Consider the following 115,486-nt stretch of genomic DNA (forward strand, 5'->3'; position numbering starts at 1 on the left):
GAATACGAGTCAGGTTGCCATTATTGATAAAAGAGCGCCCTCGTCAGGTCTACAAGCAATAGTGTAAGAATATACACTTTGTGACAGATCAAGCAAAGAAATGGCCCCTGGAGCAGGGTGACAAATTATTTATTAAAGCCACAATTATTTGAAAAGATGTCAGTTGCAGTGTAAAAAAAAAGAATATACAGTCTGTAACTCCTTTAAATGAAGGAATTTAAGATAAAACTTATAGTCACAAATATAAATACACACACACACAAAACAAAATTAACTAACAAACTCATAAAATAAGTCAGTAACATGTAAACATATACATTCTTAATGAGAGAGGATGTATGTGTCAAACTTCCAGAGATGTTTTTATATCTGAAAAACTCGATTTTAAAAAAAGAAAACACACTGGAAAAACAACAAGAATACAAAAAGAATGATACTTCAAGAAACATCTTAAGACGTTTTTATTTGTTCAGGCTTTTCTTGATTTTCTGGAACTCCTGTTGTGTTATCAGTTTTATCTTGATCTTTAAAGTATATAAGCATATACTTTATTGAATATTGTTTTGATTGTTTAAGCGATTTGTGACCCTGGTCTGGAAAAGCGCTATACAAATAAAAATTACTTACTTTGAATAAAAAAAATTCTGCATCAATAGCTCATTATTTGTAGCTTTAATCTTTGTTCAATGTTAGAAAACAACGTTTTGACTTTACTAAACACTAATTTTAGGGTCTCATGACATGAACTTTAAATCAGTGGGGAATTCAATTTAGAGATGAAAGCATATCTTTAACCATTATGGCCGCCTTAAATATCTCTGTGACAAGATTTGGCCCCTGGTCCTTTAGTGAATGAAAACCTTCACAGTTTTTCCAACATACAGGAAAATCAAAAGACCCCAATAATAAATACATAATAGTTAAACAGCAATAAATAAGTAAAATAAATAAAAAAGTATTTATTACTTTATAAAAACGTTTATAAAATCATAAAAAACTTTAAATTCTATTTAAAAAAACTAAAAAAAAACACCAAATATAATGCGCTGTAGAACACGTGACCAGTAAATCAAATTGGTGGCGGTCACCACTGTAGGACAACAGAGATGCAAGTCATTGTGGACCAGTCCTTCTTATCTTCAGCACAGGGAGGAGCTAAACGTTGAGCACGAGATCCGATCACAGGATAAACTGTCTGTGGAAGTGAAACAGCGAGCAGGAGAACAGGTGAGTCGAGATTTTAATTCTTTAGCTTTTAAAGCTAAGTTCATGCTAACAACATCAATGTCGTGCTCAACACCTGCCGTGTTGCTCAACAAACCCCCGCCAAGAAATGCATCCTCTCGCGGGAGCGCGCACGACCCCTCAGAGCAGGAAGTGTCTCTTCAACTCATCTGTGTTTACAACAGAGAAACAAGTTTCTTTTTAACATGACTTCTTGTTCTTCTTTTTATTTCGTTAACAACAGCAATCTGAGAGCTACTTGTCTTGTATCAGTGTTTATTTTCATCGTCCACCCTTGGTTTCTACGACGAAGATGACACATGACACTTTAATAAGAAATTTATTAATTCTTATTCTCATTCTATTCATGCACAGTGATGATTATATTTTCTCCTTAACAGTAATAAACATTTTAATGAATATGAAACAATTTAATATTAATCATTTTCATTCTAAGAGGGGAAAAATAATGTCAGACGCATTTATATTTTAAAGAATATGATTTCTTTTTTAAATTGTTATAGTATTGCATCTACTTTACTCCGAATTTCATATTCTAAATTAAATTAATTCTAAAAACTAGAAAGATTATATGTTACATAGTTGTCTTTCATTAGTTATTTCCAAAGCATGCATTATATAACATTAGGTAGCTAGAACACGTTTTAAAGTTTGTAAATGCCATTTGGAAAAGGTTAGGCTGTGAAACATCTTGATCTGCCTGCAGATCAAATCTAAAAATGCCACAGAAGATGCAATCACTGTCCTGCGTTTCAAAAGCAGTTAGCAATAACTATCAAAAGTAAGTTGTATATGTTTTCTCTCAGAATGAGCAAACTTGAAGGTGTAGATCCAGAAGAGGTGACTGGGCTGGTGTGTCAGGAGGCTGACCTCAAGGATGGAGAGTAAGTGTTCCTACAATCTTCAGCGAATGTAGTGAAGGTCTCATCATAATTCAAATTATATATTTTTTTAAGAATGAAAGAAGTATCTGTGGAGGAGCAGAAGGTGTTGCTGGTCCGCACAAATGGTCGGTACAGTGCAGTCGGAAGCAAATGTTCCCACTATAACGCCCCCCTGATCCGAGGTACGTGCTCTTTAAACTCTCGCTTCACATTTTTTTACGTGGAATGTTTGGTCATTTCATATAATTGTAAACCCCAGGAGTCCTTGTTGGTGACAGAGTGAGGTGTCCTTTTCACGGAGCCTGTTTCAACGTCACCACTGGAGATATTGAGGAGTACCCAGGGCTGGATTCTCTGCCCAAATATAAAGTAGGAAATAGTATTTATAGTAATATTTCTGTCCATCACTTACTTAGATGCTCACTTTTGAAGTGACCATAAAAATGCCACAGTTAAATCAGGAGGAAATGCAGTAACACATACCTTTTACTGAAGTTGAGATTATTTCTTATCAATTATCATCTCTCTATGCTGAAGCGAGAACTTCAAAGCGGTTTAAATTTACTATTAGATTAATAAGTTTGCAGATACACTTTACAACCTTAATCAGCCCGAACTTTATTGACCTTTGTAAATGTTTTAATAAATACTTGGACACTCTATCCACATTAGTCTGATCATTTCTACTGAAATAGTAAATAATACAATTTAATTGTATTTTAAATGAACTGCGGAGTTTTATGTCATCACGCCCGTTTTAGTATTATAAGCAAAGAACTCGTGACACACCAGAAGAGAAGTAACACACCCATGAGACCAGACATGACACAGCACTTTTGAACAATAGTACATTAATCAGCACATTTGGGAGTGGCTCGCCCACCTGTTGACATGACTTTTTTATAATGAATTATTGAAATCTTTCCAAATTGTTTGGCAGGTAAGCGTACAAGATGGCAATGTGTACGTTTCCATCAAAAAGGAGGTAAGAGAGCTTTTTTTATTCAAGTGTTTTCAATTATTGCTGTTGCACAATATGTTTTAATGAACTAATAAAGTCCTTTTTGATCCGGCATGGTACTTTAACCCTTGTGTTACCTCAGGGTCAAGGTGTACAGAAGGCCCATAAACAAATGTTACCACAAATACATGTGTTGAATCTGCCGTAACACAAGGGTTGAATATTAAAGTCTGAAGAGATTAGGTTAAATTGAGCATCATTTTGTTTTAAATGTAGATTGTGTGAAGCCAGAGATGTCCCTGTCTTGTATTCATAAGGTTGTTTACATGAAGATTGCATACTTGACTCAACTGTTTTTTAGAATATAATATTTCCTCCGTTTCATAGGACCTTAAGGAGACCAGACGGGTTAAGGAGATGTGCACCATCAGAACAGACTGCACACACACTAGTCTTCTGGTTGGTGGAGGTAAGCTGTCGCTGTAATTCATGCTTGGGGATGTGTACTTGTGTACACAAGTTTTTTTTTTCTTCACAGGTCCAGCTTCACTGATGTGTGCTGAGACACTCCGCCAGAACAACTACCAGGGTCGAATCATCATCATCACCAAAGACACCCTGCCTCCCTTCGACAAACCGAAGCTGAGTAAGGTAAAAACTGTAGACAAAATTGCATAATCTTACTATACTTTACCTTCCAAATATCATGTAGTAACTAATTGCACTTGCAGGCATTAGATGTGGACAGCAGCAAAATCATCCTTCGAACTTCAGACTTTTTACAGCAGTATGGGATTGAAGTGTGGACTGAGAAAGAGGTGATGTACTTTTTTTCCTTTTTTTGAAAATCAGCTATTTCTATTGACTTACAAAAGAATAGTCATAACAGGAAAAAGAAAAAGTTAAATCAAAAAGGGTCCCCTCTTGTACGTTATATATCTGAGATTTACTTTGGCACAAAGCCTAGTCAAGTATTACATAAACCAAAGTAAAAACAATGCATTAGAATGGAAAAATAAATTGAAATAGAAAGATAATAGTAATAATTGACAGAGAATAATAAAAGATAACCAGAGAGACATTCATAGTCTGCTACAATTCTCAGTGTAACGAACCATAATTGAATTTATAGTGGCAGTAAAATCTTTGGTTTTCACTTATAATAAGCTTTCTTCCCATTGACAAAATGAAAAGTCAGCTTTAACAACTAATTTTAATCTTATGATAAATGTGCCAACACATTTTGCGCATCTCCAGTTGGGGCTTTGATTGTGACAAGCAGACCTTTAATGATTTTAAGATGTACTCTCTTACTAAACTGCTACGTCAACCAAACAAAACCTCACATTTTTGGCCGAAAGATTTTTATTTAGAAAAGCAGCACAACCACAAAGTGTCTATCGAAAAGTCAGATGAAGGTTCTGACACTTAAAAAAACAGCCATTGCAGATTTTATAATAAATTGAAGAATCGATTTGGACTTATGTTAGAATGAAAAGTTCCCTCATTGCGGGTTAATAACCATTGTATGCTTCATATCTCAGGTCGTCTCTGTGAACACAACTGCCAAGACAGTGAAGCTGAGTGACGACACGTCTCTGCATTATGACCAGCTGCTTGTTGCTACAGGCTGCAGGTAACGTCATCCGAATGCGTGGGATGATAATTGGTTAAAATGACTTTAACAAAGCAGCATTTTTGTTTCTTTGTTTGTAGATCAAGACCTCTTAACTGCCCTGGGAAAGACCTTAAAGGAGTCAAGTTGCTGCAGAATCATGAAGATGCAAAAGAGATCCATAGTTCCAGTCTGGGCCACAAGGTTGTGGTAGTTGGATCTTCTTTCATCGGTAATAAAAGTTTATCTTTTTAACCCTAGTGCTGCCTCTGGGTCAAGCTGAATCTGCCTTTAGAAATACATATTCTTACATTTGTCTTTCAGCCACCGGGTCACCTTGACCCAGAAGTAATACATGGGTTAAAGAAAACTTCCCTGGTTACATTTCTTTATATATAATTTACAATAATGTTGAGTTAATCCGAGACTAAAACGCTAACAGGATTGTCAGCAGGTGATGAAAATGTATTGTTAAATAAACAGTTTCAAGTTATTGATTTTTTTTAAAAATGTATTTATGTTAAAAAATCCTCAACTCAAAAATTTCCGTTATTTTGTCCCACTATAATTATTCATAAAATATCTAATAGTTACTTGTGTTCTTAGAGAATAAAAAAGTATTTTTTAAACGTTTTCTTTTTTAAAGCTCTTAACGCTATAGCGTCCTCTTCTTAGAAATATTCTCAACCTAAATACAGTGCAAAGCAAAAGTAAAAAGGAGAGTTAACTCAATGATTGTGTTTTTGTTTTTGTAACATTTGTAACATGACAGGTATGGAGGTGGCATCTTACCTATCAGACAAAGCTGCCAGTGTGGTCGTCGTTGGATCTTGCAGATATCCCTTCGAGCGTTCACTGGGACCTGACATCGGCAAGATGACTAAGGAGGTAATAAAAAGACGACTGCAGGATTATTAACGGTCTGATTAAAGCACCTTTTAAGGTAAATTGTGATTTATTAATTGTTTTGTAGATGTTGGAGGAGCAGAATGTCAAGTTCTACATGAACGACAGTGTCGTAGAGGTCAAAGGAGAAAACGGAAAGGTAAAACCAACTATACATAAAGTTACCATTTTCACAATATGGCTAAAACTAGACTGTTCTAGGTGACCCAAATCAATAACTGATATCAGTAATTGATCACACACATCTGTGTCACTCTAGTTGAAACCATTCAGCTTAATCTTGTAAGTTATTCTACTTGTGTAACCTTTTTTTCTTGATGTTTGCTAATGCTAATGTTGAATGGCTCCATGCTTAAACACAGCACAAACGCTAATGAAACACGTAACATAAAAATGTCCAAATAAACATTAAACTTTGTTATATAACAAATGATTGTGAGCATGTTTTTCTGCAGGTGAAGGAGGTGGTGCTGAAGAGCGGTTTGGTTCTCGAAGCTGATCTTGTGGTTGCAGGAATTGGTACTTTATCAGAACCAAAAAAATGGACTCATAAATCATTCTCACTGGTACTTATAATTAATCTCTTGCTTAGGCGTGATCCCAAATTCAGACTTCCTGAAAGGAACTGGGGTTGAAGTTGACTCTAGAAAAGCCATCGTCGTAGACAAGGTGAGGTCGAACACTAAACCAACACTCAAAACTTAACATAATTAATTTAATCTCTTTTTATTCAGTTCATGAGAACAAGCGTTCCGGATGTTTTTGCTGCGGGTGACGTCACCTCTTTCCCTCTGACCATCATGGGTGATCGAAGGGTTAACATCGGTCACTGGCAAATGTCACAAGCTCACGGTCGGTGATAGAAAAGCTCAGATTCTGAAAGGTTCAATGTTTTCCTACTTCAATGATTCCTCTTTTCTTCATAGGAAGAGTCGCTGCTCTCAACATGCTCAACAAATCCACGGAAATCAACTCCGTCCCATTCTTCTGGACCGTGCTACTGGGCAAGAGTATCAGATACACTGGTATAGCCTTCAATCAAATGGGATTTTATCGTTAAATGAGTCACGATCTGATTGTTTCTTTTCTGTCATCAGGCTACGCTGAAGGATACACAGAGATCATATTCAAGGGGAAAGTAGAGGAAAGAAAGTTTTTAGCTTTTTACATCAAGTAAGTTACTTCTCTAAAATAACCTCAATCAAAAAAGGGCCCTAATCTTTTAGAAGTCAAAGTCAAGGGCCAAATCAATTGTATTTACCAGACAGGAAGTAGGAGTCTGACCTTTGTTGACTTTTTATTATTTTTCTTGACTTGTTGACATCCATTATTCCTTATCTTATCTAAGAGACGGACTTCTTAATAGGTCAATATATCAACATGAACGTTAATCATCGTTGATCGTAGACCAGTGATTCCAAACCTGTGGGCCAAGGCCCCCTGGTGGGCCGCAATGGTATTGCAAGTGGGCCGCAAAATTGTTTCCAAAATGGAACCATTTTTTGTGGGAGGTTGGATGTTGTTTAAAAATAAAAATACACATTATAATTTAAATGTTAAAACGTATTAAGTTTAAAAGGATATTAAACATTTTCAAATATTATTTGCAATATATTAATTTTGAGTATTATACATGTGACAAGGAAATGAGAACGCATTATAATGCCTTTGTATTTATGGGGTCGGAGGTGGGCCGCAAAGGGTTTTGAGATTTAAAATTTGGCCCTCAGTTGGGGAAGAGGTTGGGGACCACTGTTGTAGACAACTGTCCGGTGGGCCACATGAAAAGTCTCTGCGGCAGAATTTTGCCCCCCAGTGTATCCGTTTGAAACATGCTAAATAACCTCTTGTGTCCACAGAGATGAGGTGGTGGTCGCTGGTGCCGGATTTATGTTCGATCCTCTCGTAGCCCAGCTCGCTGAACTGATGGCAGCAGGCCAGAAGATAACAAAGGAGCAAGCTCAGTAAGTCAACAAATTATAAGATAATCTTAAATCTAGGCTGTTTATATCAAAAATCGAAATAAAAACACAAAAGCTAATTTTTGCCATTTTTGATTTCTGCTCAGAGCTGAAGACCTGAGCTGGCTGCAGAAGTGACGAAGACGTGCTACACCCAGGTGTGACTCCCGACGTCAGACGACCATGCCTTTCCCTTTACCTGTGCCAAATTTAACTGGACACCTACCTCCACTAACTGGGCTCCCAGGTGACAATAGTTGTTGAGCTTAAATAAATACTTCAATCACTGCCAAGCTTCTGTACTGGTTAATAAAATAACAATTTTAATGCGTTTGTCTGTTTTACTTCAGTTAAATAAAAAAATAAAAGCATCATCATCCAAAGAGTTTAGTGCTTATTAATTTATTAGAACACATTTTCATTTAATCATTAAACAATTGTTTTTGTCAGACTTCCTAGATTCTGTTGTGACACTTAAATGTCAGCTTTGATTAGTAGTAAATTCGTTAACATCATAGGAATCACTGCTTTTACAGAGAGTAGTGAACATGCTCAACGTTTTCGTTGCTCTGGAGTTTCACTCTTCATTTGCTTGTTTTGGAACACTGTCTCGCAGAGCAGCCCAGCTTATTCGCCAACAGAAACGGGTTCAGGTGACAGTACTGGAGGGAAAAAGAAGTGGAAAAAAACAGTTAAAATATTTAAAAAATATATATATTTAAATGTTGATTAAAACATTTTTAAGAAGACATTATTCAAAAGAACATCTAGTGAATCATATTATCTCGGTTTAAGTTAAATCATAGTCAAGCTAGTCAAAAAAACTTCACCAACATTTGAGGTTCCATTAAACTTTTTCTAGGTTACTTGCAAGTAATGATGTTTAATAGTTTTTAGTTTTTTAATACATTTACTGTCTCTAAAGTCCGAGTTGATATATAATGCTTGTACTACATACATAAATTAACCAATACTATAATAAGAAACACTTAATTCTATTAGGATTACAAAGATCTATTTTAGTCAGTTACATTTTAAAAATAGTTTTAATAGCAATACAGTTCTAAAGCCAACCAAGAGCCACTGTCCAAAGGAAAAAGTGCCTCAAACAGGCAGAAATCTCAAGAGAACCAGATTCAGGGAAGTTCTAGATCCCTGATACTCTTCTTATAGTCCTGGTGAGCAATTTTGAGTTACTTATCCACGCTACATTACTGTGTGAGATGAAGTTGAACATATCTAAATACGGGAAACGATGCACGGAATCGGCATTACCTGCGGTTCTGACTGACAACTGGTTTGGGGTTCATCCAAAATCTGGATTTCAAAATCAGAGGAGAAGCGTGAACTCTGAAGGATGGTCATCATTTCTCCATCCACCTCCAGGGCAACATCCTTCTGCAACATGTCAGACATTTCTACTTCAGATTACTCATAATACAATTTGACAAAGGTCATCACAGATGACGGGACCCTTTTATACCTTGAAACAATGTGACGAGTCAAAATCCAGCTGATCCGCGCCATCAGATGTTCCTTTGTAGACCACTGATGACCTGGACTTGGAGCCGCCTTTCGGCAACTTAAACAGTCTGTAGGTGCCGGAAGCGTAACTGATGTCACCTGGAAAAAGGTGGAATGGGCAACAAGATGGTAAACTGATTTTAACTTGTGCTAATAAAAAGATTATTTTTTTTAACCTGCTTTTGTTTTGAGCTCCTCGTTGTGCACCACGATCTGAGTCGCTGACACCAGCAGTGGTGTGCTGAAGCCGACACTGTGTGCCAGAGAGATCAGGTCCCGCCAAAAGAGTGAGCCACCCATCCCTTCACCTGAACACACAGTGGACTTTGAATTTATGATGCTTGTTATGAAGCAGAAGTGAACAATTATCTAACTTGTTGCACATTTTCATGTTGCTAACATCGCTAATATGTTAATAAATACTAAATAAAAACAGACATTACTGAGACAAAGCATGTTTAATAGAGTGAATTATTGTGAAAATGATTGATATAGGATGAGATATATTCATATTAACATATTAACATATGCTGGACTTTAACATCATTGAACTTTATCTCCAGTCAATAATGTTATATACAGTATATCTCGTATCCCTGACCAATCATTAATAATTTTTATGAAAGCAAATGATTAATTTTTTTATGACCATATTTTGATTCACAGCTTCAATTTAAAATGAGTGTTATCTCTTCAACAGTGCTGGCATTGTTAGCTTCTGTTTCTAATATACTGTACATTCCCATAGTGTTTCTTATGTTTATACTTCTTAACATCATTTTTTAATTTACTAAACAAACAGACGTGGTTTCTCATTCTTTGATAAAGGTAAAAAAGTTAATGTTTTACCCCAAAGAACTGGGTCTTGCTTCATGTGATCAGGCACAACTTTGCTGGCGTACAAGTCACTGTAGTATAGTTCTCCTCCTTCCTGCAAAAGATGGATGGATACATATATGGATTACTTTAGTTTAAGTGAACTTAAAGTTAAGTTTAAACAAAGTACCTTAAGGACATTGAAGGCCTCCTGCAGCACTGCTCGTTTATCAGGACACAAACAGATGACACAGTTGGATCTACAAGTTTAGGTTGTTCAGTTTAAGGTCTCAGTTCTAAACGCCAGTAAAGTGAATAAAACATACAAAATAATATCAATAGAATCGTTCTGTATGCCAGCATCTCCTAGCTTCTCCATATATCCCTGGACAAACGTGACGTTGGGCTCCTTGTAGCCAAACTTCTTCTGATGGTACTCAAGGTATTGACGTGAAGCTGTGATCTAAAGAATCCAAACAATAAATACAAATTAAAAAAACATGTCATGCTTGTCATGTTGACATACACAGAGTGAGCATTACCAACTCCTCTGTCATGTCAAGCCCAGTGACATGTCCGTTTGGTCCGACCAGTTTGCTAAAAGCATAGCAGTCTCTGCCGGATCCACTGCCGAGGTCCAGAACCTTGCAATCTTGAAGCTTGGAAGGGAACGGCAAGCCACAACCAAAGAATCTATCGGTTACCAAAAGTTACTGATTTAAGATTCAAATGAAAACATGCTGATGACGAACACACACAACAGTGTTTAAAAAGTAAAGAGTTTCTTGTTTTATTCAGAAAAGAAAGACATGGGTAAATACTTTTAAAAATATATACAGTATATATATTGGTGTTTTTTACTTAAATTTGACATTAAATTGGCAATTTATTTTATGGAAACTGTCCCCAAAAAAGCTTCATTGTAAATTAAAATCGTATTATTTAAATATGTCTCAAGAACCTTTTTTTTTATTAACTAAAACTCAACTTGAAGTCACTTGTCCATTGGACTTTTAAAAAGACCCCCTGAGAAAACAAATTTTGACTTTTTATCTTTGTCTAATTGTCCAAGAACTAGCAGGATCCATAACAAACCTCTTTAAGTGATGACAGGACTTTATTTAAAATTGAAATAAGAAAAATTGAAAGAAAGGAAAGACCCACCGCTTCGTGACCTCTGGGTGAACTAGGCTCAACGCCTCAGTCACACTTTTGGGAACAGGTTTGCTGGATAAACTACAGGAAGCTGCACTGGTCTGCAGATCAGCAGAAGTATCCAGACGGCTGCCATAGTATTTCTGTAGACCACACGAAAAGGAAAAAAAAGTTTTTGTTGATCACAAATAGTCATGGAAATTGATTTATGTAAACCCATGTCTAAGATTATAAAAATACAAATGAAGAAGCAACAACAAATATTTAATTTACGCTCCATAGCTTCTAAAAGTAACGTTACATAACCATTTGAATTAAAGTTTTGAACTTTTAAATCAAAGTCTGCACCTTGACGCTCTCGCGTACGTCGTCCCCGGTCTCCATTTCACCGAGAAAGTTCCAAGTCTGTTATTCACACTTGTTACTTGTCTATGAAACGCACCCCTAATCTTTGACCTCGAATAATGATTTTCCGGTCAGATCATTTTTCAAAATAAACTTTTACCTCGGTTTTTAAGAAAGAAAATATGTGAAAATGATTTAAATTCAATGATTCATATGAATATATTTAATATTATATTGTATACGATACATTTAAACACATATATGTGTAAAAACATCAAGCTAAACACTATTCCAGGCCGTATTCCATACTGTGTGCCTGCTCTTTTTTAGCTCATACATTTTTTTACAGTTGCAATATTTACTAATTTCATTCAAAAATGTAATGATTTGAAATATAAAATAATACTCGGTTAAAGTTTTAATATGCATGTTTTATTGTAGAAACTCGTAAAGGAAGTAGCGAAAGACCCGGAAACACTATTATCCGGGTCTTTTCACCGCTAGCGTACCGTGTGTCGTTCAGCGTGCGTTATGCGTGTTTGAGTCAAGTTCGGTGGTCGCAAAAAGCGACGCTTAAGAGACAAATTCTGCGAAGATATCGTTTGTTGGATTGAAGAACTCTTAAGGGGAGCCAAGAAAGCACGGTGAGTTATGCAACATTTCTTACCTTTGAACAGATCGCAAGATGCTAATTGTTTAGCTAAAGCTAACTCCTCGATTCATGCACGCTCGGCCTAATCGGCGCCTTTATGAAATCACTATCGATAACAAATACTTTTCGGTGCAACATTCGTGTAAAGTTATTTTCAAATGAACAACAGTAATAGGCCATTCAAATAAAGAATAATTACTCTTTGGTAAGTTATGAAGTCGTTTCACTTTATACGCCATATTGCTAAGCTAATGCTAGCCGCCATTGCAATGGTAGCGATGAATGGAGACAAAGTAGTTTTACAATTTACATGTAACGCATGCAACGATATATGCCCTTTATAATATATTTTTAAAACTATATTGATTGCCATTAAATGGTAATTTGATAAGATAATATTTTCAGTTTGTTTACATCACACAAGAACAAGACAAGTCCGCACATTGTTAATCGGCACTGAATTCAGAAAAAACATCTTACACTTCACCTATTTATTTTGATATATACCTGGATTTTTCTTTCTTTCAGATAAGGTGCGATGGCTGCCCCTTTCCCATTCAGAGTTCCCCCTCCAGGGATACCTCTGGGTGTGCAGCCTGCATCGCAGATCCCAGACTTCATGTCAGAAGAAAAACTTCAGGAAAAAGGTTTGCTTGCTCACTTCATCATTTATTTTTGCTGTATATTTTTCTGCACGTTGGCTTAATCATGTTTTAACCATGGTTTGCATGTGCCTTTTTACAGCAAGAAAATGGCAGCAACTTCAGGCAAAACGCTACTCAGAAAAACGAAAGTTTGGCTTTGTGGATGCTCAGAAAGAAGATATGCCACCTGAACATGTTCGGAAAATTATTCGGGACCACGGAGACATGACCAACAGAAAATTCCGTCATGACAAAAGAGTGTACTTGGGGTAAATATCCAACAATCCGGTGTCTTAACATTTTTATAGTACTTTTTGCTAATTGAGATTTTCTTCTTCTGAAACAGAGCCCTCAAATACATGCCTCATGCTGTGCTAAAACTACTTGAGAACATGCCGATGCCCTGGGAACAGATCAGGGATGTGCCAGTATTATACCACATCACTGGAGCCATTTCATTTGTCAATGAAATCCCGTGGGTCATTGAACCAGTGTACATTGCTCAGTGGGGGTAAGTCACTTGTGTACATGAATACCTAAATTTATTGTTAAAACCCTAATTTATTTACTAATCTTGTAACTAATCATAGGACCATGTGGATCATGATGCGTCGAGAGAAACGTGACCGCAAACACTTCAAAAGGATGCGATTTCCACCCTTTGATGATGAGGAGCCTCCACTGGACTACGCTGACAACATCCTTGATGTGGAACCACTTGAAGCGATTCAAATGGAACTGGATCCAGATGAGGACGGTTCAGTTGTAGAGTGGCTCTATGAGCATCAACCTCTCAAAGAAACGGCAAAGTAAGTGGTCCTTGTTTTTTTAAAAATGGACATTTTGTTGATCAAGAAAATACTCATTGATCGTTTGCTTTATTTACAGATTTGTCAATGGGACAACTTACCGCCGCTGGCAATTTACTTTGCCCATGATGTCCACACTCTACCGTCTTGCTAACCAGCTTTTGACAGACCTGGTGGATTTCAACTACTTCTATTTGTTTGACCTCAAAGCATTCTTCACCTCCAAGGCTTTAAACATGGCCATTCCTGGAGGACCCAAGTTTGAACCCCTGGTTCGAGATATCAATCTCCAGTAAGATCAGATAATCTTGTACTAACAAAAGAAGACAACTCTTCAACATTTTGTGTTGATAATGGCTTTTGTAAATTTCCATAGGGATGAAGATTGGAATGAATTCAATGACATCAACAAAATCATCATCAGACAGCCCATCAGGACGGAGTACAAAATTGCCTTCCCTTACCTTTACAACAACTTGCCACACCATGTTCACTTGACTTGGTAAGAAACATTAAATTGCATGTTTCAAATATCGGAGCAAATGTGGCGTAAACTTTTTTTATTTTATGATTGATAAAATGTCTTCTTTTAAGGTACCACACACCAAATGTGGTGTTCATCAAGACGGAGGATCCAGATCTGCCAGCTTTTTACTTTGATCCCCTCATCAACCCAATCTCACACAGACATTCTGTAAAGGTGCGTGTTGCTTGTTGTCGATCTTGGATGTCATTTGAATTGAATGGGTATGCAGGTTATCAAGTTTTCTATGAAACCTCCCACGAAGACGCACTTTCAGTATATTCCTGTTTGTGCGTAAGATTTGGAGGGAAATTAAAATGAGTGATGGTTAATATTGACCAAAAACAACTGCACAGTTGTTGTTGGTACACTGTCAATCAGACATTATCTGTTTCAGTTAAATAAATTGCCTGAATATCTAAATGCATCAAATTCAGTTTTTAGTTATATTTTTGCTTTTGTATTAACTTCAGAGTCAAGAGCCCCTTCCAGATGATGATGAAGAGTTTGAGCTTCCGGAGTACGTGGAGCCCCTTCTGAAAGAGACTCCACTTTACACAGACCACACAGCCAATGGCATTGCTTTGCTGTGGGCTCCAAGACCCTTCAATCTTCGTTCAGGTCGCACCAGAAGGGCCATTGACATCCCACTGATCAAGAACTGGTAAGAAAGCTTCTTGTTGGTTGTTACATAAATTTAGTTTTTTAAAAATCTGTTGACTATTTTAAAACTTTATATTTAGTCTTGTGTGTAAGATTTTTTTTTTGTATTTTCTAGGTACCGTGAGCACTGTCCTGCAGGACAACCAGTGAAGGTTCGTGTTTCGTACCAGAAACTTCTCAAGTATTATGTCCTCAACGCTCTCAAACACAGACCACCGAAGGCCCAAAAGAAGAGGTAAGTAAAACGACCCTTTGTGGGTCAAATTGGCTGGTCCATAATGTACTCATTTGACAATTGTTATTGCTTATTTTTGTTTCTCTGGCCCTTAGTTACACATTTTACTTAATTCCTAGTGTATGCATGAAATATGGGATAAAATATTCTTGTGAACTAGAATGATTTGATTCAAGTTTATCTATGTTGTGTTTACAACAGCAGCATTAAAAGTTTCTTATACTGATTTTAGAATACAGATACCCCAGCCAGTGAAACTAATTGAATAATAATTTACTTCATTTCTAAATGTTTGCTCTTTAGTTAAATTACTTTTGATATTAAAAATGTGGATTCGATGAGAACATGTAGTAAGATTTACCAATTTCTGTCACATAAAGCCTCCAAAGACATTGTTGAAATGATAAATCCTTAAAAATGTATTTTCTCACTTTAACTTTAAAAACTGTCCACCAGGTACTTGTTCCGTTCCTTCAAGGCGACCAAGTTCTTCCAGTCGACAAAACTGGACTGGGTGGAAGTGGGTCTTCAAGTTTGCAGACAAGGCTACAACATGCTCAATCTGTTGATTCACCGAAAGAACCTCAACTACCTTCATCTTGATTACAACTTCAACTTGAAGCCCGTCAAGACCCTGACCACGAAGGTATAAAAACATTTTCAGATGACTTGGGTCTATGTAAAAGGGTGTTTATTTACAAACCCTGTGCTAATATTTGCTTTACAAAGAATTGTTTTATATTGATTTACAAAATAAGCTAAGCCACTTAAGAAGAAATTTAATTTCTGTGCTTTTCTTTTTCCTCTGTAGGAGCGTAAGAAGTCCAGATTCGGAAACGCTTTCCATCTCTGCAGGGAGGTGTTGCGACTCAGTAAGCTGGTCGTGGACAGCCATGTCCAGTACAGACTTGGAAATGTGGACGCTTTCCAGGTATACTTTATTATATTTCTCCATTTATATTGAATCTGTCAATTTGTATGTGATTCAGATTTATTGCCAGTGTTGTAAATGCAGGACCGGATTTTGTTGTGGTGGCACTGAAGCACACTTGGACAATAATTTGGTTTCTCTCTTGTAGCTGTCTGATGGTCTGCAGTACATCTTTGCTCACGTGGGTCAGCTTACAGGCATGTACCGTTACAAGTACAAGCTGATGAGACAGATCAGGATGTGCAAAGATCTGAAGCATCTCATCTACTACCGCTTCAACACAGTGAGCATAGCTTTTGTCCTTTGGGGAATATCCTAATCTTTTCAAGATAACAGTAAACATTGTTCTCCTCCTTGTTTTTAAGGGTCCTGTGGGAAAAGGACCAGGCTGTGGTTTCTGGGCACCTGGCTGGAGAGTCTGGCTGTTCTTCATGAGGGGCATCACCCCTCTGTTGGAGAGATGGCTTGGAAATCTGCTGGCCAGACAGTTTGAAGGTAAACACTCGCGTTCAAAATGTCCTGAACACAACTTTAAAATAAAGAAGTAAACTGCATAGTTCTGCTAATTCTGTGTTTTTAAAAAAGAAACTGTTCATGATGTCAACAGGGCGTCACTCAAAGGGTGTGGCCAAAACGGTCACCAAACAGCGTGTGGAGTCCCACTTCGATCTGGAGTTGCGTGCTGCAGTGATGCACGACATCCTTGACATGATGCCAGAGGGCATCAAGCAAAACAAGGCCAGAACCATCCTGCAGCATCTCAGCGAGTCATGGAGGTGCTGGAAGGCCAACATCCCCTGGAAGGTGAGTGATCTCGAAGGAATAAAAAGTTTTAGAAAGCTTGACATTTGATGTCTTAATTCAATGTTGGCTTTTTTTCTATTTTTTAAATTTGTCATTCAGGTTCCTGGCTTACCAACTCCAATTGAGAACATGATCCTGCGCTACGTCAAGGCGAAAGCCGACTGGTGGACCAACACTGCACATTACAACCGGGAGCGAATCCGCCGCGGGGCTACTGTTGACAAAACGGTGTGCAAAAAGAACCTGGGCAGACTCACACGTCTGTACCTGAAGGCCGAGCAGGAGAGGCAGCACAACTATCTGAAGGTATTGGCCCTTTCTACTTATTTGTAAATAAATCCTCCTACAAAGGCGCACTTGCATTGGTTTGCTTGTCTGTGCGTAACGACAGGAGGAAAATCAAAATGAATGGTGGTGTTTTAAAACTGAATGTTCAGTTATAACTCCACCTTTCAAACATGCTGATTTGCTTTGAGAAAAAAAAGGTGTTTATTGTACAAAGTTTTTATTCTAGTATTATTTTTATGCAGGATGGACCCTACATCACAGCTGAAGAAGCGGTGGCTATTTACACCACAACTGTTCACTGGCTGGAAAGCCGTCGGTTTTCCCCAATTCCCTTCCCTCCTCTGTCCTACAAACACGACACCAAACTGCTCATCCTTGCCCTGGAGAGACTCAAGGAGGCCTACAGGTGAACACACTCTCAATGCAACTATCCATTAAGACTTTATATTGTGTCGTCTCAAGTAAATGAGAATTGTTTGTGATCTTGTAGTGTGAAGTCGCGACTGAACCAGTCCCAGAGAGAAGAGTTGGGTCTGATTGAACAGGCATACGACAATCCTCACGAGGCTTTGTCAAGGATCAAGCGTCACTTGCTCACCCAAAGAGCTTTCAAAGAGGTCAGAATCAAACGGATCTTTTCATTAGATTTCTAAATCATTAACTAATCTATATTTTAAAACTATAATACAAAAGCCTTTATAGATTATAAATGAATTTTGCTCCTTTCACAGGTCGGCATTGAGTTCATGGATTTGTACAGCCATCTGGTACCTGTGTACGACGTGGAGCCATTGGAGAAGATCACAGATGCCTATCTTGATCAGTATCTGTGGTACGAGGCAGACAAGAGACGTCTTTTCCCACCATGGATCAAACCCGCTGACACTGAACCTCCCCCACTGTTGGTCTACAAGTGGTGCCAAGGTCAGAATCATTTAATTTCCTCCGTATAATCTAATTTGCGCCATTTCAAAAGAAATTTATAACTTGTACTTGAAATTTAAACTTTATTTTTGTTTCTTCAGGCATTAACAACCTGCAGGATGTGTGGGAAACTGCAGAAGGAGAATGCAATGTGATGCTGGAATCACGCTACGAAAAGATGTACGAGAAGATCGATCTGACGTTGCTCAACAGGCTGCTGCGTCTCATTGTGGATCACAACATTGCTGATTACATGACAGCAAAGAACAACGTGGTCATCAACTACAAAGTAAGAAAACCTTTTCTTTTATAATTATCCGATCAATGTTCATTTGTTAATGTATTGTCACTGCTGTGCTTAATATTTGTTTTAAATTAAAGTGCCTCCTTTCTGTCTATTCCAGGACATGAACCACACGAACTCCTACGGTATCATCCGAGGGCTCCAGTTTGCCTCTTTCATTGTGCAGTACTACGGCCTTGTGATGGACCTGCTGGTGCTTGGACTGCACCGTGCCAGTGAGATGGCCGGTCCACCACAAATGCCCAACGACTTTCTCAGTTTCCAGGACACGGCAACGGAGAGTGCTCACCCCATCAGGCTTTACTGTCGTTACATCGACCGCATCCACATCTTCTTCAGGTAAATTGTGTTAAAATGTCTCTTTCTGGAATATAGAACAATCTAAAGTTTTTTCCTTCATTAGATTCTCTGCTGATGAGGCCAGAGATCTAATCCAGAGGTACCTGACTGAACATCCGGATCCCAATAATGAGAACATTGTGGGCTACAACAACAAAAAGTGCTGGCCTCGTGACGCCCGTATGAGATTGATGAAGCATGACGTCAACCTGTGAGTTTTTGTTTTAATATTTGATCGGAACATGTTTTTAGGACTGCATAGCAAAAATGTATTTTCTGTCCTTGTCTTACACAGTGGGCGTGCAGTCTTCTGGGACATCAAGAACCGTCTGCCCAGGTCTGTGACGACGGTCCAGTGGGAGAACAGCTTTGTTTCAGTCTACAGCAAAGACAATCCTAACCTGCTTTTCAACATGTGTGGCTTTGAGTGCCGCATTTTGCCCAAGTGCCGAACCAGCTATGAGGAGTTCACTCACAAGGACGGCGTGTGGAATCTTCAGAATGAGGTGTGCATTCATAAACTGAAATATTTTTTGTGTCAAAATTGTGTTTATAAAGATGTTGTTTTCCCTGCACAGGTCACTAAGGAGAGGACCGCTCAGTGTTTCTTGCGCGTGGACGATGAGTCAATGCAGCGCTTCCACAACAGAGTCCGTCAAATCCTGATGGCTTCAGGCTCCACCACCTTTACCAAGGTCGGTCATCGAAAACATGTCTACATGATTGGGGAAAAAAATATAAACTGTAGTTCTCAAAGCATGACTGGTTCTCTTTTACTTTAGATTGTGAACAAATGGAACACCGCTCTGATTGGCCTCATGACATATTTCCGTGAGGCTGTGGTGAACACCCAGGAACTCTTGGACCTGCTCGTCAAGTGCGAGAACAAGATCCAGACTCGTATCAAGATCGGTCTGAACTCCAAAATGCCTAGTCGATTTCCACCGGTGGTGTTTTACACCCCCAAAGAGCTTGGTGGCCTTGGCATGCTGTCCATGGGCCACGTGTTGATTCCTCAGTCTGATTTGAGGTAAATCTTTGACACAAAGTGTTCATGTTGTTTTTGGTGGGGGATTTAATTAAACATCTTCTCTGTCATCAACAGGTGGTCCAAACAAACAGACGTGGGCATTACCCACTTCAGGTCCGGAATGAGTCACGAAGAGGACCAGCTCATCCCTAACTTGTATCGTTACATTCAGCCTTGGGAGAGCGAGTTCATCGACTCTCAGAGGGTCTGGGCTGAATATGCGCTCAAGAGGCAGGAAGCCATCGCACAGAACAGGTAGGAACTCCACAGACAAACGAAGAACTTCATTAATGCTCTGCAATGCATGTATATTTATAAGTTTGTTTATGCCTGCAGGCGTCTCACTCTAGAAGATCTTGAGGATTCCTGGGACAGAGGCATCCCACGTATCAACACACTTTTCCAGAAAGACAGACACACACTGGCTTACGACAAAGGCTGGAGAGTCCGGACAGATTTCAAACAATACCAGGTTACTATAACTAAATTAAATTTTCCCTATAAGATTTTGTTGGTCGTATTATATACATTTATGGTAAGAAAGAACATTTAACCCATTTTCTGTTCGATTACAGGTTCTGAAACAGAATCCATTCTGGTGGACCCATCAGAGACACGATGGCAAACTGTGGAACTTGAACAACTACCGCACAGACATGATCCAAGCTCTGGGAGGTGTTGAAGGCATTCTGGAGCACACGCTCTTCAAGGGCACGTACTTCCCCACCTGGGAGGGTCTTTTCTGGTGAGTCAAAGTGCCATAACATCTGTCTTAACACTCGATAAGTTTCTCTTTTGAGTTATGTTAAATTTGGTGACGTTTGTCGACTCAAATTAAATGAAAGTTGTCTTTTTGGTTCACAGGGAGAAGGCCAGTGGCTTTGAGGAGTCAATGAAGTGGAAGAAGCTGACGAATGCTCAGAGATCTGGTCTTAACCAAATTCCCAATCGTCGTTTCACCCTTTGGTGGTCTCCTACCATCAACAGAGCCAATGTACGCACATTTATATTTGATCAAATTTCATCAACCGCCTGAAAGTCTTTGTTGTGACTGGTCTCATTAACCTTCCTCTGCTTGTCTACAGGTGTATGTGGGTTTCCAGGTGCAGCTTGACCTTACTGGAATCTTCATGCATGGCAAAATCCCTACTCTCAAGATCTCGCTGATCCAGATCTTCAGGGCTCACTTGTGGCAGAAGATTCACGAGAGCATTGTGATGGATCTCTGTCAGGTGGGCTTTTATTCTTTCTAAACCATCTTATGTTGCAGAAACATCTGTATGAAAGAAAATGTATTTTTCTGCAGGTCTTTGATCAAGAGCTTGATGCCCTTGAAATTGAGACAGTCCAGAAGGAAACCATCCATCCCAGGAAGTCTTACAAAATGAACTCGTCTTGTGCTGACATCCTCCTCTTCGCATCCTACAAGTGGAATGTCTCCCGTCCATCTCTGCTCGCTGACTCAAAGTATGGCTTGAATTTGTAAAAAGCTTTTTGTTAGTGGAAGTTGAGCCTGTGTTTAATCTGCATTTTTCTCCCACAGGGACGTGATGGACAGCACCACCACGCAGAAGTACTGGATTGACATTCAGCTGCGTTGGGGAGACTACGACTCTCATGACATCGAGCGTTACGCCAGAGCAAAGTTCCTGGACTACACCACGGACAACATGAGTATCTACCCGTCACCCACTGGCGTGCTCATTGCCATCGACTTGGCCTACAATCTTCACAGGTCAGTTAAAATTATGTATTTTTGACCAATTATTAATCAAGGTGATCGTATTTGTTCCTTTTTTGTCATCTACATGCGCTTGTTTAACGGATGCATCAAATCCTTCACACCTTCTTACTAACTTGTTTCACATTTACGTGAAAGATTCTTGCTAATACTATCGTCTTAGTTGTACTTTGTCCTTTTGCTGATACAATTTTGTTTTAGTAATCTAAGTTCAACTCTATTCTTGTTGCAGTGCCTATGGAAACTGGTTCCCGGGAAGCAAACCCCTGATCCAGCAGGCAATGGCCAAAATCATGAAGGCCAACCCAGCCTTGTACGTGTTGAGGGAGCGAATCCGCAAGGGTCTGCAGCTGTATTCATCTGAGCCCACTGAGCCCTACCTGTCCTCCCAGAACTACGGTGAACTCTTCTCTAACCAGATCATCTGGTTTGTGGATGACACCAACGTCTACAGAGTCACCATCCACAAAGTGAGGACTTGAATCATCTAGGCAGAGTTTTTGCATCTCAAGTGTTTGCTGCTGGGTTTACTGATTTCACTACCTTCTCTTTAATCAAGTCTGTGTTTGTTCCTCCCCTATTCAGACCTTTGAGGGTAACTTGACAACGAAGCCCATCAACGGAGCCATTTTCATCTTCAACCCCAGGACTGGTCAGCTTTTCCTCAAGATCATTCACACGTCTGTATGGGCGGGACAGAAACGTCTGGGACAGGTATGCCCCCCTCTTTTGGTTTTTTCAATGACCCTCTTTCACAAACATTCTGTTTCAATTCATGTTGTCATTCACAATATTAAGTGTATTCTGCACCAAATGTTTGAGTGGAATCATGCAACATTATTTGTTATTCATCCTTGCAGCTGGCCAAGTGGAAGACAGCTGAGGAAGTTGCTGCCTTGATTCGCTCCCTTCCGGTGGAAGAGCAGCCGAAGCAGATCATTGTAACCAGGAAAGGCATGTTGGACCCTCTTGAGGTATGATTGACAAGCTCTGCTGCATGACAACAGCCTTACATGTCTTCATGAAATAATTTCATTATCTATCTCTCCAGGTTCACTTGCTTGACTTCCCAAACATCGTGATCAAAGGCTCCGAGTTGCAGTTGCCCTTCCAGGCCTGTCTGAAGGTGGAGAAGTTTGGAGACCTGATCCTGAAGGCCACAGAGCCACAGATGGTGCTTTTCAACTTGTACGACGACTGGCTCAAGACCATCTCGTCTTACACAGTGAGTTGAACTTCATGCTTTCATCATATCTCTCTGTGTTAGATCTCAATCACTGAATAACAAGAAGTGAGTGTGATAATCTCTTTTCATGCTTTGGGGCTTAATATCTTTATCTTTTAATTATATCCTTGTTTGTCGTCCTTTAAACCCTGCCATTAAATTCCTTTCTTTCAGTTCCATTGGAAGTTTCTGTATAATTGTTGACATCCATCATTTCTATTCCTTATCTTGTCCTAAACCCTGACATCTTTACAGGTCAACATGAACATTTATCTACTTTGATTTTGGCCCTCTGCCATTGAATTTAACACATTTGATTTAGACCGTCATGACTACAAGTTCATTACTATCTGTCTGTGTTAATAGAATTCTTGTGATTCTTTGTAGGCCTTCTCTCGACTCATCCTGATCCTCAGAGCGCTCCACGTCAACAATGATCGCGCTAAAGTCATCTTGAAGCCTGACAAAACGACCGTCACCGAGCCTCATCATATTTGGCCCACCCTCACTGATGAGGAGTGGATCAAGGTGGAGGTGCAGCTCAAAGATCTCATCTTGGCCGACTATGGCAAAAAGAACAAGTATGTATTTGTTCATTATATCGCTTAATTGACATGTGTAATGGAAATCTGACCGAACTATTCTGTCCAGCGTCAACGTGGCCTCACTGACCCAGTCAGAAATCCGTGACATCATCCTGGGTATGGAGATCTCTGCTCCCTCACAGCAGCGACAGCAGATCGCTGAGATCGAGAAGCAGACCAAAGAGCAGTCCCAGCTCACTGCCACCCAGACTCGAACCGTCAACAAGCACGGCGACGAGATCATCACGTCCACCACCTCCAACTACGAAACGCAGACCTTCTCCTCCAAGACGGAATGGAGAGTCAGGTGTGTACATGTTCAAAGTTTTGTTAATGACACATTTTTTTTGTTTTTAACTTAATCTTATTTGTAATTTCTCCTCAGGGCCATATCTGCTGCCAACCTCCACCTCCGAACAAACCACATCTATGTGTCGTCTGATGACATCAAGGAGACCGGCTACACTTACATCTTGCCCAAGAACGTCCTCAAGAAATTCATCTGTATTTCTGATCTGCGAGCTCAGGTATGTCAAAGTTTTCTTTTTTTCCGGAATTCATGTTTTCCTAGCAAGTACCTGCTCAGCAAAACATGACTTGATTATTCTTACAGATTGCTGGTTACTTGTACGGCACCAGTCCACCAGACAACCCACAGGTGAAGGAGATCAGGTGTATCGTCATGGTTCCTCAGTGGGGAACCCATCAAACTGTCCATCTTCCTAACCAGCTGCCAGGACACGAATATCTGAAGGTAAGAGCCACAAGTTTCATTGTTAAGTCCTCAGTTTCATTCGTTTTCATTAAATGTCTGAACATTCATAACCATCTGCTCAACCCTTGCAGGAAATGGAGCCCCTCGGCTGGATCCACACTCAGCCCAACGAGTCTCCTCAGCTGTCTCCTCAGGATGTCACCACCCACGCCAAGGTCATGGCAGACAACCCATCATGGGATGGAGAGAAGACCATCATCATCACCTGCAGGTATGCATTTCCCTGAAGACCACATGGACCCAGAAGAGCTTGCGCGTTACAATTATTTATTAATTTTTTTTCTTGACAGTTTCACTCCAGGCTCCTGCACCCTCACAGCCTACAAGCTGACACCCAGCGGATACGAGTGGGGTCGACAGAACACGGACAAGGGCAACAACCCTAAAGGCTACCTGCCATCACACTATGAGAGGGTCCAGATGCTGCTCTCTGATCGCTTCCTGGGCTTCTTCATGGTCCCTGGCCAGGTCTCCTGGAACTACAACTTCATGGGTCAGTAATCTTGTTTATTTGTGTAGGCTTTCCTGGACTGCACTTGATTTGTGACTACTGCGAAAGTAAACTATTGATGTTTCCGCTCATCCCATCGGTCAATGACATGGATTTTTACTGTGGCATTCAAAAAGACACTAAAGTCTCCATCTTGTTTTCTAACTGTAGGTGTGCGACACGACCCCAACATGAAGTACGACCTGCAGCTGGCGAACCCCAAGGAATTCTACCACGAAGTCCACAGACCATCGCACTTCCTCAACTTTGCCTCCCTGCAGGAGGGTGAGATCTACAACGCTGACCGGGAGGACATGTATGGCTGAGCTGAAGTCCTGACAGGGCAATGTGGGCCCAAAGTCCTTGTAATATTTCGAGTAACTTGTGTTTAGAAATTTTTATGTGAAGGCTCTTGGATCTTTTTTAGCTTTTTTCTTTTTTTTCTACAAGTGTTCGTCATTACCCCCCCGTTCCCCTACTTGACCCCCCTCTTTCAATAGTCTGTGCAGTTTGTGATGTTGTCAGGTCACAGCAGATTGTTTTCAGCTCACTGTATTTAATCAATGTCTCTATTCCTGATCAGACCCACTTTCATTTTCCATTTTTGTTTTTTGGAAAATGAAATTGACGGATGTATGTTCATGCTGTAATGAAACCATGTCGTGTACATCCTGTGACTTTAAATAAAGAACATCAATTTTGTACCAACGTTTGAGTAAATGTTATTGTCTTAAATATGAAATGTATTGATGTTTTAAGATTAACACGACAGAACCTTCTCTTAAATGTCAACATGTATTTAAATGTATGTTGGTATTTACATTTGCTGCTTGATATTCTCACCAAGTAGTTACACATTTGTTTTTTACAAATGGATTACAATCCATTTTCCTTAGTTCATTGGTCTATTTAAATCATGTTTTCCATGCCATCAAATGGCTGTAAATGCCTCTAGGTTAGCTGGAGTGAGTGTAGAAAAAGGTCATGAATTAAACTACAACTGTGAGGAAATGGAATTTTCACGCTCAGCAGGACTCACTCCACGGGACACACTGTACTCGAGTTACATTGGTCAGCAGAGGAGGAGGGTCCCACAGAACAAGTGCTTGTTTTTCAGATCCATGTGTTTGTCAACGAGATCACACCAGTGGAGTGACAAGTGACGCACATTGACTGCCACGCGGGGCAGACGAGCTACTTTCACTAACCACACACACACACGAGCATGTCGATGGTGGCCAGTCATGGAGGTTCCAGCGTCAAGTTCCGAGCCTAAAGTCAGCTGCTTCGAGAGGAACTTCTCCGCGCTGACGGTGGACGACGTGTACGAGATCGCCAAGCAGATCGGATCCGAGGTGGAGAAGCTCATCGACGGACACGGCAAGGACAGCGTCGAGGGTCTGGTGCCCAAAATAGTCAAAGTGTTGGAAATCGTGGAGAGTTTCGCGTCGCGGAATAATGCCCACAAGCAGCGGGAGGAAGAGCTGCTGAAGACCTTCGAGGCCATCCAGCTGCAGCAGCAGAAGAAGCGGCCGCTGAAGGAGGGAGAGGAGGCGGCGGACAGGAGCGAGATACGGGTGAGCGTTATTACCGTGTAGCGTGGGAAACCACCGGAGAAAATAAATAGCACGACCACGTCTATTATTCACCAACTGTTTTATATTTTCCCAACGAAATCAAAATGCAACAAGTGGTTAGCTTCAGTATTCCTATAATTTATATTTTATTTATATATTATAAAGACGTCGTTAGCTAGGTTAGCAAGATGGTATAGTGAGGCGTTCGCGTGACGTTTGTGTGTAGGAATCTTGACTTCGCGAAATAAGTGTAACTGCTTTTTTAAAAGATAGAAGTTAAAAGTTATTTTTATTTTTTAAACAAGTGTTTTTATACACAGCCGTAAATTCTACGCCTGTTTACGGGACCTTAAAGTAACATTCACACATTCTTACAAACGTCACGCAGTGTCGTCCGGGTAACAGTGAACATGCCATTTTCTATTTAGCTTAATAGTTTTGTATAATTATTATTTATGACAAGCTTTTAAAATAAGCGACCAAATTTAATTCAAAATTTCATTATGGGTTGTAAATACCCTCTTCTGTTTTCTATTGTTTTTTTATAGCCTTAAAAAATAACCCTTTATTTATTTTTTGTTAATCATTTTAACGTATAACAACATTTACGCATAATTTTCCTTTTCCCCCCCATATTTTATATTTACCCTTTTTTTGGAAGAAACTTTTATGAAAAAACATGCCCTTTATCAAGCTTTTATATATTTATTTTACCTTTGTTACAAAACGTCATTGTATAATGATGTACCTATTGTACTATTGTAAAGTAGCTAACTTTGGAATAGGCTGAGATATGTGTTGTTTTTCTCTGAATTTTCTATTGAATCACTTTGAATTCTAGAAATGTCTTTTGGTTTGATACATGTCAGTCCTTTAACTTTCTCCGGGCATCCCTGCAAGATCATGTATTGGGTCATCACTGGCAGCTGGATCGACATCTGGAGTAACTTAACTGAAAACGAGACACACCCAATCTGAAGTAAACATGTCGTAGCAGCGTGTTTTTTCATTAGTTTGTAATGGAGGAGCTTTTGTCTTCGTCCTTGTGTGATTTGAATCTTGTTGCTGCTGTAGGAGTTGCAGGAGAACGAGCAGCGATGCAGGAGGAAGTGCGACGAGCTGAAGGTCCAGATCCAGCAACTTCAGGTGGACAAAGATCAGCTGCAGAACCAACTGAAGGGCACGCACACTCATGATGGTACGATCAACTAATAATAGTTTTTTGTTGAACTATGCAGATTTAAAGCAGATTAGAGCCTTTTTTTGTAAAAGCAGTAAAACTGGTCTTTGTTGACACAAAAGTCAAAGCTAAGTTAAACAACTAAAATAAGAAGATAAATTCAAACATATTAGCACAGCACATGTTAGGCTAAAGATATTACATTTAATTTTATTCCTTATAGTTTTTAAACATTCTTATTATTGATAACCAATATTTCAGGCCTTGATTATTACACATTGAGTATTCTGTAATTACACCTCTAGCTACCAAAAAAAAGGCTAAAACAGAAGTAAATAGAGTTTTCACGTACTTTAATTATGTTAAAACCCTGAGCTACAGTATGTTTATCAAATCTCTTGCATATGAAATTATTATATTTGTATTACTGCTGGTGTTTTAACTACTGCTTGTGTGGGAAAGTAATATGAGTATTAGAGATGTCTCCATCCAGGTACTGGTCCGTAGAAGTAAACGCCACCACCGACCTTGAACTCCTTCAAGTGTGTGTTTGGTTGAAATCTGCTGCTTAAGATCATTAACGGTGAAACAGCTGTGTTTCAGAAAGGATTCAGGCAGACATGTAAACTCTGTGTTATTCTCACTTGTGTACAAGTAAAATGTTTGACTTCAAACCAGATCTGATTTCTGGTCTTTGTTTAGTCAAATTGTAAACCAGATTCCTAACCTGACATTAGGTAATAAGGTTATAATACTTACGACTGCTCTGCTTGTTTTTAAATATTTCTTATATTCCCACATACGTCTCCACCGACCTCTTTCTCTCTCTCTTATGATACCATGTGATCCTTTCAGTCACTTTCCACAGAACAGTTGATAAGATACGAAACAGGTGAACTGAAAGTTATGTTCGGCATGTTTGTGTATTGTGTAACAGTATTCAGAGACATCCTTAAGATTCTCAACAGTGTCCACTATCGAATCATATACACAAGAAGTATTTAATTTTGTTGATGTTCCATTTTATTTCACTTGTTTGTACAACAATACTGAAATACTAATGGGGTCCCATTAAATGAAACAAATAAATGAATTAAAAGCATTTATTATTCAAGTACTCAAGTGTGTGTGTGTGTGTGTGTGCAGACCGAGTTCAGCGCCAGGAGCGAGAGGTGATGCTGAAACTGAAGGAGGTCGTGGACAAGCAGAGGGACGAGCTGCGAGCCAAGACTCAGCAGATCAGCTCCGTCTCCAAGGAAGTGGAAGCGGTATGAGAGTCACACTTGTCCTCACCGTAACTCAATCACGACTTTTAATAAGGAAGATGGCGCGCACGTGTCTGTAAATTAGGGCAGAAACCTCAAAAGAACTAGATTGACACGTTTGGCTCTGTTTTTATCGTGAACTGTGTACAGCGGAATATTTTTTTTATCAACAAACAGGACACTTGAACATCCTATAATGTTTACGATTGTGGGTGCAAAGGTTAGTTTTTTCACCCACACCATTTTTTTCCAATGATTGCTGTAATTCACGTGCTGAAAGTTTGTTGCTCCCACAGAGGCAGTCTGTGTTTTGTGTGTACACCAGTGTGTGCGTGTGTGTCCAGGCTTGTCTAGCACGTGACTTGAATATCAGCCCTAACTGGGTGTGTCTGCTGAAATGCTCTGTCTGAGTCTTTGGATCTCTGGGGAATTCCATATTGAGAAAAACTCACAGACTTATATCAGTGACATCAGAATATTGAAAGAGTTGAAAGATTTTTATTGATTGAAATGTTATTTGTTTAGCATTGCATTTAATTTAAAAAAATATATATTTATATATTAAACAATTGAATTTTCTATTAAATAATTGGGTTGAATAATTTACGTGTGAAGAAGGTTACATTTTATTTATTTATTACTTATAATACTTTTAATAAATCTTTTAAATTAATGATTTTATTTTACGCAGATTTTGATATAATAATTCAAAAGTTAAATAAAAATTATTTCTTTCTTTAAAAGTCTTTAAAATTCAATCGAAAAAAGACAACACTATTATACCAAAATTTCTTTATTGAATTTGAAAGGCTGAGAATGGAAAAAAAAACATTCAGTTCAGAAATATCGAATGTTATGTGCAAAAGAAGTTAATTCATTTAGAAAATGTTCCTATTTTCTTAATTAGACATTTCAATAAACACGAATTTAACCCTAGTATTATAGAAATTCTTGACTTCAATAATATAACAAATAATAAAAAAAAACATTTAGTTAAAAAAGCTAATCAGAATTGTAATATTTTAAATGTTAAATTCAACCGTTCTTTCCATAGACACTGTTTTGTATTATTTAAACAATCACATTTGAAAGTGTGTGTGTGTGTGTGTGTGTGTGTGTGTGTGTGTGTGCGTGTGTGTGTGCAGCTTCAGGAGCAGCTGGACCGCTTCATGAAGATGAACGGCGAGCTGCGACACCGACAGAACGTGCTGCAGACTCAGCTGAAGAGCACCGTGGAGAGGAAGGCAGACATGGAGGCCGACCTCAAGCAGAAGAGCAAAGAGATCGAGAAGCTTCAGGCTCACCTGGACAGAACCAACAGTAACTTCCTGGTATGAAGTTCAAGTTTAAGGAGGCGACTTTGACGAAACCATCCATCGAAGCATAAAAATATCAAAGTGATGAGCAATACAAGCTTTTATCAATGTCATGTGATCCACTGCTTGATTGATCACACCTTCTTTGGCCATGTGTTAGACTTCTGACTTAGATTTATTAGAGCTTCAACATTTACTACTTTTATAAATCCAGATCATGATCTGAAGACATTTTCCCTTATGCATTTGTGTTATTTTAAATGTATTTTTATGTATTTATTACAAAATGACTTCCTCATCATATCAGATAAATACTGAAAAGTCATTCTCCTCCTTGACTCTCTTTCAACAGTCGAGTCCAGCTCCAACATTTACTGAGACGACAGCGACGACAACGGATGAACTCAATGATTCAGACCCGCTGTGTTTCACCAAAAAAGAAGTGCGTGACATCCTTTTTGAGAGGAACGAACTGAAAACCAACCTCTTCCTGGTGCAGGAGGAGCTCAACTACTACCAAAGGTTTGTTTTATAGGCATGTTATTCACACGTACTTTACTGATGAGATGTAAAGTACTGTATTTAGATGAGACATTGTTTTAGGGTTACTATATAAGTTACTTCACTAGTATTGTCATGTGTGTATGAACATTGTTTTAGAGTTACTATATAAGCTACTTCTCTAGTATTGTCATGTGTGTATGAACATTGTTTTAGAGTTAGTATATAAGTTACTTCACTAGTATTGTCATGTGTGTATGAACATTGTTTTAGAGTTAGTATATAAGTTACTTCACTAGTATTGTCATGTGTGTATGAACATTGTTTTAGGGTTACTATATAAGTTACTTAAGTCACTAGTATTGTCATGTGTGTATGAACATTGTTTTAGAGTTAGTATATAAGCTACTTCACTAGTATTGTCATGTGTGTATGAACATTGTTTTAGGGTTACTATATAAGTTACTTAAGTCACTAGTATTGTCATGTGTGTATGAACATTGTTTTAGAGTTACTATATAAGTTACTTCACTAGTATTGTCATGTGTGTATCAACATTGTTTTAGAGTTAGTATATAAGCTACTTCACTAGTATTGTCATGTGTGTATGAACATTGTTTTAGGGTTACTATATAAGTTACTTAAGTCACTAGTATTGTCATGTGTGTATGAACATTGTTTTAGAGTTACTATATAAGTTACTTCACTAGTATTGCCCTGTGTGTATGAACATTGTTTTAGGGTTACTATATAAGCTACTTCACTAGTATTGTCATGTGTGTATGAACATTGTTTTAGGGTTACTATATAAGTTACTTCACTAGTATTGTCATGTGTGTATGAACATTGTTTTAGGGTTACTATATATGTTACTTCACTAGTATTGTCATGTGTGTATGAACATTGTTTTAGAGTTACTATATAAGTTACTTCACTAGTATTGTCATGTGTGTATGAACATTGTTTTAGGGTTACTATATAAGTTACTTCACTAGTATTGTCATGTGTGTATGAACATTGTTTTAGGGTTACTATATAAGTTACTTCACTAGTATTGTCATGTGTGTATGAACATTGTTTTAGGGTTACTATATAAGTTACTTCACTAGTATTGTCATGTGTGTATGAACATTGTTTTAGGGTTACTATATAAGTTACTTCACTAGTATTGTCATGTGTGTATGAACATTGTTTTAGAGTTACTATATAAGTTACTTCACTAGTATTGTCATGTGTGTATGAACATTGTTTTAGGGTTACTATATAAGTTACTTCACTAGTATTGTCATGTGTGTATGAACATTGTTTTAGAGTATCTATATAAGCTACTTCACTAGTATTGTCATGTGTGTATGAACATTGTTTTAGGGTTAATATATAAGTTACTTCACTAGTATTGTCGTGTGTGTATGAACATTGTTTTAGGGTTAATATATAAGTTACTTCACTAGTATTGTCATGTGTGTATGAACATTGTTTTAGAGTATCTATATAAGCTACTTCACTAGTATTGTCATGTGTGTATGAACATTGTTTTAGAGTATCTATATAAGTTACTTCACTAGTATTGTCGTGTGTGTATGAACATTGTTTTAGGGTTAATATATAAGTTACTTCACTAGTATTGTCATGTGTGTATGAACATTGTTTTTGGGTTACTATATAAGTTACTTCACTCGTATTGTCATGTGTGTATAAACATTGTTTTAGGGTTACTATATAAGTTACTTCACTAGTATTGTCATGTGTGTACAAACATTGTTTTTGGGTTACTATATAAGTTACTTCACTAGTATTGTCATGTGTGTATGAACTTTGTTTTAGGGTTACTATATAAGTTACTTCACTAGTATTGTCATGTGTGTATAAACATTGTTTTAGAGTTACTATATAAGTTACTTCACTAGTATTGTCACGTGTGTACAAACATTGTTTTTGGGTTACTATATAAGTTACTTTACTAGTATTGTCATGTATGTTTGAACTTTGTTTTAGGGTTACTATATAAATTACTTCACTAGTATTGTCATGTGTGTATGAACATTGTTTTAGGGTTACTATACTGTATAAGTTACTTCACTAGTATTGTCATGTGTGTATGAACATTGTTTTAGAGTATCTATATAAGCTACTTCACTAGTATTGTCATGTGTGTATGAACATTGTTTTAGGGTTACTATATAAGCTACTTCACTAGTATTGTCATGTGTGTATGAACATTGTTTTAGAGTTACTATATAAGTTACTTCACTAGTATTGTCATGTGTGTATGAACATTGTTTTAGAGTTACTATATAAGTTACTTCACTAGTATTGTCGTGTGTGTATGAACATTGTTTTAGGGTTACTATATAAGTTACTTCACTAGTATTGTCATGTGTGTATAAACATTCTTTTAGGGTTACTATATAAGTTACTTCACTAGTATTGTCATGTGTGTACAAACATTGTTTTTGGGTTACTATATAAGTTACTTCACTAGTATTGTCATGTATGTTTGAACTTTGTTTTAGGGTTACTATATAAGTTACTTCACTAGTATTGTCATGTGTGTATGAACATTGTTTTAGGGTTACTATAGAAGTTACTTCACTAGTATTGTCATGTGTGTATGAACATTGTTTTAGAGTATCTATATAAGTTACTTCACTAGTATTGTCGTGTGTGTATGAACATTGTTTTAGGGTTACTATATAAGTTACTTCCCTAGTATTGTCATGTGTGTATGAACATTGTTTTAGAGTTACTATATAAGTTACTTCACTAGTATTGTCGTGTGTGTATGAACATTGTTTTAGGGTTACTATATAAGTTACTTCCCTAGTATTGTCATGTGTGTATGAACATTGTTTTAGAGTTACTATATAAGTTACTTCACTAGTATTGTCGTGTGTGTATGAACATTGTTTTAGGGTTACTATATAAGTTACTTCACTAGTATTGTCATGTGTGTATGAACATTGTTTTAGAGTTACTATATAAGTTACTTCACTAGTATTGTTGTGTGTGTATGAACATTGTTTTAGGGTTACTATATAAGTTACTTCACTAGTATTGTCATGTGTGTATGAACATTGTTTTAGAGTTACTATATAAGTTACTTCACTAGTACTGTCATGTGTGTATGAACATTGTTTTAGAGTTACTATGTAAGTTACTTCACTAGTATTGTCATGTGTGTATGAACATTGTTTTAGAGTTACTATATAAGTTACTTCACTAGTATTGTCATGTGTGTATGAAAATTGTTTTAGGGTTACTATATAAGTTACTTCACTAGTACTGTCATGTGTGTATGAACATTGTTTTAGAGTTACTATGTAAGTTACTTCACTAGTACTGTCATGTGTGTATGAACATTGTTTTAGAGTTACTATGTAAGTTACTTCACTAGTATTGTCATGTGTGTATGAACATTGTTTTAGAGTTACTATATAAGCTACTTCACTAGTATTGTCATGTGTGTATGAACATTGTTTTAGGGTTACTATATAAGTTACTTCACTAGTATTGTCATGTGTGTATGAACATTGTTTTAGAGTTACTGTATAAGTTACTTCACTAGTATTGTCATGTGTGTATGAACATTGTTTTAGGGTTACTATATAAGTTACTTCACTAGTATTGTCATGTGTGTATGAACATTGTTTTAGAGTTACTATATAAGTTACTTCACTAGTATTGTCGTGTGTGTATGAACATTGTTTTAGAGTTACTATATAAGTTACTTCACTAGTATTGTCATGTGTGTATGAACATTGTTTTAGAGTTACTATATAAGTTACTTCACTAGTATTGTCATGTGTGTATCAACATTGTTTTAGAGTTACTATATATGTTACTTCACTAGTATTGTCATGTGTGTATGAACATTGTTTTAGAGTTACTATATAAGTTACTTCACTAGTATTGTCATGTGTGTATGAACATTGTTTTAGAGTTACTATATAAGTTACTTCACTAGTATTGTCATGTGTGTATGAACATTGTTTTAGGGTTACTATATAAGTTACTTCACTAGTATTGTCATGTGTGTATGAACATTGTTTTAGAGTTACTATATAAGTTACTTCACTAGTATTGTCATGTGTGTATGAACATTGTTTTAGAGTTACTATATAAGTTACCTCACTAGTATTGTCGTGTGTGTATGAACATTGTTTTAGGGTTACTATATAAGTTACTTCACTAGTATTGTCATGTGTGTATGAACATTGTTTTAGAGTTACTATATAAGTTACTTCACTAGTATTGTCGTGTGTGTATGAACATTGTTTTAGAGTTACTATATAAGTTACTTCACTAGTATTGTCATGTGTGTATGAACATTGTTTTAGAGTTACTATATAAGTTACTTCACTAGTATTGTCATGTGAATGAACATTGTTTTAGGGTTACTATATAAGCTACTTCACTAGTATTGTCATGTGTGTATGAACATTGTTTTAGGGTTACTATATAAGTTACTTCACTAGTATTGTCATGTGTGTATGAACATTGTTTTAGAGTTACTATATAAGTTACTTCACTAGTATTGTCATGTGTGTATGAACATTGTTTTAGGGTTACTATATAAGCTACTTCACTAGTATTGTCATGTGTGTATGAACATTGTTTTAGAGTTACTATATAAGTTACTTCACTAGTATTGTCATGTGTGTATGAACATTGTTTTAGGGTTACTATATAAGTTACTTCACTAGTATTGTCATGTGTGTATGAACATTGTTTTAGAGTATCTATATAAGCTACTTCACTAGTATTGTTGTGTGTGTATGAACATTGTTTTAGGGTTACTATATAAGTTACTTCACTAGTATTGTCATGTGTGTATGAACATTGTTTTAGGGTTACTATATAAGTTACTTCACTAGTATTGTCATGTGTGTATGAACATTGTTTTAGAGTTACTATATAAGTTACTTCACTAGTATTGTCGTGTGTGTATGAACATTGTTTTAGAGTTACTATATAAGTTACTTCACTAGTATTGTCATGTGTGTATGAACATTGTTTTAGGGTTACTATATAAGTTACTTCACTAGTATTGTCATGTGTGTATGAACATTGTTTTAGAGTTACTATATAAGTTACTTCACTAGTATTGTCATGTGTGTATGAACATTGTTTTAGAGTTACTATATAAGTTACTTCACTAGTATTGTCGTGTGTGTATGAACATTGTTTTAGAGTTACTATATAAGTTACTTCACTAGTATTGTCATGTGTGTATGAACATTGTTTTAGGGTTACTATATAAGTTACTTCACTAGTATTGTCATGTGTGTATGAACATTGTTTTAGAGTTACTATATAAGTTACTTCACTAGTATTGTCATGTGTGTATGAACATTGTTTTAGGGTTACTATATAAGCTACTTCACTAGTATTGTCATGTGTGTATGAACATTGTTTTAGGGTTACTATATAAGTTACTTCACTAGTATTGTCATGTGTGTATGAACATTGTTTTAGAGTTACTATATAAGTTACTTCACTAGTATTGTCATGTGTGTATGAACATTGTTTTAGGGTTACTATATAAGCTACTTCACTAGTATTGTCATGTGTGTATGAACATTGTTTTAGGGTTACTATATAAGTTACTTCACTAGTATTGTCGTGGTTCCAGGGAGATCCTGAACGAGGAAAGGTGTCCAGGGTTCCTCCTGGAAGCGGTTCGCTCGGCCATCACAAAGAGGAGAAAAGTCATTAAAGCAAAGATGTTGGGGATTCCAGTGATGGAGTGCATCAGGTACTTGACCCACATTAATGTTTACTAAATCTAGAGCAAAATACACGCAGCTATGCTGTTGTAATCCCAAGTAAAATCTTTATCTTGGTCTCCAGCGATGAAGACGAGCAGAGTTCTCCGTCAGAAATAGGCAGCACAGAAGTGGACGGGATTGAAAAACCTGCGGAGTCTCGAATCCGAAACCTGTGAGTGAGATTTTTTAACTTCCTCAAATGTATGTTTGTTTCCCTTTCTCGTCTGAATGCAGTGTCATGATGATGATGCTCATACACAACAGCTCAGACATAGTTTCAGTTTATTTCATCATTTGTCGACTCACTCACTTCTTGTCAGTCCTGAGTTATATTTAGCTTTAATCCCTCTCGGCTAATCTGACCCGCTCTGTCCTTCTCGACCGCAGCTTTGGCTTCCTGACGCGGTCGGGCAGCAGCCGGAGTCCCACTCACATGCCCACCTCGGGGTCCACCTGGGAGCTCATCGGCGACCTGGAGGCCGACGTGGACTCGGATCAGCCGTCCTGAACCTAAACCAGACCCCGTGACAATCACTGTGAGCCAAGACGACTGTCCAGATTAGATGTGGGGAAGAAATTCTTTTTACTTTTTGTTGGCCTTTTATCAACCTTCCTCTTTCCTTCAGACAAATGTTCCCTTTTTCTGCGGAATCCACCAGTTTTTGTTTTAAAGAACACAACAAAAATACACTAGACGATAAAAACAAATATTTTTAAAGATGGAAGGATATGTAGTGTGTAGTTTTATTTCAGATCATCACTTATTTTTAAATCTACAGAGCTTTTAAAAGTATATATTTCCATGAATTCTCGTTTTTGTACTGAAGTTCGCCTGTTCTCCACAAGGGGGCATTATTTCCTGTATATATGATAAACCAAAGTGTTTTGCCTCTCAAGCCATATTTACAAGAACCTTCATAGTATATTGTCTTTGTGAGTCCATAACAAAACAAAATGTTTTTAAACTCATTGTTTTAAGGTGCTTTAATTATACTTTGTGAATGTATTAAGTCAAATAATTCATTTATCTTTTGTAAAGTTAAACAGGAAAATACATTTAACAACCGGAACAATCAACTTCACTCAGGCTATTTTAAAGAATTCATGTTTTAATTTAAGTTAAATGTTTTAACCTGTCAAAGAAAATATATATTGTGTTGAACTGAAGTGGAATAAATTGATATTGGTACTTTTTAAATGTCTGGATTATCTGTTCTGACGTTGGTACTGTATGTTGTGTGCTTGTTGATGTTAAGACCAATGATAGGAGAATCCGTTTCATGACCAAGCCAGAGTCAGTTTGATGCTGACACACAAGTTAGTAAAAGTGTGCACCGTAAAGAAAATATGAAAGAATTTAGATGTCAAAAATTATTGGAGCGCCAAATGATCCCTGAGGAACACCCCAAATAGAATCACAAACCCTTTTTCTTTGTTTTGTAAACAAGACGGCTGTTCTATAGAGTTCAATGTGTTGTAGAAAAATATTAAATGTAAAATAAATGTGCAGTGTAAACTATTTAATTAAAAAATACATTCAGTTAAAAAAATTAAATATAAAAAAAAAGATTGAAAACAATTACATCACAAAAATGTAATTGTAAAAAGATTTAGTGTAAACAATGAAATGTAAAAAAAATTAAATGAACAATTAAATCCCACAAATGTCAAGGTAAAAAAATCTATGAAAATTGAGTGTAAGAAATTCATTTCCGAAGTCTGATGACACACGATTACTTCAACACACATTGTTAAAGTTGTGACACATTCTACTAAAATTCATTTTCAAGTTTTATCTTCTTGAAGATTCCGGGACTCGAAGTTGTGGTCATACTGTATGTGTGTGTGTGTGTGTGCGTCAGGATTGTTGTGTTCCATCATCTTTAAAAAGCTCGGCCTCAGGCTGAATAGAAGGAAGCGGCTGCGGCTTCCCCAGGAAACGAGAAGAGGAAACCCGGTGGTTCGGACCTCCTGGACCTGCAGGAGCCGCAAGACGACCAGACAGTGTAGAGAGTCAGCGAAGGGTTGATGGGAGAGTGACACAAGTTTCACTTCTCTTTGGACCGGAGGAGCCACTCGGAGGCAGGACCTGGACAGGACCCGACCACGTTTTGGGGAAAATGAAGATTCCCTTGATGGCTGTGAGTTTCCTCCTCCTGTGTTCGTCGATGACGCCTCAAACTCTGGACCCGACTGGAAGGAACGTCTGCCACAACCCCAGGTACACAATACATGATCCATCAAGATGTATTTCTAATGACCCGCTCCTTAATAATGAAGCAACAATGTTTTAGAAAATACAATGTTTTACAGATGTTACATCTGCTGCATAATGTAAAAGCTGATTGTCTTGCCTAAAAAAAAAGAAAAATATATTTTTTTTAAATAAAACTGTTTATACTTAATTTTTCGAAAAACTATTATAATTATTTTTAAGTTATGGTATCAATTATTAAAATCAATATTTATCAATTAATTTCTTAAGTAATATTTGTTTTTCTTTTTGCAGCAATTCTATTCAAATACATTTTAGTAAAAACTGACTTTTCGCTTCCTTTGAACATATATGTCAAAATATATAGGCTTAAAACAGTGTTAGCTTACATTTACATTGAAAGAAATAAAAAAAAAAAGTATATTGGAATTGAAAATTAAAAATAGGTTGAAAATGCCACACATTAGATGTAAAAACAACATTACGTTGAAACTTAAATATATTTATTTGATGCGTTCTGTCTCACTTTTCTGCTTCTATGTTAACTTTAAGTTTCCAATAGGGTTTTTTAAACCATCATTTCTATTTCTTTTCTTTTTTTTCAGCCAATATGTTGATTTTCAATGCCAATTTAAGATTTGACTTTATTCTTAGCCCATAGAAATAGATAAATCATATATCTATCGAGAATGTCACCTGTTTAATTTACAATTGTCTCCTGGATACATTTAAATAATCATAAATAATAATTTAATACAATTCATGAAATAGTGTACATTGTATATAAATGTCATTTATACATTGATATTTTCAGATACATCTTTTTTTCATAGAAAGCAAATACAGTTTAATCAAAATGTATTCACTGTTTTGTGTTAGATTTAAGTGTTGACGAGGCTTCATGAAACAGCTGATAAGGTATCATGATGAAGTGTCTTCATTTTAAAAGGCCACTAGATGGAGCTCTCTGATTTATAATCTTTGGCTCTGATCTACTAATTCAAAGAAACCTGGCATCACTTTAAAAATGAGAGTGACATCTAGTGGCCTTTAAAAATGAAGACACTGTATCATGATACCTCATCAGCTGTTTCATGAAGCTTCATTAACACATCACTATTCTGTTAAATATAAAAAAGTGACGTATCACAAGCAAGAATGGAAAAGTACCTTTCTTAAAAAAGAAATAGAATGATTAAATAAAGAGAATAAAAAATGAAAAATAAAAAATTCTGGTTAAAAATAAAACGCAAATAAAGAAAGAATCGAATAAAAACCCCATAATAGGACGAACAGAATACAAATATAATTGAACAGTAAAAAAAAAGTATAAACGATGAAGTGTTGCTACAGATGATCTCACTAAGTAACATCTGGTCATCTGAGGTCACTCATAAGTTTTTCAAGGTCATTGTGGGTCTGGTTTTCACCCAGGAATCCTTCCACTCTGGTCTGCTGCACTGGATGGAGGCAAAATGGTAACGAATGCACAACAGGTGAGTTTCTCGCTTTGTGTGGTTTCACCTATTTATGGTTGTTGTGTTGATCTCACATGTGTGTGTGTGTGTGTGTGTGTAGCGATGTGTGAGGGTGCACAGGCCTGTCAGCGGGACGAGCTGTGTGTGTACCCAGGAGTGTGCATGTGTCCGCCGGGCTTCTACGGAGCTCAGTGCAAAAAAGGTGCGTGACTCTTCATCAGACGCCCGCAGAGATTCCATCTTAATTATCAACATCTATTTTGTCAGGTTGTCCTCCAGAGTTCTGGGCCTCGGACTGTCGACAACAGTGCACGTGTCACCCGCACGGCATCTGCGACCCGGTCACAGGGGCGTGCACGTGCAACGCCAACCGTTGGGGTCCCCTCTGCCAGTTCTCCTGCAAGTGCGCCCGTCACGGCCGTTGCCACCCACTGAATGGCAGCTGCACCTGCGACAAGGGCTGGTGGTCGCCCACCTGCAGCAAGGCCTGCGGGTGCGCCAGCACGGGGTCCCTGGGGCCCGGCTGTGACCAGCTGAGCGGCCGGTGTCAGTGCCACAGGGGCCGCTGGGGCCAGAAGTGCCTGGTGACGTGCGACTGCTACCTGTCCAGGTGCAGCCAACAGACGGGGGAGTGCGAGTGCGAGGCGGGCTGGTGGGGGCCCAGCTGCGACTGGAGGTGCAACTGTGACCTCAGGTACAGCAGCTGTGACCCCGCCACGGGAGAGTGTCTGTGTCACCCCGGCTTTCAAGGGCGCTTCTGCAACTACCCCTGTGTGGCTGGGACGTACGGCAGGAGCTGCACGAGCAGGTACGATACTTTGACGTCAAAGTCTCGTGTACAGTTGTTTCAGGGCCATATTGAATGATTTAATTGAACATTTATAATATTGAAACTTTGATTCTTTATGTTGAAATTGTCTTGTTTTTTCAAGATTTGAATTTTTTATTTATTTTTATTAATTCAATTCAAAAGTTTCTGAATTAAAAGGCTTAATTTGTTTTGAATAATTTTATATTTTGTATAAGTTGTATATTCTAATTCCAATGATTAAAAACTATATTCTCTAAATTAAATTATTTTTTTAATTGTAGCCTGTTAAATGAAATATAAGAATGGCGGCACTGTTTTTATATATAATCTAAAAAACTACAGATTAAAATAAATAATTCATTAGAAAATGCGTCTTTTAATAATTTTAATTAAAGTATCAATGTCTATTTGTAAAAAAAATAAATCATGTATGTTCTCAGTGTTACACCAACAATTTTATATTGAATCAAAATATTTGAAAGAAAATCTAAATTTAGACTATTTATTTTTTTGTGTTGCATGTTGCTTTATGTGTAAAAAAATTCATTTACAAAAAATAATTTTATTTTTGTTAAAAAAAAGGATTGAATTTAACCTTTGAATATACTTTAACACACAAACAACAACAAAAATAATGTATTACTTAAAAAATGAATTCAATTTAACAATTTTTAATTTTTATAAATATTAACATTATACAATAAAAACAAATTCTACCTTTCAGTATACAAGTTATCGAATACAATTATAAAGTAATAATAAAAAAAGCTTTATTTCTCAACATTTCAAACATATATTCAAGCATTCAGTTTTCTAATGGAACTGATCTACTTCCATATCTCGACCCAAGCTGTGGTCACTGCAAGTCCAACCAGACCTGCTCCCCCACTGAGGGGGTGTGTGCTGCCTGTGCCCCCGGCTGGACGGGACAACGATGTGACCAGGTGTGCTCTCCCGGTTACCAAGGCGACGGTTGCCTGGAGAGATGCCCGAGGTGCTGGAACAACGAGTCGTGTGACCACCAGACGGGCGAGTGCACGAGGTGCGAGTCGGGCTGGACGGGACCACGGTAGGAACCTTATATCAACACTTAAGTCTCATTGTTGACGCGAGCATGTTACACAGCGCTACCTACTGGTCAGCTATTGTTATTGTTAAATTTAATTAAAAATATAAAAAAGGAAGATGGCCGACAGAGAAGTTGCTGCACAGGAAATTGTAAAGAAAGTGATTTTGTAAAGAAAATATCAAGATATCATCAAGCAAAAAATAAATAAAAATAAAATAAAATAATAATAAGGTTTATCCTTTTCCATACACAAAAAAAAAACTAAAAACAAAGAATAGAAAAATAGAATAGAAGAATGTTTCTCTATATGTGGGCTCTTGTTTTCTTTCCAAAAATATAATCTAATCTAATTTATTTGAATATAATTCTTACAGTATCTGGGAATTGATTTTTGGTAAAAATGTGTTGGATTAACAAAAATCACATGTAAGGCAAAATGAAGTAAAAATCCGACAATCTGAAAAAAATATTCTTAATTCATAACATAACGTCATATCAACACACCTGGACCATCTTTCCAAAGCATTAACAAACATTCCTTTAACTTTTTTTTTAGAATTTCACTTTTAATTTGTGTCTTCTACTTGTATTATCAACTCATTTCTTTATTTTGGATTATTAACTTACCAATAATGATTGGTCGTTTCATAAAGAGTTGATAACTCAGTTTTAGACGCAGCATAACAAACTTAAACTACAACACGATGTTGTGCTTAAGTTTGTTTTCTTAAATAAATCAAAAGAAAGTTAACCACTGGGTTAGCATAATGATCTGCTAGTTAATGTTATTAAATAAGTTATGCCATTGATATATTTTACAGTAACTAGCTTCTCTTTTAGCATGACTGTAAAGAAACTTTGAATCTGATATAAAAGACACTCAGATAACATGTTCTTTCTATAACGTTTTAGGAAGGAAAGTATTTCTAGTTTACTCTTGAAATCTGTTTTTAAAAAGACATTGACGTGAATTTACCGGATGATCAGATTAACTATAATTTAGGTAATTTAATTTTGAGTTTCTCAGGACTTCACAGCCATGTGACTGCAATTTGTGATGTGGGTTGATTATAGAAGGTCACACGGTTGGATAACTTTTTATTCACAAACATTCTATAGTTTCAGTGTAAAATGAGACGTCTGAAGCATCATGAAAGTCATAAAACTTCTGTTCTCACTCGTCATCTTCTTGCAGGTGTGACACGGCCTGTGTTAACAGGACGTACGGAGACGCCTGCAGCTTCCTCTGTGGCCCCTGTTACCATGGTAACTGTCATCACGTGACAGGAAGATGTGCCTGTGAGCCAGGCTTTCAGGGAGAAAGGTGAGCGCGATGAGTCACTTGACATCTCCAGCATTGAACCACAGGTTCGAACACACACATATACGCTCAAATCACACTTTACAAAATCTAGGCCTTTAGAAATTCTTACCATTTTTTTCGACCCAGATTTTTAACCTTGAGGGTACATGGGAGTTTGTGTTTTGTGTATCTGGAGAATGCATTCGAGGTAGTCCAGTGGGGGGTTCTCTGGGAATATTTGGTACCAGATACCCTGATATGGACCACCTGTTCTCTGTACGAATGGAAACTACTGTCCATCATGGATGATGACAGTCATCCTCTGAGCACTGTCATCAGTGAGCAGAGAAGCAGATGGAGTGAACGAATACTCCTCTCATGATGCAACACTTATAGACTCAGGGACTCATTCATTCCTCGTGCTATTAGACTTTATAACTATGAGTTTGGAGGCAGAAATGGTGTGAAAAGATGATTCTATTTCATGTTAATCTTTGTATCCTTTTCTTCATGTTATTTTTCTTTGATCTATGTTCTTTCAACTCAGAATTTGTTCTTTGTTCTTTGTTCTTTTTATTGCACTTTGTTCTTGTTTTTATGAAACTATTGTCTATCTTGCTGTGAGCTGGAAAAACAATTTCCTGAAGGAGATCTCCAAATAAATGTATTTGTTTATTTCGGTTAAAAATAAAAAAATAAAAATAACCATGTGGTTTCCCAACTTTATTCCACCCATTTTACATCGGTTTTTATTTGACCAATTTTATCTTTCATTGCCAATTTAAGCTTGCTTATAATAGCTAAATAGCTAAGTTCAGACGTTTTGACCCTTTTCTGACTCGCCAAATTAATAGTTGTGTAGCTAAAGGGGGTAGATGTTCTTCAAAACGTAGTGAGAATACCTTTAACTTTAACTATGTGCATTCAAACATGGAGAGCCTTGTTTTTTCCCATTTTCCATATAATTCCTTTGCTATTTCCACACTTTATTTATATGCAAGAGTATTTGATATAACAGAAAAAAAAGTTGCAGCTTGCAATAAAAACTTAATATAATTGTGTCTTGCAGTTGCAACTGCAGCTGCCCTGCACAGCAGTTTGGACTCAACTGTTCGTCCGTCTGTGACTGCGCCGAGGGAGTCGGCTGCCACCACGTCACCGGCTTCTGTCACAGCAGTACGTATTGTTTTAATTGAAAAGCCTTAAAAACTAACCGTGGATTGTTGTGTTCAGGTGGTCATGGAGCTTTGCTGGCTGGTCTGTTGGTTCCACTGCTGCTGCTGCTCGTCGCGGTCTGTTGCTGCTGTCTCTGCTGCGGAGGACGTCCAGCTGGAGGAAAAGACGGGTCAGAACCACCGTCACTGATTTTTATATATAAATTCTCAAGATCACGGTTTTCTTAAATAAGGATCAATTTGTATCTGAAAGAATGAATGCCACAAAACATCTGCATACTAATGAAAATGTAACTTTTTAAAAAGCAGTTTAAATATGAGTTACCTTTACTTAAAATTTACATTTTAAATAAATAAATAAATAAACCAAATATATGTTTATTATCTAAAAATAAAAAACAAGTTATCCATTGAACCATTATTTTAATATGATGAATGTGATATTATAAAGTATAAAAAGTATAAATATATGAAGAGTTTTTACCCACTGATGCTATTATAAAAAGGGTCATTTTAAGTAAAATAAAATAAAATACAGACAGAAAATATGACACAAATGTATCAAATGTTATGACAGAAACTTTTCAAAAGTAAAAAAAAAGTCATTGTAAATAAAAAAATAAATAAAAAATGTATCTTTATATTCTTTAAAATTCTATCTAAATGTTTTTTTTCAATGGTGCTTTTTAAATCCGTTTGTACGCTATCCTTGTTACCGTGAAATGCATGCAAAATAATTATTATTAAAATAAGTAAAAAAGAAAGAAATTTAAATATATATTAAGTTTTATGAGATAAAACAAGATTTATCTGATATGTTGCCATCAAGAGTCAGTTAAAAATAATTATTGAACTTATATGTATTTATATTATTATTTCGATAAACTTGCAGTAAATGGCCACATGTTGTGTGTAGGGCAGACTCTAATGCTTTAGTCCATAAATGTATTCCCAATAAGCTTAAACAAAAATAAATAAAAACAAAAAGTATTTTCAAAAACAGGTGATTAGCAATCAGGAAACATTGGTAGGTAATGTGGCAGAAAATAGGGCAAAAACAAACACATGGCATGAAATTATAAAAAAAAAATCCAGCAGGGGCACCAAAAACAAAGAGTCCAATCCTCAAGTTCTTTCTGAAATCTCTCTTAATCGCAGCACTTCTACGCCTGATGGCGGAGTTTTAGTCCGTATGAAGTACCACGTGTACAGCGTCCTCGCCAACATGAGCGCGGCTCTACCCTGCGTGTCCAGCTGGTCCTCCGGGCTCCCTCGTGTCACAGGTCGGTGTGTATGAAGTTACAAGTTTTGTAAACATTCCAGAGAGCAACACGTATTTGAAATTGATCCTGATGGTGTCACCGACAGTGTCTCATCACGATCCAGAACTAAACTTCAACCACAGCTTCATTGAGCCGCCCTCCTCCGGCTGGGTGACCGAGGGCTCGTCCTTCGACAGCGACGAAGAGGACGGGGAGGCTCTCTATTGTGTTCCTCCACGAGAAGGTAGCACTTAACTCACTTTTTTTTGTTTTTCAGGAGACGTTAGTATTTTGACTTTCCTTTAGTACCAACAGTACAGACACAACGTTTGGACACCTTTCATTTAATGAATTTTCTTTATTTTCATGACTATATAGATGTAGATTATGACTGAAGCCTTCAAAACTATGAATGAATACATGTGGAATTGTGTACTCAACAAACACAATTGAAATTACTGAAAACATGTCTTATAGTCTTGTTTACTTAAAGTAGCCTCATTTTTTCTAATTCAATACTGGTTTGCAGATCTTTTTCTTGATGAATTCCAGAGAAAGTCACCTGATATTTTCACTTCATACGTGTGTCTTGTCTGGGTTACTGTGGAATTTATTGACTTTTTCATGGAGTTGGACCATCAGTTGTGTTGCACAGAAGTCAGGTTGAAACACAGCCGTATTGGACGACTGTTAGAATTCATATTAACGCAAGAACCAATCAGAAAAATTAAGAGAAACGAGTTCCCATCCTTACTTTAAGAAACAAAGAGAAATCCCAAAATCTTTGAATATGCCCTTCATGTGTGTCCAAACCAATGGCCTGGACTGTATAAGTCAGAAACAAGCTTTGATGATCTTCGGCCAAAAAGGTTTATTGCGAATAAAAAAACAAACAAGATTTAAGGTTTGAATCTAAAGATATTCATTCATAATATAACCAAAGAACGTTCTATAATTAGGTTTAAAAGTTAATAACTTTATCATTTATATGCTGAAGTTCATAGAACTACATACTGTAGGTATATATGAGGCTTTAAAGTCAGAAAAGATGTTTGCATTTCTATTGTGGTATTATTGATTTATTGTCCGGCAAAAACTATGTATGTCTCTATTAATATACAACGTGTCAAAATAGACAACGTCCTTTTATTTAAACAGCGGAAAAACCTCTTTCCAAATACAGAGGCTTTGTGTTACTTACCGTTGATGTCAATTATTTCTTACTGCCTTTTTATGAACAAAAAAGGGCACTCCTGGTATTCCGTAGAAACAGATTTTCATTAACAACACACAGGTTGAGGTTCTATGTATGATAACAATTAGTTTTGTTTCTTTTTGAATTAAAAAGAAAGGTCACCTTAATCACACACCATTTCCCCCCTTGTCTGCAGACTTCGTACACTCAGTGGACTTCCAGGAGATGAGCTCAAAGTGCAACATGCTCTTGGACCCGTCCGGCTTCAGCGCCGAGGACATGGCGTCGCCTTTCAACATCCCACGCACCTCCAGCATCGCTAAAGCCAAGCGTCCGTCCGTGTCTTTTGCCGAAGGAACGCGGTTCAACCCTAAAGAGAAGAATGGATCCAACCAGGACTTAAACACGCCGACTGGACAAACCCGCAAACCCAAGACTCCATGGGGGGTTCTCATGATGTCCTCTGTCCAAGGAGAACAAGCTTTATCTGGGCCTGAGGCAGAGAGGAGAGAAGAAGAGGAAGTACCGGAAGCAGACAAACAGGATGTGGAGTTCACTGACCAGGAAGTCGATGGAGACTCTCAAGGACGAGCTCCTCACAAACCTGACGTGCCAGCAGATGTTTCTAAAAAGGTCACCACCGTCTATGTGACGGTGGGCAGGGCAGGTCAACCTGTATCTAAGGTGGAGTCCGGCTCAGAAGGTCCAGTCCAGGCCATGTTGCGTCGACTCGGAAGCCTCCAGAGAAAAAAGGATCAGGATCCGGTGCTAAAACCTAAAGGAATGGTCAAACCCCCCAGGAGAAAACTCGGTAGCCGGGCTAGCATGTGGGAGCAGGGGGGTCCACCCGCAGGGGAGGGTAGCGTTTGTAAACCCGTCAGGAGGAAACAAGCCTCGCTCACTTCTCCAGACAACGACCGTCCGAGAAGACCGCTTTCATCCATCTTAAAAAGAGTATCTGAGGTGTCTGCAGGTGATGCTGTGAGTGATTCCTCGGTGGACCCCTCAGAGAGCGGGTACCTGACTGTGGGGGCACCAGGACTGGGTCTGTCAGACACCACCGTCAGTGACCCCTGTTATGAAAATATCATGATCACAAACTCCTGATCTCAGGGATAGACTTGAAAAAAAGTTAAAATGGGTTTTATCGTGTTGTGTTTGTACCTCATTGATACCAGTGTGTCAGTAAAATGACTTCATCGAAGTGTGTTATGTGAACTGTTCTTCAACCAAAACATCATTGTATATAATCCAATTAAATCAAACTTTCTAATATCTAAATAGAAACTGAAGTATAAATTATTTACACAAAGCTTTTGATTGATCTGCTGACTCAAAAAGCCGAATGAGGATTTATCCTCGTAAAAAAAAAAGGAATATAATTGTGTTTTGACACTTTTAAGATGAACTGAAACATGTAAGAGCTTTGAAAGTCACATTTTATTTGTTAAATTTAATCACATCAATGGCTTTAAAAGTGAAAAACTGATTGTTCTTCAGTCATTTGCTGGTTTCAAAATATACTGTATGTCCATTAAATAGATATAAATGATTAATACATAACAACACAACAGACACACAATAACATAAATCTGTATTGATTGTTTACAAATGATTTGTCGTTTTCAGCAGTGTGTATTTATTTGTTAAACACAGTGAGAGCTCATGTTTTCATGAAGACAAATAACCAACACATGAGCAGAAAATGAAGATGCATTCTAGCTTAATAAAGAGTAGATACAGACGTCTCTCTCTAAGGTGCTCCTGTCATGTTGGTGCAGCCGAGCCAGTATTTAGCGATGGATCTGGGGTACGCAGGTGATGCAGGCTCCACCCTCTTACTGGCCAGGTCCACTCTGTAGTACTTGTCTGGTAAAGAGACAAAAAAACAACAAATAAATATTGAAAACTATTTAATTTTTATATCAAATGGCTTCTTCAGTCAACGAAGATACATCAATTTTTGGAATTCATAAAATGTTTTCAAAATCAAAGCACAATTCCTTAAATACTTATAATACTAATTCTGCATTAGCTGCAGCATATAGAATGTAGTATTCTGTTATTCTGTTGACATTTCTTCTCTTAATTAAATCTGTATTAATCCATTAAAAAAAACAAAAAACTCTTATATATTAATATAACAATATTTAGTAACAAGATCTAAAAGAGGACGACAACATAATATCTTTAGAGCTGGGAAACGGAAAATATGTTTTATATATGTATATGTAAATAAAGTTTTGTCCAAACAAGTTTGTTGGTACATTTTATTAGTGTTTTTTTTATATATATAACCATATGTCATTGACTCAACTCACCATAAAACTGCAGTTACTATCATTTAAAACTCTTTTTAAAAACACACTTTTACAGACTGGCTTTTATGTGATGTCGTCTTTAAGCACTTCACTGGGTTCATGTTTGGGCTTTTACTCTTTATTTGCAGTGTTTTATCATTTTATTTAATACTATTTTACTTCAATGGAACACATGTTGTTTTATCTTGTTTTACTACTGTGCTGTTTTAATGTCTTTTTTAACTGAAATGGTTTGCTTTTATGTAACGCACTTTGTATTACTACTATTATCATTATTATTATGTAGCTTGGATGCTAACAGGTGGTTGAATTAGCCTGATAGCTTTTGCTAATAAGCAAAACAACACACTATATTGTAAACATCTTGAAACTATTTAACTGTGTTTCATTTGCTTTCAGACCTAGGATAAGTTTGTATACATATCTGATATCTAGTTATAAATACAAAGATTTATATTTATTTGTTGTAAAAATATTTAGGGCTGAATCAGTTTCCCTTTTTCTTAAATCCTCCAAGTATGTGTAAATTAATTTGTCTTCTTATATGGTTATTACTTCTGCTAACAACATGTAGCCTAGCATAACATTCTGAATAGTTACCTTTAGTAACATTCATTCATCTATTTTACCATTTAGTCATTCAAAGTTTCAATGTTTTCAGGCTCTCTTTTCTTATTCCTTTGTAACTGTTTATTCCTCAGTTCGATGGACGTTTTGGTTTTGGACTTTCGGAGAAATTAGACTCTTATCACTATCATTGTGTTGGATTTTTGTGATTTAATTTAATTTATCTGTTGTTCGCTGGTTACTCTCATCTGCGATTGGGTTTAGCCTAATACGAATCATGAAAATAATCAGCAAATTAACAATAACATATGTAGGAATTCATTGTATCAGTAGTGTAGACTTTATTGTTTGAAGAGATTAGCTGAAGACTCATATATCTACCTTTTATATAGCTGCAAGTTTTAGACTCGACTTTATATCAGTTGAAATACTTTCTATCTTGTTATCTGGTGTTAGTTTTGACTGTTATAATAGTTGGTTAGTTTTGACTGTTATAAAAACAATCTTAAGTCATATCACATTCATCATCCACCTCATCGCCCAAGATAGTTACACTTAACGATTTTATTATTTTTTAATTTTTTAAAGGAAATAAAAGTGAATTTTTGAGAAAGACCTGAGAATTGAACAATGAAACAAATGAAAGAAACATTTTTTCACCTGCTCTGAAGAAGTAGACGGTCCTCAGAGAGAAGCCAAGGTCTTGATCTATGTCAATCATTTCTTGGCCAGCATCAGGCTCGTAATGTTGTTCAGCCTGGTTGCCCTGGAATGACCTCCAGGAGGTCTGAAAGACTCTGCCGGCAAGGGCAGCATCTAAGGGAGACTTCAGGCCTTTCCAGTCTTTGTCAATGAAGTGATATTTGTGGCTGTGCCCTGCGGAGGTAGACAGCGACTTCAGTCGGACTCAGAACCACCGTCGCATGAAACTCACCAGGAGGACTAGGTTCGCTGAGAAGATCCTCAGAGTCGTCATCCGAAGCTGAACCACATATGGGCCGGTGGACAAAATTATACGAGTAGTACTCCTCCCCTGACAGGAAGCAAAAGATTATGAGTTTCACAGGGGTAAGAGAAAAGAAAACCGATTAGGATTCACCTTTGAAAATGAAGAGCTTCTCTTTAGAATGTTTACCAAGGAATGGCATCGCAAACACAGCATCGAAGGGATAGAGGACCTTATCGAAGCCCACGTTGATGGCTCGAGGGTAGCCGCGATCCAGAACGCCCTTTTGGTTAAACCTCCAGAACTGGTTGTCCTGTTTGGATCAATAATAAATGACTTTATTACTGAATAAGTTACATGTAGATCCAAGCACCATGCTCTGGTTGAACAAGCGGTTAGTCAAGTGGACTGTGTAGAGTTTTTAGGAAGACGTTTGGCTGCTCATCCAAGAAGCTTCTTCGGTTCCAAATGACCTGGGGTTTAGGAGCCACTATATATTCTGCTACAGGAAGGAGTAGACAGGGAGGGGGTTTGGAACAATGCATGGACTGAAACATCATCAGGGTGATTGGCCTAGTGAGGTTGGAACAGAAGAAGCTGCTGCGAAACGTCTTCCTAGAAACTCTACATAGTCCAGTTGACTCACTTTTGAACTTCTTGGATAACCATTACCTGGATGAATGACAACCTTCACGGACACATGCTCTGGAATTTGCGGGATCATTGGGCAGATGGCAGATTGCAGAACATAGATCTAGAGGACAAGGATAGTCTGATACAAAACCTACCAGCCGAGGACCTCACTGTCACTGTCCCAGTTTGCTAGGCAATGGCAGATAAACCAAGGGTGTAAAGGGTGGGTCCAGTATAGCACACACTGTGCTCCACCAAAAAAAATCACTGCACAGGCTTGAAGGGCAAATCCATGTCTGTAGCCGTTGTGGACGAATATGCCTGTCTCGCATTGGCCTTGTCAGCCACCAGAGTGCCTGCAGTCAACGTGAACCCATTCATGAATCTTTGTGCGAGAAGCCAGGCCAAGAGGGAAGACAAGAGGTGTTATGATAAACTTATCTTAAAGCAAAAGTGCGTAAGATTTAGAATATTGTTTCTGGCTCCACCTAGTGTCGGAAAAGTGTAACTGCAATGTTGTGGCATATCTGCTTCAATTTGGCCATTATCTGAATTATTTGTGCAGGATCAAAGGTGACATTTTTGTCGGGCCGTTTGCAATTTTCATTACGGGTGCAGTGGAATTTCGTAGAAAGCCGCGGTGATTTGTGTTAGCTATGCCGCGCTGCGCTATTTTCTTCTTTTTACCGCTGATTACATTGAATTACAAAAACACCCACCTTAAAGATGTAGGTTTTGCGTTCACAGTTGAACCTGGTGAAGGCAGCATCTATAGGTCCAGGCATGCCCCAAACATCCTGGATGAGCTTGGGATAACCAGGAAGCACAGACTTCTGGCTCAGCTCGAAGACATATTTCCCTGAAAATAACCGTTTTTTGTTTTAAATACTACTTTGTATGGACAGTATTGAGTCTCTTACCTCGGAAGGCATAGATGGAGCCGTTGCCCAACTGGGTGAAGGTGCTGAAGGGCCGGCCGCTGCAGACTTCTGCGTCGAGATCCGGAGCCACTGTAGTGGGAGGGGCTTGGGTTGTGCTGTTAGGTGTGATGGGGTCAGTGTCCTGGAAGAGCTGTGGGATTGGGAAGTTCTGGATGATGGCGTCTAGTAATCTCACGGGTTTGTTCATTTGCAATGAGTTCCTTAGACGCCAATCTGGTTCCGTGAGCTGCTGGGACTCATCGTCCTCCAGCTGACTCGGTACCAAGAAGCTTTCTGGATCTTCCTCTGGGGACACAAATCCTTCTTAAAAACACATTTTATTAGACGAATTAACATCCTACTTTTCTTCAAAAACACGGTTGTGCAGCATTATTTGTCCACTAGGTGTCAGTCTCTGGTTGGGTGAACCTGGTTAATGTTATTCAATTTCCTGTCTACAAACTTGATTTAGACGTGATTAACTCTGGTCTTGGATTGTTTTAGAACCAGGTTGTTTTATGTGGTCAGCAAGAGCCGCAATTATTTGTATTGGTTAAGGATTGAATCAATACTAAATTAAAACACGACTACCAATACATGCTAGACAGAGCTTCATTAGAGAAACGTTGGTTGGTGATGGAAGAAATGTATACATTTAGACAGCAGGAAAACAAATTCTAGACAAAAATAATGTTTAAATAAGAGAGAAAAACAATCACAAAAAAGACAATATGGATCAATTAGGAGATGAATTACATTTTAAATGACTAAATAGATCATACAGGTGTTCACTTCTTTTAGCCTCCAACATTAAACAACAACATACGTCTTATACTTTAACTTTATTTTTTCTTAGTTAAATTAAAATATTAAAACAGGTTTTGTCATCTCGGAGGATTTTCGAGCCATTGTTCAATATTAATGACGTCATTTGTCATATTTTCACTATGTCTTTAAGTATAAATCAATAAAAGAAAAGTCTTCTCACCTCCAGTCACAGAAGTTTGGGTGATGAGAGCGAACAGCAGGACGACGCAGAGACGCATGTTTCTTCTCTGCTGTTTGAGGACAAACTGAAGGAGTAATGAAGGACCGTGTGCTCTTCATCTCTGGAAACACGTGTCCGTCCGCCCTGATTCATCCAACAACTATTTCCTTTGCTTGTGTAAAAGATAAATTACATTAAAAAATACCATGTGATCAGCGTGACAATCATTTCCTTTTTACTTATTACATTAATAATAACCATTGACCTGGACCTTAAAATGACGTCATGTAACTATGATCTCACCTACATCTTGCTACTCAGACCTCACCCCCTGATTCATCCTGAGATCTAAGACCTTTTTTAAAAATGTATCTTTTAGTGTCTCGATCACGGGTCACCACAGCAGGTCATCCTCCTCCGACATACCTTAAAAATTTGTTTCCTGAGTATTTCTGCGGATTATCGTGTTTCCTTTTTTAAAAAACATATTTTCTCTTCCTTCAACCCCACATGTCCTTCTGCATTTGACCTTCTATCTCTTCTTCCTTGGAAAACTTTTTTAATTTTAATCAAACTCTTAAAATCTACTGTATTACACTTTTCTTTCCTCCTGTTATATCTTTGATAATTTGTTTTATTTGAACTGTTTCCACAGCAATCTCTTCCTGGACACTGTGTAAAACCCAATTGTTCCTCACCTCTTAAGTAATGACTTTAACATGTTATTGATGGATGAATAGATTAATTTAATGTATGAGCTGTTACTAATGTGAGAAGCTCTCAAGCAAAACAACTGAACCAAACTAAAATAACAATTAACAAGACAAGATATCAAGCCTAAGCCTGCAGAAATGTTATGAATAAACACCACAAATATACATTTTTCACTCATTTATTTTATACAAATTTTTCTTTTCTTTTTTTCATTTTGGTGGACAAAAGAAGAAATTATGTTATTAAGAAATATTTAATATAAAGGACAATTTAAAATGCCAGTTATTCAATATTTCAATTTAAAACAGTGAAAAAAGAAAAATCAACATGACTATTGACTATATATTGTACTGTATTACTCATGACAGCTGCATAAATACAGGCAAAGGACTACATGTGGCCCCTGGCAATGACAACAAGCCATCCAGACAAAAAATGTTTTTATAACATTTTGATAATATAAGAGCTTTACTTACAGCGCGAGAAATCAGCCTCTAAAAACTCTCTAATTCAAACTAACAATGTTTGGTTTTCTCTTCAAATGACAATTTAAAAATAAAAGTAATAAAGATATATTATAAAACCATCAAAAACTATTCTAGTTTTATATTACTTCACATCAGAATATTAATTGATAAAAGTTGTAGGAAAAAAAGCAAACCCTTTTCATGTTATCTTTGAAATATACTCTTTTTTTTAGTTGCCATCAGAAAAAATCAATCACAGAAAAAGAATCTGAACTTTGCCTGTGATAAGCTCGGTGGACTTTGATCTTAACCAGCAGCTGAGTTCAGTACTGAGTCAGTTTTCACATGAAATTAAATCTACTTCTTCTCAGCTCCCGAGGTGTTGGAGCAGCCGAGCCAGTGCTTGGAGATGGATCGTGGGTAAGGGGGCATGGCGAGGTCCACTCTCTTGCTGCTGAGGTTCACTCTGAAGTATTTGTCTGGAAAACAAGTCCCATGAGAGTTACTAACTAGGTCAAATATTTAACTATGTAAACAGATTCTTTGTCAACCAACAGCCTCAAACAACATGTTACTGGGTTACTAAACTAGGCATGAGTTGTGTTGTAGGTCATGGACTGGCAGGAGGTCCAGAGTGTCCCCACCTCTTACCCCTTAAGTAAACCAATGTACTTACCTCCTTTGAAAAAGTAGACGCTCTGTGTGGGAATACTCCTCCGCATGTTATCCCAGAACCTCCTGTCGCCTCGCCCATAGTTCCTGGAGTCGTAGTTCCCTCTGTTGTTGTTCTGCCGGTACCTCCCTCTGTCCTGGTCCCAGTCCTGATCCCAGCCTCTGCTCCAGTCTCTCCCGAGCCTCTCCTCCATCTCCATCCTCCTCTCCGCCATCCTCATTCCCATCTCCATCCCCCTGGTGGCCATCTCCTCGCCCATGTTCATGCCCTGCTCGGCCATGGAGGCCCAGTTCGGCGAGCGGTTCTGCCTCCGTCGGCCCCACTGCTGGTTCCACGGCTGGCCTTGTTGGAAGCCCCACTGTGGGTTGAAGACGCTGCCGAGACCGGGCTCCGGACCCGAGGAAGGGAGGTGAATTCTGCCGGCCAAGGCTGCGCTTATAGGAGAAGTGATGCCTTTCCAGTCTCTGTTGATGACTTTGGGACTGTTGTCCTGCCGAGACACTGAAGAGGAACAACATGAACACACGAGTGAGAGCAGGATTGAGTCTCGTACACTTGGATCTCACTTTTTTTTAACAATGACACCAAAACATACAGCTGACAATTAATTAGTCAAATGTAACTAATTATATCGTATCTATCTAGGGAGCAGAAACATACAGATGAAAACCCCAAAATGTTAACAAAAGGATAATAAAAATGATAATATATATGTAAAAAAAATGATAAAATACTGTACTACAATTTTCAACCTTTTATTCTTTAGTAAAGTTTTTTTTATTATCATTATTTTAAAAGTAAAACCATACAAGTTCTTGTTCGAGTAACTTAGGATGCAAAAACCAAAAGTACCGATAATGTCAACCGTAAAAACACCTTATTAAGTGAAAAATAAATAATTCACAAGTAAGTTCTATCATTAAACATTAATATTAATAATAATAATAATAATATATAAAACCTCAAAATGTTAATACATTTAGAAATCTAATATATAATAATTTCCAATTTTAGTCTTTAGTGACAATATTTATTTTTTGATAGGATTAGACAAAAGTAAGTCAGTAAGATTATTTATTTTTATTTAAATGAGACTATACCTTGAATTGAATCACTGTAACTTACCAAGCAAAACTAAAAAAATAGCAATAATGTCAGCAAATATCACTTATAACAACAACAAGTATCAACAATTACATAAGGGATAGAAAACTATAAATAACAATAAAAAACAAAAGGTCAGTGGAATTAGTCTTGGAATGCATGATGGGACACTCACTTTTTTAAGAAACTCAATTAAAATAAGTCTTTTTCACCTGTTCACAGGCTTCAACCGTGCCAAATCATCTTAATGTTGATTTACAATAAAAAAGTGTTTGATTAAAAATAGTTATATATGGTTATACCTTCTGTTTTTATTATGTGGAACTTTCATTTCATTTATTAACACATAAACATGTTCTTAAAACAAAGTAAAAATCTTTGACTGAAGCACCAAATCTTTCATTACTTGACTCACAGTCAGAGAAGAGATTTTGGATGGCGTGCTCGTAGTTGTTGTAGTAGACGCCGGTGTAGCTCCTGAACAGTAAGGACGGAGAACTCTCGGACATGGTGATGCACTGCTCGTGGGTCGGCTGGTGTAAGAACTCGTAGATGTAGTACTGATCCCCTGGAGAGAACAGAGACGGTTAACAAGTTAAAAGAGGTCGGATATTTATAGAAACACACACTTGAGTGTTTTACCTTTAAAGAAATAAACCTTCTCTTTTCCACGATGACCCGCGGCAGGAAGAGCAAACACTGCGTCCACATCGTCAGGAATCTTCTCGAAGCCAACGCTTATGTTGCGAGGAAATCCGTCGTCGAGGACGCCGTCGTCGAACCTCCAGTACTTGCTTCCCTGTTTAGGTTTGACAACGGTTTAAACCCTCAAGAAGTTACAGGTGATGAGCGAGACATGCTAGTGACGTGTTGATGAAGCTTAAGGAAACAGTTGATGAGGTATCATGATACAGGGTCTTCATTTTGAAAGACCAATAGATGTCACTCTCTGATTTATAATCTCTGATTTACTAATTCAATGAAAACTGGAATCATTTTCAAAGTGGGAGTTTCATCTTGTGTATCATGATACCTCATCAACTGTTTCATGAGGTATCATGATACAGTGTTTATATTTTTGAAATGCCACCATATGTCATTCTGTGCTTATATAATCTTTGACTCTGATTTACTAATTCAATGAAACCCGGCATCATTTTCAAACCATCTAATTTATCATGAAACCTCAATAACTGTTTCATGAGGTATCATGATACAGTGTCTTCATTTAGAAAGACCAATAGATGTCACTCTCTGATTTATAATCTTTGATTTACTAATTCAATGAAACCTGGCATCATTTTCAAAGTTGGAGTTTCATCTTGTGTATCATGATACCTCATCAACTGTTTCATGAGGTATCATGATACAGTGTTTGCATTTTTGAAATGCCACCGTATGTCATTCTGTCCTTTTATAATCGTTGACTCTGATTTACTAATTTAATGAAACCTGGCATCATTTTCAAACCATCTAGTGTATCATGAAACCTCATCAACTGTTTCATGAGGTATCATGATACAGTCATCTTTGGCTCTGATTTACTAATTCAATGAAACCTGGTATTGTTTACAAACCATCTAGTGTATCATGAAACCCCATCAACTGTTTCATGAGGTATCATGATACAGTCATCTTTGGCTCTGATTTACTAATTCAATGAAACCTGGCATCGTTTTCAAACCATCTAGTGTATCATGAAACCTCATCAACTGTTTCATGAGGTATCATGATACAGTCACCTTTGGCTCTGATTTACTAATTCAATGAAACCTGGCATCATTTTCAAACCATCTAGTGTATCATGAAACCTCATCAGCTGTTTCACGAGGTATCATGATACAGTGTTTGCATTTTGAAATGCCACCATATGTCATTCTGTGCTTTTATAATCCTATACTCTGATTTACTAATTCAATGAAACCTGGCATCGTTTTCAAACCATCTAGTGTTTCATGAAACCTCATCAGCTGTTTCACGAGGTATCATGATACAGTCATCTTTGGCTCTGATTTACTAATTCAATAAAACCTGGCATCATTTTCAAACCACCTTGTGTATCATGAAACCTCATCAGCTGTTTCACGAGGTATCATGATACAGTCATCTTTGGCTCTGATTTACTAATTCAATAAAACCTGGCATCATTTTCAAACCATCTAGTGTATCATGAAACCTCATCAACTGTTTCATGAGATATCATGATACAGTGTTTGCATTTTTGAAATGCCACCATATGTCATTCTGTGCTTTTATAATCTTTGACTCTGATTTACTAATTCAATGAAACCTGGTATCATTTTCAAACCATCTAGTGTATCATGAAACCTCATCAACTGATTCATGAGGTATCATGATACAGTCATCTTTGGCTCTGATTTACTAATTCAATGAAACCTGGCATTGTTTTCAAACCATCTAGTGTATCATGAAACCTCATCAGCTGTTTCACAAGGTATCATGATACAGTCATCTTTGGCTCTGATTTACTAATTCAATGAAACCTACCATCGTTTTCAAACCATCTAGTGTATCATGAAACCTCATCAACTGTTTCATGAGGTATCATGATACAGTCATCTTTGGCTCTGATTTACTAATTCAATGAAACCTGACATCGTTTTCAAACCATCTAGTGTATCATGAAACCTCATCAACTGTTTCATGAGGTATCATGATACAGTCATCTTTGGCTCTGATTTACTTATTCAATGAAACCTGGCATCATTTTCAAACCATCTAGTGTATCATGAAACCTCATCAACTGTTTCATGAGATATCATGATACAGTGTTTGCATTTTTGAAATGCCACCATATGTCATTCTGTGCTTTTATAATCTTTGACTCTGATTTACTAATTCAATGAAACCTGGTATCATTTTCAAACCATCTAGTGTATCATGAAACCTCATCAACTGTTTCATGAGGTATCATGATACAGTCATCTTTGGCTCTGATTTACTAATTCAATGAAACCTGGCATCGTTTTCAAACCATCTAGTGTATCATGAAACCTCATCAACTGTTTCATGAGGTATCATGATACAGTCATCTTTGGCTCTGATTTACTAATTCAATGAAACCTGGCATCGTTTTCAAACCATCTAGTGTATCATGAAACCTCATCAACTGTTTCATGAGGTATCATGATACAGTCATCTTTGGCTCTGATTTACTAATTCAATGAAACCTGGCATCGTTTTCAAACCATCTAGTGTATCATGAAACCTCATCAACTGTTTCATGAGGTATCATGATACAGTGTTTGCATTTTTTAAATGCCACCATATGTCATTCTGTGCTTATATAATCGTTGACTAGGATTTACTAATTCAATGAAACCTGGTATCGTTTTCAAACCATCTAGTGTATCATGAAACCTCATCAGCTTCACGAGGCCTCATCAACACCCGTTACTAAGACACGCTCACCTTGAAGATGTACGTCTTCCCTTGACAGTTCAGACGCGTGAAGGCAGCGTCAACAGGTCCACTGATTCCCCACACTTCCTGTATGAGTTTAGGGTAACCAGGAAGTACTGCCTTCTGACCAAGCTCAAAGAAGTGCTGACCTGGAAGACAAAATATTTGACTTGATTTTGACGAAATCTGACCTCAGAGCTCAACACTCACCTCTGAAAGCATAGACGGAGCCATTTTTGACCCGCGTGAAGGAGTCAAAAGGTCGTCCACTGCAGAGGTCAGCGTCAGGGTCTGGAGCCGCCGTTGTAGCGGCGGGTTTAACCGCCGAGGTGGTCTCTGGTGTAGCTTCTCTCTGGGGAGGAGTCGACGGCTGAGGTTTGGTCATTTCTAACCGTCCACCCGAAGGATCCCGAGGTCCGTGAGCCAAGGACGGCGCCAGCGTCGGCTTCCTCTGACGCCTGGTGAACCAGCCACGCTTCGTAGGTAACGGCGTCAGCGTGGGACGGTCGTGATAATCCTCGTCGTCCTCGGCGTCGAAGGTGTCTCCTCGAGCTGTTGACGAGTGATTAAATGTGAAGATATAACCTTCGATTGTTGTCGCGTGAGATCAGTTCTTACTCATCATGCCGCAGGTGACCTCGAAGTCGGAGCAGCAGCTCTTGTAATACTTGCACATGGAGTCGCACTGGCAGCTCTTCTCCGAGTCGAATCCGTTTTCACAGCGACCCATGCATGACTCTTCAGATCGAATAGATGATGTAAAAGTTTAAATATGACAGCTCTCTTCTTTTATTTTCTCTCTTATTTTGTGTGATGGAGTTTCTTTGGCAAACAATTATTAATATTGAAATTTCAGATTGAATAAGATACTTTTACAATATATCTATCTTGAGTTTTCTTGTGGGTATTTCATCGTTTTCTTCTATAAAACTGCATTCATAACATATTTACATTCAGTTTTAGTTATTTTAAATATCTTTAGATTCATATTGACAGTGAATAGATTAAATATAAATAAATAAAAAATCACAAGAAAATGTTATAAATAATGAATAACTGCAACTTGTCAATCTCCTACTTTATATTCATCTAAGTATTCCTTAAATATCGTCTTTTATTCTTTGTTGCGACGGTCTTTTGGTTTGACGGCCCCTAACTACAATCACACTACGAAATGTGGCTACTATAGATTTGATGTATTTATGTGTCTTTTTTAATGATTTAATTCAAGAAACAATCAACACTATTTATGGATATGAATCAAACCGTAAAATAGAAATATAATATACATTTTCTTTAGATATTTTAAATCAGTTTAAGGTTTGGTTTAAGACGAGAGGTGTGTCCTGTGTGTTTATTCCTGGACTCACCATCAGCCGCTGGCGTCGGAGTAATGAGAGCGAGCAGCACGAGCACCGACAGCCACATGTCTGCTCCGTTGTTGGACTGGAGAGAATGAAAAAGTGATGATGGAGCGTGTGCTCTCAATTATTGGAAACATGAGTCAGTCACCCTGTTCCCTTGTTAACTTTGACCTCATACCACCAACGCCAGAGCAAATAAACAGAAGAGATCAATACTTAGTGAAAATCCTGTGACTCCTGTCAGTTATAGTTGCTTTTATTTAGCGACAGTTTAGATCATAACTTAATATGAATAGTACAAACAAACATAAATCCTCCCAACATTTCTCTTCTTTAAAAATCCAAGTGTGGATATATTCCATTTACTAAGTTTAATATCTGCTATCCTTTGTGCAACTGTGACTACAGCAGGGGCCCAGTGTGACCAGAAGGTTATCAGATTTTATTGGTTTACACACTATTAAAATGACTTAATATATAATACTTTTGATGATAAATGATATTCCTCTAATAAACCAATCATATTTGGATCCTTAATAAATACAAATGGTGCAGCGACAAAAGAATAAAACACATTGTGACCCCTGTGCTTTGCTAACAAAAATGTAAATATTGTTATTTATGTTATTTTGTTATTTTTTATGAAAAAATGCTGTATTTGCTGTGGCTATTGGAAAACAACCATTTAGATCAATAAAGTTCTACCTTACCTTACCTTAAATTGAAGGAATTCCAGATTATTTTGAAGAAATTTCGCATGTTATATATGTTTTTTAACAAAATAATTTGATATTAAATGCGTTATTTGAGTGGTGAATGCCATTTTCTTTGAAGATAAATAGAAACAAAAAAATAAAACGTTTGTATTCAACCAGCCTCTCGAATAGTAGTATTTTATATTCCCAGAAGGGGGCGCCAGCGAGAGATTCAGAAGGATCGAGGGGCGTTTCTTTTAGCACAAGCGACATCCCGAGCAGTATCCGGGAGGGGGGGCGGTGTCAGCACCTTGAAGACAGACACCGGCAGTTTGCGGATCTGGACCGGAGGATGACATATAGGTCAGTCCGTTGAATTTAAAGCGTAAATATAACGTAATTACGGTTATAAATAATCGTGTTTGCGAGTCAAAGCGTGTCATGTGGATGTAAAGGGATGGGTTTTTTTTCTGCTGAACAAAAGATGTGAGGAAACAATTGTCTCCTCTGGGATTATTTTTCTGTGGTCGGGTCTAAGATGATCCACTTTAAAGTGACCCAGACTTTCCCTCAGGCCTCAGTGGAGACTAAGCAGATTTGTGTCTGTTATAAACAATCCATCCTCTTCTTCTTCTTCTGCTCGTAGATGCTCTTCTCTCTGACGCTCTTCCTGTGGAGGATCTACCGACAGTTCTCCGTCATGTTCAGCTCGGAGAGACTCACCGTCCCCGAGGTGGTCAGCAGGCTCCAGCGGGGCAGGAGCGGCTCCGGGGCCGACGCCAGAGCCGTGTCCCCGGGGATCCACGCGGACGCGCAGGTGGTGCTGGACACGTCGCTGCCCGCCCTGCGCGCCTCCGTGCACACGCTGAAGACCGCCAAGGAGACCTCGGACTCGGAGGAGACGCGCCGAGCTATAGCCGAGATCTACCAGCTGGTGGAGGAGGCCTGGGTTCTGCCGGGCGTCGGGCGGCAGGTGGCCGAGGAGATGTGCAAGAGGATCCGGCTGGAGGGAGGCCTGGAGCTGCTGCTTCAGCTGCAGCAGACCCCCGCCGTGGAGATCACCTACGAGTCCGCCAAGCTGCTGGAGCAGATCCTGGTCTCGGAGAACAGGTGCCAAAGCTTTGTCTCTCTAGGCGACATTGTGTCCTAGACATGAGCATGACCACACAACAACAACAACAACAACAACAACAATAACAACAACAACAACAACCACAACCACAACAACAACATTGACAACAAAAACCACATTGACAACAACAGCTACAAAAAAAACAACATCTCAACACACCGGTGCTGTGTCTAAAATCGCATACTTGCGTACTCAAAGTTAGTATTTTTAGTGCGTAAGAGCCTCTCAAATCTTAGTATGCGAAATTTAGTGCGCCATGCACACTAAATTGGCGTACTAAAACGCCCACAAAACTGAGTATGATTCGATGGACACTAACCACCCTAAACAGCCGCCATCTTAGTGACGTTTTAAACGGAAGTTACGTCATATATATATGCATATATATTCATATACTTACAGGTGTATTTTCAGCAGCAGTAGAAGGAGGACACGTCTTCGGTGCTGATTCCAGCTTAAATATCTCGCGAGTATTTCGATTCTCATATTTTTTCTTTATTTCTTTTTACAAACTTGCAAAACGTGCTGCCAGCAGGTGTCGATAGCGTTCAAACAGCTGGTTGCAATCATCGTTAAATAGTAGTAGAAGAAGAAGCTGTCACCTGAATTCCGGTTAGTGCGTAGCAGCAGTGTTTGATTTGAGACATACTTTCTGTGGAGAATTTGCGTACTAGTTAGTATGTACACTATCCTGGTGCATACTGACTTCTAGGATACTAAGAGAAGTATGCGATTTGAGACACAGCACAGGTGTCATCAACGTCACATCGCCTTCATTTTTTGGAAATATAAACTTGTCACACAGTTCCAATTATTACTCAAATAAAATGTGAGCCAGGACACACGTTGTCGCAGTGGTTACACACTCGCCTCACAGCAAGAAGGTTGCAGGTTCACTTCCAGGTCAGGAGGGAGCCAACTTGTGTGTGGAGTGTGTATGTTCTCCCCGTGTTGCGTGGATTTACTCCGGGCACTCCGGTTTCCTCCCACAGTCCAAAAAACAACAGAGATTGATTGGAAACTTGGAGAAATTGTCCGTAGGTATGAGTGTGTGTGTGAATGGTTGTCTGTCTTTGTGTGCTCTGTGACAGACTGGCGTCCTGTCCAGGGTGTTCCCAACCTCTCACCCTATAGAATCAGGGATAGGCTTCAGCCCCCCTCGCAACCTGGGATGAATAAATGTATAAATAAAATGTGAGCCAGTGCAGGAAGTGTCAAACTTTCTCCTAATATTTTCTGAACCGAAGAATCCTTTATGGAAGAAATATTTTGAAACATTTAAACATTTAAACTCCGTCTGAGTCAGTCATTGTGCTTTACAGTTGCCATTTCCACTAAATTTGATCTTTAAAGTATATACTTTTTTGAGTATTGTTTTGATTGTTAAAGCGCTTTGTGACCCTGGTCTGGAAAAGCGCTATATAAATAAATATTACTTACTTACTTACTTAAATCAACTACAACAAAACATGCAGGACATTTACTATTGAAGTATATCAGTGTCATCAGAATATTGAATAAAATAAATCTTTACCTATATTTCCAAATATATTTTTTGTACTCATAGTTGGATATTCTCATTCCTGTTATTCAAAAATAAATGCTCTATGTTAAAAAACATTTTTAAATCAATATGAAAATGGTGGTATAACTATTTAGAAGATTATCGTTTTTTTATTTGATCAATTATTAAAAACATTCTTACAAAAAACTCCTATTTTAACGTTTCAACATCTGAAATTTTAAATTCAACCATCAAATATTCTGATATCACTGATATACTTCTATAATTTACTTTATTTAAAACACATGCTTCTTTCTGACTTTAGCCAGCACTGTTCTATAAAAGCAAAGCTAGCAAGAATAACATTCTATTTTAAATGTCCATTACTTTATATTACAGTTGGAAAAAGAAAACTAGTTTGAACTGTTTCTTATTTGAATCGATAATTGTTGGACTAACAAACGCAATTTTGCCTCGACAGGGATTTCATCGCACGTATGGGTCTGGGGGTCATCCTGAACCTGACCCGTCACCAGGAGGACGCTCAGCTGGCTCGCAGTGTCTCGGGCATCCTGGAGCACATGTTCAAACACACGGAGGAGACTTCCGTCCACCTCATCAAGAACGGAGCCCTGGACGCTCTGCTGTTCTGGTGCCGGGGTACCGACCCGACGGTGCTGCGTCACTGCGCCGTGGCCCTGGCTAACTGTGCCATGTACGGAGGGCACCGGTGCCAGCGCTGGATGATCGAGAAGCAGGCGGCCGAGTGGCTGTTCCCGCTCGCCTTCTCCAAAGAGGACGAGCTCATCCGCTTCCACGCTTGTCTGGCCGTCACCGTGTTGGCCGCCAACCGCGAGATCGAGAAGGAGGTGGTGAAGTCCGGAACCCTGGAGCTCGTGGAGCCGTTCATCGCCTCCTTGGATCCGGACGACTTTGCCAGGAGTTTGCTGGACAGTACCGACAGCATGCAGGGGCGGACGGCGTCGGACCTGCAGCACTTCCTGCCTCTGCTGGACGGCTCGAGGCTGGAGGGTCAGTGCATCGCTGCCTTCTACCTCTGTGTGGAGACCAGCATCAAGTCACGCCAGAGAAACACCAAGGTAGGTCCTGCACTACACCACACCTCAAACTCAACTCAAATGTATTTATTATTGAAAAACATTCATTTGAACATAAAAACGGGCGTGCCATCCCTCTCAACAACCCTCTCAGTAACGGTGGACTAAACAGAGCTTACAAAATGCTTTGCCGCCCAGCTGTCCCTCACTTTTGACATAGCAGCATGGACTTTAACCCTTGTGTTGTCTCTGGGTCAATGTGACCCGAAGGACCAAAAACAAATGTTTGTGGTATCCCTTGTGTTATCTCTGCATCAAAGTGAACGACCTCCCAGGCTCCACCTTGACCCAGAGACAACACAAGGGATACCAATAACATATTTGTTTTCGGGCCTTTGGGTCACGTTGACCCTGAGACAACAAAGGTTGACGACGGTATTGTAGCGACCAATCAGCCGTCATTGAAAAGAGCAGTTTGTAAAAAGTAATGTTGTCAAAATAATCAAATTTTATATTTTAAACAGATCAACAGAACAACCAGAAAATAATGTTATAATGATTTTTGTTTATTGATGTATTTGTTGCAATACCTCAGACCTGAAACTCGTAACTATTAGCAGAACCACACACTAAACATTTATAATAAAACACAGTTGTGTAAAAATAAACTGCAACTATGATCAAATGTGGTAACAGAGGTTAGTTTTGCATTTGTCTTGTTATTAACAAATATTTCTTTTAAATTCAAGTGGCTTTTTTATTCTTGTGGTATTGAAACAGTAATAAGTATTGAATATTTTCCTGAGAATCGGTATCTAGTTTTTTACATTTTAGTATCAAGACAACCCTAGTAGAAAGGCATCATGGGAGTGATCTAAGGTGAAACAGAAGTCCCTTGCTCTGCCTCAATAAAAACAAAAATAATGATGGGGCCACAAACTTGAAACCTTCGCTCTGACTGCTTCTGTTTATCTAAAGGTCTTCCACGAGATCGGAGCGGTCCAAAGCCTGAAAAGGATCGCCATGTACTGCACTAACGGGACGGTGTCGTCTCTGGCCAAGCGGGCTCTGAAGATGATGGGGGAGGAGGTTCCTCGACGCGTGCTGTCCAGCGTGCCCAACTGGAAGACCTGCGAGGTGCAGAGGTGGCTGCAGCAGGTCGGCTTCAGCGCCTTCTGCGATCGCTTCCAGGTACGTTTACGAGTCGAACGCTTTTCTCCCGACTGTTCTTCAGCTCAACCTTGAATCATATAGGAGCTCCAGGTGGACGGAGATCTGCTCTTGAACATCACACAGCAGGATTTGAGCACAGATGTGGGCATGACTGCAGGACTCTCACGCAAGAGGCAAGTCTGAAACACTTTTAAACAGTACAAACTACAGTACGAGTGTTGTGAGAAAATATTGATACGTCGATATTTCGCAATAAATGTTTTCACTATACTGTATCGGTACTCAACACCCTTGTATCGATTTCTTTTAATTTGCTTTTACATTTTCTCAACCTTTTTTTAAAGATTTACATTTCTATAAATTCTGTATAAAATACCATAATTCGTTTTTTAAATGTACAATTAGCGTGCAAACGTTTTTAATTTTGTTGCAATTAAACTTCCGGCCACTAGACGGCAGCTGTCATTACGTCCTCCACAGTTTACAGCGATGACTGAGGACGAGAGGATACAGTGGTCTCTAGCAGCTTTTAAAGCTGATGTTTGGACAGTTAATAGTTCGTCAAGAGTGAATCTATAAATAATGCAGTAGCAGAGTAAAGTACACAGGTAATTCTACAAATATATCCTTGTTAATACAGTATTGTAATATATTAAAAAATATATCAAGTATCGTGATGCGTATCTTGCCAATACACAGCCCTGGTTAGAACTTTAAGCTTTCAAGAAACAAGTGCTGGACAACATGAGGCATAAATTGAAATACACACCTACATCTAAATTATGATGCACTAAAAAATAAACTATAAATTAAGAAACATAAATGAAACCTAGTGAAAACTTAATGTATGCTCCATTTAATGAGATTCAAAAATATGTACAAATGTGTCAAAAGAATCAAGAATCAAACCTGATAGTTTTGAGATAATGTGTTGTGAATTACATAATGGTGTCATTAAATTACAACTAAAACTGTACTTTTTAAGTCATTTTTAAGAACACGGCCAATTTACCCAGGCCTGGAAACAGACTATTAGCACATACAGTACAATTCAACACTCACATTTTAATAGCACATTTATTTATTTATGTTTTATTGAGGGGTGGAACCACTTTGTCAGAGTGAATTAAATTGGTTTTGATACACATTTAACAGTTATAGTAGAGTGTGTGAAAATGTTTAACAACAAACAAACACACACGATGCTTCTGACAGCAAAATGACAACAATGATCCAAGATAGTTGATGAATTATTGTTAATACATTACAAGGCTATTGTGTCAGAAAACTGTTTAATTAACTGAATAAAAAGTGTTACATGGCTTTTCCTCTGCTATTAACTGAATGTGTTGTCATCAAGAGTTCGATCAGAATACGATTAATCTTCAGTTCTAGTTCCTATCATTCACACCCTCTTAATTGCACTTTTTTATTTGTGAAAAAGTTCCTCTTTTCATCCATGAATATATTTTCTCTTTGCCTCTCTCAGGTTCCTGAGGGATCTCCGGGTGTTAAAAACATACGCAAACTATTCCACTTGCGACCCAAACAACATGGCGGACTGGCTAGCCACGGTCGATCCTCGGTTCCGCCAGTACACGTACGGCCTGGTCCAGTCCGGAGTGGATCGCAACAACATCCAGTGTCTGACGGATCAGCAGCTGGAGCAGGACTGCCACATTCTCAACGGGGTTCACCGGGCCAAGATCCTGAGCGCCGGCCGCAGACCCACCAAACCGTGCGACACCGACGCTCAGCCAGCAGGACCGGACGTGTTCATCAGCTACCGCCGCACCACTGGATCCCAGCTGGCCAGGTGAGACTTGTTCAGCCGATACGCATGTGTTGCAGCGTTGAACGCCTCTTCTCCCGCAGCCTGTTGAAGGTTCACCTGCAGGTCCGAGGATTCAGCGTCTTCATCGACGTGGAGAAGCTGGAGGCGGGGAAGTTTGAGGACAAGCTGATTCAGAGTGTGCAGCGAGCACGGAACTTCATCCTGGTCCTGTCCTCCAGCGCTCTGGACAAGTGTATGGGGGACACGGCAATGAAGGACTGGGTTCACAAGGTCAGTCGTCGTCTGTCATTAACTCTGATGTCATATGTGATCAGCGCCGCCAGGTGGTTTATAGCTGCCGACTCACAGCATGAAGGTCAACGGATTGACTTCTGATTGAAGCAACTCTTTTGTTGGTTTCCTCTGAAAAATTTAAAAGTACAGTCATTGGGTTGTGTTGTGTTGATGAGGCTTCATGAAATGCATGCATAGAGTGCCATCTAGTGGTCTTTCAAAATGAAGACACTGTATCATGATACCTTGAATACAGTGTATAGAAGAACAACCAGCGATTCCTGCACTGTTAGAATACATGGGATGTGTTGAGGCTTCATGAATCAGCTGATGAGGTATCATGATACAGTGTCTTCATTTTGAAAGACCACTAGATGGCACTCTCTGCTTTGTAATATTTGGCTCTGATCTACTAATTCTGGCTTCATTTTCAAACGAAGAGCGCCATCTAGTGGCCTATCAAAATTAAGACACTGTATCATGATACCTCATCAGCTGATTCATGAAGGCTCAACACATCCCATGTATTCTAACAGTGCAGGAATCGCTGGTTGTTCTTCTATACCCTGTGATAGGCTGGCAAACATTTCAGGATGTCTCCCACCTCTTGCCCCAAGTAGCTGGGATAGGTGTTGCCCAATTACCCCATTAGAGAATTAATGAAAGAAAATTTGGGATTTGACCATTAAATAAATGGTTGACATCTATGACATCTACATATAATGTTGCTTTTTTTAACGCATTTGTTGGATACCTTTTCTTATTGTTTGCCAATAAAAATTGAAATCCTGAGGTGAAGTCCTGAGGCACTTGGGGACACCTCCATCTGAATCGATCACCGCGGCTCTGCTGAATAATCACGTGAATGACAATTCATTTGTAAATATGACAAACTGCAGTGTCAGACTTGGGCGACATTAATGTCCATCAGGATATTTGTGGCGAGTTGTGGTGGCACAGTGTTGTTAATGGATCAATCCTAGTCTTCCCTCCTTCTCTGTGGGAAGCTGGTTAAACCTGATGCATCGTGTTTCCTCAACTAATACTACAACTGTCAATCAAATTTAACTCTCAACGATGCCCTCTTCTGTGGTCGCAGGAGATAGTCACGGCATTGGCGGGTAAGAAGAACATTGTCCCCGTCACTGACAACTTCACCTGGCCCGACCCCAAATCCCTTCCGGAGGACATGAGATCCATTCTTAACTTCAATGGTATCAAGTAAGTCCTACTTTTATGTCCTAATTCAACACATTTTGTATTTGTTTTAAAGTGTTTTATATTTGCAACCTCCATCTTGTTTCCCACAGATGGTCCCATGAGTACCAAGAGGCGTCAATAGAGAAGATCCTGCGCTTCCTCAAAGTAAACCAGGACTTGCTGGATGCTCCGAACAGCGCCGAGGGCCAGAAAAAGAACAAACAAGACGACAAAATCGCTCCGGCGTCGGAATAATGTGACTCTAATGTTCGTGTCCTCTTTACGTTACATCCTGCAAACGATCTCCCTGCTAACAAACTGGCCTTTACAGCAGTGTACGTGTGCGCAGATTCCTTTAACTCAGGAAAACACCTACCAGCCGTCATTAACTCACACCAAGCTTCAGCGTTAATAACTCACATGTTTGCTTACCAACAGGTGCTTTTACTCAAATCTAGAATTTGGGTAGTTTTTCCCCCTCGCTGTGGCACACGTCGTTCACTCTACCTCCTGAGCTTTGCCTTCTTAGAAAATCGAAGTGTAACAGTCAATAAGAAACGATAGAAAACAATTCTTTGGATGCGTTTTTAATAATGCATCTTTGGTTTCAAATGAATGTGAAAAAATGATGAGCAACAAAAGATAATTTAAAACGATAAAGTCAAACAAATATGATCGAAAGAGATGATATAATATAATTCTATTAAGTGTGTATCCCCAGCAGTGTTACTAAATATTAATCAAATTATTTATGAATGATTTTGTGCAGAAAAATGTAGCAAGAATATTTATTGAACACACTATTAAAGCAGGCATCTGCATGCAAGTGTAATGCATCAGTAAAAGGCACTCTGGGATCAGAGGACATGTGACAAAATCGAATATTTACTCATAATTCTCTCCTTCCCTTAATTGTGATGTCATGATACATTTATTAGTCATTTCATATTTGCCATCCCATGATTGTTAACTCTACACTGTGACAGCTGCCTTGTTTCATTCCCGATGTTAAAAATGTACATTTATTAAAATTCTCCAAAACAATCAATTGATGGTTGTTACTGCAACTATGGAACTAGATGGGAACATGTAGCTTATATGGGCAGTGACCACGTAATAGCATTCATTTCTAACATTGTTCTCAATTGATGCATTTAGAAAATATAAATTTACTTTGTTTCACATTATATCAGGTTAGTTAAGGTGATTTAAATTCATTAGAAAACAACAATACATTTAAACAATTGACATGGACATGATGTTTGTGGACCAACACAACTAGTTTAACAAGGTGTGGATATTTAAAGTGACTCACAATTGTTTACTTACTTGTGAAAAGCTCACAGACGTACCATCTTAAATGACGAATAATCCCCAAGACTTTATTCTTTGTACAATTCTATTTAACAGTTTTGAGTTTTAAAGCACCACTAAAGGTTGTTTCAAGTTTAAAATCACAGAAATAAGAATGATATCAAAGTTTAAATGAGTGATAAGCGGTTTTGTTTTACCATGTTAAAGTCGCGCTGTCAAGTTGTAGTTTAATAACAGAATAAATGTTGGGCCGAGTGAGCAGTTATTAAAGGAGTGCAATGAGACGAGACACCACTAGATGTCAGACTGTAGCGTCTTTTAATACGATACCTAATGATTATAAAGATGTTCGCTTACAAATATTAATATTGCTATATTTTATGTGGTAATTATGCAAAGAATAAACCATTTATAAAAGGTCAGAATTCAGCCTTACTACAAAGAATATAAACCTTTGTCCACTTAAGTCCATCTTATGTTCCCCCCTTCAATATCCAGAACTCAGTTTAATTCTTTACTTAATTCCCTTTGAGAGTCGTTTTGGAATATCGTTTTCCTCTTGTGTGCGTTTACGAATTGACCTTTGAGCACATGTCGGTTGATGGTTTGAGCTCGGGGACTATCTGGTGTTGATGGTCAGGAGGAGGGTCAGAGTGTAACTGATCCCAAACTCCTGCTACTGATTCACTCGCTCGGCTGTTGATTATTAATGTCTGTGCAGTGAAACATACGTCACTTACTTTCAACATTGAGCTAACATTAAAATTACCAAGTCAGTTTGAGACAATACTTGAAATACTTTTTCTAGATAAAGAATGCATCTGTCATAATAATTAAATATTTCACAAGGTTCAGTATTTGAGTTTGACAAAAAAAGTCCTGAGGATTAAAATCTCATTGTTATTTAGAAAATAGTCTGTTGCTGGAAAACAAAAAGTTCAAGTCACAATATTTAAATAGAAAGATTAAAATAAATAATTTACAAGTAAAAAATGTAAGTCATATTCAAAACGTTTACATTTAAATAGGATTATAGACGAAATATTAAAAAGAAAATTATGTGGAACTAAATTGATTCATAAATACAATCATCACTATTTAAAAAAATAATCTTTTCACAGTGGTTTGGTCAAAAGTCTGAGTGATTCCAAGTGTAAATCTTCTCATGATGCTTCAGTGTCTCTCCTCCTAACCAAACACTCCAGGGTCCTATAGAAACAATTTTTATTATACACATTATCTGACACTCGGGGCAAATTAAAGTTTTAAAGCTCTCACCCGATTATTCCAGTGGGGACGATGAGTAGGAGGCTACCGAAGAGGAAGGGGAAGCCCTTCATAAAGTGCAGTGTAGCTGGATAAAGAGAGTTGAAGACGCCACTGCCCGTGAGATAACACAGACTCTCCACACAGGCCACTGAGGAAAACAGAGCACCTGGGAGAGAAAACATGAACTTTCACGTATGAAAGAACACTTCAGTTTCATTCAAGGTACCTTGTTCGGACTGTCCCACCAACTTGGACAACTTGGACCTGAGGACCGGAGTGGTAGCCATGAAAAAGAAGAGTAGACCATAACCTGGCCATGACATGCGTGTTAAAACATTTTACAATGTCATCAGATATATTTGAAAAAGAGTGTTAACGCAACAAACACACAAGCCAAAACGCATATTATTATAATATTATATTTGTATGTTAAACAAAAAAACACTTGTTAGTACTAACTTATAATGTTCTTTTAACTCCGGTCAAATGTTCCAATTTGAATTCTAATTCTAAATTCTAATGCTGCTGCAGCATAGTCTCTACATTAAGGAGCTGTGCTTTCACCCACACAGACATAACATTTAAAACTCAAGTCAAAATATGGCTCCAGTACAAGGTTATTGTTCAGGGGGAAATATAAAACAAATTCAGGAAAGACCCATAATGAGCTTTAACAAAAGCTTTAAATATGAGTTGACTATGAGACACAGTTTGACTCAAACTTCACAAGAAATTTAGGAAGTTAGTGTTTTTTCAAAACATTCAATGAAAATATTACAGTTACAATCAGATAGCAATTCTTGCTTAGCCAAGTTAGCTTTGTTGCCACATGCTAACTGGCAAAGTTCGATTAGCACCTGAACATTTAATTATTATAAATGTTTAACAACGGCTAAAGAATAACATTTTTGCATCATTATTCTACTTGAATATGTTTTTGACTATGACTTTTAAAACAATGTGAAACAGGTCTACTCGCTAGAATAGTTTGATAATCGTATCGAAAAATACAAGTTGACAAAACAATAATTTACCTGAACCTACTTGAGTTAATTACAAACAAACAGCAGTTAAAAAGAACTTTAAACTGAACCTAAGAATACGAAACTATTATTAATATAAGTTCTTTGTTCTGCAACTATTTTTAAATACCGTTTCCCAGTCAGGGAGTATTATTGGATAGTTCTATTGGATTTTAAGAAGTACTAGAAATTGTATTGAAATTGAGTTCAACTTTAAAATAAAAATTTGCAGGTAATTAAAAACATGTCGTTGCAGGATATTTCTTGTTTTATGTAGCCTTTTAATTAATCTAATTAATTTTGTTTGCCAAATGCTAACTGGCAACGTTTGATTAGCACCTGAGCATTTAATAATTATTAATGTAAATAAATAACAGCTTAAGAATAACAAAGTTGTTTTGTTATTCTACCTGAATATGTTTTTGACTATGACAAAAAGTGTTTCCAGGTTAGTGTTTTCAAATGGTTTTAGTTTAGTTTGTTTCTGGACTCCACCAAGAAACAGCATGGATAAATTAATCTTAGTTTATTTAAAAATAAATAGCATAATAAATGACAACACTAAATGGAAAAGAAAATGCTCACCTGTGAAAATGAGCTCTGTGGTGTCAGCCACTGAGAAAACCACCAGCCCGGTCATGTTGGAGATCAAACCCATGATCGCCACCCACGAGTCCTTCAGGCACATCTTCATGACCTTTAACCCCAGAAGACTGCTCAGGTAGGCCAGATGCAGAGCCGCTGAACCGTACCCGATGAGGGCGGATCCCCAACACAGCGGGGAGCTCAGCTCGTACAACACGTACAGCTCACGGGTCCCGAAGTGGACGCTGACCACCAAGAAGAAGCAGAGCATGTACAGCGACAACTTGCATCGCTGGAGTTTCCCAGATTCCTGGCTGGAGCTTCCTCCGGTGGTGAAGAGCCGCCACACTGCCTTATGGTGGCGTGTGGTGAAGAGTTTGGCACTGGGGTCGGGGTGGACCGATTCACGTACAAAGAGGTAGGAATACAGAGCTGCAGCCAAGCTGGTGGCAAGAACCAGCCAGAATGGATTGATGTATCTAAAAGTGAAGAAGAACTCATCAGGATTTGGGATTTTTTAAAATCTATATATATCCTCCTACCCTTGTGCTTTTCGCCAATGTCCACCAATGATGCTGGCCAACATCCCAGAGACACCTAAACACGACTCCAGGATGGCCACCCGTATGGTCCGAGACCTTCTGTCACTGACGTCCGCGATGTAAGCAAAGCAACCGGCCAGGATGGCGTTAAAATCCCCCGACAGACCACTGAGCAACCTGCCGAGCAGGAAGTAGACCACCGGCAGCTTCAGGTACATGACCACCAGGTAGATCACCGCCTGCAGGGCCAGACCCAGGTTGGGTATGATGAGGACTGGCCTGCGACCCGCGAGGTCACTCCAGGACCCCAGGAGAGGAACCATCAACAGTCCCACAGAGAAGCCTGCGAGATTGATGTACAGGTTCCAGTGGGCTGTCAGAGTTTGCACCTCCTGAGGAGAAAAATATAGGTTTCAAGAAAACATTATTTTTTATCTTTAATACAAACTGTATTTTAAAGATTATTTAAGGTTATTATAAGTTTCACTATAAACCTTCATTTATTTTGTCAGATATGACACAACTTAAACTAACCTATTATACGGTGGCTGTTTTGAGGGGCCTTCAAGCTAAATAAATAAATGAATAATACATTAAAACATAAACTGCAACGGCCATGAAAAAGGGATAAAATGGCAGAAAAGGTGAAGAAAATTAAATCAGGTGCAAAAATGAGTTTTACACAGATGGGTTTTGAGTTGGGATATGAACTGGTTACATGTGTTTTTTAATGTTGAATAAAATTAATGTAATATATTATAATAAATATATTTAAGGTAAAGGAGCCAAAAGCATAAACGTAAATAAACTAACCTGAAGTTACAATAACAAATCAAATTAATGTATTTTTAACTTGTACTTATTTTTTAATCTAAAGTAAAACATTTCTTTTAAGATTTCCCTTAATTCACAAAAAACAAAACACCCTAAAACAAAAACTGTATCGTGAGAGGATGACCTAGTAATTAATAATCAAATAAATGCAAAATAAAATGTTTTGCTTACTTGCATAAATACAGACAAACAGTCTTTATTGTACTTTGTTCATCATCAAGTTAGTCTGACTAAATTTAATTTTCAAGTTACACTTACTTATACATATACTTCTGAGAACACATTTTAATTATCCAATAATACTGGCAGAATGGGAAAGTTTATCTCAAAATGTTACCAATAAAAACACTACATAAAAAGTAACAAGAGTTTTGTAATGTCAAGTTTAGTTAAGCATTATTGTAAAACAGACATTTATATCAAATTCATCTTCCTGCAGGTCAAAGTTTATCCTAAAAAATATTGTTGTTTTGTCAACCTGTATTTGTCAATAAAGTTATCAAACTACTCCTAGAAGGTGGACCTGTTGCAGTGGGTCCTCAGGGACGGAGCTGTTGCCGCAGCTGGACCTCTTGGAACCATTGAAGCCCACGTCTTCACTGATCCGGTCCCAGAGGTACTGGGTGGCCAGAGGAGCCTGCAGGGTCAGGGAGAACATGGACAGGAACAGCACCGGCTCCACCGACACCGGCAGCGGGCACACGAACGGCGGACGCACGGTCCGGACGTGGACCTCGTCCCGGTGCTGCACAGAACCACCGGCATCCTCGGTGGGGGTTTTAGGAAGATCGTCGACTGGAAGGATCGCTGCCGTGTCCGGGTCGTCCATGGCGGGTGAGAAGACGTCAGAGGTGGCGGTGCTAAGTCATCATGCTAACTATTTTTCAACAGCTCAGCTAAATAACGCAGGAAATCACGAGGAGCAAAGGTCTGTGGGGATATACTGACACCTGGTGGTCAGAGTAGGTCACTACATATACTTGCTGAATCATTTTGCTTTGTTGATCATATGAATAGATATATACAGTATATATAATAATAATAATAATAATAATCTCTATTTATATAGCGCCTTTCTAGACCAGGGTCACAAAGCGCTTTTTAGATCAACTTTATTGATTCCTCTGGAGGTATCCTTCGGGAAATTGTTTAATGTAATGTATAAATAAACACTTTAATTATTGTTGTAAAGCGATAATATTTTATAACTATTTTATTAAAGTTCTTTGAAAACGAGCAAAGCCCAGAATGTTTTCCCACAGTTTGTAATTATATGTTCTTTTTTTCTCTTATTCTTTTTTCAAGCAATAATAGAACACTGTTAACCAGAAGATTTGGGGTATAATTATGTTTCTTTTACAATCATGTGGATTTATTACCTTTATTTCTTTGCACATATTGTATTTGAATAGTTTAATCCAGTACAAGGTTGTCACAATCAGAAACTTTTATTAACACAACATAGGACAGGAATTATTTGTGCAGGCAGTACATAATAAAAGAACAAAATAAGATTACATACAAAGTAAGCATAATATCTGCTATAAAATAAAAAAAAATTTCTAAAAAAGCAGATAAACCACCGATTTATCTCTTTTTGGCCCTTTACATACGTTTATAAATGTGAAAACGTATGGACCCCTAGTGCGAAGAATATGCGAGTGCATTTTTTAGATATAATAAAAGGGAATCCAACCTAGAAAATTAATTTGGATGGTGCATGCTGGGAAAAGGGATTTGCTTGAAAATAGGTTACCTCCAGTAATCGAAGGGGTTAGATAATAAACGTCTCATATTGTTACTGCAACAATGGCTTCTGCAGAGATTAAGCTTTTTGTAATGTGATCCGAGTGAGATGATTTTAGGACTCGGGTCAGGTTAAAGATTCATAAATCTTATTTTATTGTAATTCATCCTCATTCAATTGAAAAAATGTCATTAACTCATGACATGCTGAAAGTATTTTAGGATTAAAACATCATTTTTCCATCTGAAACCAAACCAGTAACTACATCAACCAAATTCTTATTTTTAATGTTCTACTTTAATACTTTAATACCAGGATGTGAACTCTCTCATTAATTTACCTTAAAATACTGTCTTATCTCTTTCTTGTTTTTCAACTTTTTGGTAACCCAAGTGAACGGTGTCTTTTTTAAGAGGACAAAGGTGATCCTGTGTTTTGGCTACATTAAACTGACACGGTGATTAATGCCGTTTTGGGGCCTAAGGCAAAAGTTGAGGATGTTCTATCAAGGTATTGGTTTAAGCGTAATTTATGGGCCTAGTACTTGTCTTATTTTGTGAAGTACCACATGTGTATATGCTGTCCAGATGCATATTGATTGCTGTCTGACATCAGATATTTTGGTAAAGCAGTGGTTAAGAACTGTTGGGCGGTTCTTTAAAAGTGGTACGTCGAGACATTTTTAGCTCATAACAGTCCTTTGACTTCAATTATTTCAATGATTTTAGAATTGTATACACTGTATTCTTATTATGTTATCTTTATATCACATTGCAGAACAAAATAACTATCAATCGTTTAAGAGTGCTTTAAGGTGCGATACACTAGTCTCACGATTCAGTAGCATATATTTAGATCATGATATGATGATACACTTGCATCATTTTCTGAAAGATTTTAGGCAATATTGAATTTAAGTGACATTGTGTTATTTGATCCACATTTGGTTGAATTAATAAAGATGAAATCCCAAATATGTCCAAACATCAGCTTTAAGAGCTGCTAGAGTTTACTGTATCCTCTCTTCGCCTGGATCCAGTGGGATTTCATTGTTCCTTTAGATGCACAGGACGGAATGACTGCTAGCATCTAGTGGCCGGAAGTTTAATTGCAACACAAAAATGAACACATGAACATGTTATTTCTAACCAAAAAAATTATTATTCTATTGTATACTATACTATACCCTGTATTAATATATAAACCATACAATATATATGATTGAACTTCAAATGGAATTAAAAATAATTTTTAAAAAAGTTCTGTTGAATATGTGCAGTATCGTAGAAAAAAACTGCGATATCACAATTTATCCATTTTTTCTCACACAGCTAATCACCATTCATGATAACAGATTAAGGAACGTGAATATTTGCATATTAATATTAATAATAAAAACGATTATTTTATTTTTCACATAATTAATTGAAATATATACCATAAAAATAAAATGTTTTGAAAGCCCCTAAAGACATTCCTATAGCGCTGTTATAAATCCATACAGTAACATGAATAAAATATCCATATATATTGGTGTATAAGATATTCTCACACCCCTACAAATTGTGATAAGTTTGTACGAAGATTTTTGCTCTGAAAGTTTATTTGTCCACCATCAAAATATCCTGCTGGGTTTTGGTTCTGAGGCATGACACTTCTTTTCTATAGTATTTAAAAACTTTACCCTCTGCTAACTTAAATAAAACATACATTTTGATTTAATCTGATTTTTTAAACCTTTTGTTTTCTCTAGTAAGTAGATTGTTTAATTTTCCCCTCCATAAGTCAGACATTCACAATTCATTATTTTAGTTTTTAAACCAAACATATGACTCAAAATAATTACAATATAAATGTAGCTGGCTCACAGGTTCAATGTGGTTCTTTTACCTCAACTCAACTGACTTAAATCTCATTTTCATACACAGGATTAGTCAAACAAGGTTTGATTTAAAAATGTCAAGAGAGCCAGAAGGCAAATCCCTTCAAAAAGATTGATATGGAAGATAAGTTATAAGTTGACTTAAACCTACTGGTCAATCAGTTTTAGATTGAAAATATCTGCTGGCTTTTTATGTGGAGAACAAGAGGGATTTAAAAAGTGCTCTGAAACCAAGGTCACAAAGGCTAAATGGATACGAATGACTATTTCATGTCCACCCCTGACTCTAGTGCACATTATGAAGAGGACGTTATCTGTCAGTAAAGCTATCATACTCTCTTGCAGTGCTCGCCACAGTGATAGCAGCTAATGAAGCGTGATGGAAATGCCTTTTCAGTGGTAAGTCAATATCTTCTTCCTACCTTGTCTTTCACTTCTTGTTTAACTTTTGGTTTTACGCTTTAATTTGAACGGATTCATATTCTTCAACATAGTCGTTTTTTTTAATGACGTTTTATACGGTTTATAGCTTCTTGATTCGAACATCTTTACTGGGTATTTATCATACTTTAGAACAACTTTATGACTGTGCCAGGCTATATTTCACGATGACTGTGAAAATAGCAGCTGCATGTTTCCCCTCGGGGTCAGAGAATGTAATTGCTGACTTAATTTAAATGTACCTGGAATGCACTTAACAATCTTGCTAAAGGATGATATGTAAAAGACATTTTTAACAGCCAATTCATTTCACTAGTTTAATTATCCATTTATACAATTATAGGTAATGAAAGGTGGTCATATGTCCCTTGGAAGCGTGCCAAGAACAATTACTAGCTATGATACTTCGCTGAGTGTGTGAGACATATGTACAGTACTTGACTGGCTATGTACAGTACTTAAATGACCTCTTTTGTGATTCTGGGAGTACGAAACATGTCAGCCATAGGTATGTATTCTACCCCGGTGTCGACTCTTATACAGTACTTTTAAATGGTTAAATGTAAATAAAATTTTGTTTTTATCATTTACGAAAATAAAATGACACGATGGTGAAATGAAGATAACAATTGAATCTATTACTACCATATGATTTATCAAAATTGAGAGAAATCTTAAATATTTCTAATAGAAATGTACAGTTGATGCAAACACTGGGAATTGGGAATTGTGCACACATGGCTGCAGTTAGTGAGAAGCAGACACTAAATCGATGCAAGAAGATGGATATCCTAGCATGTATATTTTGGCTTGAGCAAGTAAGAACTAGTTATATAACTTCTCCTTATACTGTACATATATTTTTCTTCTGATGGCTTCATGCCTTCTTTTTACTTCATCTACTGTTCGCAGTGTTGCCCAACACCGATCATCAAATTTCTATTATGTGGGTCATTAAACTGTATATTGGCTTCATGCACAACAAATATATTCATCTTTATAAATCCACCTGACTGAACACTGGGATAGAAGCTTTTCCACCTATTGAAATTGTTTATATATCAATCTATAAAACCGCTATCTTTTTGTTCTGCCCATTTCATGAGCTCGTGAAACTGGGTTTAAAAGGATTAATACTTTTCATTAAAGTATGGTGAGTTACATAAGATATGTTATACTGTTATTGTCACATTTACACATATATTCTTTTTAACAAATAATTTCAATTTTAAAATAAATCCCTGATATTCTAACTGTTTTTCTAAAAAAAAAAAGTTTCATTACCTATTTAAAAATCGTGATTTATGCCACAGTTTTCCTGTGCATACCACCCTATGACACTTATTCTGGCTATTACTAATACAGTGTACAGGTGACGCAAGGTCGATCTTATTCTTTTTCACACATTATCACACAAACTCTTAGAAAAGCCCTCAGGAAATCTGCCAGCATACATGACTTAAGAACAGTTTGGATTCAGGCACCTCTTTAACTTTGCATAAAAATGGGAAAAAATATTATATTTCTTGAATTGAACGCCCATAGTATTAACCCTAATAATTATTAGAATTCCAAGATTAATTGTTTTAAGAAAATTCTGCTGAAAATGTCAAATACAAAAAAATCACCAAGATGATTCAGAGAAAAATGAGATAAGACAAGATACAACTTTATTGATGGTTTTATAAAAAGAATGAAAAAAGACGCAGTGAGTTGAAGATGTATACCTCAAGCTAATACGAGACCCCTCCCCCTCCTCCCTTCTCTAAGACAATGAGACTTTCACTGGAATCTGGTCCCAAATTACACTCTCCTCACTTTGGCAGTAAGTGCCGTCGGCAGTAGCCCTCGCACAGTAACACGAGAGTTTATTCAATCTGTAATTAATCCTCTCCTCTATGTTGTTTTGCCTCGCCCTGCGACTGAGGACAAGGTTTTTAGTGAGGGAGCCCTGCGAAGGAAAACTTCCCAAGTTCACCATCAGGACTTCTTGACTGCGTTGACACACATGTGATCCCTCCACTGTGTTTCCAAATATATAAAAGTATATAAAATGAATATATGTTGAATGCTAATTATAACCCGGGAAGCTGAAGTATCTTCGGTGCACAGATGATCGGAACAAGCTCACACTGGACAGGCCTGAGCCAAGGGCGAGCTCAGAAATCATAGTTGCTGCTACAGGCTGTGATCAGCAGTGTATCTGGTGTCTTTTCTGACAAGTAACCATTCAGTCAGCAAAGAAAGACGGATGGAAGGAGGAAGAGAGGGATGAGAGAGCTGCCAGCTGCCAATGACTCCACCAATAGATCCTCTGGAACCTGTTGCAGCAGGTTTTTCTTACTGTATATCTCATTGCTGGGTTTGCCTGGATGTTTGCCAGGCACACACACACAAACACACACACATATTCACACACACAAACCAACCTATTACCCACCTTGATACTCACAAAGACAGGCAATCTGACAGACGTGTGACACAACTTCAGGAGTGAGTGTGAGCAGGACGACCGGTGGGACAACATCACGGTGTTTCTGAGCTTTATCTCGGTAAGTTTTAACTATGCCTTGAGGTTTGGATTTAAATTTTTCTTAAGTTTTTTTTAACTTGCTACAGGAGGATCAGATGCGACCTGCAGCCAACTCTAGTCAGATTTTTATATCGCAGCCGAGAACTTTAATGAGCTAATCTTTTGTTATTCTATGGTTATGAAACCTGTCAGCAATAATTTCTATGAACCCATTCTACCCTTGTGTTGACTACGACAGACGTGCAGAAATAATTTAACACATTTCTTTTCATCTTTTAAAGCTGTTTAAGGTGAAAACGGGATGCACCCACGTATTTCCATGTACTGTACTTATATAATGATTTGAGTAACAAAATATTGAAAGTACACAGCCATGGGCTCGGTTTGTAAATATGCTCAGTTTAAGTGTTCTTCCTCAGACTTGGTCACGGTTTAAAATGCTTTAAAATGAACAAACACAGAGTTGCTTTTGAAAGTTCTACAAAGTAAAAATTCTACCCTACATGACAATCAATTGACAAAAGCTTTCAAATAAAAAATGGGCCACTGCTGTGACTAATGTGTGTGTGTGGGCTTAATGCCTGAATAAAAATGGACAAAGAAAAAATACCTTAGTTTGGTGGGAAGGAATAATAAAATACTGAAGTCACAAGGTCAAAATATACAGTATATTATATTATAAAATCAAGGGGGGGATCATTATTTATTTCATATAATTTGATTTTAGTACATTTCATTGAACCAATGAAAAAACAAGTAAATATGATATTAAAGTATTTTTTTTAAATTTCTCCATATTCATTTAAAGTGTTAAAAAGTACTTGAAAAATAAATAAGACAATAAAAGGAGGAGAAAAATAGAAAATATCCAGAAATCTGACAAGTTCTTAACTGGTTCTAATCAGGATTTATAAAAATAGTACAAAATAAAATTGGTTGCATTTGTACATTGTGGTTTTACACTGACCTGATGAGGGCCCCGTGGATACAAGGGACACATGATGTCAGTGTTCAATAACACTCACAACTCTAGGATATCTTCATTCATCCTTTGATTCACCTGATGGATTATTTCATTTCAGAACAAACGATCTTCATGAGAAAAGGCTCACGGTCTTAGTTAAGCTTTTCTGCCCTGAGGCTACAGCATATAGGCGCTTCATACATTAATAATTAGTTCTTATAATCTTAATTTAAGAGGATTACAAATGAGGGGAACTTGTTTTGGTGATGTAATACCCTTGAAACTGCAGCAAATAATTTACAATCCTGTCAAAATTCTACTGCATTCAATGTCAAATCAGTCTTGTAAAGACATGACCGCTTTAGCTTTCACCTCATGGATGAAAAACATGGGGGCGATGTGGTGGCTAAGATTGCTAGTTTATCATTGAAAAGTTGGAAATGTTGCAGCTTGTTACATTGAGTGAAGACTTGATCCGGATCTTAATCTCTCTTGTCGTAGTCAGGGAAATATTTTTACTCGCCTGAAGGGAAAAATGGTTCACATTACAGTAGATGACAGGCCATCAAAAAACAATCACAGTTACCGGAAACAAGCGAGCTTTCTAATAAGACTGTTGTGTCTTGTGTGACACAGACATGAGATCCTTCAGATGTCTGACATAGAAGTGAGGCATTGAGAAAGACAAGTTTGGGTCGTTCAAGGTAGCACCTGCAGTAAAGGGCCAGATTTATCTTATCTAGCTTCTAAAAAAAACCAGGTGTTTCCAAGTTAACCCACTTAATATCGAGTGTCCTGGGTGTGCTCCCAGGTTAGTGGTGTGAGGAAACCGATACACCGATTTATTGCCATGTTGTTGTTTTTTTAAACACTTTATCGATAAAATAAACAAAAGAAAACTATATTTACAAAACATATTTTGGGGTGGGTGGTGGTTTCAGTTCATATTTTATTTATATCATTTTTTTTTATTTGTTATTATTTACTATTGGTTTGGAAACAGCATTTATTCATTTTTGTGTTGCAATTTTAACTTCTTGCCGCTACGACAATGAAATCCCTCAAGGTCCAAGAGATGACTGAGGACAAGAGGATACCGTCGAATTAGAAGGCTTTTTAAGCTGATGTTCGGACATATGTATTTGTGTTTCAAAACAAATGAAAGCAGTTAAGACTCATGTGGTCTGTAAATTCTGCAACACCAGAGTCAAGTACTTGACAATACTACAAATATATCCTTGTTACTCACAGTACATCATATTGCTGGCCTTCTATGGTGATACGTTTTGTATTGCCAGTTACTTGCCAATACACAATGCAAAACATTTTGACATAAACATACTTCAGACATTTCAGCTCATCATAAAAAAAATTTGCAAACGCACAGATCGTTCATTAACATGCGCACACACCTCCTAGAAGCTCTAACTCACCCAACTTGTCAAACTGCTTTCCAGTGTCAAGTAATCTTTACGTATGAATGTTGAATATTGAGAGCTCTAATCTAATATTTCAACTTGTGTGTGTCTAATTCATAAATGTGTTTTTTAAAATGTAGATTTACTCTTTAAAACATGAACTTATGTTATAGCGGTTTAGGGAGCTTCAGTTCTCTTCAGAGATTCTTACCAAAACTTCCACACATTCCAGCCATACACTCTTAATTGTTTTCACTTGCTCCCTATGACACGGACGTTACGTGATCGCTTGCTTTTGTCTGTCAATGTGCCGACAAATAACTTCATAATTTATAGATTTTTACGAGTAGCAGATCATTCTATCGTCTTTCTTCATGAAGGAATTATCCCTTTGTTCGAAAGAAGCTTCATCAACGTTCTTTCCACGCTTGATTTGAATATTTCTATATTTTCCAAACTATATGGCTCACCTAAAATCTAAAATTATTTAATTTTAAATCCCTGTGCATTTTAAAAGATTGCATTTATGGATTATTTCTAGTTGTACATACTGACCTGGAGAGTAATACTGAGAAGCCTCACCACACTTTATGAACCTTTGAATCTATTAGGGGTGTAATAACAAATCAATACACCAATTATATACCGATAATATAAATAATATATATATTTTTTAATGTGACTGTATTGATATTAAATTCAATTTTTTGAGGTGAGCTTTGGGATCATAATTATTTTTTTAATTATTATTTTTTATTTTATTTCAATAGTGTTTGTAACATAAAATAATTAATAATAAAAATAAGAATTATTGATAAGCATCTTTATTTACAATTAACATAAATAAGAAGTGACAAATGTTATATATATATATATATATATAAAGATATATATATTTTCTCTTAGCTATTTTCCATGAATCCTCATTAAATAGTGTTTAAATCCTTTTACTGAGTACTTGTAACAGCAGTTGTTGACTCTTTTGGTATGTCTTTTTTTTTTTTAGTAATGAATCATTATCACCACTAAAGAAAATAATATATCAACTTGAAAGATATATTTATTCTACTCCCATCAGTATGTGTGAATGGGGGAATGCATGGCTGTCAAAGCGCTTTGTGACCCTGGTCTAGAAGGGCGCTATATAAATAGACATTATTATTATTATTATTATTATTCAACAAGTTGGACAATTGATTTTGTTTGTTTATGAACTGTCTATCAAAGTGAGTGGTGGCTCTGACAGGTTAGACGTAGGTTCCGGCCAGTGGATGATCTTTCTCGAGCATTTATTTCATCTTCACTCTTTGTCTGCTCAGCAGTTTTTTGCTTTGCAATACTAGACATCCACGCTTTGTTGGCAGTTTTAATGAGCTTGGTGTCTGACGGGGCTGAGGTTACCTTTACTGGAACATGGACACGTGTCTCCCGCCTCTTCTAGGATCACATATCAAACCTTTACAGTCGACTTTCTTCATATCTTTTCAACTTCATTATATTGTAACTTATCAATCATCGAAAACACAGCTAAAACATGTTTTTTTTCTCCACAGGAGCAGATTTCTGTGCAGGAGTTTAAAACCTTTGAAGTCAGGTCACGTGACTAGAGAGGCTCGCTCGAGGACCACCTGCTATTCAATGGCACAAACACAGGTAATTCACTAAACTTAACCTAAATGCAGTTGACATGTAGTGATTTATTCTACCTGTTGTCGTCTCACACGCGTGGCCGGTGACCATACGTGGTTTATTTCTGTAAAATAAACCATGAAAAAGTTGGGTAAGAAGAGAAGGAAAAAACTATTTCTTTGAAGGTCCATGAGTAATGCATTCCAAACATATCCATTAAATTATCAATTGAGACTCATATTACATTCCAGTGTTTCCCGTACATGGATGAGACCGTGTTGAAAAAAAGACAATGTGCAATGCAATCAATGGTGCAAACATATCAGCATGAAAAGATAAAAATATACAGACAAATAATTAGCACGGAAAACCCAAAAATAGTGGCACAAAAAACAGAAAAATTAAGCATGAAAAACTGAAAAAATTCTACAAAACAATATATCACACGGAAACTGAAGAATTATAGTCTTGCATGAAAAAATATTAGTGCGGAAATTAGAAAAATAATAAGCACTCAAAACAGAATAATAGTTAGCCCAAATATATAAAAATATTTTGCATGAAAAGTATGAAGTAATTGCCATTAAAAACAAAAAAATACCAATACGACCAAAGAAAAAATAATGCAACACTAAAAAGATACAAATATTTAACACCAAAATTTAAAAATATTAGCATGATAAATTAAAAAATAATAAGCATGAACAACAAAAATAATACTGGGATGAAAGAATGAAAAAATTAGCATCAAAACTGAAAAATAATTATCACAAAAAATGACAATTTTTACCATGAATAACAAAAAAATATTACCATGAAAAACAGAAAAATAATTAGCAAAAACTTTGGACAGGAACAGGGGAGCGTGGTGTGTTCAAGGACGTAGAAGTTGTAACTGTGCATTCAATCATAAAAAATACACTCACAAAAAAACAAACTTTTACTTAATATAAATTAACTTAACAAACAAATTAACGAAAACAGTGTAATTGTAGAATGATGATAAAAACTTTACCTTCTGGTGTTTGTATATGTTTTTTCTTCAGTTAATAGTTGAAACAATAAACTCTGGTTTATAAACTCCTAATAAAGCTCTGATTTTGCCTCCTCACATCAAGGACGGAGGTGATGGCGGCTTCACTCTTCACGAGAGCAACACTTTCATCTCGAGAGCGACGAGCGTCAACTCGAGGCTCAGCGTTGACGGAGCCCTCAGTTCCGTCGACTCGCAGCGCTTCCACCCGTACGGCCGACAGCTGAGCGACGGCAGCCCTTCTCTCCAGCACTGCTCACCTCCTCTGACCTGCCTGCAAGACGTCTACAGACAAGACCCCAGTTGTCGGACGCACAACTCAAACATGGAGGACTGGGAGCACTTCAACATGTACTCAACAGTGGTGGTACTTCTTCATCTGATACATCTCCACGTTGGATTCATTAACAAGAATCTTTGTGAAACCTTGTATCTTCTTCTTAAACAGGATTCACCGATAGTGTTTCCGGTCAATGAACGCTCCAAATATCCAAATGCAAGCGTTCCACTGCAGCGAAGCTCCTCAAACTCTTTTTTCCCGAAGCCTGTTTACTCATACAGGTACTTTATTCATTCAACTCCACATCCATCTTTATTCACCATTTGTTCAGTATTGATTTTAACATACTGTTTCTTCTTGTACTAATATTGTTTTATTGATTGCAGTATTCTGATCTTCATGGCTCTGAAAAACAGTAAAACAGGAAGTTTACCAGTCAGCGAGATCTACAGCTTCATGACGGAACACTTTCCCTACTTTAAGGTACAATAGTTCCAATTTGAAGCATTACCACATGACGTTTGTTCTGCATTTCTTAAGCGGTTACAGTGCAAAATAAATATCAAAATAGTTTAAAGGGTAACTAATGTTACACCCAACTCTCTTGACTCAAATGTTGAATCTTCCTCTCCAAGACGCAGTAAGTCTCTCATCATGACTATGTTCTGAATTACTTTTTTAACTTAACTACTTTAAAGTTCTCCCCCGTCTGAAATCTGGGCAAACAAAAGGTTACGAGAGCGGAGTCGATTAAGACATAATAATGATCTGTAATTACGCCCACTTTGTTTATACAATGAGTCGCTTGGAGGTGGAGATTCCAGGAATGATGACACGCAGTGACAAATCTCAATGTTTGACCAATCACAGCAGAGCGGGTGTGGTTATAGTAAACGAGATTTAATCTCCAGAAAAACTAAGCGTTTTCAGTGGGCGGGGCTTAAGTACATTATGTAAATATTTCAATGAAACAAGAGTTTTGTGCAAACTGACACACACTGATGATACACTAGAGGAACAAGATAGACACTTAAATCAACACATTAGATTTTACTTTAAAAAGTAAAAAAATGTATTTTTCATTATATTTGTTTCTATTTCTTTTTGTCATTTTACCTGACTTGCATATCTTTATATTTTTCATATTTATATCTTATATCTTATTTTTTTTATTTTATTAGCATACCTTCACCAGCTACAAACAGATATAAGAAGAAAAGGAAAATAACAATCACAGGGTATAATAGTTTTGTGTTCATCCTATGGTGAGGTATTCATTGTCCAACAACAATTATTCATAGATAGTTAATTTAAGCTTAGTTGTTGTTGTGGTTCATTAAATATTAGACCTGATAGAACCTGATAAACTATATTATAGTATGTTTATTATCTCTTCATATTATCCCTTCAAGTTTAGGTTTTTACTATGAATTATTTGTGATTAACAATGTGTGTGTGGTTTCCGTGTGTATTTTTTTTATTTTTTTCGTATTGAGAAACACCCGATTGAAATTTTTAATTATTATTATTATTTTTTCATTAATGCTCCTTAATATTTTGACTCTTCTCTATACCCAATAATCATAATAATCATTAGCATTTTAAGAAGAAGTCTGTTTAGTTAATCCTGTCTTTTTTCACTTTAATAAGAATCACCTCAGATTGAACCTTTGATTGACACAACTCCTGCACAAATCAAATGAATATTCAAATATGCACGTCTGGAAAGAGCTCAAACATTTGCTGCCGTTCATTTTTAGGAGGAACCACAGATTGCCTCTCTACAAATAGCTGCCTCTGAACATTAGGCTGCAGGGCCAGAAGATATAAGAGAGAAGTATAAATATAAAAATGAGTCATATTTTCTATCAATTGAAAACGTTCAGTCCAGGCCTGCTGTGGCATGAAGCCTTCAATCTGAAGAGATGCTGGAGATAAAGTTATAAATGCCCCCCCGAGGCAGAGGCAGTCACTGTGATTTAGTGTCATATCTGGATGATTACCAAAATAATGCAAAATTATTTTTTATTTTTCTGCAAATATTCCTTTATTTTTTTTGAAGTAGCACCAAAGGAAAGCTGCTCAAAATAATATATTTAAAAAAGTTTTCTTGCTTAAACAATTATAGAAGGTAAAAAAGGATGATTCTGATATATTTGGATTATAATAGAAATAAGAGTCAATAAACTATCGATTTATTTTAATTGTATACAATACAATAAAAATAATCAATAACTCATCTTTTGAAATTAATGATGGTGTATTTAAAGAGACAAATAGTAAATATTCCAATATATATTTATATTTGTATAAAAACTTGTTTTGTTAATTTTCGTTTAATCATTCCTAATGTATTTATACATTTTTTTAAAATTATTTTTTATAAAATGATCCTTTACTCCAGGTCACATACATGTTCATCTTAACTCAGTGTCGTTTATCTTAATCTAATTATATTGATTATCCATGCAGCTCCATCTAGTGTTGACACTCGGAAGTACAAGACGATAAATAGAAGATTCAACCTATTTTCACCTCCAAATAGACTAACATTGTTTTATTTCATTTTATACATTAAAATGCTTTTTTTTTAATGTTGACTACTATTTTTTTGTACTATAACTTATCGCAAAAATGACAAAGAAATCCTAAAACAAAAATTAAACTAGTTATGAATAATAGAAATACATAAAACAATAAATAAAAAAAATGTTGGTTTCTACATCATCTTTAATCTGCTTGAGGGTCAAATCAATAGAGTCCAAGGGCCAAATGTAGCCCCCCGGGCAGCACCCTTCCCCATGTCTGTCATAGACTTGTGATTCAAGTTATGAAAACACCTCACCAACTCAACTTGTTGTTGTTTCTGGCGGGACTTTAACAGACGGCTCCTGATGGCTGGAAGAACTCTGTGAGGCACAATCTGTCCCTGAACAAATGCTTCGAGAAGGTGGAGAACAAAAACAGCACCTCGTCCCGTAAAGGCTGCCTGTGGTCCCTCAACCCGGCCAAGGTGGAGAAGATGCAGGAGGAGCTGCACAAGTGGCTCCGCAAAGACCCCGTGACGGTGCGGAGGAGCATGGCGAGACCGGGTGAGACCATCAGGGTGGATGACGGGGACGGAACGAAGGTTTTATTTCTTTCTTTCATGTGCAGAAGATCTGGATCATCTGTTTGGTGAGAGGCGGAACAAGATAAGGTCGCTTCCTCCCTACAGCAGCCGAGATCTTCTCTCCAAACTCTCCTCCAGCTACAGCCGAAGCTCACTGTCCTGTAAACAGCCGGAGCCCCAGTGTCCCCCCAGTCCACACTACGTCACCTCTCCTCCTCCCCCCCAGCAGTTGTCATGGTTTCCTCCCAACAACACAACCAACCACCCTTACTCCCTCTGCACCGTGACGGGGAAGATACCTCCACAGTATAGCCAGTGCAGCGCCACCAGCTGGCCAACAGAGGGAGACGCTGCGTATGACGTTGACACGCTGAACCCAAGTCTGGTGGACCTGCAGCTGCAAGGTGAGTTCGACTCCCTCCCAGACTTTAAAATAAAGCTTTTTTCTGATGATTGTTTAATCCCAGGCAGTTTGTGGGAGGAGCTCCGGGAGGACAGCCTGGTGTCGGACTCGCCCGCTCTTCCCGGACCGGACCACGGCAGCCTCGTCTCCACAACAGTCAGTCAGGGCTCAGGCCAGTTCACTTGTGGGGGGGCGATGGCTGACCCCTATTTGACTGACAGTTTGACTGGATATCTGAGCCGCTGCACCACGTCCATCACGCTGTTGTGAAGACTTGTTTAGACCCTTTTTTTGAATTTCATCAAAGCTCTAATCGCTTTTATGAATGAAAAACTGAATTTGGGGAGTATTTCGGACAATAGTCAACCATCAACCTCTGTATGTTTCGTGTGACACATTTCAATTGAACACAATCACAAAATAAAATTCAAGCTTTTGATTATTTCATTGAGGAGGTCCTGATTGTGTTCGATAGTGGACAAACTTACTCACACGGGTTTGCCCTCGAGCAGCTCTTTCGGAGATCAACCACTGCAGGTAAGTCATCCCAACCGCTGTCAACACATTTATGACTCTACACATTTGTGTTGGGTCGATGAGGTTTCATGAAACAGCTGACAAATGTTAGTGATTAAGTGTCGTCATTTCCAAATCTCAGTAGGCAGTGTCAAGGCCTCTGATTCCCCCAGTCAAGCTTAACATTTCCTTTTAGGTCAAATACTCTTTTAACAGCTGCTGTGGTGCTTTGCCGCCCAGCCAACCAATCACTGCTGCTGATCACTAAAGTAAATTCATTTTCGAAAGAGGGAAAAAAAATTCACAGTGTTTTTTTGGGGGTTGAAAGTAAACCTTGATTTATTGTGGTAAAGTCATCATAGCATCATCATACCATATTTGGTATTCCAGGGTTAATGTTCTTATGTGCAATTTAGACAGACTAGTCCTGGGTTTGTGTTTACACAGCATGAACTAGGGTTGTGGTCCTCGACATAGGTCTTGGTCTTAAGACAATTCTTTAAGGGTTTCAGTCTCGTCTTGGTTTCAAACCCATATTAACCCGATCTTGTCTTGGTCTCAAACTGGGCGGACCCAGGAAGACAAGACGAGACTGACAAAGTTTACAGAAAAGTATTAAATACCTTTCAAAAACTTTTTTCTTCTTCTTTGGTGTATATCATGAGTCTTAAACTGTATTTTTACAGTCTTGGTCTTTTTCTTTGGTCTCAATACACTCCATAATGTCTTGGTCACGGTTGGTGTCGTCTTGACTACAACACTAGCATAAACTTATGTACTACAATGTTAATTTTATTGTAGTGGTCAACAGTTGGCTGGGCGGCAAAGCATATCAGGAGCTGTTCAGGTGGATTTTGTGTCACCATCAATGAGAGTGTTGTTGGTGATGGATCACACCTCACATGCAATGCTGTTTTTCGTAGCTGGACTGATACCAGTGAGACGTCGATCTGCTCGTCGTCATGGTTACTCATGCTAGGCACTGTATTATTCATTAAAATTAACATGTGCAATATAAGTGCTGGTTATATTAATATTTCGTTTGGATGACATCACATTGGCAACATATTTGCAACAACCACTAGAGGGCACCCCTGACAAAGTTGTCAGCCTATGCCAGTCGCCGACCCAGTCAGTAGGTGGCGCTCTCAATTGAAATGTAAAGTGAGCTTTTATTGAGTAAGACACAATAGAGCATGTGGTGCCACCTTGTGGTTATCGAAAATGGGTGTTTCGCGAAACCCGTCTCCACCTCCACCAACATGGGTTTTTAGCCACAAAAATACCGTTCATTCCAAATAAAAACACTGAAATCCTGGTTCCAAAAAGATCCCATATTTATTGCAGAGATGGAATTCCAATTTACACCCTCTCTCCCGCCCCCTAGTGCACGCTGATGACACCACCCCATAAATAAATAAAGTACACAGTATCGAGTTCTACATATCAAAATGGGTACCTGACGTTAGCTCTGCTCCTATCTCTTTAAAAAATACTCTCCTCACTATCAGACACGGACACATCGAAACAATGACTTCACATCTCCTGGATGAAGATGACGGACGTGCTACGAAAAATATCACAAGAGTAAGAAATGACTCTTTTTCATCTATATAATCTATAGAAATATACACCTGAATGATTTTTAGTTATTACTTGATTTCTCCTTGTATGACTCCTATTACTATGGAATGTGGTGACACACACACACACACACAAAGTGTAAATGGATCAATGCCCGGCTAACGCGACACCCACATACACAGACTGGAGTTTGTACAGACGCTGCATGTGCTCTCTACCCACACACACACTCTCGTACACACACACTCACACACACACACTCTCTCATACACACACACACACACTCTCATACACACAACGATTCAACGCTCACTGGCAGAAGTCAATGTTCCTGCAAATAACTGTGAAGGGTTTTCAGGAGATGATGGAAGAGAGAGACGAGATGATGTCTGTCGGTCCATCAGACATGACTGGTCCAGATCCTTCTACGGGCCCCCGCTGTACGAGTAGTCCGCCTTGTTGTGCATCACTAGCTTGTTGTCCACAAAGTAGAAGCTGTCAGACTGGGTCTCGTACGGGTGGAGGATCATCTCGCGCACTGAAGAAGAGGGTACAAACACAAGTGGGTCAGCAGTGATCCGAGTGGTTCTGTCTGCCGAAAAACCCGACACTCACTGATGTCCTCTGATAGGGCCGGGAACTCGTAGATGTGCTCGCACGTGTTCTTGCTGCTCGGCATGCAGAAGCCGAACTCGAAGTCGAAGCTTTTTAGCAGCTGGTCGCGGAAGTAGTGCCTCTCGATCATCCGGAAGTTGTTGATGGGTGTGTCGCCGACCGTGAACTCCACCCTGAGAGAGGACACAGGAGGAACTTAATCGTTCGTTTCCACCAGGCAGGTTACAGGTGATGGCAAAATAATAGCATGTGGTTCCAAAATAATATTTCGATGACTTAAGAGAGTTCGGTTAAACTTCCAGACGCTAGATGGCAGCAGGTCATTACGTCGTACGCAGCTATAGGAACGAGGAAATCCTGGGATATCCCAGAGATAGCTGAGGACGAGAGGATACAGTTGACTCCAGAAGCTTTAAAAGCTGATGTTTGGACATATTTTGGTTTCAATTACGGCTTTGTCAAGAGTCATGTGGTCTGTAAACGATGCAGAGTCAAGTACTCTGACAATACTACAAATACTGTACATTCTTGTTCACACAGTATCACACAATATTGTATCATTGACCCTTTTTTTTATATCTGTTGTGTCGCCAGATCTTTGCCAATTCATGTCTAATAAAAATGTTTATCGCTCACTAGCATGCAAGGGTAGAGTAGCACTGCCGCCTACTGGTAAGTTGCTGTATTGCAGCAGGGAGGCGTCTATAACTGTCCTGCTCACAGAATGCAACAGAATGGTTGAATTACAGTTGATCTGATCTTGATGGTACGTTTGGTTTATGTCAAATGATTCAGAGTATATACCTTCATTCAAACACACATGAAATGTTGACACTTAATGAATCCACACGTTTGTTATTTTCACCAGGCTGACAACACGGTGCTGTTCCTCATGTTCCCACTTGTGTCCTGCAGTCTGTCGACCCAAACTAGATCCCACTCACGCACTCCCACATCCCGGATGTGACTTCTGTCGGAGCAGCCGTCGGGCTACAACGGACATGAGTGCATCACCAGGACGCGTCTCACGATCGTCCTCTTGACGACATCTACGCAAACACATGACGACACACTTCCACTTACGTCGCTCCGACCTGCCGCAGCTGCAGGAAGGCCGGCGTGAACTGGTACCGGACGAAGCGGCCGGCGTTCGGGTCACAGTTTTTCCTCCCTCCTGCTGTAGGACAAGTTGGATCAGAACATTTCAAATGACAAATGTTTGTGAAGTAGAGTCAATTACTTGGAGAATGGCTGCGGTTACTTTTAATTACTGATACTTAGTGATGTGTTGATGAAGCTTCATGAAACAGCTGATGAGGTATCATGATACAGTGTCTTTATTTTGAAACACCACTAGATGTCACTCTGATGCCGATTTCATTGAATTAGTAGATAAATATCAAAGATTATAAATCACAGAGTGCCATCTAGTGGTCTATAAAAATGAAGTCACTTTATCATGATACCTCATCAACTGTTTCATGAAGCCTCATCAGCACATCACTTCTAATACATGATACTGATACTACTACTGTTATTTCTACAACATTGGCTACTTCTAACATTACTACTTCTACAACCATTACCATAACTGCTTACTATTACAACTACGACTACTACTTCTAACATTGCTACAATTCCTACTGCCAAATATTTACTACTACTAACAATATCATTACTACAACTATAAGCACCACCATTCCCAATACTTTTATTAATTCTACTGCTCCACCAATACTTTACTAATACTACAATTAGTACTATTGCTATAACTACTACTACTACTATTATCACTACTACTGCTATGCTCTTACTATTATTAGTACTACTGCGACCAATACTACTACTTTTAATACTATAAATGCTACCATAAGCGCCAAAGCACTAAAATACTACTGCTATTACTTGTATTATTATTTTATAAATACCAGTTCCATCACTAAAATGTTACTACTAATATAACTACAGCCATATTTATTAATAGATTAATACAAATATTAATTTATAAATACAATGTATACTGATACTAGTGCTACTTACATCTCTGTTTTTAATATTACAACTACTACTTTTATAATTACTGCTAGTTCTACGACTGCTATAAGTAGTACCACCATTACTATTATAACTATTTTTCTGAAACTATTACCGCAAGCACTGTTTTACACTATTACTACTTGTACTATGACAACTTTTATAACTACTAACAGTACTACTTTAATTATTACACTGACTACTGCTGTTATAACCGCTTCAACTGTTATGGCCACAAGGTTGTGTTTTTCTCTTCCACTGTTTCAATGCATCAGTCACTCATTCACAGTCTTCTGTGGCACCTGGTGCTGGAGGTTTGGTGATCTCAAACAAAACGGTGCCAGTTTCCATGTCCCGGATCTTGAACCTGGTGAAGTCGATCATGTGGACGTTCTCCTCCGGGGAGCAGAGGTAATCTGTGGATGCAAAGATGGAGTCTTTATTTCACAGCTGTCTGTTGTGTAGTTGAATGAATCAAATATGGCCGATCATCAGTGGGACGCTTCATATCACAGACTAATGTGAGTTTCCCAGCTGGTCCTTCCATGTGATCCTCAACACAATAAGCCTCTTAGGTCTAATCCTGCTCCAATGGGAAGTAAGTGTTTCACACACTCACACACCGGAGCGCACACTGTTGAGTTTGGTTTTAGTGTTGCTCTCGAGGTAGAAGTAAATCTAACATCACTGAAGGAAGTAAAACAATAAGAAGGTAAAACAAAATGTCAGTCTGGAGTCGCAAGAAGAGATGATTTTATTGTGTGAAAACTAAACACAGGATTAATGCTAACTAACCAGCTGGTGCTCATTGGCTCAATTAAAAATCTCTCAAGATGTTCACTAACAAAAGGTGTTAAATATTGATACAACCTGAGTGGAGGGTTTTTAATGCTTATAATATATAAAGAAATGATTAGAAATGCATGTGACTTTTAAAAATGTGTTTCTGTCTGAACAAGTTTAAGATTCAAGCACCTTATATTTTAACTTCTGTTCAGGATAATGTTACGTTCACCGGCTTCATTTTTACGTTTCTCATCTGCTTTGAATAAAGATACCTTGATTTAATGCCATAAGAAAAAGCATAAAATATTTTTAACACAAATACAAATGTTTATGAAAGCTAACTATTTTATTTTGTATTAATTAATGTATTAACTATGTATATAAATAACTTTGTATAAAGTTATTTTGGACCTCCCCAAGTTTTTTTGTTTTTTTTACGTTATTGTGCATATATGATAATAAAATGTAATATATTAAATAAATATTGAGATCATATTTATATACATAAGTAATTGTATGTTGTTTCTTTAAATGAAAGGTTTATAAATAGTTTATTGGGATATTTGATTTGATTTGTTTACTCTTTTTTTTTCTTCTGTTGTGTTTGGCTTTTGGCTTGAAGGCCCCTCCACAAGAGTCACATTGTGGCCCTTGAAGGATGCATACGACTTCATCATAACCAGATATTTATGACAGAATTGTTCTCAAAATACAAGTTTTTTTGCTCAACAATAAAGACTTAAGATTTAAAATGACTTGATGCATGACTTACAGACTTACATATATACAGAGTAGAAGCCATTTATTTACTTACTTATATACTTTGGTATTTACTGATTTAAATTATAAATCAAATTAAAAACTCTGATGTATGTATTTTTAACAAGATTCATGTTGTACAAATACTTATGTGAAGCTCATGTTTACTGTCAACGTCACAATGACAACTTAATTTTAATTTTAGAAACTTTCAACCAAAACAAAAAAAGAATATTTCAAAAATGTTTACAGATGTGATCTGTGTGCAGAAATAGATAAAAAAGTCAATATCTTTGTTTCAAAAAGAAAGCCGCAGCCACTCACATCCACACCTCGCTCACAGCTACACAACCCAAATCACAAAGTTGCAATATGACTGATTATTCTGCTGCCTGGATTATCCCAGTGTTTGTTTGTTGGGGGGGTGAGGGGGGGTCAGGGAGCAGATGGCCATCAGAGGTTTTAGCCACCTGCCTGCAGATATTTATAGGTCTTGTCTTAAAGAAGTGAAGCTGGCGGCTCGCATGCCTCTATATTTGGCTGTATTGTGAAACAGGACTATTTCAATCTGTTTTTCTACCTTGCTGAGGACTTTGTGTCGGGAACACATACATAAGGACTTGTGATGCAACACAACAACATCACACCTCTGATCACACACGACCTCAAGGGGCAGTGGTGAGGAATTTAACAGGTATTACGACTCTCTAGTCTAGTTAATCAATTAATGACTCTGGAGAAGTTCATGTAGGTGGATGTTGAATCCCTAAAAATGTCTTAAAGTTTCCAATGAATAAGAAAACAACATGTAAATAGTTCAATTACAATTACAGGGAAAAAGATACAGTATATATATATATATAAAAAAAACATTTTATTCTAAACATAGTTTAGTTATTGTCAAATCATGTCAATAAAAAAACAAAATATAAACATACATTTGAAAATACAAGTAAATTAATAAAATCTTTAAAAAAGAGATTATTCATTACTTATTTTATTTCACTCATTATATATTAAGACAACAACACTTTTTTCATATACATTTAAAGGACTATGGTGTTGGATAAATGAAGGAAAAGTCAACAGTGTTTAAGAAAACCTACAAAAATGATTTACAAAATGAATGATTACTAATAATAATCGAAGTAAATATGAAAGAAAATATTTAAGAAATGCTACATAATAATTTGACTTCAATATTTAAATACAAGGAAACATTGTTTTATTAATATTAAAGTATGTGCGGGTCAAAAATTCCATGAAGGTCAAAAGAATAAAAAAAAAAAAACTACAAAATTATATAATTTATAATAATTTATCAATTAATTAAATAATATAGCAAGCATTTATTTAAATAATTATCAAATAATTTGCAGGTCAATAATACAATAAAGATCAACGTTATTTAAGAAAAGCTACAAAATGATTATAGTTTAATAATATAAAAAACATACATTTAAAATAATATGAAAGAATGTGCAGGTCAATAGCTCAATATTAAGGTCAAAAGTATTAAAGAGAAAAGGCGCAAGTAAAAAAAAAAAAAGTGAGGTATAGATGGAGAATATAGTTATAAAGAAAGAAAAATCATTACAAAAGGTGATGTAAGAAATAAATATGATTTTTAATCACCTTTAATATTTTTTTATGTTAATAAATACAAAATAAAATCCACTACGTGCACTTTTCACAAGACTCTGGTCACATTAATACAGACATAGGGCCTCATATTTTCCAGGTCAATTCTAAATTGTGTGTTTTCTTTCATCCATGCAGAGTTTATAAAACGCATGAACTCATGTTGGCTCAGGAGAAGCTGGTCTCAATACATCCTTATAAAGGATAGAGATGAGGTGAAGAAGAGAGTGCAGCCATGGTGTGATGGAGGGAGATAAACAAGGGTGAGAAAGGAATGAAACACAAACTTGATCATTTCATCATGAGTAAGACCCTCAAAATATGAGCAGAACATCTCTTTAAGGCCTGTGGATGATGTGATGTTGTATCAACGCTGGTCACATCCTGTGTGTCTGCAGTCATTTATCATCTCACAACTGCTCTTTGTTTTGGGTTCATAATATCCGTCTTTTTGCCCTCACAGGAGGTCTTCTGTGGTGTGAGTATTGGAAGATGGAGAGAGGATTTGAGGTGGCTACAGAGACACAAGTTTCCATCAGATATCACTGCAGGGAAAGTCACTTTCACTCGTCTCAGTGCAGCAGTGCGAGTCACTTTCCCTGTGAAAGTCAAGACGTGTTAGCAAGAGCGCGGAACACTCATATCAGACTTCAGAGTCTCGGCGGTCGTAACAGATGATGCCCGACCCCCTCTGGAATAAATGTTCTTCCATTTCTCCTTGTGTGACGACAGAAAATAGAATTAAATCAACAGAGAGACGAGAATTTGTGTCTTGTGTTGTCACAGTTTATCTTAACGGGCTTCTGAGATTATAACCTTTTCAGAGTGGTACAACTAGGTACAACTAGTGATGGGTTGATGAAACAGCAGATGAGGTTTCATGATACAGTGTCTTCATTTTTTGATGACCACTCTTTGATCGACTAATTCAATGAAACCTGGCCTGACGAAACCTCATTTTTAAACTTCAAAATCAAGACACTGTATCATGAAACCTCATCTGCTGTTTCATGAAACCTCATCATCCCGTCACTAGCTACAACCTACCGAAGTGTCTGTAACACCTTTTGTGTTGAGAAACATAAGTCTAGCCTGAGTCTCTGCTTGTGTTGATGGGTCGATGAAGCTTCATGAAACAGCTGATGAGGTATCATGATACAGTGTCTTAGTTTTAAAAGTCCTCTAGATTTCACTCTCTGATTCATAATATTTGACTCAGATCCACTAATTTAATAAAACCTGACGTAATTTTCAAACTAACAGTGCCATCTGGTGGTCTTTCAAAATGAAGACACTGTCTCATGATACCTCATCAGCTGTTTCATGAAGCTTCATTGACACATCAGTATCTGCTTCGTCACTACCATCTCTTTAAAGGAGAAGACTACAACTTATTTGGAAAATATACGTCATAATAATTTCAGTTTTTACATGTACAACTCTGGCCCTTGATATGTTAACATCGTTCACCTTTCTTCACTTAATTGAATATGTTTATAAATTTAGAAACTCAATCGAAAACAATTTAAGAAACTGACGTTTTACATTTTCTGCCAGTGACTAAATTATTGGGGGACAGATTTAATAAAATGATATGCTCACTGAACTGACCCCCTTGATCTTATGATCAATATAAGTTGCAGTTATTAAAAAAATGCAAAAGCATGTGTTTTATTTGATATTATATTTGCTGGAATGAGGATCAGTTTCTTCATAGTAGAGACTGTTGTTCTCGTTAATTAAAGGGTAACCAACACTACCTTGAAGTGTTGTTCACGAGTGAAGGGAAGATCGAGTCAATACAAGAAGCAGCTGAAATGCAAAGCTCTTGATCTTCTGGTTTATCTGTGACAGGAACTCTTATCTCTTGCATCAAATGCGTGTTTAAATGTTTTGTACCACAGCACTTTCACACAAGAAAACTGTTTGAGTTTTAACCGCTTCAATCTTGAAATGTGTGTACATAGTATTTCTAGTCAATACAGCCATGACGCCTGATTATTCACTCTCACTTTAACTTTTTTGAACAACGAAAAATCTACGGTAATACAAACATAGCCAAAAATAAAGAGCTCCACTTATTTTCCTCCAGAAGCGTCACCTAGAAACCTTTCATCTTCTAGCTGGGCCCCATTGGCTTGTAGCTCTGCTCTCTTTCATCCACCTGACTGCTGCTCGACAACAAGGTGCAGCAACAAATCAGAGGCAAGAATCTGGGCTTCGGCCTCAGTCGTATGCAAATGAAACATTCCTTCTATCCAACCCCGGGAGCCGGGAGAAGGTCCACCGGAGGCCTCAACCTCCTCCTTGACATTTGTGTCCGTCATCACAGGTTCGGCTCGTTGCTACGTATTTGTCAACAAATCCATTTTTCAATCTCTCATCTTTGAGCCGAGGAACAAATCGTCGTCCAGAATGGAAGCAAGAGGATGTTGGATTAATCACATAACAGCGTCTTGATCCAGGTCACCTCGAAAGGGGAAGTTGATCACATATTTTTGGGCCGAACTCGCTGCCACAGCTCAAACTCCCTGCGCGACACCAAAGTAGCATTCATTAGGCACAAGCCAACTGCCACTTTTAGCTCCTAATCCGGGAGATTAGCCTGGAACTACCGCCCTCGGGATTGACTTTACATGGCATACGCTTTCCGTTATGCTCCTGTCATGAGTGGTGGCTGCGAGTGAAAATAAAAAATGTCATGCCATCAAAAGAAAAGGAGGAAAATCTACATTTGCCAACACATTTGCCCCATATTTTTTCTTGCTATTATCGCCTTGACTGGTCTCCTTGTATATATATTTTCAGGTATTAAACAAAAATATTCAGTATTGTTTTTACAATTAATAATATAATTATTTCAACTTCCTATCTGGATGAGAAGAACAGCTAACAGAAAGTCACCAGGCCATCGTGGTATTAGGGTATTATTATCATGTATTAGTTTCGATAATATTTAAAGCTTAATTATGACATTATCTATGTCTATAAAGGGCACTTGAATTAGCTTGGTTACAATCTCTTGGGTGTCTGCAGAGATATGAGTCTGCTCTGTGTCTTGACTAAGATATCATTTGTACTGTATTTGTCTGAAAAGGCCAAAAAGGCAGAAAATGTGACTGAGCTAAATACTCCCTTATTTTTAGTGAATATGCTTATTTGCTTGGTCCCATTCCAAGGGAGGTTTTAACTAAATTAGAGCTAACATAAAGCAAGTTACAGCCTTTTAAAGGTCGCAAGTCCTCCGACGTTTTTCGCCTTCTTTTAGGAATCTGTTGCGATTTTATGTTGTTACATCTGCCAAAAAGGTAATAAGTAAGATAAGATTTTCCTTTATTAGTCCCACAAGGGGAAGTTTTTGAAAGTTATTGTCGAATGTTGAAAAAGATGACAAATAATTCTAATTCAAAAATTCTAAATAGTTCTATTTAAAACGTAATTACATTGGACATTTTTTATTGACAATATTTTTAAGTTTTGTATCCCTGGGCAGCATTGCTAGTTCTCTATAAAGAGCTTTAAACTGTTTTCAAAATAAACAAATATTCTATTTAGCCTCATCTTTTTAGTCAAATTTCAAAAGTTAGAGTAGATATCTGAATATTAAACTCACATTTTCTGAGTCTAAGCACATAAAAAGGAGGCATGTGATCCCATAACTGAGCGCCAAAGGCAGCAGGTGACATTATTGTTCCACCTTCATATTCACCTGTGTACGACAGGTTGTTTCATGCCTCTCCGTCAACCGCACCTTTGGGCAAACTAGCAATCTGTGAGGTTCAGGAGAAGGTTTCACTCTGAGCAGCTGAATGCAGATGAGGTATGTTTCTCTCTCATGTCTCCACGCCTCTGACTCCGAGTAGGGATAAGATTCAACCGACTGCAACGTAAAGGAGTAAATGAACAAAATGAGAATTAATAAACCTCAACTATCCCATATCTCTGCTGAGTAGCTTATTTCTCATGACATTATTAAAACACAGCAAATAATCAAGTCAATAAAACAAGCTCTGAGGCATGGGAAAAGATAGGGAGCCCTACTAGAGAGTAAAACTGTACTATTTCCAAAAATACCAAATATTTAGTCTTCTGATGATTGCGAAATTTTATTGAATCAACAATTTTATGTTGATTTCTGCTTTTATCTTTTTATAAGCTCTGAATTGAGAAGGATGCGTGAGCAGGAGCAGCAGTTACAAGCCATACAAGTAAACAACGAAGATTTAAAACCATCCTGAATCCAGATGGAGTTACATGAAACCATGGAATTTGAATCATCTATTTTCGCTTTCTACATTCAATGATCAATTTCCTTCTTTGTAGATGTAATAATATACAGTATTTTTTTTTAATTATTTTTTAAAGCAAAAAAAAAAAAGGTCAGAAAGGGTTTTAACTTTAAACAAGGATGGATGCCTGAGCAGCAGCAGCAGTTACAAGCCATACAAGTGAACGACTAACCCTGCAAAACTATTCTAGATCCAGATTTTATTGCAATAAACCTCAAAATTTGAATTATCTGATATATTTTTCAACATTCACTATCCTTTTTTTATTGTCAGAAATAATAATATTCAAAACTATGAAATGTAGTTTTGCGGCTTATAATTTGATCTCTGCTTCATCCCAAAAAAATATTTTTGTGTAGAAAACCGATTATACTTTTAATGAGTAACTCTGTGAAAGGCCTGTTACAAATAATTATTACTTACTTACTTGACTGAATGAAACGAACGATTACATGCCGTAAATATTAAGCAGCAGTTTGATGGTGTTGTGAAACCAGACTGACAGTTTCTCTGTCATCCTTCTAACATTCTTGAATCTTCTCCTCAGTTCAGTTTCTAACCCCTGCAAACAGTGTTAATTACACATGTAGACGATCATGCTCCATGTCCGAGCGCACTCGACGACTAACCTTGTGACAGATGTGCACGGTAGATTAAGAACCAACTAATCAATTTTAATTAAAATCTGCATCCATTGTGTTGGCAGACATCATAGAGTGCAAATCCAGTCCAACAGAGATAAAGCGTAGCTCTCAGACGTAATAAGGCCAAATCATTGATCCGTCATTAGTGCAAAAGAAGCCGGCGGACTCGTCGATCGCTCGGACGATATCAAAAGACAATGTCCGCGCTTTGTGGCAGAAATATCTTCAGTGACACACTTACGCAACCTTCAGAAGAAAGCTGTCTCACACGAAACACAAGGCAGCCTCACGGAAGTCAATGTCTGTCGTCGTCATCAGGAGTTCAGAGAGAACGCACAGATCGCTACACGCTGTTAGCTTTCTCTTTTAAGTCATCCACACATCAGCACACAAACAAACATGCGCTGCTTGACCAGGATTTAGGGAAACACACAAGAAAGTTCATCTGTATATTTATGCATAATTGTTATTATTATTATTATTATTATTTTATTTTTTTTTCATTCACTGTTTCTTTCTACAAGATGATGTTAAGACTGTATTTTTCACTGCGGTCTAAGTCAACATTTGTTCCTCATACTTCTACCCTAAAAACCTTTTCCATATTGTTCCTACGCCAGAGTGTAGATCTCTATCCGGTTGACTTAAGGTCAAACAAAAAAAGTTTCTCACTGGATTTGCATCAACTATTTCTTACCTTTTTCATACCAAATACGAGTCCAAGATCAGAGAAATATCTACTTTAGACTGAAGAGAAATATTTAGTTTGGCATCACCTATAACCCTGGTCACCCAAGAACTAAAATCTGTGCAGCATGTGTCGACCTTTTACATCTCAAAAAATGTGAAATGCAATTTGTCATCGGCGTATAAACTTTACATCAGAATCAAATCATTAAAAATCCAGATTATTCAGTGGTAAAAACCGGTTTATTGTAACTACTCCAACCTCACTGTAGCCCATCTTCTCCATGATGGAGATCTTAAATGCCTTCATTTAATCCACAGAACACAAGAAGATTGGACTGTGTTCCTTTTCAAAGAGCATCGATAATAAGGCCTGTATGGTCTTCCATGACCAGGGAAAGAAACTGCATTGCTCTGATTCCCAAACCTTTCGGCCACATATGTAAAGCACAAGCATTTCACGGATAACACGTTTACTTGTGGTTTTGAATATTCTACATAAGCTCTAATGCTCCGAATACTTTCACAAGTTTTCTTTTGCAAAGTCTCCACTGTTCAATTCGACTTGGCGGGACTTATAAAAAGCACCGCTAATTCCCTTGCAGAAGTTTCTTCATCCGTCTTTCACTAACCTAGAAAAATGCTTTATAAATGTGCTGGTAAATCATAAATCATTTTTCATGCAACCTGCAAACTGGTGATCTCTTGTTTTTTTGTGAAGATGAATGAAGGGGAAACAAACATTTCTCCATGTCCTGTGTGTTGGTGTCACTGTGGGAAAATTGTGTTTTTTACAACTCAAAACCTCAACCGGGAAAGTAATTTCTGAGGGCAAGAGGTTTTCATCCGACTGCTTTAACAACAACTATCTTTTCTCTGACTCCTATTCTATCTTCAACAATACAACAACTACCACCTTGACAAGTGAGTGTCTACCAGGTCTTGAATTAGCTAAGGTCACATTAGCAGGGTGCAATGTTACACGCCTTCTGACATAATCCAGATTACATGCCAGCGGAGTCGGAGATTATGGCACCGTCGCTGTTTATTTAAGAATCACAGCTTTGATTTAGCCTCAGTATTCATTTTCAACAACAATTTCCATTTACCACGTGTGTATAAACTTTAGCATTTCAATATCTCGTTGTAATATATTTTTATCTCTTAATTTCGCTGTAGCTCAATGTCTCATCATATCTTTATATCCTATTTGATCTTCTTGAATGACCTTTTATCAGTTTCATTGATGAGCTATTTTAGTTCAGTCTGTCTTGAAAAGGATTAAATCGGATTAAATCTAAGGAGCTAGCATTAGCTGTCCATTAACGTAACAAATAAAATCACGTTTATATTATTCTTAAATGTTACTTTAATTGAAAACTACTCTGATAGAATAAAATTGAACGCATGTTCAGTCTTTAATATAGTTTATCACATTGAATTTAATCAACAATAATACGTTATAGTTATACATAGTATAGCATAATTCAGCCTTGCAGGCTTTGCTAAATATAGCTTCTACACTGACCCAAAATATTTTCTAGGTTTTGTAAAGCAAAAAATGGTGAGTGTAAAAAAATGTATTGTTGACAAAGACAAGTCATATGTTTTAGTTGTAGCCTTGTGTAAACATCCAACACCACTGTTTATTTGTTGTGCTAGTGAGTGTCTAAGGAAGTCTAACTTCCTGTATCTTGACAGGAAATAAAAAACATTCATGATTTATAGTCTATAAGTGTCAACATTTTTTCATGTGGTTTATAAACCGGTGACCAACGGTGGTCCACCTGTTACCTCACATCTTCAAGTACCTTCAAGAGTCTCCAGGTGAACATGACATAGAGAAACTCTTGTCAATATATTCTGCTTTAAAATCACATTGTAATGTTAATCGGACACACACTGATCTTCTGTGTCCTTCATTGAGAAAATCGAGTCGCTGTCCATGGTACCTTCAGACCACCTGGATTAGGTTTCTATCACAGCAATAATCCCGCAAACATGGAGACATTGTCGTCTTTGCAAAATAATCCTTGGTGTCGCTGGTTTTACTTACTCTTGGTGATCTTCTGCAGCCCAAGAACATCCTCGGGACTTATCGTGCTGTTCCTGCGCAATTCGTCTTCGGTTCTGACCGGGATCCCCATGTCTGACGAGTTGCAGCTTTGCTGCACTTTCATGTCCGACAGAAGAGGTGTGTGTGGCGGGGAGGGGGAGCCGAGGAGTCGGTCGTGTCGCTGGAGCCTCTCTCTCGGCGTCGTCGTCGCCGCAGGAGCAACGGTTTGTTTGGCGTCGAGGCTGGTTAATGCTCCGACTCAGCGCCCGCGACAAGAATAACTCCTGCTCCTGCCTCCTCCCCTCATCGGTTCGGGAAAAGATAAAAATCAGCCCTCCCTTCCTTGGTCGAGGCTCATCGGCTCTCGCCAGCTATTTAATCCAAATCCTGCGGCTTTTTTCCGGCGGAGTCTGCGCCCGCTCGTCATCTGCTGACACACACCAGTGCGTGTGTGTCCACGCTGGACAAGGAGATGCTTTTTTTTTTGCAAAAAACAAAAAAAACTCACAATATCTTGCACGATCCCTCTATTGGTCGACCTGTTTTAGTGGTCCGGTCCATTTTTATGAGCTAATAATAAAAGAAAAGCGTATCAAAATGCATTAAAAAAAATCAAGTTTAGATAATAGTGTTGTGAATTACACAAGTAATACAAATGCTATTGATCAGACATAGTATAATAACTCACTTTTTTCCGATCCTTGAAACTCTTCACTGGCTTCCAGTTTCTTTCAGGATCAACTTTAAAATTCTGGTTCTTACTTTCAGAGCCTTTCATGGTCAGGCTCCTCCTTACATCAGTGATCTGATCCAGCCTTACACCCCAGCTCGGGCTCTGAGGTCTGTGGATCAGAATCTACTTATGGTTCCTCGCACACGGTTCAGGACCAGAGGAGAGAAATCCTTCCAGGCTGTTGCTCCTAAGCTTTGGAACGATCTTCCTCTCTCTTTGCGCTTGATGGAGTCTACTGACTCTTTTAAGAAACATCTTAAGACGTTTTTATTTGTTCAGGCTTTTCCTTGATTTTCTGGAACTCCTGTTGTGTTATCAGTTTTATCTTGCCCTTTAAAGTTTATACTTTATTCAATATTGTTTTGATTGTTTAAGCGCTTTGTGACCCTGGTCTGGAAAAGCGCTATACAAATAACAATTACTTACTTACTTACTTACATAGACTGTCTTTTGCATAGACACGGTTTCTTTAAACCATGCATGCCCGAAGTCCAAGTCCAAATTGGCCTCTCGTTTCCGTTATTTCATTTTTCTCGATTTTTAATCAAGAAAAATGTAAAATACACAACTTTTAAGTTTCTAAACAATGATTTTTTCAAACACTAAACAAGATCACGGGTCAGTTGAAAAGACCACAAGTGTTGCTGATGCTAATGCTAATTCCGTTGTCCATGAAAAAGTGAAGTTAAACTTTAAACTTCCATATGAAATAACAATGGGTATGATGGAACTGTTTGGCCCCCGCTTGTTTGAACATCATCAAATGAGTCCCTCTTCCTAAAATGTTTGGACATCCCTGCTTTAATTTATATTAAAGATATACAGACAAGCCATCAAAATAATCTGATATCAAGATTATTGTTTAATTGAATGTAATGTATTTAATTTTATTTGAATCGATTATTCAATATTTATTTACATTTCATTTTATGGCAATGTCTCTTATTTTATTTTCATTTATTTGAATTTTATTATTCTCTTTTTATGTTTCATTCTTATTATTTCATTTGTATAATCTGTACAACAAGTTCCAGTGTTTATAATGCTGGCGATAAAGGTTTTCTGTTTCTTACTACCTAGTGACCTAAATGTTTGTATTGTGTCTTAAAGCAAACGAGGGGACCTTTGACCTTTTTTTGCACTGTGAACCTGTCTGATGCCTGTAATAAAATAGCAAATGTCAGAGAAAATCTTTTCATTTTTCAAAATAAAACACCTTTCAGACCATTATAAATAATAGAACAGAAATTTGTAAAATTATTTTTCCTCTCTGTGCTGTTGTTAAAAATGCCTCCGATACTGGTACCGGTTCCCGCACTGGGAGTTGGGGACCACTGTCTTAAAGGACATAAATAAACCCAAACACACACAATATTGAATTAATAATTAATAATATATAAAATATTATATATTAATTAAGTTTCACGGTTGCAAAATGAAAAAATGTGTGATCCGTTAAAGCACAAATTAGATTGTCAATGTGGAAAAATGGATTTATTCCAGTTTACATTTCAAATGGAAATTTTCCTTTCCAGATGCCATCATCCCTGAGAAAGTGTGTGTAAATTGCCACGCCGAAGAACTGAGACATGCCTGTCAGAAGATGTTGATCTGACACACAAACTCCTCTGGACTGTGATCTTCTGCTGAAGCGACGCAATGGCGCCTCCCTCTGTTTACTTCGGGTAGTGCACAGAGCATAGAGCTTCTTACATGAGGTGTACTGTCATACATCTTATCAGGATTTTAATCCTTTACATGCTGAGACTCCAAAAGAGGGTTAACACTTCAATGTAACAGGAAATGGATAAAAATAAATTTGTAACAAATTCATATACGTCGACCAATAAACCTCATTCATAAATATTTGATGTCTGCAGCCATGGAGCATCGGTATCAACGGCTGTGCTTCTTTCCATTGGTAGGTTACTCAAAACACCCTCTGCGGTGGGTCTGCATGTCCTTGACCCTGCGGATCGACTGGATCTGGGGACTGTGGGATCCCCACTGATCCCAATGCTTGAAAGAGCCGACCTCTAAGATGTACTGGTAGCCACGATATCCAGGATACTGGTAGGCGACCCAGCTGTTGAGTAAACAAAGTTACAGCATGAGCAAACAAGGTGTTTTTTTTAATATTATTTCAAACCTGTTTTAGAAACTTACGTTCCACCAGATACTTGAATGCTGCTAACGCGGTCCTGGAAGCCATAGGACCACAGACTGGGGATATCCTCGTCACATACTTCCATCTTACGCCCCTCGAAGTTTGGACTCTCGAACAGACAGATCTTGTGGTCCTGGGCATCCTTTAGGGGAAAACACAGGGTGGGAAAATACTTTTATTTTAGGCGCTTTTCCCTCTTTGGATGCTAAAAATAGCCCTGAAACCAGATATTTTTTCTGAATTTGAAAGTGTTTTAATTGTTTTTCTTCAATAAGGAGCGTTTTTGGTTGTTTTTGTTTATCTTGTCTCTATAAATAAGACACACATGAATCAACAGATAGTTAATGAGCCATGAACTCACCATTTGGACCGGCCTGACTGACATAAGACTGTCACACCTGGAGCTGTTGGTCCAAGTATCCCATCGTGGGTACTCTCCCTTCTCCAGCATGTACATCTCGCCGGTCATTTTCTGCTGCTCATAACCAACCCAACTAGAATCGTTCAATAAACAACAAGACGTATGAATGACCTGTGTTTGCTTAGAACAAAAAAAAACAACAGAAAAAAAAACTCACGGTCCAGACTCCACCTTCACGGAGCCGACTCTCTCCAAACCCTTCTCGGCCATGTCAGGACACTCCGCGGACAATTCCACCTTCCTGCCTTGGAAGTTTTCATACTCATAGAGGCATATCTGCTGGATAGAACAGGATTGAGTCAGAATGTTCTTGGGCATAACGCCACAGAGGAAAATACCTTTTTGCTTCTCAACCCCATGGAGTGGCTTCCCATGCTGCCTTTAGTACCTGAGTGAGACATGGTTGGATCTAAAGAGAGACAGAATGCACAAAATAAGAATCATAAAATACAAATAAAGCTTCCTTAACCCCACTGGTTATGTTTAAAGCGGTAGAACACCCTAAAGTTAGGCACAATTCACTCTTTGAACGACTGAGCGTAAACACACACTTACAGTTGCGGTTGACTCCTGACAAGCTCAGACCTAAGGGAAGTGATGGCAGTTAGTGGTCAGTGGGTATATATATACATTCACTTCTAATCCCAGCCTACAAAGCCAGGAGATCCTTGTTTTTCGGGAATGGCACAAGAGGTTGAAGGTCATGCAGCTTATCTTTGGGCAGACCCTGCTGAGTGGACCGCTTGTTTTGTTGGTGGCCACCATTGTGTGGGAACACTGTCGTCAGCAGAATGTTTGCTCGCACATGTACGCACAACCAAGTGCGCACTGTTTGAGCGAGACACTCATTGAGTCAGGAGTCCATTTTTTGAATGCCCTTTTTAAAGCCTTTATCTAAAGAAATGTACATTTCTTCTCAAAAAAGATGATGGAGCTGGTTGAGGAAAGGTAACCCTGGTTTATCAGAGAAGGATACTGTAGGTCTTGTATTGCTGTAGCGCTTTAAAAATAAACACTTTCATTGTTACAATTGTTCGAAATAAACTACCCAATATTTTAATTAATTCCACATTGTAATAATATATATTTCATTATCTAAAATAGGCTGAGTATGACATATTTAATATTAATACTGTGACAGGACATAATTAATAAATCTTCTACTCTCATCAACTTTTTGGAATCTTGTGAAAAAGAACCTTATTTGAAATAAGATGTTTCCTACTGACTCTAAATTGCCCATAGATGTGGTAGCGGTTGTTTGTTTATAAGTGCTTTGTTTTAGACCTGTAATTTGTCTAGGGATTATCCAGAAACATAACATCCCTTTCCATGTGTATATGAACATGGATTCAATCTTAGGAGATAAAACAAAATACATTTCCCCAGAGATTCATGCAACCAGAAAGCACTTGATATTTACCTTTATATTGCATATGAGATGTCTAACAGTGACAATTATTGATGAATAAAATGCACAACAATACAAATAAAATGTAATGTTCTCAAGTAAGAATTTTAACTTCAAGTAAATAGTGTTAAAATAAACAGTTTAACACTTCAAACTAACCAGACAGGTGGTGTATACAAGGTAAGACAACTGTTATTATATTCTACTGCCTCTGTCATCTTTAGGTAATGTGCTTTTTGTCTGCATAGGTCATATGTGTGTGTTCACAACCTTTTCATGTCCTGCTTTGTATGCATTTGTGTGTTCACCTCTGCATGAACCAACCTACAGGCGTTCAGTTCACGATTTGAGAATCTGGTTGCCTTCGACGGAAGGTCTTCCCAGGTGGAGAAGACCAATTCAGGTTTGGTTCGGAACTCTCTTGGGATGTCTCTGTAAACCCACATTTAGCTTTTAAATCTAACAACCAGAAACTTCTCTCTGACATAGTGTCAGCCCACTGATCATTTATTACTTGAACATTAAGCCTATGGAAACAAGGCATGATGCCTTCCATCCACGACCACAGTAGAGGGGCTAAAGCCCGGCAGCTCAGTTCTGAACAAAGGGTGGTACAACAATGTGCTGACCCACAGGGCCCAGCTGATGTAAACAGCAGTGTGTATAAAAAGGTGTGTGCACAACTGGGTCAGAATGTGATATTTGGGAAGCCTCTTTCAGGACCGTCAGTTATTCTTTGAGGCCCAGGCGGGTAAGCCCTCTATCTCCTCCTCATTGTGTCTTCTGTGTATGTCAGCAGTTTCTACTATGACGTGTAATCGATATACTCTGATGACCACCTGAACTAGACTGTTGAGTCGTTGATTTTTTTTAATACCACATATGGTAGAAATCTTATTTTATATATATTCATTTTACTTTCCATTATGAGGTAAAAAGCGATATCTCAGAACATGGCACTGAATAATCCCAACCCTTCGGGACCATGGAAGGTGAGAAATCCTCCTTTTATCACTTCGAAAAGATCTATTTTGAGATCATCCAGAGTGTTTTTCAGAGACACGAGTGCGTTGTTTTTAAATAAATTCATCACTTTTGTTGCTAGATCACAGCCTACGACCAGGAGAACTTCGAGGGCAAGAGGCATGAGTTCACCTCCGCCTGCCAGAACATTGTGGAGAGCGGTTTGCAAAACGTCCGCTCTTTGAAGGTGGATTGCGGAGCGTAAGTCATGCAATAAGTTAAAATGACAGTTGGTTATAATGACATGCAAGTGTCGCTCTGATGTGTGTGTGCCAACAGCTGGACAGGATTTGAACACACCAACTTCTGTGGGCAGCAGTTTGTGTTGGAGAGAGGAGACTATCCTCACTGGGAGTCGTGGAGTGGCAGCAACGCCTACCACATCGAGAGGATGATGTCCTTCCGCCCCATCTGCTCGGCAGTGAGTCTCTCGACTGCTTCCGACACTCCCTGTCATGCTTGTCATCTGTGTCCAGAGTTTTTAAAAAAAAGCTCCAATTCTGAGGCATGAAAATGAAATCACTAGTGACGAGCTCTCTGGTTTCTTATCTAAAAAGCTGACAGGGTGACTCAGAGGCTCTGGGCTGGTGGTGGCTAAGAATAATCCCTGATTCACAGAAAACGTGCTCTGCTGGGCCTCAGACAAATAAGACTATTATTGTGAAGGGCTAAATTTAAATGATCTGCAATTGATTTCCAATTATACAACAATGCAGTTGTTTGTTCTGCTGCTTTTCTTCAGTAGCAGCCAATATACTGCAGGGTGCAACAATCTAACAATTGAAGTCACTATTTAATTTCTGTACGCTTTCTTTCATAAAGGGTTTGCCCTCATTGACCCATACTAGTTTGCCTAGAGCTTCAATTTGGGACAATCATATGATAGGGGAGTGAAGTTTAATATAATAAGCCACCACAATGTACGCTAAAACAACTGAGAGGAGCCCAAATGAAGATAAAATGTGGGCTTATTCACTTAATCACATAATTTCATTTATGTTTCATTTTAGGATTCTGAAATAAAATGTCTTTCTATTATAGTGCAAAATATGATTACATAAAAGTCACTTTATTATGGAAAATGTCTTACTAAAATAAACAATAAATATACAGAATATAAAAGAAACACCTAATAACATGTTAAATACGTTATTAATATTAAAAGCAGGGTTATTGATTATATGTCATAAGCATTTCCCCTGATCGTTTTAATAGTTTCTCTCTGACCTTAGGTCTTCCTCGTGTCATTATATCTAAATCAGACTAAAACGTTCAGTGACCTAATGATCGCGTCATTATATATGGAAGCATGTATTGTTGTAGTTACCACTGTCTACCAGAGTGGGGCGACAGTGTGCTTCTTGGGTTTTATTGGTCCCTCACAACAGCCACTTTAAAATATGTGGCCCCTGAGGAAATGTAATTGTCAACCAGTGTTTAAGAGTGTACTTCCTTACTTTTATTTACTTTTCAATATACATTATTAGTTGTATTGTATGTTAAGGGCCTAGGGTTCAAAAAACACACAAAAGATGAATTCAATATTATAGCAAATTCCAGTCTCCTGGTGGACCCCACTTTGAAAACCACTCTGCTGGGACACAAACAACTGTGGCACTTTACTTAAACTCTTAAAAAACAAGTCCATTTTTGAATAGAATATCTTCTTTCCACTGTTTGTCCAACGTGTTTGTTTTTTTCAGATACTTTTGCCTCTGCGTTATTTCCTTTTCTTGTCGTTTCACACAGAACCACAAGGATTCAAAGATGGTGCTGTTCGAGAAGGAGAACTTTACAGGACGTCAGTGGGAAGTAACCGATGACTACCCGTCTCTGCAAGCCATGGGATGGGGAAACAATGAGATTGGATCCATGCAAATTCCGGGTGGCGCGTAAGTCTGTGTCTTAGCTCGTTGGATTCTTCAAAATGAATTTGTCATAAAGAAAATAGTCACAGAATATTCCCCTTTTTAAAATATGGTTCTACACTGCTCTCCATCAACAAGTGGCTCCCAGAAGGATAAAGCAATACAACAAATATGTATACTAGTCAATTGCTACATTTATTTAAAAATGTATGAATATTACAATTCAAACACCTTATTCATCATCACATTTTTAACATCTTTGTTTGAAATCCCAAATGTTTGAAATTCTGTGCACACGCCTCATACTTATCCTTGTGCCACCTTCCCCCTCCTTTATTTCTCCACTCCAGTTGGGTGTGCTATCAATTCCCTGGTTACCGTGGCTACCAGTACATCATGGAGAGTGACCATCATGGCGGCGAGTACAAACATTATAGAGAGTGGGGTTCACACGCGCAGTCTTTCCAGGTGCAGTCACTGCGTCGGGTTCAGGATTAGGATCTGGTCCATGTGTCGTTATCATTGAATGTTTGTTGTTCTTGTGCGTCTTGTTTCTGTTGATCTCCGAGTCATTCCATCACCTTGTGGTGATAAACCCAAATGCTGTGCACTTCTCATAAAAGGCTGATACAGAAGTGTGAAAACATCGGAAGGATGTGAAGACAGTGTGAAGAGTGTAAATGTGTTGCAGACGCTCATTTCCTCCAAGAAAACATGGTTTGAAAAATGCATGGAAGAGCCAATGACTCTAAATAAAAATCGATGCAAGAATATAAAAAAGTCTTGATTTTTGTGTTCATTTGTCAGAAGGATTTTGTGGAAAAAGTTTAACACTTTCCTTTTCCACAATAATTATTGTAATTATTAGTAGTAATTACATAATAATAATTAAATTAAGTTAATAAAAATAGGCAATACCGCAATAAATCAATAAATCATGTGTTATAATGATGACATTGTAGGCTAAACTTCAATTTATGGAGATAAAAAGTGAAAGTCAAAACACTAAACAACAAAGTTACAATGATCGAAAATGTTGAATTACTTTTTGCCAATGATACAGTTGGTGAGAAAAGCAACGATAAAGAAAAAAACAAGACAAAATATTCCACCAGTCAATTTCCAAACGTATTATGCTTGAACAAGGTTGAATCACAGAGAATGGCGGGTCTGCTCCGAGGCCTCCCGCAAGTCTGACATTAAAAAAAAGAAAGAAAAGAATCGCTAAACACAAGTGTGACCTGTGTGTCTGATCTCACTGCTCAGGTTGAGGTTGACTCTATCATAGGAAAACTTAAGAACAAAGATGAAACAAAGGCGTGAAACTTGTGGCAGAGGCTATAATAAAAAAGAGATCCTTGCCTTTCTTCTGTCACATCACTGCTGGAAATGATACAATATAATGTTAATGCAGTACACAATATTAAATCAATTGTTTCTACAGTAATTTCTTCTGAATACAGCAGGATCATTTGTGTTTATATTTAGTAATTATAGTTCACTTCTTTTAGATAATTGTAATCTACTTTTTCTTATTTACACTTTTTATCATCATGGAAACAAGACATATATTTACATTGGCCCGATAAAAAAAAAACCTGCACTTATACCAGATCCAAACAAAGGACCATGTGATGGAAGATAATACCATGAACAACAAAAAAATATATATGAAGTAAAAATAATACTAATAAAAAGATAATTATTTATTTTCAGAAAAAAATGGTCAACAACTGAACAAACCAACGAAAAAAGAAAAAACAAAGCAATGGAAACATTCTAATGTTACAAGTTCCTTTAACGTTA

At 37.7% G+C, this 115,486-nt stretch overlaps 13 protein-coding genes across 17 annotated transcripts; 7 read left to right on the top strand and 6 right to left on the bottom strand.

The window, feature by feature from the left end:
- Positions 1-718: 718 nt before the first annotated feature.
- aifm4 (apoptosis inducing factor mitochondria associated 4) lies at positions 719-7,893 on the top strand. The gene is made up of 19 exons (XM_087795272.1): positions 719-1,227; positions 2,052-2,129; positions 2,202-2,311; positions 2,389-2,498; positions 3,070-3,114; positions 3,478-3,559; positions 3,629-3,741; positions 3,822-3,908; positions 4,635-4,726; positions 4,807-4,937; positions 5,478-5,593; positions 5,679-5,750; positions 6,067-6,130; positions 6,204-6,280; positions 6,346-6,463; positions 6,538-6,636; positions 6,709-6,784; positions 7,471-7,575; positions 7,680-7,893. Exons 2-19 carry the CDS (start codon positions 2,053-2,055, stop codon positions 7,708-7,710), a joined length of 1,605 nt encoding a protein of 534 aa, XP_087651398.1. The 5' UTR covers positions 719-1,227; position 2,052; the 3' UTR covers positions 7,711-7,893.
- Positions 7,894-7,989: 96 nt separating this feature from the next.
- Positions 7,990-11,527, bottom strand: LOC148075734 (arsenite methyltransferase). Its single transcript, XM_087795593.1, has 10 exons — positions 11,416-11,527; positions 11,077-11,210; positions 10,455-10,605; positions 10,239-10,375; positions 10,103-10,172; positions 9,946-10,027; positions 9,273-9,404; positions 9,056-9,195; positions 8,848-8,970; positions 7,990-8,234 (listed from the first exon to the last, which is right to left on the bottom strand). Exons 1-10 carry the CDS (start codon positions 11,449-11,451, stop codon positions 8,157-8,159), a joined length of 1,083 nt encoding a protein of 360 aa, XP_087651719.1. The 5' UTR covers positions 11,452-11,527; the 3' UTR covers positions 7,990-8,156.
- A 387-nt stretch (positions 11,528-11,914) lies between these two features.
- Positions 11,915-25,081, top strand: prpf8 (pre-mRNA processing factor 8). Its single transcript, XM_087796295.1, has 43 exons — positions 11,915-12,056; positions 12,593-12,711; positions 12,809-12,977; positions 13,055-13,219; positions 13,299-13,517; positions 13,597-13,809; positions 13,894-14,019; positions 14,112-14,217; positions 14,514-14,704; positions 14,819-14,938; positions 15,395-15,584; positions 15,750-15,869; positions 16,018-16,152; positions 16,235-16,364; positions 16,477-16,673; positions 16,773-16,979; positions 17,204-17,367; positions 17,452-17,578; positions 17,693-17,885; positions 17,987-18,174; positions 18,290-18,528; positions 18,593-18,739; positions 18,824-19,034; positions 19,107-19,223; positions 19,311-19,558; positions 19,634-19,813; positions 19,895-20,030; positions 20,134-20,303; positions 20,423-20,552; positions 20,644-20,790; positions 20,865-21,025; positions 21,102-21,293; positions 21,532-21,769; positions 21,885-22,013; positions 22,160-22,273; positions 22,351-22,524; positions 22,912-23,105; positions 23,176-23,415; positions 23,494-23,635; positions 23,722-23,862; positions 23,955-24,094; positions 24,174-24,376; positions 24,545-25,081. The coding sequence occupies exons 2-43, from the start codon at positions 12,603-12,605 to the stop codon at positions 24,697-24,699; spliced, it is 7,017 nt and encodes a 2,338-aa protein (XP_087652421.1). The 5' UTR covers positions 11,915-12,056; positions 12,593-12,602; the 3' UTR covers positions 24,700-25,081.
- Positions 25,082-25,508: 427 nt separating this feature from the next.
- On the top strand, positions 25,509-37,178 carry rilp (Rab interacting lysosomal protein). Its single transcript, XM_087795165.1, has 8 exons — positions 25,509-25,950; positions 27,025-27,148; positions 28,277-28,398; positions 29,541-29,726; positions 30,064-30,233; positions 35,845-35,967; positions 36,063-36,152; positions 36,368-37,178. The coding sequence occupies exons 1-8, from the start codon at positions 25,618-25,620 to the stop codon at positions 36,486-36,488; spliced, it is 1,269 nt and encodes a 422-aa protein (XP_087651291.1). The 5' UTR covers positions 25,509-25,617; the 3' UTR covers positions 36,489-37,178.
- Positions 37,179-37,992: 814 nt separating this feature from the next.
- On the top strand, positions 37,993-48,211 carry scarf1 (scavenger receptor class F, member 1). Its single transcript, XM_087795166.1, has 11 exons — positions 37,993-38,201; positions 39,630-39,691; positions 39,774-39,875; positions 39,941-40,481; positions 41,335-41,553; positions 42,749-42,877; positions 43,926-44,032; positions 44,090-44,201; positions 45,190-45,314; positions 45,400-45,537; positions 46,685-48,211. Exons 1-11 carry the CDS (start codon positions 38,101-38,103, stop codon positions 47,593-47,595), a joined length of 2,547 nt encoding a protein of 848 aa, XP_087651292.1. The 5' UTR covers positions 37,993-38,100; the 3' UTR covers positions 47,596-48,211.
- Positions 47,910-53,004, bottom strand: LOC148075738 (vitronectin-like). Its single transcript, XM_087795168.1, has 7 exons — positions 52,864-53,004; positions 51,876-52,181; positions 51,675-51,814; positions 50,476-50,635; positions 50,311-50,409; positions 50,037-50,252; positions 47,910-48,357 (listed from the first exon to the last, which is right to left on the bottom strand). The coding sequence occupies exons 1-7, from the start codon at positions 52,919-52,921 to the stop codon at positions 48,242-48,244; spliced, it is 1,095 nt and encodes a 364-aa protein (XP_087651294.1). The 5' UTR covers positions 52,922-53,004; the 3' UTR covers positions 47,910-48,241.
- An 884-nt stretch (positions 53,005-53,888) lies between these two features.
- Positions 53,889-60,702, bottom strand: LOC148075739 (vitronectin-like). The gene is made up of 8 exons (XM_087795167.1): positions 60,615-60,702; positions 59,863-59,982; positions 59,455-59,796; positions 59,254-59,393; positions 56,464-56,620; positions 56,237-56,389; positions 54,721-55,218; positions 53,889-54,523 (listed from the first exon to the last, which is right to left on the bottom strand). The coding sequence occupies exons 1-8, from the start codon at positions 60,670-60,672 to the stop codon at positions 54,402-54,404; spliced, it is 1,590 nt and encodes a 529-aa protein (XP_087651293.1). The 5' UTR covers positions 60,673-60,702; the 3' UTR covers positions 53,889-54,401.
- An 896-nt stretch (positions 60,703-61,598) lies between these two features.
- On the top strand, positions 61,599-70,775 carry sarm1 (sterile alpha and TIR motif containing 1). Of its 2 annotated transcripts, XM_087795390.1 has the most exons (9): positions 61,599-61,666; positions 61,950-62,413; positions 64,421-65,039; positions 65,976-66,188; positions 66,252-66,343; positions 67,660-67,986; positions 68,046-68,235; positions 69,338-69,459; positions 69,549-70,775. In XM_087795390.1, the coding sequence occupies exons 2-9, from the start codon at positions 61,950-61,952 to the stop codon at positions 69,691-69,693; spliced, it is 2,172 nt and encodes a 723-aa protein (XP_087651516.1). In that variant the 5' UTR covers positions 61,599-61,666; the 3' UTR covers positions 69,694-70,775. The 2 variants fall into 2 exon arrangements, with proteins under 2 accessions (XP_087651516.1, XP_087651518.1); XM_087795392.1 differs by lacking the exon at positions 61,599-61,666 and having other exon boundaries at positions 61,948-62,413.
- A 191-nt stretch (positions 70,776-70,966) lies between these two features.
- On the bottom strand, positions 70,967-75,833 carry slc46a1 (solute carrier family 46 member 1). The gene is made up of 6 exons (XM_087795393.1): positions 75,528-75,833; positions 74,171-74,562; positions 73,629-74,107; positions 72,248-72,331; positions 72,031-72,187; positions 70,967-71,961 (listed from the first exon to the last, which is right to left on the bottom strand). Exons 1-6 carry the CDS (start codon positions 75,831-75,833, stop codon positions 71,916-71,918), a joined length of 1,464 nt encoding a protein of 487 aa, XP_087651519.1. The 3' UTR covers positions 70,967-71,915.
- Positions 75,743-90,891, top strand: foxn1 (forkhead box N1). 2 transcript variants are annotated; one of them, XM_087795394.1, is made up of 9 exons: positions 75,743-75,838; positions 78,979-79,032; positions 85,543-85,642; positions 86,737-87,018; positions 87,100-87,212; positions 87,318-87,414; positions 89,816-90,023; positions 90,088-90,447; positions 90,511-90,891. In XM_087795394.1, exons 2-9 carry the CDS (start codon positions 79,013-79,015, stop codon positions 90,714-90,716), a joined length of 1,386 nt encoding a protein of 461 aa, XP_087651520.1. In that variant the 5' UTR covers positions 75,743-75,838; positions 78,979-79,012; the 3' UTR covers positions 90,717-90,891. The 2 variants fall into 2 exon arrangements, with proteins under 2 accessions (XP_087651520.1, XP_087651521.1); XM_087795395.1 differs by having other exon boundaries at positions 90,091-90,447.
- A 1,524-nt stretch (positions 90,892-92,415) lies between these two features.
- Positions 92,416-106,304, bottom strand: unc119a1 (unc-119 lipid binding chaperone a1). 2 transcript variants are annotated; one of them, XM_087795400.1, is made up of 5 exons: positions 106,058-106,304; positions 95,498-95,611; positions 94,245-94,335; positions 93,162-93,334; positions 92,416-93,084 (listed from the first exon to the last, which is right to left on the bottom strand). In XM_087795400.1, the coding sequence occupies exons 1-5, from the start codon at positions 106,179-106,181 to the stop codon at positions 92,972-92,974; spliced, it is 615 nt and encodes a 204-aa protein (XP_087651526.1). In that variant the 5' UTR covers positions 106,182-106,304; the 3' UTR covers positions 92,416-92,971. The 2 variants fall into 2 exon arrangements, with proteins under 2 accessions (XP_087651526.1, XP_087651525.1); XM_087795399.1 differs by having other exon boundaries at positions 92,419-93,084; positions 94,245-94,338; positions 106,058-106,295.
- A 2,296-nt stretch (positions 106,305-108,600) lies between these two features.
- crybb1l3 (crystallin, beta B1, like 3) lies at positions 108,601-109,810 on the bottom strand. 2 transcript variants are annotated; one of them, XM_087795398.1, is made up of 5 exons: positions 109,717-109,810; positions 109,536-109,654; positions 109,319-109,451; positions 108,957-109,099; positions 108,601-108,876 (listed from the first exon to the last, which is right to left on the bottom strand). In XM_087795398.1, the coding sequence occupies exons 1-5, from the start codon at positions 109,777-109,779 to the stop codon at positions 108,717-108,719; spliced, it is 618 nt and encodes a 205-aa protein (XP_087651524.1). In that variant the 5' UTR covers positions 109,780-109,810; the 3' UTR covers positions 108,601-108,716. The 2 variants fall into 2 exon arrangements, with proteins under 2 accessions (XP_087651524.1, XP_087651523.1); XM_087795397.1 differs by having other exon boundaries at positions 109,536-109,657.
- Positions 109,811-111,742: 1,932 nt separating this feature from the next.
- On the top strand, positions 111,743-114,178 carry cryba1a (crystallin, beta A1a). The gene is made up of 5 exons (XM_087795401.1): positions 111,743-111,781; positions 111,895-112,013; positions 112,092-112,233; positions 113,562-113,704; positions 114,031-114,178. The coding sequence occupies exons 1-5, from the start codon at positions 111,743-111,745 to the stop codon at positions 114,176-114,178; spliced, it is 591 nt and encodes a 196-aa protein (XP_087651527.1).
- The last annotated feature ends 1,308 nt before the right edge of the window (positions 114,179-115,486 follow it).

Source organism: Callionymus lyra, chromosome 7 (genome assembly GCF_982586985.1).
Source record: "Callionymus lyra chromosome 7, fCalLyr1.hap1.1, whole genome shotgun sequence".
In the NCBI taxonomy this organism is placed as follows: domain Eukaryota; kingdom Metazoa; phylum Chordata; class Actinopteri; order Syngnathiformes; family Callionymidae; genus Callionymus; species Callionymus lyra.

Coding starts and splice junctions, on each gene's coding strand:
- unc119a1 (XM_087795399.1), bottom strand. CDS start 106,181: ATGAAAGTGCAGCAAAGCTGCAACTCGTCAGACATGGGGATCCCGGTC. Junction 93,335..94,244: donor CTGCGGCAGGTCGGAGCGAC/GTAAGTGGAAGT, acceptor GTCCTCTCTCAG/GGTGGAGTTCACGGTCGGCG. Junction 93,085..93,161: donor GGCCCTATCAGAGGACATCA/GTGAGTGTCGGG, acceptor CCTCTTCTTCAG/TGCGCGAGATGATCCTCCAC.
- crybb1l3 (XM_087795397.1), bottom strand. CDS start 109,779: ATGTCTCACTCAGGTACTAAAGGCAGCATGGGAAGCCACTCCATGGGG. Junction 109,658..109,716: donor TGGGGTTGAGAAGCAAAAAG/GTATTTTCCTCT, acceptor TGTTCTATCCAG/CAGATATGCCTCTATGAGTA. Junction 109,452..109,535: donor GTGAAGGTGGAGTCTGGACC/GTGAGTTTTTTT, acceptor GAACGATTCTAG/TTGGGTTGGTTATGAGCAGC.
- sarm1 (XM_087795390.1), top strand. CDS start 61,950: ATGCTCTTCTCTCTGACGCTCTTCCTGTGGAGGATCTACCGACAGTTC. Junction 65,040..65,975: donor CACGCCAGAGAAACACCAAG/GTAGGTCCTGCA, acceptor GTTTATCTAAAG/GTCTTCCACGAGATCGGAGC. Junction 66,189..66,251: donor CCTTCTGCGATCGCTTCCAG/GTACGTTTACGA, acceptor TGAATCATATAG/GAGCTCCAGGTGGACGGAGA.
- prpf8 (XM_087796295.1), top strand. CDS start 12,603: ATGGCTGCCCCTTTCCCATTCAGAGTTCCCCCTCCAGGGATACCTCTG. Junction 17,579..17,692: donor CCCAAAGAGCTTTCAAAGAG/GTCAGAATCAAA, acceptor CTCCTTTCACAG/GTCGGCATTGAGTTCATGGA. Junction 18,740..18,823: donor ATGAAGCATGACGTCAACCT/GTGAGTTTTTGT, acceptor TGTCTTACACAG/TGGGCGTGCAGTCTTCTGGG.
- foxn1 (XM_087795394.1), top strand. CDS start 79,013: ATGGAAATGCCTTTTCAGTG. Junction 85,643..86,736: donor ATTCAATGGCACAAACACAG/GTAATTCACTAA, acceptor CCTCACATCAAG/GACGGAGGTGATGGCGGCTT. Junction 87,415..89,815: donor AACACTTTCCCTACTTTAAG/GTACAATAGTTC, acceptor GGACTTTAACAG/ACGGCTCCTGATGGCTGGAA.
- scarf1 (XM_087795166.1), top strand. CDS start 38,101: ATGAAGATTCCCTTGATGGCTGTGAGTTTCCTCCTCCTGTGTTCGTCG. Junction 44,202..45,189: donor CCAGCTGGAGGAAAAGACGG/GTCAGAACCACC, acceptor TCTTAATCGCAG/CACTTCTACGCCTGATGGCG. Junction 45,538..46,684: donor TTGTGTTCCTCCACGAGAAG/GTAGCACTTAAC, acceptor CCTTGTCTGCAG/ACTTCGTACACTCAGTGGAC.
- slc46a1 (XM_087795393.1), bottom strand. CDS start 75,833: ATGGACGACCCGGACACGGCAGCGATCCTTCCAGTCGACGATCTTCCT. Junction 74,563..75,527: donor CTGAGGACCCACTGCAACAG/GTCCACCTTCTA, acceptor TTTTCTCCTCAG/GAGGTGCAAACTCTGACAGC. Junction 71,962..72,030: donor GTCCCCACTGGAATAATCGG/GTGAGAGCTTTA, acceptor TTGTTTCTATAG/GACCCTGGAGTGTTTGGTTA.
- LOC148075738 (XM_087795168.1), bottom strand. CDS start 52,921: ATGCGTCTCTGCGTCGTCCTGCTGTTCGCTCTCATCACCCAAACTTCT. Junction 50,636..51,674: donor GCAAAACCTACATCTTTAAG/GTGGGTGTTTTT, acceptor TGATCCAAACAG/GACAACCAGTTCTGGAGGTT. Junction 48,358..50,036: donor CGTCTACTTCTTCAGAGCAG/GTGAAAAAATGT, acceptor TCTCTTTACCAG/ACAAGTACTACAGAGTGGAC.
- cryba1a (XM_087795401.1), top strand. CDS start 111,743: ATGGCACTGAATAATCCCAACCCTTCGGGACCATGGAAG. Junction 111,782..111,894: donor ACCCTTCGGGACCATGGAAG/GTGAGAAATCCT, acceptor TTTTGTTGCTAG/ATCACAGCCTACGACCAGGA. Junction 112,014..112,091: donor TTGAAGGTGGATTGCGGAGC/GTAAGTCATGCA, acceptor GTGTGCCAACAG/CTGGACAGGATTTGAACACA.
- rilp (XM_087795165.1), top strand. CDS start 25,618: ATGGAGGTTCCAGCGTCAAGTTCCGAGCCTAAAGTCAGCTGCTTCGAG. Junction 25,951..27,024: donor CGGACAGGAGCGAGATACGG/GTGAGCGTTATT, acceptor TTGCTGCTGTAG/GAGTTGCAGGAGAACGAGCA. Junction 36,153..36,367: donor GAGTCTCGAATCCGAAACCT/GTGAGTGAGATT, acceptor TCTCGACCGCAG/CTTTGGCTTCCTGACGCGGT.
- LOC148075739 (XM_087795167.1), bottom strand. CDS start 60,672: ATGTGGCTGTCGGTGCTCGTGCTGCTCGCTCTCATTACTCCGACGCCA. Junction 59,983..60,614: donor TCCGACGCCAGCGGCTGATG/GTGAGTCCAGGA, acceptor TTCGATCTGAAG/AGTCATGCATGGGTCGCTGT. Junction 56,621..59,253: donor GGAAGACGTACATCTTCAAG/GTGAGCGTGTCT, acceptor AAACCTAAACAG/GGAAGCAAGTACTGGAGGTT.
- aifm4 (XM_087795272.1), top strand. CDS start 2,053: ATGAGCAAACTTGAAGGTGTAGATCCAGAAGAGGTGACTGGGCTGGTG. Junction 3,909..4,634: donor AAGTGTGGACTGAGAAAGAG/GTGATGTACTTT, acceptor TTCATATCTCAG/GTCGTCTCTGTGAACACAAC. Junction 7,576..7,679: donor ATAACAAAGGAGCAAGCTCA/GTAAGTCAACAA, acceptor ATTTCTGCTCAG/AGCTGAAGACCTGAGCTGGC.
- LOC148075734 (XM_087795593.1), bottom strand. CDS start 11,451: ATGGAGACCGGGGACGACGTACGCGAGAGCGTCAAG. Junction 10,376..10,454: donor TTGACATGACAGAGGAGTTG/GTAATGCTCACT, acceptor TGGATTCTTTAG/ATCACAGCTTCACGTCAATA. Junction 9,405..9,945: donor GCAAGACCCAGTTCTTTGGG/GTAAAACATTAA, acceptor CTGTGTGTTCAG/GTGAAGGGATGGGTGGCTCA.